Here is a 144,179-nt window from a genome sequence, read left to right on the forward strand (position 1 = left end):
TTTGTGGACTCCTTTCCTTTGATAAAAAATTCAATAAAATGAAAATTTCAAGCGGATATTTGTCTACAAATCTTTTATTTGGCAAGTTCAGCATTATTCGCAACAAAAATCCTAAGTTGTTAGCTGCTGGATCAGACGGACCCTGAAACGCCCCTGCCGGTTGGTCTTAGAGCCACGACCGACAGGGGTGGGCCTCGGCCTCTTTTTACGCGCTGGCGGGCAAAGGGACAAGAACAAGAGCCTAAATCTCAAGGGGGCTCGCCATCAAAACACTAAACGCCTAAACACAAAAGAGTTTCATGGTAAAACGTTTATTGCACTTACGATTCGGTATGTGTGTGTTGGGGGGAATATGGCTGGCCGGTTGGTGCTGGCGACGCTGCTGCTGCTGCTGGTGTCGACGGGGCATCCGCGCACGTGCTCCACGCACGGTTGTCGACGATCTCCTGCTCTCGAGCTTGCGCTTCCAGCTTCGGGGTGCGGGCCGTCCTCCAAGACAGTATCGGCCTCGTGCACACGCCGGGTGTTCATGCGGGGGTGGATGCGCGTGTTCTCTCGTGCCGGGCTGTGTCGCAAATCATGCAGCGACGGGTACGCCGGACTCTGGCTCGTCTTCGGCCGCGAACGCTCGCGGGATGCTTGTGGCAGGCTTTGGGCAGGGGTGCTCGAACTTGGACGCGTCGCAGGAGGTAATATCCTCAGCGCGACGACGGCGCGGCAGGAGGTTAGATCCTCAGCGCACCGAATGGCTTGGGGACGCCGAAGCGACCTCGAGGGCGTTTAAGCTACAATCACTGGGTCCTGTCGTGGGTGGTTGATCGGGCCGAGATTAGCAATGGGGAATGAGGGACTACTGGGGCAGCATGTGGGTGGTTCGCCAGTTCGGCAATTACCTGATTTTCTCGTTCAACGCACAGTTCTATCGAACTTTTCCTTTTAGTTTTGCGGGCCAATCACTTGTAAAAAACTTTGGACGAACTGAAATAGACGGTCAGTTGTCTCGCTCAGGATTTGGGTGCACTTCTGCGCTCGGTGATAGGCAAATCGGAAAAAAGCCTTTTAATTTCGCGATGGCCACCAGTAGCCCTCCTCGGCTCTCGATCCCACACTCGCTATCTTTTTACCCCTTTTTCGTGCAGATCTCGCGAATAAGCAACCATTGCAGCAAATCTCGTTACAGATTCTGCTTCGTGTGTTAACACTTAAATGGCTATGGTTTGCGATCTGTGATATTTAGTTTTAATCTAACTGTGCTCCAATCTATTTATTAATTTGTGTTTTAATTTAATTTAAGTTTTACATAAAGACGCTCGAAAAGACAAATACACAAACATCCTCATCCTTAATCCCTATGCATGCTACTGTAGTTACTCCCTAAGCTTCTATTTACCCTTAACGGGGCGGGGTAAAGGTAGAACGATTTAGTCACAACGGTAACAAAATTTTTTGAGATTTCAGATGGTTCCTAATCAATTATAAAAAAATTTTTTTTTTGAAAATAAAATTGAGTTGTTTTATCAGCAACTGCAAACAAATCTATTGTTTTATTTTGGTGAACTTTTAAAATAATTGATAGGAAAAAAGAATTTAGTTCATGGTTACAAAGGGTTGTAAAATAGTGCTTAAAATAATGAAAACTTGTAAAAATGCTCGTCGGCTCTATTAGGTTGTCCACTAGGGTTCCCCCCTCGCTCCACAAGCTGAAAATTGTTTCTTGAGCTATTTTAGTACTCTGGGCAAAATATGAGCAAAATCGGTCAACATTTACCCATTGATACTCGGAGGTGAAATTTGTATGGGAAAAATCGAAAAAATGTATCGAAAACTCATTTTTTACGGTATGATCTGAACGGTGCGCTTATTTAATTAAAATATTCCTAAAAGTGAGAACCCTATTGTCCACTCAATTAAAATATTCCTAAAAGTGAGAACCCTATTGTCCACTAAAGGTTAAAATACCCTAGGAACGTGATTTTTTCAGCAAATTTTTTTTAAGATGTTCCCTACACAACAGAATTAAGTTTCATTTAGAAGAACCTGAGAAATTGCAAATTCCGTTCAAAATTATTTTGATCCTATTTCACCTCCCAGAACCTATGTCACCCCCATTGACGGATGCTGTTTAGTTTGATTACATGTTTTGATTGGATGTTTTCAGTGAATCATATTTTTCTTCGCTTGGCTGTTATTTGCCGTTAAGATAAAACAAGGCCATTTCGTCATTTGAGAATGACTGGAATGTAAGTAGTCTAACAATGGAATCGCAAAAACTAACCAAATGAAAATGATATTCAAAAATAGGACTGTTACGGATTGTCTAGACAACCCACAAAATCAACTTTATTCCCTAAGGACCTCTTAGTCGATCCTTTATGCCATGTTTTGGTGAATCAAAATTAAATTTAAACAGCACATTTTCTTCGGTGATTCATCTTCCTTGTTCTAAAGTGCAACAAAACAAGCCAACAAAAAAAGAACCAAGCAAGAATAAAGTTGGCAACATTTTCCCAACATTGAGCAAAGTGTTGCTGGCATCAGAGCAGCAGAAGTGTTACTCCCAGTGTTTCGTTCCGAGACGTTCCGCAGGCATTCCCATGAATCAAATTTAAAAACTTTACAAGCACCAGTCAAACTTTTCCGCTTGACTTTCGTGAGGGGCCACAAGCAATATCAGCTACCAAGAAGAAAAGAAAAGAAAAGCTCACAGAAAGAAAAAACGCGATAGTCAGCGGATCCCGATGCAAGGCGTCCCAAAAGTTGACTGTTCTGAAACTAAACATGACACGAGAGGTACCCGAAAAGTGCTCACGAAACACTAGCGTTGTCCTTTGGTCCTCGTCCGGACAGCACCGTGCCATCTTTCTTGTTTTATCGGAGGAAAAGTGTATAAGCTCAATTACAAATTGAATAATCTGCTTGTAAAGTTTTATTTCTCGTGTTTCTGAGGTGTTGGTTTAGTTTAGTGAGTCCTTCGTCCGTCACTTGTTTGTAAGTTTAACGGAACGAGACAGTTGTGCACCTTCTTCCCTGAGAGGAAAAAAAGTAACGATCATCCTTTTTGGTTTGCCAGCAACACTCCAATACTTCTAACTTACGTGAAATTGTCCGAGGATTCCGAATATGACAAAAACGAAACTATTGGCACTACGCCCCCCGGGGCATGGCCTTCCTCTAACGTGGGATTTCTGCTCCAGCGCCTCTGACGAGACAGGAGAAACCGGGACCGACGTTTTACTTCACCATCCGATAGAAGCTCAGTGGATAAGGCGGGAATCGAACCCGCGTCTCATAGCATCATCGGGATCGGCAGCCGAAGCCGCTACCCCTGCGCCACGAGACCCACGAGAATATGACAAAATTGAGACCAAAAAGTGCCGCTATGACGGCCTACACGGCAGAAACTAACGTTGTAAAATGTTTGTTATAGAAAAATCGAAAAACTATGAGAAAAACTGCGATTGGCCAAAAAGTTATTTCCGTAGGCTCAGCGATGGAATAATCATCATCAAAAGAAAATCTCTGGACGTTCATCACGAGAAAAAATCCGAAGGGAGCATGGCTCTCCTCTCTCGCGCACGAAAGATCGGTAGAAAGAATCTAAAAAAATCATCATCTTGATTATTCGCTGGAACATCTTGTTCACCTCTACACTTGCAAGTGTAACGTCACGCGTCGAAAAATGACCTGTCACATTTTGTGGATGGGCAATGTGTGTAAACAAAGTAAAATAAATGTTATTAAGTGGTGCTGACAAGGAAATTCACAAAAATCATCAGCAGATTGATTTTCCTGGAGAATTTCGGGAGCGATTTTCTTTTGCGTGATTTGCCTCCTCTCTCTTTCGCGGGTGAAAAAAGTTCGCATGCGAAATTGATTTTTTTTGCGATTATTCCATCCCTGCGTAGGCTTATAGTCCATGAAATTACCTATCTTTTGACCAATAGGAGTATGGGTGTTGGAGGCTGTTGCAAAAAGATATTAAGGTTTTAAAAAAATCATTTTTTAACAGTTATTTGCAAAAGCTATGAGAAAAAGTCAAACCAATCCTGGATGTCTATAGCACATTTTGAAGGGCTTCAAAATACCCTTCAGATACAGAGAGTTGGAATTGATGAAGTTTTACGGAAATGTGAGCAATTTTAAGATTTTTCATGTTTTTTGGACCTCAAACTTCAATGCCCGTTTTACCCCACTTTCCTTTGTCGTAGAGGGCTCATATTTGGCATGAGTTCATCTCATGTATAGACAAACAAACCCTGAAAGTTTCATCCAAATCGGAGCACCTCGATACGACCTGTTTCACATCGGTGAAAAACTCGCTCTTAAATCAAGGGTGCGGTGACCACTAACCCAGCATTACCATACTGATTGAATACAATTAATTTCTTTCACACTTTTAAACTCACACCTAATTCAAAACCGTAAAATCGCTGCTGGTGCGTCGTCATCCCGCCCTCAAAATCAAGTCCATTTTCCACCCCACTGCCATCGAAACGTTTTTCCCCTTCCGTTTTCTTCATCTCATATTGCCACAACACAACAAGAGCCCAAACCCCAAACCAGAAACCGAAACCCAACGCCAGAAGCGTCCCCTTCCCGGACAGGCAGCCAGCAGAGATGCGCGCCCTATCTTCCCATCTCGGATCACACTGGTGGGTAAACACGTCTCGGAAGTACCTAATCTCTGAACGACATCCATTCGCTTGTTCCGGAGTCATTGGCTGCGTCGAACTCTTCTTCCTTCCTCCACCCTTATTCTTTTTCGGGGAGGTGGCTGATCCTGGCCGGGAAGAGGCCTGCCGGTGGCATCCTCCCACTACGCTCCCGTTTGCTCACTGCGAAGTTCAAATTGAGTCTACAAATGTAAACACCAGAAATGGATCAACAGCACTTTGGAGGAGTCAAGAGAGAATGGCCACCATGCTGGAAGAATCCTTCTCTAGAAAAAACTGGAGGTTAAACACTTAAAGCTTGATATGTCTAAAATATGGACAGGTGTAAGATTAAAAATAAACTATAAACATTTAGCTCACTACAAACTTAACACTTTAGGTACACTTCACATTTAAAACTCAATTCTTTAGTACCAACAGTAGAGGTTAAAATTTACACTTTACACTCGTACTACAATTTACACTCAATTCTTAAGTACTTTAAACTTAATGTATAACACATTGGAACCTGTTCCAATTTTAACACAACCGAGACATGGGTAGTTCGCAAACGAACCAGAACTAGAACGAAGGATCGTTTTCCAATGTCGGCAGCGGTTGGTGTCTGGGAACGACAAGCAGCACCAGCTAGGGACGCGGCACGAAGGGGTGGCATCGTGCACACCATCACCCTCAGTGGTGGTGGGGGGAATAAATTTGAATAATTTTTAGCTTTATAAATCACTTGTACTTGACGTATCCATGTACGCCCATCCGGCACGAGGGAGGGAAGTTCTTTGATGAAGATTCCTTCATCGTTGCAAGCGGGCCAGTAGTGATGCCAATTTTCAAGTTTGGAATCTCGAAGTCAGTAGTAATAAACTACACTAAAAGAGAAGCGAGATTTTTGCATTAATAAAAAAAAAACAAACTTAGAAACGTCAGATAATCCCACATTTAAGTGGTTGGTATTATATAAATTTAGCGTCATACTCCTAACTTTTGACTGGGTTGTCAGATTTTCTAAATTTAAAGATCATGGAAAAGGTCATAAGTTATGACTCATAACCCCATGATAGATCTCGACAATAAAATTACCAAAATATGTGAGTTTCAACTTCAAAAAAACGTTTAAATTATGTTTTAACCCTCTAAGTTTATTTCGATATTTTTTTATTTTTTGAGCAACTTTTGTTCTACGAAAAACTTTACTCCTCTTGTTTTATATTTTTCTTGTTTTACTTTAGTATTTTAATTTGCATTAATCTTGTTTACCCAAGTAGCACTCATAACTTGTCGACTGTTGAATAATAGTTAGACAATTGTTTTTGATAAACATACGAGAAAAAATCTCAACATAACTTAAATAACAGTTTGTTTCACTGCTTGTTTAACTGACTTATGTAACTATCGTGTTTTGTGCCACAAAAGTGTTAAAACACAGTTTCCAACTTTAAAACACAACAAAGGGAAAATTCTCACCTATTTCGGAGGTTTGGAACTCGCTCCTAACTCCATCCAATTTGCTGATTTACACTGTTTAAACAACTTATTTTGGAACACCTTCGATGGAAACTTGCTTGCTCACTTCCGTTTGAGGTATTTATCACTTGATTTCAATCGAAAACGCTTTTTATGAGCTGTAATTAAACGTCAAAATGCTGTTATGCCAAGATGCTGTTCCCTCATCTACAATGTTTTCCTCGAAAACAGTTTGTTGAATAAGAATAATATTGCACTGTTTGTCACACTGCTTATCTAACATTGTCATGTGACGGCATCTTGGGCGTGGCCAACCATTCTATAAATAACTTTAGCCTTTCTCGCTTTGTTACACAAATGTTATCGGAGGATAGGTTATATAACTGATAATCAACAAACATATTCAACTTGACATTGCGTGTTGTTAGGTGGTGTAAATTTGTACGTGAGGTATTTAGAGTTTAAATAATGTTTATTTATCGAAGATTGCAATAATTTTAATTGTTGACCGATTATTTATAAACATATCGCCGGTAAAAGCTGCAAAAAATATCAGCGGAGTTCATGATAAAGAAAACAACAAATTAAAATCATACCAATTTTCAATGTTACTCCGTGGTACGGTAATCGAAATGACAGTTGAAATGGTTTGTTATAACAAAGTTACATACTGGAGTTATAAAAACTGACTTGAAACAAACTTATATAACTTAATTTCCAATGACAGCTGCTGTATAAAAAAGCTGACAGCAGCCTTCTTATTGACGTTTAGGCCAGCTCGTTTACTATGAAGCCTCGTGGAGAGATGTGGAAGCGCGCCTGGACCTGCCGTGGAGATAAGTCATCGGATCGAATCTTGGGAAAGACAAAGTTAATCAAAAAATGAAAATCTAAAAGTTCCCCATGAAGAGGGTTTCACAAGAATCACAGATAGAGAGCTTGAAAGGATTGTTTTTTTTTCATACAATTTCTATTTTTTCTAAATAAATCGGGCAGAAACAAGCGTACCAAAATAGTCAGAGATACTATTCTTATTGGCATCGTCGTTGATTGAAATTCTAATAAGAACTGTTTGTTTACATGTAAGTTGGGTAACGGTTAGACTACTGTTTTCAATCTATCTTTCCTTTTCAATGTGCGCTTTGATTTGACAGCACAGCCGTTAACCACGCCCCTTTTTTTCGTTGAATCTCTTGTTAGCTAGCACAGTGTTGTCAAATACAATTGTACAACTTACTCTGATAACTTGCATCTTATTCTGGCAAGTTATACAACAGAAAAAAGTGCTCTTTTTCCAATGCACAGGAGTTGTAGAACAAGTTGTGGTAACGAGGCCGATCGGTTATACAACCAGTTAGGAAATACGTTTATCTGACAAAGTGTGTTGCTCTACCACCTTTCATCATTATCTTTTGCCTAGCTAGTTTACAGTCTCTTTTTCCACATTTTCTACCATAAAACGAAAATCCTAGAGGCATATTCTGGTACACTACCAAAAATACTGCAAACTTATTTTCACATAATATAGAGGAAATGTTAATATAAAAAACACAGCCAAAATTGATCCCACAAAAAAAAACATTTTTAAGAACATAGGCAAAGTCACATAAAACATGTCACGCAAGTCAATTGTTAAATCGAAGCCCGCCTAAAGGGTTGTATAAGGTTAACAGAGTTGCCAGATCTTTGGCATATATGGCAAGTTGGAAACATTTTTCAAATACTATGAGATGGGTTTTGTTTTTGTAGATTAAAATTGTTATGTTTGGCAAGATAATTTTACATACCGTCAGTGGGGGTGACTATGGGTCAAAAAACGATACACCTCTCGTAATTTTTTAATAACAAAAACAATTTAAATAACATCAAAAATCTTTCAACGTAGATTTTTTCTTAGATAGTTTACTAACATTTTCCCAAAATATGGTGGATTTTGCTGAACACTACCTTAAATACCAATAGTTTGAAAATTGACCCAATCTCACCCCTTAGAGGGGGTGACATTGGGTCAAATGAAACTAAAATGATGCTCAAATACCACGATATGGTAAAAACAAGTCATCCAACAGTGTTTCTTGTTCGAGGGAATCGTATTGACATGCTACAATGTTTGAAGTGGAGATTTTCAAACATTTGGGTAGTTTTCGAGCAATTCCAACAAAAATATTAGAAAAATGAGTTTTCGAAAGATCATTTTTGGCCAAAAACGTACCTCAACTTTAGACAGCTGCCAAAATAACAGGATTTGTTCTAGGAACGAGATTTTTTCTTAAGATGTCCCCTACACAACCCTTTTAACAGAATTCAGTTTCATTGAGAAGAATCTGAGAAATGGTAAAATCCGTAAGAAATCACTTTGACCCAATGTCACCCCCACTGACGGTACTGCGGTTCTAGAATGCGTCAGTTTGGCTACTGCGCAAAGTGCGGCTATCTGTTCTGAACTGTTGGTTGTAAATTTAAAAAATAATCAAGAAAAAAAAAATACCAGAAATAGGTACTTGAACTTGAAAATTTGGATGCCAGTTTTAGAATTTGGCATCAAAATCGAATTGCATATAAAAAGAGCGTAGCAGTTCTTTTGCATGAAGATTCAAAGGGAGCTAGTATATGTCCACCTTTTTATAATGTACCTAAAAAAGAACTCTCTTATCATTGGAAGACCATTTGTTGAAACGTAAAGTAAGTACCAAAAAGCAAGCTTCTTTCCCTGATACATTGCACTCATAAAAGGACACAACAAACGACCTCCAAAGTCCTAATGTCACGATCATAAATTATACGCTTTATGGTTTTGGTTATTGAGCATGGGAGCATGTTTTGTGCCAAAAAAACGAGCAAACAACTCTTTCCAAGGGTCATGTGGGAAAATCAACAAATGGTTTTTCTACCGGCGCGTGTAGTTTTCATCGAGTCTCTCTTCCTCACTCTTTGAAGAAGTTGAATTTATCACATTACTCTTCTTGCTTGCTGCCATATGAAAGGAATCTGAGGAGCAAAAAAGAAAAGTTGAAAGTCACCAACAGCACTTTGGGGTCGGAAGAGTAGACCGGACTCGCATTCGTCTTGTGGCCGTTTTTTGCCGTTTTCCTCGAGAAACCTCTCGCGCTTATAAAAAAAGAGGAAAACGATTTGCCACCACTTAAATCCAATCTGCTTCTTAGTCCATTTATTCGCGAACAGCATTTTCCATTCATAAAAAGTTCAAACCTCCTTCCCCGCCGGCAGCAGCAACAGTGTGAACTGAACGGGGACACCCCGTGACAGGGTGAAAATGATAAGCCCAAGCTTCATCATCAACCCGGACCACGGTTCGGTCCGTCCGGCCAACAGGCAACGGCCACAGACACACAGTGCGTTTTCCCGGGGACGACCCTCCCAACGATAAATTTGTTCGCACCATAAAAAGAGCCTGGCAGCACGATGGCATAAAATTAAATTTAATTTGAGAAATTTCCATAAAATTCAGATTTTATAACGCAATACTAGCCCCCATGTAAGTGGATTGTGCGGGGTTTGGACGCTCAGACGGAATTTTTGGTGCTCCACAAGAAGGGTTCTGGCAGTGGCAAGAATGTCCTTTGTTGAGTTAAGCTGATAATAGGCTCTATTCGTATCATTAGCCTGTTGATTGCTATTAGATTTCCAAATTTTAGTTCTTTTTTAGGTTTTGCTTTCGTGTGATGCTTATTAGAAAATCTTAATGTATTTGAAAAATAACCATAAAATTATTAATAATAAGAAATGTTATCGCAATAATAAAACAAATAAGTTTAATTTGTTTATTTGTTTTTTAAGTCTCTTCAAACAGCATACTCCGAATGTTTCGTTATATAACCTGGTGTCTTCTATCTTCGCACTCCTTTAGATATTAACACATGAAACTTACAAATTTAGATAAGTTTTAAAATAATCTTTAAAAACACACGAGTTTTCAAGGTGACTAAAACTTCAACCTTTCTCGCGTTTCGAATCACACATTTGTATTGCAAACCTCAAAAATAATTTACATTTTGAAACTTCCGCCATTTTTCCCATCACCATAATCCAGCAGCTTCCTTCCTATCGAGTAGGATACATTTAATATCACTTGAGTTTTATGAAAGTGAGTGTTAAAAAGCGCGTATCCATTACGGGAGGTTTTTCTTCCGCGAGAAAGAAACCACCTCACAAACAGACAAGTAGAGCGAAAGAATGCTGTTTTTGCCACCGTTCAATGTGGCAAGGCAGATGCTTTCTGGTGGAAAATGAAAAGCAAACATTCGGCATTTACGAAGCCTCCATCCCCCAGCTCCACAGCCTTGTCAGTCAGCCACCCATTCTTGGACGTCGTTTTTATTCGCGAACACTGAACACTGTAGAACTGCGTATGGCGTTCGTTGGCGGCAATGAAAATGAGCCATGACAAGACTGATGATGATGCACGGTGGGTTCTATTGCGAGGCTTTATTAGTAAAGTATTTAAATGTAATCCAAGTACACCTCGTAGTTGTTGTTTTTTGTTGCAGAAATTGAGGGCCAAATTTAAGCTCAATACCTTCACTTTTGGTTTGTACTCTTTTAAAATATTTTACTTTTCAACTCGTTCCCTAACTCAACAAAATGAAAATATTACAACAAAATTGAAAGGAATTTCCAGAGTAAAATTCTTACAGGGTTACACATTAGTAAAATTTCTTTCAATAGACTCCAAGACACAACAAGTTCTCTCCTTAATTTTTGAGCACAAATCAGAGCAAGTCTGTAAATTAATAATATTTTTCACTATCACAGCAATCACTACTGAATGCTCTCTCTTCTGTTCTTCCTCAAATCAATGATTTGAAAACATTTTGCAATTCCATGAAAAATTTAAATTTAAATACGATTTTACAACGCGTGAGTATTTCTGATCTTTCAACAGAAAATCAAAATCAAAATTGATTAATACACTCGACCGTAAGTTTGTCATTCTCTTAATTCTATAGAAATATGTTCAATTAATTTTTTTTTCAACCAGACTGAATTTCACAATAAATATCAAACCGACTTAGATAAAGTAGCTTGTATCTATAATCTTCAAATTGTAGTATCCCAACTGGTAATTGACATATTCGCTAAATTATTAGTTTTGACCAGCAGAAAATGTATGCTTTAATGGCGTCAGAAAAGATTTCTGAAATCAACTGTGAGTAGATTCCTTCACTTCCTCAATTTCCTCAATTTTCTCTCATGTGTCCTCTCCTCTCAATAGATATTTTCGAAGAATACAGAATACAGTTCTAAAATACGCATAAAGACACACTGTGCAACCTAACTGAAAAAGCAGGGGGAATGGCCACCAACACAAGTTCAAGCGGAAAGCTCGCTCCACGCAGCCACAGATGAAAAGTCTTGCGGGTCGTCTCGTCATTTGGGGCACATAAAATATGCAAGAGATAAATATCGCCGGGCGCTAAAATTGTTTTAGAACCTAATAAATGCGATTACGCGATTAACTGGTGAGCTGTGTTCCAGAAGTGGGGGACGGGAGTAAGAATCCGGAAATGGTCCACACAAAATTAGTGAAAGCTTCACCAGTGGTGGGGAGATTATGAAGCGCGCGTGTCAATAATACTTCGCGCGATGTCTCTCCCGAGAGAACAATCCTGACGAGCTGTGGGGTGAGGGTGTCTGCTCTGTAATGGATGGCCACAGGAAGCGTTTTAATTCTGGAATATTAATTGGTGCGTTGCGTGAGATTAAGTGCGGGGGAAGATAATGATTTGAGCTAATTAAGTCATTTCGCATAATGAAGTGTTAAGGGTGGTAAATCTCGGCGGGATAATAATCCGCATTACACTAGGAAAACGTCAACTTTGTCTGTCGTTCAAAGTAACCTCCAGAAACCTTAAGATTCCAGACACAAATCAATCAACTTTTCAGTCTACTTTTTCCTCGTTTACATGAACCACAAACGTTTTCGCAGATAGTCACAGTATCGTTTCCATTGATAGACTGCACCCAAACCATTACGATTCGCAATCCAACAAAGTGGCACAAAAAAAGAGCAGCACAAAACGTAATCCAAACAAACACCCGAAGTCTAGTCTGATACTACGGGGTTTCGAATCCCCCAGGCTACATTCCAATACCGCTTGTGTACATTCCAACCTGAAACATGAGAATTAGGGTTACTCAAAAACAATTACAGGTTGAAATATTTGAATATTAAAATGATTTACAATAAAACTGAGCCATTTCCTAAAAACATGCAATATCGCGAAAATTACTGGAATTTTAAAAGGCACACCAAAAAAATCGACACAGTTTTGCCAGATTGATTTTTTAAAACTTTTGCTCTTCTACACATTATCACAAATTGAAAAACGAATCTTTTGCATCCTTAAACTGAAAGATTTGGTTGAGATTTGAGTTTTTGCCAGCCATTTTTTTTCGTGACGGGACAACGAAAGGAGCAGGTTTATGAAAAAAATTCCTCTCCCATTCAATGACTTGCAGACCTTATTTGGTCAATATTTTTGGCATTTCAGATAAGAAAACGCATTTAAAGCACATTGCAATTATAAGATCATAATTAATATGATTTTTTCATATAAAAAATCATATTGAAAATTGAAAAAAGTGACTTTTTTTTTGTAGCTTCGCTAAGAATCGGTCATATATGACTGATATTAAATATTAGACGTGCCGATATTTCATGAATTCGGGAACTGTTAAAATTTCTAAGATCAATCTTTTGTAATCTTCTAAACTAGTATCGTCACAAGCTAGACCTTATCATGACATCTTAATATTAACCTTAAAATGTTGACATTAGGTTAAGAAATAGCCACTGAATCCGCATTGTAAATAAGGACCCGATACTGTTCATGGGTTATGGAAAAAAAAAAAATACTTGATAAACTTATCGCAAGAAATTTTCTAATAATCATAAAATACAGTGAATAACTAACTGTGGATCTTGTTAGAAAACTAATGCAAACTTTTATTCATACCAATTTATCATAAAAAAAATCAAATTATTCGCTCGACAGCATTGCCTTGGCGTTCTCGATTGCGAGATTCCTACTCGAAAGGCGTCATCCATAAAGTATGTCACGCTCTAGGGGGGGAGGGGGGGTCTGAGCAAGTGTGACATTGCGTAAATTTTGGCTGATTTTAGCGTGACGTACTTTATGGATGAAGCCAAACTAGGTGTCCGAAGGCTTGATTGTTGAGGCAATTGCAAACCTCTTTTTACACCTTAGCTTCCATCCACCCCGGGATTCGAACTGACGACCTTTGGATTGTTAGTCCAACTGCCTACCAGCGACTCCACCGAGACAGGACTCAGGGAGACGACTACTACACCTGGACTGAGCTAACGACCTAACCTTTAGGTTAGTCCGGGGCCAACATTTACTTCCCGTCTGACGGAAGGCGTGATCAGACAAATCTCGTCTCGGAAAATGCCACCGGCCAATACACACCAATTTAACAAACGTTTAGTAAATTTGACGTGAAATCCATATGATAGGATGAGCATGGCAGTTTAGGATTTTCGTGTCACCCTATTCAGCATCTATCCATCCATCGTAGCTTCCTCGGATTGACGTGGAAGCAATGGGAGAAATCATGAAGGATTACAATCACTTTTCACTTTCGATTTCTGTGTTTTTTCCTGCGCCCTCGATATCTAGATGGAAGGGATTGATTGGGGGTGAAAAGTGGCTGATAGCTTTGATCAAGGGTAAACAGCAGCTTTTCCGTGAGATTTGTTAACAGATCTGAGAAAAGTTTGAGATGGAATAAATCGCAACATGAATAGTTTTGCGAACGTTTTTTTCTTTTCTTCAATGTTCAGCCGTGTCTAATGCCTGTCTCAATTAATTAACTAATTAACCATAAAATCAATCCATTAATTCACCCCAAGCCTACTCCCAAATGCGTTCAAGTCTGACAGCATCCCTTCCAAAGGGTTTTTTCTGAAGTTTACCATTTCGTAAAATCAAACCGCCTTTCGAAGGAAACTTTTCCACGAAGCAGAAGAAACATTATTCATTCTTCCAAAACCTTGCAATTTTCATCGTTTTTGTTGATTAAGCGTTCTTCCCCCTCTGATCGTTTCCGGTTGAAAACTTTTCAAGGTTCCTGCATCTTCTGATATTAAATTTGTTTAAAGTGCGTATTTTTTCAAGAGCGAAAACTCGAACGATTTCAGAGGCAATTCGTTGAATAAGTGATTTCACTTCTAACTTTGTGTCCACATAATCATTGCCATCATTGCTGAATAGAACTCCCACAAAAAATCCTGAAAAGATTTACTATGACAACAGGAGCATTTGAGCACTTTTGTCTTTTTTTTTTGCTTCTGTTAACGCTCATCCTAACCTCCTTTTGCCGACTCAATGTATGAAGTCTCTGCCTTTCGAGCTCACATACTGAATACAATAATCGAGGGGGCGACCAGTGGGAGTAATAAAATTGGTTACTGTTGCTTGCTGGGAAATGGATTGTAATTGTAAATTTTTGTGATTTTTTTTTGTGAAAACTTAGCAGAAGCATTATGTGTGGGACAAACTTGCTTTGCATTATTCTCAGCTTGCTGTTTTTTGCATATGGGGCATTTATGCGAATATGTTTCCTAGCTGGTGTTGTGTTGTGTAAGCGCGGTTGCCTCTCACCCCAATTGACCTGGGTTCAATTCCAGTCAATCCAGGATAGTGTTTCTTGAGTTGAGAAAGTAAATGTCGGTACAAAGAAAATACCATTCTTTCAGTAGGTGAATCATCCTCCACACTCAAAAATGGAAGATGGGCCCACAACAACAAAGAATTGGGCACATGGTTTGGAAAAGGAAACAAAAAAGCCACCAAGAGTAGATTTATAAACACAGGAATATTGTGCTTTTGACTCCGAAGCACCATGACGGAGATAAGCACGTGGGACATTCAAGCCCTCCCCTCGGACGAAAAGTGAAGGAAAAACTGTTGATGTACGGATTTCTTTTTGTTTTCGTTGGCTTCAGTTCCACAACAATAATGCGACAATCAGTGGGGAGTGTGGCAAAATGTGCGGTCAATCACGAAGCTGCTGGGTGGGAAGGGCTAAGTGCGGGGTGGTGAGCATCTGGAAGAAAACATTTGGTGACACGATGTGTGAATTACATTACGTCCTACATTTGGCCTGTTGGGCTGCTGAATCTTTCGTTGAAGTCGTACAGCTGGGTACTAGTTGAACTAGAGGGTGCTCTTCTTTTGTTTGACCTGAATCATTGCTTCCTTTTATTTGACTTTTATACTGGTTCCAAAAAGTGTACGTTTACTCTACGCTGGGAATGAGTTTCTTTCGCAAGCTGAAAAAGACATTGCCCGTTTAATGAGGTGGAAAGAAGCAACCATTATGTTTCAATTACGAGAAGGAACTCGTTTTTCTTATATTTCAATAAATAAAGTTTTTATCTACCGTCAGTGGGGGTGAGATTGGGTCAAATCGATTTTTTACGGATTTTACCATTTCTCAGGTTCCTCTCCATGAAACTGGATTCTGTTAAAAGGGTTGCGTAAAAAAACGCTGAAAAAACCTCGTTCCTAGAACAAATCCTGTTATTTTGGCAGCTGTCTAAAGTTGAGGTATGTTTTTGGCCAAAAATTACCTCTCGAAAAATCATTTTTCTAATATTTTTGATGGAATTGCTCAAAAACTACCCAAATGTTTGAAAATCTCTACTTCAAACATTGTAGCATGTCAATACGATTCCCTCGAACAAGAAAAACTGTTGGATGACTTGTTTTTACCATATCGTTGTATTTGAGCATCATTTTAGTTTCATTTGACCCAATGAATGTCATCGCCTCTAAGGGGTGAGATTGGGTCAATTTTCAAACTGTTGGCAATTAAGGTAGTGTTCATCCAACTCCACCATATTTTGGGAAAATGTTAGTAGAATATCTAAGAACAAATCTACGTTGAAAGATTTTCCGTGTTATTTAAATTGTTTTTGTTATTAAGAAATTACGAGAGGTGTATCGTTTTTTGACCCATAGTCACCCCCACTGACGGTACTTGAAGTATATTTAGGTTTTTTGTATGCAATGAGACGAAACTGATAAAAAAATGTTTCGTCAATTACCAATCGTTTATCGAGAAAAAAAATCCTGCATGTTTAAAATGATATGAAGTAGAAAATAGTAGATTTCAAACTAAGCAACACTCCTTTGAAACCATTTGATAATAGTGTATTCACGTTCATCAAGTTTATTGCATAGACGTCTTAAATTTCATCAAACATGCCCAAATAGATCATGGTTGGTACATGGTGTTGGTACGCTGTCGTGCTATTTTGTCGTCGCTTTTCGACGTTCCGAGAAAAACGCGTTTTAATGTTTGAACGAGAGTAAACAAAAACGAGAGCACGTAATGTAAACAATAACAAACATGTTTTGTTTGGTTGACCATTCTGTGTATTGTCCCGAAGTTTGGATGAATTTGGTTGCCGGGGTCCCGAGTTATAATTACAAATGTGCACGGTAGCCGGGCTATTACGTGTGTCAAACGCGTTCATCGCACTTACATCAATGTTCAGGGTGTGTCAAGATAGCACGAAAAAATTAAACTTCATTCATATGAAAAGTGACAACAATGCACGGAGTTTGTTCGGTGTTTATTGAATATCTCAGGATTGAAATCGAATTTTGGAGATCTGTGAAATTCAAAATGTGAGGCATTGTGAGCTGCACAAAAATGGCGTTTCTAACTCAATTTGGCCCAAAATGCACGTGCGACAAGATAGCACGACAGCGGTGACGTGGAATTTTTTTGAGCCAGCATCTCGGAAAAAATGCAAATGCGGTACCAAAAAGCCGAAATATGATTTAAAACTTGTTTCAATAAAATGAGATTTTGCTAAACTTCTTAGCCTTTTGATAGGACCGCAAAAAACCAAAACCTTACCAAGGTGGTTAACATGCAAATGTTGTTTAGTACTTCAAACAACCTGCTGGTGCATGGTATCAATCATACCAACGAGAAGAAACCTTGGAGCGCCGCCGGAACGAACCCGTGAAGGCATCTTTCTTCGTGGCGGGCAATAAAAGGAGGTGGGAAGAGAATAAGTAAAATAATCAGAAAACTTTTTCTCATAAATATTTGAAATTTGAACAAACACGAAACTTAAAGAAAAAGTTATATTATAATCGGTTGTTTGGCTGGTCCTCGAGAGTCGTTCTCCGTCGCCGGTTGAAGCTCCAGCCAGGAAGTGGCGGCCAACGACGGGACGGAAAAACATGATTATGTTTACATTTCAGCGGATGGATGGTGCGGGTATGGAACCGGAAAGCCTGTGTGGCCTTGATGGATGCGCTCCGTCTTAGTTACTAGCTGGTTGGCTGGCTGACTGGAAATCTACCCCCAGAGAGTATGGATAAAGTTTCGATTACCCTTGGACTGCGGCTGCCACCGCCGGTGCCGTTCGTTTTCCAGATACAAACACTATGATTTAATGAAAAAAGTGCAACATTGCAGCGGATCGGTAAGCTATAAGTACCAACCATCACGAGATAGTGCTTCTTCCAGGTGGAAAGAACGTCCTCAAGTGCATTTCCTCGACCCGAGCTAGAGCCAACATAGCTCTGATAGTTGAGAAGCTTTTTGATGATTCTCGACGAGGCAATAAAATCTTATTTCAACATTTGAGAACTGCTTCAACAAACTATACCCCTTGGGGGCATCAACGGTAGATTGCACTTCAGCCGAAGCAAAAAGACGAATTTAAGTTTTCCTTTTAACGGTATTGCAGTGCCAGGAAACTCTTTTCCGAATTGCAACGAAAAGGTCAAACGTGATCACTTGCTGGGCAGTCGAAGATAAAGTGAGGAAATGTTTTGAATCTTGTTGTGTTTGGGTAATTTTAGTCCATGAGCACAAATCCAGTTCCAATTCGATATCTCATCTATTTTTATTTGATATTAATTGCCTGGATGAATGAGAAAATATTTTAGAAAAAATATTACTTTTTTTCTCGGCTTTCTTTTCAAAAATGTTTCATTATTTTTTTCAGTGATTCTGAACTGTTGAAAATGTGTTTGCCTAAATTAAATTTAGCTTGTCGGAATCAATTCAATATTCAATATTCAATATTCAATATTTTTGTGAACTACGACATCAAACAGTCCATCTCTACTCGATCCAAAAACCCGATATCAACAGGTTCCAATACTCGTCGCAAACCCAATTTGCTTAATCAAATATTTGTGTCGGGACGATTTTTGGTCGCCTTTATTAAATTTCTCTCACATGTTCCCGATCCCACATACGTTCCAGCAGTGTGTTATCAAACGGTGAATAACATCAAGTTTATTCACAAAAATCCCTCACTCGGGGTGAGTCGCCGCCAGTATAGAAGGAGAGCAGGCGCCTGGTTTCCATGCGTTAAATTGGATTAAAAGCAAGAGCCGACCATCACTATCGGATCCTTTTCCAGGACAAACCACACAGCAGGGAGGAATTTGTGCGATGAAAACAGCTTTCCACCGGAATCCCATAATTGAAATCAAATGAATGGGGAAAACAAGCCAACTAAAATTTTATTAACCTATTATCGTCGTTTGATTATTTTCACCGGACACGACGAGAGCAGCTCCGCCGAAGTGGAAACATTTTTTAACGGTAAAATAAAATTTGCCTTTTCTACTAGACTTTCTCCACTCACAAATGTTAGATTGAGGTAAGGGAGATCCTTTTGCAAGCCACGGCACCGGGACACGGAATGACCGTCATATCCATAAGCGGAGAGCAATTTTCTTAAGAACCTAATCTTTCTAATGGCACTCCCATCGTGAATGAAAAAGCTGCTTCTTCTGCCCATCGCTGCATCATTGATGGGATTACTCATGCATTACAGTTATATTAAGTAGAGACCATTTTGTGGGGATGAAAATAGTGAAACAAAAATTGTAAAAGAGAGCATTTGAATTATTTCAATTGATAAAGTAACATGTAAAGTAAATCTTTCCCTGGTCCAGAGGGGAACACCCTTGAAGAGTATCGGGGCCGGCATTTACAAAGCGGATTTAGTGGTTATTTCTTAACTTAATATTAAGGTTAGTGTTAATATTCTATAGGTTGTCTTCCGATACACTTACAGATTGTCAAGGGAGACAGATTGGTCGATGCAAAATAAATTGGCACTGACAACGTATGTTTTGCGCTTGCAACACTGCCAGTTTTGCTGGACGTAAAGGGCGGTTGGTGTCCAGCGCGTTTGAATCTGTCAAACATTAGCCAATCTTTTTGTCTTGACACAGATACACTACCTTCCCATTATTAAGGGAAGGAGACACGATTACCAGTTTTGTTGATACGAGCAGGGTTTTGAACTCCGATCTACCACTTATGAATCGAAAGCGTTACCGCTAGGGATGTAACTTGATTTTTTAAAATGTCTGTATAAAAGTTTGTGTATGTCTGTGCATTTGTCTTAGATTCAAATATGTCATTTTACAGTCATGGAAATCCATCAGGAATTGCGCTTTCAAGCATTTAAAGTTTAACGAAATAAGTTTCGGTTGATATTTTTACAAAATACTATTTTAATGAGGTTTTTTTTTAAGTCTGTGCACCTCAAAAAATATCTGGCAAAAGCTCAAATGTCTGTGAAACACAGACAAATCAGTGCATCTGGCATCCTTGGCTAGGTAGTACTATGTCTTACTATTTCTCAAATGTAGAACCTTCATTAAAATTGGAACAACTTTCCGTAAGACACCATATTTTAAGATTTTTTGATAAAAAGTTATTAGCTTTTGGAAATCGCCATTTTCCCGCGGCCAGAATGAGCTCATTTGGAATTTAGCTTAATAATGGGTCAATCTTTGGTTTGCATTTGGACCACCCTTATGAACACTGTTTATAAGTTGTCATATCATAAAATCATTTATTAATATTTTTTTCACGTGGTCTTCGCCAACAGGTCTCTATTTAGGTAGCAAACTAAATCGTGCTTGATTGCCAACAGATATTAGTTTTTTTTTATTAATTTAATTACTTTTCTCCTAACTGTGCCAACTGTTTCGTTTATGTTTTCGTGCCGGGGGAGAGACTTAAGAAATCTTTGGGTTAAGCCAAAAGTCAAAGATTTTATCGTACCAATCTTGGGGAAAAGTTTTTCTTCTCCCCAACAGCAACAGCATCCAGCTTGGTGATGCAACCAACTAACCAAGAGGGTTGTGTGGGAGGAAAGTGTCGATAATAAAATTAAGCACCATATTGCTTTGCGGTTGTGTTCTTCGCTCACTTCTGTGCACTTAAGCCCAAACCTCGGTGCCTTACTTGATTTTGTGACTTTATCCGGCAGTGGTCTCCTCCGTGGAGGTTCCGGAACGGTCTTCGCCCCTCTCGGTGAGAGATAAAGTTAAATGTGGTGCAAAGTGAGTTTGCAGGAGTTTTGCGCCTCGGGAATGTACACGGAGTTGGGGCAGGCAAATTCGGAGCAGCAGCACCAGTGGACAGGGAAAAGCAATTCCACTCGATCAAGTTACAAGAGTCTTACAGATTTTAATTTTCCAAACCATCATGGATTAAAAACTTGCGGAATTTACTTCGGCTCCGGCCAAGTCTCTCTTTCGCCGTCGTTTGCCGGTCCGATGGCTTGCGAGTTGGGTTGCTTTCGCCAAGGCCCGATTGAAGAAGATGAGAACATAGGGTGGCCAGCTGGAGGCTTGGTTTGGCTTGGCAGTTTATCTTATTTCAAGGCTGACTTGCCGAGGAACATGAGTCTCTTATCCTTCCACATTTTCATTACGTTCAGTCTACTGTCAAACTTCCTTCGTCGGTCTTACAGCCCTGGCCACAGCCGAAACAGCCTTCTCAAAAAATCGCGTAATCTCGCATTTCTGAAACTTTTCTGCGCGCCATCACCAAGAAACACGCTGTCCTTTCGCGGATCCTTGCCGATGGGAACCGAATACGGTAGTGAGCTTGCTCAATGTTCTACACTTTAACGTACCATAAATAACTTGGTGGAGATTAAATTTGCTTCGCCGCAGCCTCATCATTCCTCTTCTCCCAATTGTTGTCTTCAGTCCTTCTTCTTTTCCCAGGCTGTCATGGAATGCAAATATTCGAAAAACTCGCCCCTACGAAAGGAATGCTCTGTTTATTAAATATCTGGGTGGGGGGAGGAATCATTCCGGTTCAAAGAAGAAATTGTTTTTAAAACATATTGCAGAGCTTTTGCGCAGCAGAGTCAATCGATAGACGGATTAATTCGTAACCAATTACTCGACCAAAGTTGTCAAATCCATTTAGAATAAATTTAATCATATCAAAGCATAGCATTTCCATCACTTTTCATTTAATGATGTAGTTTGGTTCAAAATCATGTGTACTATTAGACTAAAAATTACTTTGTTCCACGAAACCGGAGTAAATCGAGAATTTGTGCTACGTATTTTTTTCTTTTTCAAGGAGTAAATTCCTCAAAGTGATGAATCGTTTCGTAGAACACGAATTTGTATAGTAATGTTAGACTAAACTTTCGTCTAATTTGTGTTTTCCGAATACCGTAGTTCAAATTTAATACGTACGGAATGGTATGGAATCATACTGACCGTTGTAGCCATACCATAACGTCTGATTGAATTTGAAATCTTCATTTTGCGGAAAAATCTAAAACCTATCAAGTTCACCCCGGCTTTCAATGTCACCCCGGTTTACGGTACTTAGTTGTTGCCTGTGTAAAAAATCTATGTTAATTTTTGTTCACTATTCACTATTGAAATAGCTATTCACCTGAAATTTGTAAACACTATTTTCAAATTTATTATTAATTAGTTTACTTTAAAAATACCGATGTAACAAGTTTTGTTACGCAATATATTTTGTTAAACGGACTGCTTGTTTGAATCATTTCAAAGAGTGGTTCTGAATTTATTCTATATTTATTAATATGATCGTAGCAACAAATGATGCTATATTTTCGGATAGAATTGGATTCTTAATTCATAGGAAGAATCAAAAACATATTTTTAAATTCTTAGTTTTTATTTAAAATTTATGTTTTCCCTCATAAAGTATGGTTTTATTTTAGCTAGCAATTCCAACAATTCATTCAAAACCGCGGAGAGGATAAAAAAGCGAAGCAAGTATTTGGCTGGTTTGAAATCTTTACACAAAAAACGGTTACACACTGAAACAAAGAATGAAAACCAGCGTGAAAAAGTTACCCACAGTTATAAATCCCATGAGAAAAAAGGTTACTGAAGCCTACCCAAAAAGATTTTTCTTTTACGTGATCCACGCTGACCCATCTTCTTGGATAAGCAAAAATTTAATATAGAAATATTTGTTTGCCAGAAATATTTTGTTGGCTTGATGATGTAACGAGGGAAAAAAGATCTAAAAATAAAGCACAAAATGTGGCTAGTGGAATTCATGTGCAACCCGAATGAAATTGAATGTGTTGTCGAGTTTTTTTTTTAATTCCTTTTGGTTGAGAAATCCACTTGAAAAGAGCTGTAACAGAGTCAACAACCTGCCTTAATTATTGGTTCGAGGTTATGTACGTGCTTCCAGTGCGAAATAATTTGTATCGTCACTCAAACTAAACCTCATCAATTACTCAAGAAAACAATTACTTTCACTGGTGAATGCGGCAGAACAAGCACTTTATGCCAATTTTCGCCGACAAACTTCTCACAGAGTATGAACAACAGTGCTCTTCAATTTAGAAACGGTAAGTGCTACACTGAAGCAAGAGCCGTTCAAGGAGTATCCTGAAGCATCACTTCAAATCCTGCCTCCAGCAGCATCGCTCCTTGAAGGACGACGACGTTAGCACAGCCAGCAACTGTGAGTGAGGTTATGTAAATAAACATTCCCGTGCCATCAACCCACCCACCCACGTGGCATGGTGTTCGTTCGTTTATTGGTGTGAAACAACCGTTTAATAACCATCGCACATGCCATTCAGGAAAACACAATTTCGTCGAGCTTTTGCTTGCTGCCGGAGCTTGCCTGCATAACAACGAAGAAACCGAAAATTAATTGAAGTTTTGGCAGAAGCGGTGAATGGGCGTTAGTGGGTTGAAACAGAATGATTTAAAAAAATAAAACACTTCCGGTTAAGCTTTTAAAATTATTTCAATATCTTTTAGTGAAAATATGAAAGTTCGATACAACTAATAATTAATTTCTTGACATTTTATAATTTTTCTTATTGTGATTTTAGTATTTACATCCCTTTTGAAGTGGTGATAACAGTAGTAAAGTAGAAAATCTTCTGCTGATTGATTTTCTTTGAAATGTTCGGGATCGATTTTCTTTTGCGTGTTTCGCTTCCTCTCTCTTTCGTGATGGTGCCTTAAAATTTCAAGAAAATATATTTAAAGTTTTAATTGCATTCACTCTTATAATTTTGCCCAAGATATGAGATACATACTTACAAATAATTGAGCAAAGTTAGTTGAACTATTAAAAGTTTGCATTGCAAACATTAAATAAAATTCGCGATCTTTGGATAAAGGCTTGGCACAAAAATCATATTCAATCGACTTGTCCTGACAAAGTATGAACACTTATCATCCTGACACAAAACATCGAAAAGCCGTTCCACGTGCCATTGTTTCCGTCAGCGTGATTGTGTGAAGGATTTTGTCACCTGAACTTTTTCTTTGTCTTTGCCAAGGTGCCAGTTCGTCCTGAAGAAAACAGCACGGCGGAAAAGCTCTCGAAAGAGCTTAATTTTCTATTGTCAAGGGATTTCCTCGTGCCAGGTGCAGCAGCACAGCAAAGCAAAGCTTCGAGTTCGCAAAGTGACTCTGCGCCAAGCTGGACTAGAGCCGATTTTAATTATTTTCTTAAGCTGGCAATAAAAGACGCCGCTTTGTTGCACGGTAATGCCGCTAAACTGGTCGAATTTCGCTTGATTGTTTCTGAACACGAACGATTTCACCCTCCACCATGGTTGGAAGGAAACCCCAAACCTGATGATTATCTTGTTTCACCATTCATCAAGCGTGAAAGCAATCGGAACCAAATCAAACATAAGTAGAAAGGTGGAAATGGGTGGGAAAATCTACGGTCTCTGCCGTGCCACCACAGCCAACAAAAACCATCCAAGGGTAGAGTATCAATGTTGTACGAGAATCGAAAGCAATATTCGTTCCAGCGGCACTTCCGATTTCTCCGATAATATTGCTCACACATACAGAAAGCTCCATAAAGACACACAAACAACCGGCGTGTCTTCAACATTGTATACCAGAACACTTTGGTTTTCACCACCCACCATCAGCAACAGTCACCAGAGGTTCGACTTTTGCTTAGCTGCAGTAGAGCAAGAAGTGTTTTGAATTTTAAAAGCAAATGCTAGAATTGAATATTTTATTGTACTGAAAAACACATACATTCTCGCCCAATTTTCCCATCACCCGATTGGAAAGGAAGTAGGGGAAGGAAATCGAAACGCTACAGACAGCCTAGAGGAGTCATCGTTTCGATATCATTCGACCAGCAGTGTATCGGTGAGGAGTCTCAAGGGAAGGAAGGAATATTTGTAAATTTGTCCGATATCAACTGCATGATACGTTTTGTCTCGCTTTGTCGTTTTGTTTGTCTTTGTCTATTTGTCTACTTGCAATAGAGACTAAAAAGACCTGTGGGTCGCTGAAGTGAATATTTTTTTTGTAAATCTATTTACCTTAATTATCGTTAGGTTCTTCAAATCTCTACACCATTTGTATATATAGTATATATACAACAATGTAAATGGACTAATGATGAAGTGTAAACAATCAGTCTATCCTACCCGATCCTAATTTTTTGCTTCCTGATTATTCAGGCCAATTTTGAAGGGGGGGGGGGTAAGAGGGGCGATATAAAATTTGAAAAATATTTGCAACGGCCTTAGTGTATCTTAAAAAAGTCAAAGTAGTTATGTCACAGACATAACCGGAATGGCGTAGACTACGTATAGTTTTGATATGTGAATTCTCGATTAAATTTTCAAAAGGCCCTATCTGCATAGGAAACCCATGAGGGATAGGTTGTTTTGAAAATTTAATCTAGAATTGAAGTTTTGATATGTGTTTGATACAGAATTTTCCATTTCTTAATATTGATGAATTAGCTAGACACTTGAAATACATTAACGGAATAAGATCGTGAATGCGACCGGTAAATTCAATCGGACCGTGTACGTACCGGTTGTTGGAACGGAATTTATATACGATTCAAATTGACTTTTACTAGAAAGAGATGGCAAATCTAATGCGAACAAAACCGCAGCTACCATGTAAACATACTTTGAATGTGTTGATAAATCTTTGACTAGACAACATCGAATGGAGGAAGGAAAGAGAAGAACGTAAAACGATTTTTTCGCGAACCGAATGAATGTTTGGTAGCAGAATGAGGGGGAGGGAGAAGGGTTGGGGGCGAGAGCAGCCTCAGAAAGCTGTGCAATCCGTCACTCCCGAAGTCAATCGTGCCAATTCAATTAGAGGTAAGGAAGATATAAGCGTTTGACGGATGACGCAGTATTCCAGGGCCTTCGGCCCGGGTTTTTAGGAGTTGGGGCGAGAACAGCCTCAGAAAGCTGTGCAGTCCGTCGCCCCCGAAAACCAAAATCTGTTCCTGAAATTTAAACTGTTATTATTCATTGCGCTGCCTCGCCCCGGGTGGGACGAGGGACGGGAAGTGAGGCAACTCCGAAGAGTTGGGAAGTTTAACAACTAGAATTTGGAAGTTTCACAACCACGGCTTGACCCACGAGAGGCAACTTTTCGGCGAGAAGGCAGCAGGCGCGCGCCTCATCTTGTTGCTGCCTCGTCCCGGGTGGGACGATCCAAACGGTCCGGCCATCGAGAGGCAACTGGCTGACTGTGACGACGAGAAGGCGATGCGCACTTCTTTTCCAGTTCTGGTCCCTCTCTCCTGCTGCTGCTGCTCTGGGTCTCTCTCCTGCTGCTGCTGCTGCTCTGGTCTCTCTCCTGCTGCTGCTGCTCTGGGCTGAGCTTTCCTGCTGCTGCCGGTCCGACGTCTGAGACGTGAATGATAGAATGGGCTGAGCGCGCGTTCTTATAAATGATTTCGGCCCGCTACTTCCCCTCCTTTTTCGCGACCGACACTCGGTTGCGTTGCTCGGATGATTTTCCCCTCAAAATAGGTACTTGACATTCCCGTCCGTGAGTGGGAAGCGCTCATTTTGCTTGCAAAATCTCTGCATTTCGAAAACATTTTAAAACATTCAATTGTTTCAATAGTTAAACTATTTCGCCAACAATTAAAGTTTTATAGCAAATTGCTGAATAATTTTCGAATCGAATGGAACATAAATCGTGTCGATTCGATTAGAGGGAAGGAAGATATAAGCGTTTGACGGATGACGCAGTATTCCAGGGCCTTCGGCCCGGGTTTTTTGGAATGGCACCCCAGTACCTTCGACAAAGACGTAGTCTACGTCAATAAACTAAAAAAAATATGGGATTCCAGTATCTAACTCAAAATCGAACAATGCATATGGGACATTTATGCGAACAGGGGCATAATAGCTCACCAAAATTATGTTTCTTTTTTTGGATAAAACTCACATAAGAGATATAAAGTCCAAATTACACCATTCTATAAATATTATTCCGTAAGTAGATTGAAATTTTTAAGTAGAAAGATTATTCTTGTCACGTCGGACATTGTTGCCATCAAAGTACTAACCCGTCTCGTTCCGTGGTTCAACATTTATTCCCACATTTTGATACGTGCTCCTTCTTTTCCGCTCAACTTGTGCAGTCTTCCTCTTGGCCTTTGAGCTGCTGCTTCTGATTCCGATTGGCTCTTCCGATCCCCCGTCGCCAATCGTGAGAGGGTAGATACTGATACCAGGGCGCGTGATCCTATCATCATCGGTTTACGACTCCTTTGATTCAGTCAGTCAGCGAACGGGCAATAAAAGGATGAGAAGTGGCGGAGTTTGGTTCCGTAGACAGCTCCCAAGATGCAATAAGAGGACGAGTGAGGGAAGGTGAGGATTTCCCCATAGGGGGGACACCAAAAAGATCACTGTATTTGTTTTTTTATGGGGGCACTTTAAGCATTTGGCAGTCTTTTTTTTTCGTCCACCAGGCTCTCTTTACGATTTCACAGTCAATTTCACACATTTCTCGTTTCGTTTGGCATCGAGAACAACATCGAGAAAAGTGGCCCTCGACCACGTGGCGTGGGTGGGTATCGTGTTTCAGCTTGTTTGGTGATATGATAATTTTATGACGAATATATGAGCTTTGAGCAGAGAATAAATATATAGATTTTCAGCTGGCTGAACACACTGCTGGCAGTCAGAGCAAGAGAGGGTAGGGTGGATCAACCTTTGAAACGAGCGCGCCAACTGATTGGGTTTGATTTTATTGATGGCGATGGTTGGCGCTTTATGGCATTGTTTAGAAACTCAAAAAAGTTCAATGAATTGTTAATCAGACTTGAGACTTGTATGGAAAAACTAGTATTGTAAAATGGCTTCTTTTAACATAGATTTGAGATAACTTTTGGCTTAGTAAAAAAAACTCTTGAATAAAAAAAGAACAGTTATGTATAATGCTTTTGTAATTCAAAGGCCATGCACAAAAAAGAACAGGTCTAAAGCAGCCACCTCGTGAGGGATTACAAAATGATAGAACCATTTTTATTAATTTTCGTGCAACATATGCTCTTGAAAGGGCTGACCATGTGCACATCTCACACGTCGCAAATCCTGCAACATTGAATGATGGGAGGAAATCATCATCGTCCATCTAATACGAGGCCTTCCCCGAAAAAAGGGTTGAAAACCGCTATCGTCATCATCAATCGATAGTGTTCCACGAGGGCAGCTTGAAAAAAAAATGTGGAAGCAAAATGAAAAGCCAACCCGAATGAATACAGATCCCCGAGGGGATTGGGCCAAAAGAATGGAGGAAAAAGTGGTACGACACAGCAGCCAGTTATGCCCAATCAACAACTCATCTCTAACGACTATAAAACTCTTTAAGCCTTGAATGTTGGTACTTTTTGAAGTGCACTTTTTTTTAAAAGCACATGTGGAACGTTAGCAAGAGCTTCTAATACCAACCGATTTATGGAAATACCAAGAGGGAAATCACTAAGGATAAACATTCGGTGGACCACGGCGGAAAAGCCACTCTGTCTAGTTCCGGCTTTGCCAGCTTCCTGTAGTGGGTGACCATTGAATTTGTGTTAATTGATTCCGTCTCGTCAAATTTTCCGATCAGAGATTGGTGCACGTATAATATGCCGCGTGTCATTTCCGCAACAGTAATGACACTCTAATTAGCTGTTCCTTCGCCATCGACATCGGCATGGTTGTTGCTGATCCGATCCGATATTATGGATGGAGTTCATGCTTCCCTAAAGAGCACGGCTCGGGGATTTCATGTGAACGCAACCAGCAGCATGTGGACTGTGTGGGCTTTTAGTGCTCGCCACACGTAAGTAATCGAATTATCCAAGATGAAAGGTTATAAAATTAACGTAAACAGATTCATAACCGCATGCAAATTTTTACATGTCGTACCAGTATAAATGATATTACTTGTATTAGTACTGTCAAACATTTTAAAAAAAAATATGTCTGAGCTAAACCTTTATACTGCCGAATGGCCCAATCCCGTCGTATACAATATTACATGTTGACTAAATACTATGAATTTAATGCTACTTACCCTTAACATTATCACTTTTTCTAAGAGTTAACGTTTGAACTCCAAAGTCTATGACACATTGAAAAAATACTTAGTTTTCCCTTTTTAACAATGTAGTTTTGATAGTTTTGTTTTTATCCCGGGCAGACGGTAATAACAAAATTCATGCTATTTAAATAACAAATACTGTTAAAATAACAAAAAATGTTATGGAATCTTCTTGAAAAATCCATTTTTGCATAACAGTTTATGTTATTATAACAAAATTTGTTATTGGTCTGATATTTCGTCAGCTGTGTGCTATCTTGTGACATAGACCATTTTGGTCAAAAATGAGTTAATGATGACGTTTTGCTATGCTTAACAAACACTACAAGATGCTTTAACCCGATTTTGGAAACTCGCTCCCGTTTCTCGGATATCGCAATACACACTTGTGACATAGACCAATTTATCATCAAAATGATCGTGCACACTTGTGACACGTCATACATGTTGTTGGAAAATGTGGAAAAAATTTCTTGTTTTTCACAAATGTATGTGCACACATACTTTCTAAAGGCAATGCAACCTTTTGATTTTGAAAATATACTGATTAAGTCGGTTAAACCATTGATTTGAGCTTATTTTAGTTTGTATGGGAATTCTGTGCAAACTTGTGACACGTAGTACAATTTTACTTTCGAAACACACTTGTGACACGTGCTTTTCAGATTTTTGATTACATAATTTACTGCATCTTTCAACTGGTGTAACCAAATTAGTTCAAACTTGGAGCGTTTGTTTAGCGATAGTATACGAACCGATTGCTTCAAAAAGTTTGGCTCTACCATTCATAGTTTTAAAAATATTTATCATCAAACTCAAAAAATCAATTTTCTCGAATAGTACTAAATGGTCGTTGTCACAAGATAGCACACAACTGACGATTTGTTGAAAGAAAAAACAACTTGGGAATAACATTTTTTGTTATGGAAGAATACCTTCAACTGTTATTGGGATGATCGGATTAGTTGTTAAAATAACAAAAAAAAAAATAACAAAGATTTGTTCGAAGAATAACTACAGGTGTTATTAGTCTGTTATTACAATAACAACCCAATTACACAAATTTCATAGCGATGAATAACAAATCTTGTTATAAATAACATAAAATGTCATTGGCCTAGTATTTTCAAATATCAAAAAAAAATGTTATTCTCAAGTTATTTCCGTCTCCTCGGGATGGTAAAAATCTCATCCAACCATCAAAGTCCGATAAAACATCGACTCTAGTGGCAAAATGTATTGTCAGGAATGCCAGATTATCCATATCTATTCCTTCTTTATAATCAATCAATAAAAAATCTTTTTTTACTTTAACTAAATCTAACGTTTCAAATAAAACTTTGAAAAAAAAATCAATGAGAACCTGTGAGTCTCCAAACATAATCCTAGCAACGTTTTGTTAACACTCCATCTGTGTATAATGAACTTTTTTCAAGTTAAATTTTTGTACTATTTTATTTGAATGGCACTTTGTGTCATCTAGAGATCTTTTTTTCGATCTTTTTGAATAAAAAATCAGAGATGGTCATTTGGGCTGATAGAGACATACTGCATGAATAAAACCCAAAAGGATTTCTTTATTCATAGAAATAGTACACACAAAGTCTCATCCAAATAAAAATAAAATAAAGTTGTTCGAAGTCTGCTTAATTTGTTCGCACTTACACTTACTTACACGAGAGAAGCAGTTTAAAAAAACTCCTCTCCCATTGAATGGATTGCAATCCTTATTTGATTAATATGAAGTAAGAAAATGCATTTAAATCATATTGCAATTGCTGAATATTTTTAACAACGAAACCATTCATTTAGAAAATCACATTAAACATCTCAAAAAAACAAAAATTTGTTGTAGCGTCGCTAAGTATCGGTAATTTATATTTTAAGTTATCATTAGTTATCATACAGTGGCAATGCCGTCCTGCTGAAACGTTGATTTACTTGACCCACTGACCTGATATCTTCGACAAACAATCAAATCAGATTTTGTTGGACATTTCCTATAAAAACCCTTTCCCACTTAACCAACCCGGTGAGGGTCAATCTTTGCCCACCAGTCAACACCCCATTGAACTGGACTGCACCCTAATTTAATTTTTCAACTTCCCACCTCCTTCCCCGAACTCCACCCGGTGGCCAAACAATAAAGTTACCCAAATTACGTGCTTCCCAGCGTCATTTAACCGCAAGAAGACGAGCATCCCATTTACCACCAACCACCACCCCCAGGAAAGCAACAACCACCCTCAGAATTTACCGAGAGAGAGAGAAAGTGGAAAAATGCGGTTCAAGTTCAAACACATAATTTTGCATTAATTGACTCCCCCGATGTAATCTGCCGGATCGTTTCATAATTTTTCAACTTCTCTCAGCACTCACCCTTATGACGGTACTGACATCAGGGAAGGGCAAAAGTGATTCTGTCATATCAGAGGAGGGAAAAAAAACGAAAAAGGTGGAGTCTTACGCGACAGTTTTGAAAAAACATCGACAAAGATGCAGCCGATTGGGCGTTTTTAGGGAGAAGCGGATAAGTATTTACACTCCCATCAATTTTCCAGTGATAACACGGTATTACCCTTGGTGTAACCAATATTAATTACCAAGAGAAAAAGCAAAATACTGAAGATGAATTGTTTAGACAAATATGAACTTATTTTTCAGTTTTTCTTCAGGCAAAATAAATGTTGGGGGCTAAAAACGGTACAATCTTAATTTTGTGCATTTTTTGTAAGTCAACAAATCTTGGTTTTTGAAAAATACCCTAGAAATCGCTCCCTCTCCTTTATTCTGCTGTTTATTGACCCCGTCGTTTGAAGCTGCGTACTGGCCCCATCAACCACGTGGAGCCTTTTTGAAAATTCTAACAAAAAATTTAGATCGCAATCGAATAGGGTAAACGTCCCAGTGTTGGGCTTGTTCCTTTATTAGACCTACCAAACTTAATTAAACTATATTCTGTAGACAATCGAGATTTTTTAAGGAATATGCCATTTGGGAATGAAAGGGGGAGGGGGGGGGGGGAGATTGAAAAATCGGTAATGTTTAGATCGGTAAACCATCTGTCAAAATGAACAGAATTTTACCGAATTTCGCTTGTATAATGACAATAATGAACTGCATTACCAAATTTCGGAAAATACAGCCATTTTCATCTTACCAAACTGTTTAGTAGTTGAAAGTTCGGCAATGTTTACCGAACATGGTAAAAACAAATTAAATGTATACTTACAGTTTTAATCTTCATTTTGGTTAGAAAAATACTATCTTAAGTTTGAAATTGTGGAATAAACACATAACTTTTCACATTTTTCCTGGCAAGTTACATGTGTTTACTAGGTCGAACATTTGCATGAATTTTGCTTGATGACGTCATTCAATTCAGCGTCCAATTTCCTTTAAAATTAGCAGTCGAGTTTTGTTCTATCATTTTCTGTTTCCAAGATATGGCCAGTATCGCCATTTGAAATAAAAAACTAACTTAATCCACCTATGTGTTGGAGCCTTCCTCACTTATTACCAACAATGGCTGATATGATGGAATTGTACAAAAATTTCATCTATTTTTTAAATCCGGAATAAAAAAGTACATAAACGGAAAAAACGGAATCGACGTAACACCTTATAATGTGGCCCAGGCAGGCTTTTGAACGGGTTCTCCGTTCGTTCAAGTTCACACAGCAACACGAAAAATAACAGCTCTGAGAACGAACGGTCGTCTCTAAGAAACGTTCGTTCAGTAGGCCTTTTTGAAACGAACGGAGAACCCAGTTCAGAACTTCAACAATTTCCTTTGATAAGACCTCAGTAGACTAGCTAAACTTCATTGACTGTTTATCATCCATTTACATATTAGTACTGCTAGCTTAGTGGTAACAATTAGGTTTAGTAATCAGAGATAGTGTGTTCGAATCTCTTTTTTCCTGTACTAGAAAAGCATTGATTTTTTTTAAATCACGGTGGCAATAAGTTTTAGTCTCCATTTTAGTTGGGGTGCTTTTTGCTTTTCAACCGTTTCATTTAGTCTCCCAAGCCTCCCAGATGGAGTGTCCCTTGATTTGTATAAAATGTTATTTCAGTCGACGTCAAAAATTTGATACCCAACCACACAAAAAAAATATTTCAAAAAAGTGAGTCTCGAACTCACTTCCTTTGAATACTGTTCTAGCATGTTACCACCGAGCTAACTAAGCTCTGTACAAATCAATCTACTGAATGTTTATTTAAGTTTAACAGTTGCCATAGAGAGCCTCTGGTAACAAGCGGTTAACAGAATGCGTTCCAAACTTTGAAGAGAACGGCACGAAAAAGCGACGTTCTGTTTTTGGAACGAAACGCAATGGCTCCTGCGCGGTGGGTTCAGTTAGTTTTGAAGAAAGAGAACGAACGCAGAACGGGTTCCGTTCAAATTGCATGACTGATGTGGCCCTCTTAAACCTTGCGATTTCGTCAACGGATCCACAGGCGTGTATCGTTCTTTTTGCGACAAGACTCCGCCTCCCGGGTCTCCTAAGTGTGAAGGTATGGCACGGGGAGAGGGCACCGAATACCTATATTAACACTTAGAATTTTTTGTGTCTGCCTCGGGATTCGAACCGGCGACCTCTGGATTGTGAGTCCAGTGCGCGGTCCGATTGATCCACACAGGCAGACGTACATAAATATCACTTAAGTGGCCATGCATCGAGACAGGGTTGCCAGATCATCAATGTTTTGGACTCGTTGGAAAGGTCTTTTGATAACCTACGATGGGTCGGATCGTGGACCCGGACATAGTTTACATACATTTAAGTGAGATGCGGCTTCAAAAAAGTACATAAATGTCACTTAAGTGGCCATACATCGAGACAGGGTTGCCAGATCATCAATGTTTTGGACTCGTTGGAAAGGTCTTTTGATAACCTAACCAACGATGGGTTGGATGGTGGATACGGACATAGTTTACATACATTTAAGTGAGATCCGGCATCCAAAAAGTACAAAAATGTCACTTAAGTGACCATATCTCGAGACAGGGTTGCCAGATCATCAATGTTTTGGACTCGTTGGAAAGGTCTTTTGATAACCTAACCAACGATGGGTTGGATGGTGGATACGGACATAGTTTACATACATTTAAGTGAGATCCGGCATCCAAAAAGTACATAAATGTCACTTAAGTGACCATATCTCGAGACAGGGTTGTCAGATCTTCAATGTTTTGAACTAGTTGGAAAGGTTTTTTGATAACCTAACCAACGATGGGTTGGATGGTGGACCCGGACATAGTTTACATACATTTAAGTGAGATCCGGCATCCAAAAATTACATCAATATCACTTGAGTGGACATATCTCGAGACAGGGTTGCCATATCTTCTATGTTTTGGATTCGATGGAAAGGTCTTTTAATAACCTAACCAACGATGGGTCGGATGGTGGATCCGGACATAGTTTACATACATTTAAGTGAGATCCAGCTTCCAAAAAGTACATCAATATCACTTAAGTGGACATATCTCGAGACAGGGTTGCCAGATCTTCAATGTTTTGGACTCGTTGGAAAGGTCTTTTGATAACCTAACCAATGATGGGTCGGATGGTGGATCCGGACATAGTTTACATACATTTAAGTGAGATCCGGATATATGTGAAAACACATTTTTATACATAACTTTTGAACTACTTATCAAAACTTCAATCTGTATAAAACTCGATCTATGGGACCCTAAACCAAGTCGAATGCAACAGGTTCGGGTCAAATCGGTTCAGCCAGTGCCGAGAAACATGAGCTAGTTTGTTGGTCACATACATACATACACACACACATACACACAGACATTTGTTCAGTTTTCGATTCTGAGTCGATATGTATACATGAAGGTGGGTCTACGACGTTTTTATGAAAACGAAGTTGACTTTATAGCTGTCGGCCACCATAAAGGAGAAAAGCTCGGAACTTAACCTCAAAGGTAAACAACCGAATGAACTTTTTTGACAGGTGTCAGTTCCGGGACTTAGCATTTAAAATTATTTGTTCCGGTTGTTCCGTTTCGCATGGACACAAACACGGCCAGGAACACGGCAAGGACACGGCCACGGGAAAGGCCAGGAACAGGCACCTACAAAGCCAGGGACACGAAAACGGTCAAAAGCATGGGCAGGAGTCCGGACAAGGACACGGCCTAGAGCACGGCCACGGGAACGACCAGGAACAAGCACCTACGTGGTCAGGTCCACGTACACGAACACGGCCAGTAGCACGGACAAGCACACGGACACTAATATGGAAAAAAAAACTCGGGTTATGACGTTTCGCGCAATCGGAAGCAAATTCAAATTCGAAAAATTGCTAAGTCCCGATTTGACACCTGTCAAACCACTCAAACGGCACTCACAAAATGAATACTGAGTTCTTTGAGTTCATTTGCTACGTCACGGTTTTCTTGCCTATTGCTAGTACCAACCACTAGTGTCTTCCTTTTTATCTACACAGAAAAAAATATTTCTGTAAATTTACATTATTTATCATGTACCACAAGGTATCATGATAAATGATGTATATTTCCATTAGGTCCATTGGAAATTTACATTAGATTCATTGGAAATTTACATTAGTTTTGAAAATTTACATTAGTTTTGGAATTTACATTACTTTTGGAATTTACATTAGTTCAAATCAACTAATTCTGATTGGCCAATGGGAATGAGAAGCTCCACTTGGATTGCAGTAGGAAAAGGGTGTGGCCTATGTTCTATTTTAAAATGATTGAAGCGGGCAGCAAAAGGAAATTCTGATTTTAAAAAGTTGTTTCACAGGTAGGGGACGCATTCTCGTCGACGGTCAAGTGGAATAATGCTGGACTGGAATCGAACGGACGACGGGTAGGATGTTCGGTGTTACTGCTGCTACCCGCTGCCGACTGAGCCATCTTCGCATTTTATAAACGAGCGGCTAAAGCATCAACTTGTTCAGGTCGAGGCACAGGCAGTGAGCCAGCGAAGTATGAGAGCGATAGAAAGAGAACCAAACATAACTATTTTTAGTTCGGGTAGTTTTGAAGTCAACGTTTGGCAGAAATACATTGGATATATGATTTACATTAAATAGGAATTTACAGGAAGCCGAACGCGGGTAGAAATTCATCAGATTTGAGTTTCCATGCTCAACGTTTCCATTAGATTCATGATTTACATTAGATTTAGATTTACATCGGAGTAATTTCCATTACTTTTTGCTCATTACATCATATTTCAACATTACATTGAGTGAGTTTACATAAGAAACAGCATTTACGTGCTGTGTAAATTTACATATTTTTTTCTGTGTACAAGGACTTCGCCGCCCTGGGCTCCTAAGTGTATGAAAGTATGGCACGGAGCGACGGCGCCGAATACCCATATTTACACAAAGAATTTTAGAGCGCCCGCCGCGGGATTCGAACCAGCGACCTCTGGATTGTGATTCCAGTGCGCGGTCCGATTGATCCACACGGGCGGGACGTTTTTATACAAAGTTCATTTTTAGAGCAGGATTATAGCCTTACCTCAGTGAGGAAGGCAAAAATGTCGTAGACCCACCTTCATGTATACATATCGACTCAGAATCGAAAAATGAACAAATGTCTATGAGTATGTGTGTGTGTATGTATGTATGTGACCAACAAACTAGCTCATGTTTCTCGGCACTGGCTGAACCGATTTGACCTGAACCTGTTGCATTCGACTTGGTTTAGGGTCCCATAGATCGAGTTTTATACAGATTGAAGTTCCGATAAGTAGTTCAAAAGTTATGTATAAAAATGAGTTTGTACATATATCCGGATCTCACTTAAATGTTTGTAAACTATGTCCGGGTCCATCATCTGACCCATTGTTGGTTAGATTATCAAAATACCTTTCAAACGAGTCTAAAACATTTGAGATCTGGCAACCCTGTCTCGAGATATGGTCACTTAAGTGACATTTATGTACTTTTTTTTAAGCCGGATCTCATTTAAATGTATGTAAACTATGTCTGACTCCAGTGACATTTATTTACTTTTTTATTCCGGATCTAAAAAATAGATGAAATTTGTGTACAACCTTATCATATCAGCCATTATTGTTTGTACAGTCATCCCACATATTCGGAACACCCACAAATTCGGAACACTTTTGTGGTAATTTGTCAATAGGATGCAAAATGCAACTTTTCTGCCGACCCTGCTATTTTTAGGACCTTTATTTGGACATTCTCTTGCTATTCCCCTAGTAAAAGTAGTATTTTTGATCAAAAAACTTCATTTCAAGACTATTTTATTCAGAGCAGCAAAACACTGCCTCCAAATTGCCTGTTCCATAATTGTGGGATGTTATTGTGCCTCCCACAATTGTGGAACACCTGAATTTAACTGATATTTTCACAAAAAAAAAGTTATCAGACCATTCATAAAACATTACTAAGCATGAGTTTTATTGGTTTCAGAGTGTGAAGTCATTATTTTGTAAAAAATATGTACTCCTGGAGAGAAAGAAAAGTTTGTTTACATCGTAAGAAAAAAGTGTTCCGAATTTGTGGTTTTCAAGGGTCAATGTTTTTCTTTAAAAACTTGATATAAAACGTAAAAATGCACAGCCGGTCTATACATCAATCGAAAGATCGCAAGAAAAGCTTTCACATGAAGGTAAAAGCAAATCATTATGTTCAATTATCGATTTTCTATGAATTTTCGAACGTTGGTCGATCTGTAAACTGTTCCGAATATGAGGGATGACTGTAATGAGTAAGGAAAAAATGGGACGATGCCAAAAAAGAAGCAATCCGATTTTGATACCGTCATCAGGGATGAAATTGGGTCTGGGGGGTCAGATTGGTTCATACAAAAATGCTGAAATTTGTATGACTCAATCTCACCCCCAGACCCATTGTCACTCCTGATGACGGTAGTATAAACAATTCCGCCAAATCTGAGGATGATCAGAAAAAGTCAATTTCGAATTGGTACTTTTTTGTGTACAGTTAGGGTGAAATATTCTATTTATGTTTTGGAATCGAGGAAAACCAGGACAAAATAAAAAAACGGGATTCTGGACCCACACGGAGAAAAATTAGTTCTGAAAATCGTGAACAAGCGTTTTTGAAAACTGGAACCAATAACAAAGTGTGCATAAAGGCTATAATCCTGCTCGAAAAATGAACTTTTCATGAGAAGTTCGTAGACCCACCTTCATGAATACATATCGACACAGAATCGAAAACTGAACAAATGTCTGTGTGTATGTGACCAACAAACTAACTCATGTTTAATTTGACCCAAACCGGTGGCATTCGAATTGTTGTTGGACGTATAGATCAAATTTTATACAAATTGAAGTTTTGATAAGTAGTTCAAAAGTTATGCATGTTAATAGGTTTTTTCATATTTCGGGATATTAGATAAATGGCCAACAATTGATTCAAATGCCATCACGTTACACGTCGTTGGATAGGTAAATGAAAAACCTTTCCAACAAGTCCAAAACAATATAGATCTGGCAACCATATCTCAAGTTATGACCACTTAAGTGATATTTATGTACATTTTTGAAGCCGGATTTCACTTAAATATATGTAAACTATGTTCGGATCAATCATCCGACCCATTGTTGGTTAGGTAATCGAAAGACCTCTCCAACGAGTACAACATAAAGAAGAACCCTGTCTTATGTTATGACCACTTAAGTTATATTTATGCACTTTTTAAAACAAGGATCTCCCTTATTTGTTTGTAACAATTTCCGGATCCATCAACCGATCTTTTGTTGAAAAGGTAATCAAGAGACCTTCCAAACGAGTCTGGTAACCATGTTTAAGAATTAATAATTCAGATGAAAAATAATCCCGGATCAATGTTTAGGAAGTAGTGAGAAAGGCATCAACCACATAGGTGGATTAAGTTAGTTTTTGAATAACGTGCCATGAAATTTGAACACTTTGCTCCCAATTTTATGAACGCTTGTTCTAGATTTTGGGACCTTTTTTTCTCCGTGCACATACTTTAAATCTAAAAATGAATCGCACAAACAAATATATCGCAAGGAATTAGATAATTTTTCAAAAGGACGTAACCTTGCTTGAAAACTCCCAAATTTATGTCTTGCCCAGACAATGCCCAGTGATCTCGGTTTGGGACCGCAAGAAGCTCTGAAATGGGCCACTGGGCCACAGCGCGAGGGCTAACACCACCTAATACCCGGGACTAAGACTGATACAAACTATGCTTTCCCATAATTTCGCTGCCGGCCAGCGGGTATTGGATTGGACCACACACACACACACACACACACACACACACACACACACACACACACACACACACACACACACACACACTTTCACACAACATTACATTACGAGGAAATGTTAGCTTTGGTGTATTTTATCATTTCTTACTCTCTATATTGAGAAAATTATAAATAAAAATATGCTTTCAGATCTTTTGATAATTGAAATGACATGACATTTTGTTGTTAACTAAAAAGCTATATGACCACTTAAAGAGATTATTTCGGTTTATTGTAATCATAAGAAACATACAAATTTGTAATGTTTGTTGTTACAAACCCCATTTGATAAGTTCAAATAATAAAAACATTCTCCCATAGTAATATCATTCAGAAGGTCATGTCATTTCAACAACAACAAATGCCAGTAGCCATCCTCTCACACTACAAAACATATTGCCGCAAAGATATTTCCGCCTCTCGAAGAATCTCCGCTCTTGCTGCCTATCCTAGTTTTTTTTTAACATTTCCCCAGTGCTGTTATCAGTTTGTTCCCACAACAGACTCATAGAGTCTTAACAAAAACGAATCTGCTCATGCGCCTTGAGGATCCACTTCTGTTGCGGATTGAGGGGAACAAATCTTTGCGATTTGAATGAAGTTCATTTTCGAATGAATCTCAGACGAATGATACAAGGAACTCAGATGAACCAACCGATACGAAGAAACATCGTCCAATTCCGGCAAGTCGAGGCCCCGAAGAGCAGTGCAAAATGTTTGGAATTTGCAATCATTTGCAGTACTTCATCAGCTGTATCGTCGGTCGGTTGTGCGAATTCCCAACACGTGTGCGTAAACCAGAACAATTTCAGAACAGAATCTACTGAACAGCAGTCAGTCAATCAGCCAGTCAGGAAGTGTATTGGCCACGTGTCACTAAAAGGGTAATCGGTAATCGGTGATCGGAGCAAGATAACGGTGCTCGGTTTTCCCGTCCTTTCTTCTACCCTCCCGGTGGGAGATACTCCCACGTGGTATGCCCGGTGGGGAACTTTTGGACGAAATCGACTGACGCGAGATGTGCAACCAAATTTTAATTGCTCTCAATTAATGTGTTAATCTACTGATTGATTGAGTACAGTGAGAGTGGCATTTAATTGGTTTGTTTGCTTGGTTGTGTGTGCCGAGTGATTTTTTATTCCATTCTTCGGTGTGATTAAGCGATTTTCACTGGTTCGTGTTTTATCCCGTGGGTGTTTATACCAACAAGTGACCGAGAAAGTGAATTAATTCAATAAACCAGTGATACCGATGGAATTGTGAGCTCAATCCGGAACCAGTTGTTTGTTTTCAACTGTTTAACATTTCCAGTGAAAAACAATCCAGCGAATAAAATACACATCCTGATTTTATCCTGTTTGCAAAGGAAACTCAACGCAACAAGAAGTCCAAACCAGAGTAAGTGTGTTCTTGTCATTTTCTAACCCACCAATTCAATTTATCTGAGATAATTTTTGGAGCGACGGTGATGTGGCTTCTCGTCTGATACCGATTGAAGTCACCATTTTCTCGGGGCGATTTCATCTTGGAAACGTTTGATGAATTTGTTAAGAAACTGTCGACATGTTTGATGTGTAATTTTATAATTTATATTATGTAAGATTATACTTATTTCTTTTTTCAAAAGACACAAAATAGAATGTCTTAATACCATTAACTGATTCAGCATATTTCCTTTACAGATTCACAAAACTCACAGCAGAAATATTCAATTTAACCAAAAAAAAAACTCCTAATGGTTAAAACTATCCCCTGTTGTATTTTTGAATAAATCTGAAAATCTTACATTGTACAGAAAATCTTAAAATTTCTTGCATTTGCGTAAAACTTCATCAATTCAAACTCTTGTAGGCGTTGGATTTATATTTTTTTGTAAAAATATCATTTAGAATGAATTAAAATATGTTTTTTACATTTTGTCGGATTAGGGGCAAAACAGGTATTCGCCTATTTTATACAGTACTATTGATCACAAAAAACTAATTCTAACTTTTTTTCAAAAATATTTTATTTAATTATTTTCTAAACCAAATACCTCAAACTAACGTGGAATTTCCCGAGGATTCCGAACATGTCAAAATTGAGACCGAAAAGTGCCGTCTTGTTGGTCCACAGGGCAAAAGTTAAAGTTGTAAAAAGTATGTTTTAGAAAAATCGAAATTTATGAGAAAAGTTGCGATTGGCCAAAAAGTTAATACCGAAGACTTATAGTGCATGAAATTCCATAACTTTTGACCTGTATGGGTATTGAAGGCTGTTGCAAAAAGATATTGAGGTTTAAATAAATCCATTTTGTAACAATGATTTGCAAAAGCTATGAGAAAAAGTCAAACCAATTTCGGATGTTTATGGCACATTTTGAAGGGATTTAAAAGTCCATTCGAATGAAAGTAAGAGAGTTGAAGTATTACGGAAATGCGAGCAATTTAAAGATTTTTTATGCTGTTTGGACCTCAAACTTCAAAGCCCGTTTTACCCCTCAAATTTGGCATGAGTTCATCCCATGTATAGACAAACAAACGCAGAAAATTTCATCCAAATCGGAGCACCTCGATACGACCTATTTCACATTGGCGAAAAACTCGCTATTAATTGTTATTTATGCAGATCCGGCTTCCAATCTTAGATATTTTTTTTTTTCAATAGTGTTTGAAAAATTGTTGCGTTGAAAATTTTTATAATTTTTATAAGAAAAAAATCAATAATTTTATTGAACTAACTAAGTTTATAAGCTTTTTAAACAAAATAAAATATTTTTTGGTAAAATTGACAAAAAGTCGGAATTTAGCTAGACATTCGTTGAAACTAATTTTGTTTATACAAATATCAATTTATATTGCATTTTAAAGTGAATTCGAAACATGAATCAAAAGTTTTCACACTTTATATCAAATTTGTTCTGCTGAAAATGCCTATGAATTCGAAGATTTTTTTTAATTATGTTTCAAAAACACATGATATTTATTTTTTGCAAACTTATTTTACCTTTTCTTAGTGAAAAATTGTCCAAAGAATCCGAGAATGCATCACGCTTCCGTTTTGAAATCAAAGTCATTGAGAAAATCCTGACACTTTGATAGTGCACGGAGAGACCGGCCGGGGCAAATCTAAGAAAATCTTGGTTAATTTAACTAAAAGTATGGGTTAATTTTTTACACAGCTTTTTTTCAACAATTGAAATTGCTGACCACCGATAATTAAAATTAACTAAAAAAATACTTGGAATTGCCATTTTTGTTGGTTAAATGGCCGAAAAAAATTCTAGCAGTCGACTGCTAGAATATTTTTTTCAGAAAATTAACTAAAAATTTCTTGTTTTCAGCTGAAATATTGTGGAATATTCTTTTGAAGACTGGCTGGGAAATGTTTTTCAACTTTTTTTCAACAATTTTTTTTCGTTGTATCAACCGAAATATTTTTTCATGCAGCAAATTATTAGTATTTTATAACAAAACATTTCTTAATTAGACATAATTTATGTAAGTGTTGATATATATTTTCTTTAATTATCTAACGATATAGGCTGGGCCGAATTTCTAGCTATATTTTAACTATTGTCTTACTTGAATTCAGAAAAATATTCGTACATATAGTCAATAATTAGCTGTTGTTAGCAATATTAATATTGAATTTGCCATAAATTTTGTAATAATGCCTCACAAATTAATGCTGAGTGTTTTTATTTTCGCATTTATTCTGCCTAAAAATTTAACGTTTTGTACTAATTTGTTTTTTTTTGCATGAAGTTGTTAAGTTACTGTTAAAAAGCATCAAAACAAAACTTTTTTTTAACTGTTGTTATAAAACATGTAAAGTTTGATTAATGTTTAAAAAAATTACGTTGCATTAAACTAAAAATAATGAAAAAGCATATTACAAATTTTGTTAAACATATTTAAAAAAGATGTTTAATTTAACATGAATTCCTGAAAAATAGAAATCGAGCAAAATTTTCACCAAGTTTTAAGCTTATATTTTTATTATGTTGTATAAAATTAAGTGTTGTATCCACTTACCATTACTGTGAAATCATCCGATAAGTCATCATCATCTACAATGGTCTCAGGTTTAGTTATTTTCCTTGTGGTTGGAAACAGAATTTTCACTAAAGTGAACCTTTTGCTGCAAATAGACATGTGAAATGTATTAGTAATTTAATACAAAATTCTTAATTTCGGCTATAAACTGAAAAAAGGAACGTAAATAAATGTAATTATATTGAGGAAAGAAGAAATATCAATAATGCTACTTACCACTTTTGGCAACAAACTTTCATTGCATTTGATTCAATTTATTCAACGTACTCCGATTCCTGAAAAAAATATTTTGAGTTTTACTTACCAGTTTATTGAGCAGTCGTATTGCAACAAAACTTTCAAGATAATAATTATCTTCTTTTATATATTTTATATATATTTTTTTATATTTTACTTCATCTCAATTTTTTATGTTGTTTATGTTGCTTACACATGGCATTTCTATGTATTTTATAATTGATGATTCTGGAAAAAAAATAATGGTTCATTAAGATTTTATCCGTCGTAAGCACGAAGCTTTTTAATGATTCAGTTTTCTAATAAGAATCACATTAGATAAATTATTGTGCAAAAATAAACCCATACTTACTTGGATTAACCAACATTTTGTTAAATTTGCCCGGGCTGCTCTATCCGTGAAGAGTCATTTCCCTTCTATTGCCCTCTCGTTCCATCAAACATTCTTCTAACATCTTCAACTCACTCGCATTGGAGGTCCTCATGGCAAATCGTCCTCTTGCTCTTCATCAACAAACCTACTCATCAATTCCACCTCCCCAGTTGCAACACTTTGATGTGCCACTTCAACATTAGCTAAATAGTGTAATTTTCATCTTTCACATCCTCTCACTTCATAATTAACAACACAAACTCAACAAATCGACCGCTCTCGTTCGAATCCTGACTTCAAATGACAGACGTAAACAAACCCAAGTTCATCTTTTAAATATTCAACCAAATGTAAATTATATTCAACCAACAAAATTTTTGATTTTCCTAAAACCAAAGCTAACAGTCGAGCACGTTCATTCGAGTTCGGGAAATCTGTTAGCTTTTTGCCTCTAGCATTTTCAACAAACAGGTTATTAAATTAATACTAAATTTTAGTTATTTTAACGGAATATTGGCAGTAACAAGTACGTTTTTGTTAAAATTAACGAAAGTAAAATCAATAATTTTAATTGTTAAAATTTCTGGGCACGGTCTCTCCGTGTGTTATAATAAAACAATTCATCAACATTTTCTTAATTGCAGTCAACTAAAATGTCAAAATTTTATTAAAGCTTCTTCTGATAATACTTTGAACACTTCTCTACCACGGTCAGTATGATTCCATACCATTCCGTATGTATTTGATTTGTACTCTTAATTTTGCGGAAAAATCTTAAACATATCACAGTCACCCCGTTTTACGGTATTCAAAAGACCTTTCCAACGAGCTCAAAAGTTGTAAGCACATAAGAGCATTGAATTATGAAGATGAAAAACGAAACTATTGGCACTACGCCCCCCGGGGCATGGCCTTCCTCTAACGTGGGATTTCTGCTCCAGCGCCTCTGACGAGACAGGAGAAACCGGGACCGACGTTTTACTTCACCATCCGATAGAAGCTCAGTGGATAAGGCGGGAATCGAACCCGCGTCTCATAGCATCATCGGGATCGGCAGCCGAAGCCGCTACCCCTGCGCCACGAGACCCACTGAATTATGAAGATCTGACTCCCCAATCTGATGGTATGAATAATGGTGAGTCAAATTGATAGAGCACTGAAAGGTCCGCCCTTTTGTGTCTATTTTGGATAGCATTACCCTTTAAATGTGAGGATGGCAACAACCATGTAGGGGTGGATTAAGTAAAGTTTTTAGTTTATACCGTTTTAGTTTATGGTGTCAAACCATCGGGGTTTCAGTGTAAATTACCTTTATCCGTGTGTATTCTTCTGTACTAAAATCCTAACTTTTACCCAAGGGTCCTGATTGTTCAAAATCAACCACTCCATTCGCGAGCACAAATAGCAGGCGACGCGATACTGCCCTGATGAATTACTACTGTTTGTCACTTTCTCACCATTCGCTCCCGAACACTCTCGCTTCTACTCTCCTTCTCTCTCTGATCGGCTCAGTCTCCGAACGGCTCAGGCAGGCCGAACGTCACCGATCACTCTGAACTGAAAACATTTTTTCTCTGATGCGCTGCGTTATGCTCATTGATTTGGGTTGCTTAAAATCAATGTTATCAATTAAATTGTGCATTTATTGTGATTTCATAACATTATAGACACCATTCAAAGAAACTTAAACCAAGAAAAAATCAAATTGATGGCTAACTGAGGGCGTGAAGACAAAAAGACTGCCGCGCAGGCATTTTGTGAGAATGGCTCTTCGCTGAGCATGGTAGTGTTTGAGTGTCGTCGAGCGACGGAGTAGGCAAAAATTTTCACGATGTATTTGTTCGCTGAGTGAACAGTTTGGGCCACTCGCTGGCTGCTTGCGAGTATCATGCGCTCATGAATGCTAGCGGGTTAGAATAGGCGACGACTGGATAGGCGATGAGTGAGTGGTTTCTGTTCATTGAACCGAAAATCAGGACCCTTGCTTTTACCTTTTCGAATGTTCCACATATTGTAAAAACCAAAATCTTTTTAAAACCCAAAATTTAAAGACATTTAAAAAAGAACATTTTTTATAGCAAACTTCAAAAATGTTTGGTCCATGCAGCAAAATTGATTTTGTGGCAACAAATTATGATATGTTTTTTTTTTTAATTTGAAACAATTTCTGGTGAACGTTACATACATATTATTAAAAGTAAATAAACTTAGTTAAACAAACATTTAATTATGATTTTTTTTATTGTGACATTGAAATAAACCTTTGTCAATTATAATAAACAAGCCTTACCCGACAAACTTCGTTCTGCCTTTTTTCGGTTGTTGACGTTTTTAACTTTTTTGCTTATTCAGCCTCCTGTGATCAACATTTGATTTTACGTAACTTTTCCCATACCATCTGCAGATTATGTGGAATCGATTCCAGAGTGGTCAAAGTTATAATTTTTTGGCGTAAGAACCTTTCTTGGACTTAGACGAACTCAACGCAACAAAGGGCACCTCGATCCGACGTTCCGTGATGAATTGATTCGCGTTCGAACAAAACTGTCGAAATTTTTTATTATAATAAATGATTTGAAATTGCACACTTAAAGGCTGAGTTTTGTAGGAAACACATTGACTATCATAGTCACCCCGGTTCTTAAAATAACAATTTTCAACGAAACTATTTTTAAGCACCATTGAAAAAAATGTGGGGCCTACCCCAGTACATGTTTTACAATATTAATGTTGATGTAAGTCTTCCGGATGAATAACATTTCAAAAATTTATGAAATTATGAAATGAGAAAGGACAACTAAATATACAGCAATTCCCCACGAAAACAGCATGGAAAAAAACAAAAGTGCTCGGATCGGGCTCAAAATTTTTCTGGGGGTTCCCTGGCCGAAATAATTAGACCCGTATTTTTTTGTTTGGCCATTAGGGTGACCTACGGCGTGTTAGGGTGGTCTGAAAAATGGCCATTTTCGTCGATTTTCGCAAAAACCACTTTTTTCAAAAAATCATAACTCCTCGCCATTTTAACCGATTTCAATTGTCTTATACGCAAATGAAAGGTGATAAGTTGGCCTTTCAAAGAAAAATAATAAGAAGTTTCAAAAATCTAGGCTAACATATGAAAAGGGCGTATGAAACTTTTAAATGCCGTTTTGGCGGTGTCTGGACCAAAGAGCCTATGTCTGGAAATATTTTTATCGGATTCCCCGAACATTTTTACATAACATACTAAAAAATGGGAGGAGTTCATTAACAGGATTCCGAGATATGATTTTTTTGAAAATAAAATCCGTGTTTTTTGACGCGCCTCGCGCAAAAACCGGAGAATGACGAAATTGGCAAAAAATCAGCTTTTTTCACTAAAACAGCGATAACTTCAAAATTTCAGCAATGACCTATACATGTCTGGGTACCAAAAGTTGCGTCTTTTAATCATGAAAATTTTGGTACCCAAACATCTATAGGTCATCGCTGAAATTTTAAAGTTATCGCTGTTTTAGTGAAAAAAGTTGATTTTTTGCCAATTTCGTCATTTTCCGGTTTTTGCGCGTGGCGCGTCAAAAAACACGGATTTTATTTTCAAAAAATCATATCTCGGAATCCTGTTAATGAACTCCTACCATTTTTTAGTATGTTATGTAAAAATGTCCGGGGAATCCGATAAAAATATTTCCAGACATAGGCTCTTTGGTCCAGACACCGTCAAAACGGCATTTAAAAGTTTCATACGCCCTTTTCATATGTTAGCCTAGATTTTTAAAACTTCTTATTATTTTTCTTTGAAAGGCCAACTTATCACCTTTCATTTGCGTATAACACAATTGAAATCGGTTAAAATGGCGAGGAGTTATGATTTTTCGAAAAAAGTGGTTTTTGCGAAAATCGACGAAAATGGTCAATGGCCATTAGGTCACCCTAATGGCCAAACAAAAAAATACGGGTCTAATTATTTCGGCCAGGGAACCCCCAGAAAAATTTTGAGCCCGATCCGAGCACTTTTGTTTTTTTCCATGCTGTTTTCGTGGGGAATTGCTGTATATTAATAAATTTGAATGAAAATGTTATACAACGGAATAACAAAAAGGTTACATTTCGATGGTTAACAGGGTGGTAAGGCATGCCTAGAGGGTGACGAGCGGGAATTCCCGGGAAAAAATCCCGGGAAATCGACCATTTTTGGACCTCTCGATTCCCGGGAAATTTGGTCGAGACTCCCGGGAAATTTTAAACTTATAAATATTGAAGCATAATTACATAAACTAATAAGAAAATTATTTGGAAAATTCTAAATTGTTTTAAACATTGTATGTTCAATACTCGATGTTCAAGTTCGAATAAACCAATTCTTCTCTAATCTTCTTATTCAGAAAGTGTAAATTATAAATTCCAGTAATTTTAATTGAGAGAAGCCAAAAAAAATGTGGAACCCAAAATTTACCTTAAAACATACTTATCAGTTACACCCCTGAAATGAAATTTGAAGTTTTTTAAATATGAATTTATTTATTTTTTCTAAGCGGGTAAAGCTTTTTCAAATAAGTTCAATTTCTATATCCTTTCTCGAGTATAGCAATCATCATATTTTTTTATGAATCCCTAAGTTAATTTCGCTGTATCAAGGTATTTTTTTATGTCAATAAGTCATTTTGTCAACCTCAATATTAAATTATATTTTGAGAAAAAAAAAACTCTGGCAACCTTTGTAAAGTTATTGTCAGCCAATTGTGAACATTCGGGTTATCCTAATAACTGTGTATTTCTTCAATGAATATTTTCAGTTGACCGTAAAAAGGAAAAAAACAAGTTTAAATTGTTGTTTGAGTCGTTATTTATCATATTGCAAAAATCCTGATAATGGGAAATTATGTATTATTCGTAAACATTTTAAACTAAAAATCCCAGTCAGTCCCAGTGTCTCAAAAAGCTCAAGAAACAATCATGTATTTGGAGATTTAGAAAAAAAATCATAAGGTAGATATAGTTGATCTAAATCAGGCCTGCCCAACCTTTTCGGCTCATTTTTCACATTTTTGATCGTCAAAATTAGAATTGTTCATTTTTTCATGGTTTTTTTGATGGAATCGGTTCTCAGATGACCAGTGAACATAACTTTGATAAAAGTTTGAAAAAATATTTATACAAGTCGTTTTTATCTACATTTTACGTTAAAAATCAATCCGGCCCGCGGGCCGGACCAATTTTTCACTTAAAACATACATAAAAACGACCTGCAAAAATATTTTTTCAAACTTTTATCAAAGTTATGTTCACTGGTCATCTGAGAACCGATTCCATCAAAGAAACCATGAAAAAATGAACAATTGTAATTTTGACGATCAAAAATGTGAAAATTGAGCCGAAAAGGTTGGGCAGGCCTGATCTAAATAATGAGGATACTTCAATTAACGTTTCATAGAATAAGTAAATTCATTAAAAAAAACTCATTTTTTACTTTTCTTTTAAATTATTGCCACTATTGGCATAGTCAAAAAATAACTCCCGGGTCCCGGGAATTCCTGGGAAATGGCCAAATTCAACTCTCGATTCCCGGGAAATTGAAAATCTCGAGAATCGTCACCCTCTGCCCTAGGGGCTCTCATACCAAATATCAGCGCATTTGGTTGTAAACTGGCTGTACGCATCAGTGTTTATTTTGACATTGGAATTACTACGAGAAATTCTGTAGAAGCCACTATGGGCATGCCCTACAAGGAGAACCGTACTAAAAGTTGATTGGAGAACTTTTTGGAAAACGTACCCAACTAACCCAACCCTAACGTCCACTCTTTATCTTTCTAAATAGTAACGCAGGAATAGTACTAAAGAGCACACAAGCCTTGATTAAATCAAGATCAAAATTTTAAACAATTATTTGCCCGTCTGAAATCCTTCGTAATCATCTTTAGTTTCCTAAAGGGTAAACAACGGATATAAAAAATCATTGTAAAAAAAAAGCAAAACAATCCACTTTAACGAACCCCGGGTCTTTTGTGAGGTCTGTTTCAAGTTTCTGCTAATTTCTAGGCGTCCGAAGGTTATGTGTTGTGAGTCACCCATAGCCTCTTTTACGCAAATGGACCGACGTTTTACTTCCCCATCCGATAGAAGGTGTGATCAGGCAAATCTCATCTCGAAAAGTGCCACCTGGTCCGTCTGGGATTGAACCCAGGCCATACTGGGGTTTAGAGGCTACCACACTAACCACTAAACCACCGGACCCGGAATCATTGTCAAAATCAAAAATCAAAATCAAATTATTCGCTCTACAGCATTGCCTTGGCGTTCTCGATTGCGAGATTCCTACTCGAAACTTGGTGTTCGAAGGCGTGATTGTTGAGGCAATTGCAAACCTCTTTTTACACCTTAGCTTCCATCCACCCCGGGATTCGAACTGACGACCTTTGGATTGTTAGTCCAACTGCCTACCAGCGTCCGACGGAAGGCGTGATCAGACAAATCTCGTCTCAAAATTTGCCACCGGGACCTTCTGGGATCAAACCCAGGCCGACTGGGTGAGAGGCAACCACGCTTACCCCTACACCACGGTCCCGGCTCATTGTACTTTCTCTAAATTTTGCGTTTATTTAACTAACAGGCTTATTAACTAAAGCCTTTCTCCAACCATAACACTCATCAGTGGCCTACAATGCCAGCAACAAATATTTAATCTAATTACCTGATCTCAATCAAACCACAAAACTCACGTGCAACTTCATCAAATCAACCTAACACTAGAAAACTTGTTCCTGTGGCCATTTCCCAGAGCTTTGTTCTTCGTGTCAGCACAACAATAAGCAATTATTAATTTGAATGATTGGTCATAACTTTTCCCTGCTGGCAAAGTCCACCGGCTAACGATGTGAATTTCTGAGCAAAGCTTGGAATGGTCAGTCCCCCACCAAACCATCCACAAATCCAAACGCAAACTCGGGTGACCACCATCAAATCAACTTCATCATACCGTTTAGTCTGGACATTCCCCTCGCACCTCCACGTGTTTGTACGTGCCATTCTAACGTGTTTATTGCTTCTGTATGGAGAAAATATTTCATGAGTGCCGGCGAAGCGATAAACTAATTATGTGTACACGAACAACAATCGCAACAACTTGGGTGGAAGCACTCGAGCTGTGGTAAATACCAAAGGAAGCAATGTGAAGTCGGTTTAATACCAGAATTTGTTTTTTTTTTTATGGTCCAAAAATATCATCTCAATGGAAACCAAAAAAATATACCAATTTTTTTTATTGCAAAGATTAAAAACGTTACTTAATCCACCCTTAGGTGGTTGGTGGCGTCCTCACATTTAAAAGGTAATGCTATCCAAAATAGGGCGGACCTTTAAGTGTTCTATCAATTTGACTCATTATTCATTCATTCAGATTGGGTAGTCAGATCTTCATATTTCAGGGCACTTATGTGCTTACAACTTATGATAGAGTAGTCAAATCTCCAATTCAATTTGTGCCCATTGGAAAGGCTTTTTAATTACCTATCCAAAGATAGGTCGCATGATATATTTAGACAACGTTTTCATCATGATATCTGAAATCCGGCTTCCAAAAAGTACATAAATAACACTCAAGTGCTGAAAACTTTTTTTAGGGTTGTCAGATCTTCAATGGACGCATTCTTGGACGCATTGGAAAGGTCTTTTAAATACCTTTCTAAAAATGTATAACATGCCGGGTTTTCTGCTCATAAACCACCTTTTTTACAATCTTCCGGACTTTTGTTAAAATGGTTTTTTAGCATAACTTTTGAAGTACGTAATTAAACTGCATAATTTTTAATAGCGACTTATCGGACCCCAAGACGGATCGAATGACGCCAAAACGGACAAAAATCGGTGAAGCCAATGTTGAGATAATCGAGTGACAATTTTTTGATCAACATCCCACCACACACACAGACATTTGCTCAGAATTTGATTCTGAGTCGATAGGTATACATGAAGGTGGGTCTAGGAGGTCTAATTGAGAAGTTCAGCTTTCGAGTGATTTTATAGCCTTTCCTCAGTAAGGTGAGGAAGGCAAAAAGGTTCACTCAACTAAATACAACAAAATCATTGAATTAAAGCATTAAACCGATTTTTGCTGTTTGACGCAAATGAAAGGTAAATGGCCTTTTAACAACGCCGCAAAACCCGTTTTTTTTTTTTCAAGAGATCATATCTCGGAATCCTGTTAATGAACTCCTCCCATTTTTTAGTATGTTCCGTAGCATTGTCCAAGGAGTCCGATAAAAATCTTTCAGACGTAAGCTCTTTGGTCCAGACACCTTCAAAACGGCATTTAAAAAAACCTTTTCAAATGTCAGGCTAGATTTTTTGGTCTTCAATTTATTTTTCCTTTCCAAACCTTTCATTTGCGACAGCAAAAATCGGTTGGAATGGCGCGGAGTTATGATTTTTTGAAAAATGTGAGGGGGGGATCACCCTAGCACGGTGTAGGCCACCTTAATGGTCAAACAATAAAATACGGGTCTAATTCGATGGCCAAGGGACCCTCAAAAAAATTCGGAAAACTTTTTCTTCGGTTTGGGCTATTTTTAAATGTAATTGCTGAAAGTATAGAATGAAAATGCATCGGGACCAGAAAGTTATATTCCCATGGCACATCCCCCTTATCGGGTAGGCTTGGGACTACCCTGATCTAACAACACGCCTTAATCGTTGCTAAGCTGCTTCTAGCTAGGATAACTTTGGTGGCAGGTTAGCTGGCAGAACGAGGTAGAACATATTAATTTAGTGGTTTTGTTATATCAAACGCGACGACTGATTGCTTGGATGCCTTTTGGGCTTTGCACGGAAAATATAAATATCTATTTTTTATGAGAGTTTTAACATAAGATTCAAAAGATTTAACAAGTATTTTTTTGATTAATGAGATACATTGACATTGAAATAAACTTGTAAGTTAGTTGATGCACCCCCCAAAAATGGATATTTTCCGTGTGTTTGCATATAACCCTTTCTCAACTCTTTTCCGTCAACCCATTCCCCACTCATGCGATCGCCCGACAGCGACTGCAGAATGCGCGCGTTTATAACTATTTTCAATTATCATGAAATTTTATGATAAAACCGCACAACCCAGACGAAGTGAAGTGAAACAAACCGCTCCTAGTGCGTTCGTTTTGGAGTAGAGTTGGCACGCAACGAAGGGAGGCAGAAGTCTGCTTGTATTCCAGAACCGCTTTGTTATGTACGATATTTGATTTGTGCTGATTTATAAACGTTTTCGATTTGCTATACTACACACCCACCTCTAGCCTTTTGGCAGTGATTTAGGAACTTGCATACTCTTTCACCTGCAGCTGGTAGATAAATTCGCAGATAGTGGATTTAGTAGCGTGCTGTTGAACTGCTCAAAATTAAATAATTGTTGGCACGAAGCATCCGGCGGCATCAGACTGGTACCCCCAAATCTCCCGTTGATCCCCGGGACCTGCTCGCAGGCAGGCCCTGAAGAATCCCGGGCATAAACTGTTACGTGATTGAATCGAATTATGAATGAACCTGGTTTTAGTTATACTTGAGGTTTTGAACACACGATTGGCAAAATCGATTTCTTGATTATATCATTTTATAGTTGTTCATTGCTAGTTGTTTGATTTGACACGACTGTCTGGAAAGACCAGTACAATGCCACCTGATGATTTAGGATAAACAAGTTGATCAAGACTAGAAAAATAATCTTGAGTTTTCAAAAATGTGTAAGTAATTATTCAATAATTATGACTTGACCGTTAGTACCGCCGTAAAAACAAAATGTTATTCAAGTTTAGAAGGTTGGATGTAGAGAACTAGCAAAGCTATTGTTCTCGTTTGTCGATTGGTACTTTAGATATAAAGTGTATTTTCTTTTCAGTTAAATGCTATGATTGATAAAGGGGTAACTCTCTGCCAACTCACAAGAAATCGGAAAATGCTACCCCGACCTCTCTTCGATTTGCATGAAACTATGTCCTAAAGGGTAATTTTTTCCCTGATCACGAATCACGGATGGCATTACAGAACCCTACATTTGAAGCATCCACATGAATATTATTTAAAGCGCAATTTTTTTATGTGTTTAAGTCGAACGACTTTTTTAGAGTGGTTGGGACTTTTTTTTTCTATTTCTTGTGGGTGTTTATCTCTTATCATTTTTTATGTACATCTACCTAAAGCGTCAGTTGTCAGCGAAAATTGACTTCCAATGGACGACCGGGTGCATGTGGCGGCTCCGCCATCAGTACACTCCGTTGACAGAAAGACAAATCGATGCCTGTGGGATGCGACGCGAATTTGATCTCACTCAGCAGACTCACCCGGCATGGGAGATGCCACCCTGAGTTTTTTTTTCGTTCATTTATATCCCTGGGGGTACAGCGGCTCTGTTGAAACCCGGACGGCTCACACTGGATAGACCCAATCACGACAACCGAGCCTAGGATAATCGTGAAATTGGGTCGCACCGTTCTGGGACGTCACCGACACCGATCGGGGGGTCACTCCGTCCGGCGATTGGCACATCAACGACCTATACATACACAACACATACACGAGGAGGGAGGACAAGAGTGCCGCTAGAGGTAATTGGAAAATCTCAACGGTTTTACCCTGCTGCTGGTTGCTGGTGAAGCCCCAGTGGGCATTCGGTGATCCGGGGGGAATGTGCCGGATGGACAAAAGTCAGTCAGTGGCTTTTTAGAAACGGAAGAGACAGTCGTCAGAGACCGGTTATTGGCGATGACGGTTAGGTTAGGCAGCGTAGCAGTGGTGGCAATTGTTAATTAATTTCCTGTCCGCCGTTTATGGAGATTTGTGATGGAGAATTGGTTGGCTGTTCCAGCAAACAATTGAATTTCCATCCGTGGAATCTGATACCAAAGGAATGAGATGGAGGAATGAGTAGTGTCACATGCTGGAAGGATGCAATAAAGTTGATTACCTGCACATTAATCTTGATGGTACGATAGCGAAAGCCAATTATTTCTGGAAAGACACCATAGTGAAAAAAGTGGCTGAATCCACCTTTAGGCGGTTGAAATGGTTGAAATCCCAGAACTTCCCTTCTACCGCTTGGGAGGTATTTTCACTAGGATATTGATATTTGATATTCGGTATTCGGAATCAGTACATCATGAGATCACATAATTTTGTTACATCCGAATATTTATATTTGTATAACCAAATCCGAAGTAAGATCAGAAAAACTTTAGCAAGAAGTTATTAGATTGCTCAGCCTCCTGTACATGAACAACATTTCCATGTCTTAATATGTTTTGGAAAAAATGAAATACACATAGAACTAATTTTATCCCGAGTAACTGACCCCACCGGTTTATAGGTATGTGTTTGGAATTATATAAACACACGTCCGACTGCCAATATGAAGTCGTTACTACCAGCCGGTTTGGTCTGCAAATGTTTACTCAGACAGCTGCCCACTATAAAGGCAGCATGGTTAAACATTGAAACCTAACATAGGTACCCTTATACCCTTGCCACGTGCGATTTCTGTTTATACAACCGAGAGCCTTCTGGTTTTCCGATCGATTAAATTAGTTGCTTTTCTCGCCTTTTCTCACAATATGTCAAATGCCAAAAGACAAAATTGTTAAATACGGTTTCAAGACTGGACGGGTGTTAGGATTAAGAGTATTGATTAATTTTCAATTGAGCTTATTTAAAGAAATTTATAGCACATTATCATAGTTACCTGCTTGAAGTGAAACTGCAAGGCGGGAAAGTCTGCTTTTAATTACCCAACCACCACAACCACGACCGGTGTATGTGTGTGACGCGATGTCGTATTTGCTTACCATTCCAAAAGGACTGTGAAACATGCAAATGCAGGTCAATTGCAAACATGCTGGACCAATTTTCGGTAACATGGTCGAGACTGTATTTGTTTGCAAGGAATTCATGTCCTTGGCAGAAATGTTGAGTTTCGTTTATCGAATTGTTGGCTTGTAGCATTAACTGTACCCGAGCAGGGGTAAATAACACGGGAATACCAAATTTTGGTATTACTTGGGCAAATAACAAAATGTGCACTTGGTTGCCCAGTAATAGATAAAAGGTAAAATACCATGAAATCATACCAAAGCCTTGTATGTGGAAGACCACAACAATACCAAACCATGTTATTCCAAGGGTAAAATAATACCTCCAAATAAAACCATTTCAATACCATGTTGAGGTCTTCTGGATTTTTGAACATTCCTTGAATACCAAAACTTGGTATTGCCATGGTTTTATTTTTAGGTATTCCCGCGCCCTTGGAAAATCAGGTTTTGGTATTCCTGTGGTCTTCCACATACATGATTTTGGTTTGATTTCATGGTATTTTACCATCTATTATTGGGCAACCAAAGGCACATTTTGGTTGCTGGTATTTGCATAAGTAATACCAAAATTTGGTATTTTCATACCATTTTTAGTGCAGCAGTTGCAGTTAGTGAAAAAACGGAAATGATCCACATGTAGTTTTTTGTTAAAGTAGTCAGATCCCAATAAAGTGTCCGTTGGAGAAGATCGTTTCGTCTACGAGTAGAGGAATAAAGTTTGTGTTTTTTAACTCTACGCTCCGCGGTTTCAATTCTCTCCGGAACTAGCCAGAGTGATCCGGCCCCCATCCGGTTCTGTACATTTTGGCCAAATCTACTCACCTGATGATTCCATGTTGTTGTTAGTGATATTATTCACCACATCGAATTCATTTGGCATTGATGAACGGCCTGTGCTTGAAGTTCTTGAAGATTCTGAAAAATAACATGATTGAAAAATAAGGATTATAATTCACCAAAATTCAATAAACTGTTGATTAATTCGTTTTTCAAAGTATTTGGTTACCCGACTTATCTTAGTGGGTATATAAAAAAAAATATGAAAATCAGCTTTAACATTTTTGGGTTTCAAGTCAATAAAAAATTAATTATCTCGTCAAAATTTATAAAAAAAATTCCAAGGTTTCTGAGGAATTTGATAAAACACTTCAATACCAAAATAATACCAAAATGTGGCATCCTGACTTAATTTTTTTTAAACAATTCCAAGTCATTTCTTTAGGGGGTATATCAAAAATCAAGTTTGAAATTTCCGGCTTTCAATTAAAGCATTCGCTTTGAGACATCATTTTAGCGCAAAATTAATTATTTTGTCAAAATTGGTCAAAATTTTCCCATAGTTTCAGAGGAATTTGATAAAACACTTTAATACCAAAATAATACCAAAATGTGCCATCCTGACTTAGAAAATGTTCCACAATTTCAAGTCATATCAAAAATTTTTAAAATCAAGTTTGAAATTTCCGGTTTTCAATGAAGGCATTCGCTTTGAGACATCATTTTAGCGCAAAATTAATTATTTTGTCAAAATTGGTCAAAATTTTCCCATAGTTTCAGAGGAATTTGATAAAATACTGTAATACCAAAAGAATACCAAAATGTGGTGTTAAACCATTGACAAATTCTGCAATTTTGGAATATCAAAACAATGCCTTAAATTGGTATGATACTACATTTTGCTCTTGCATAATCCTTAAGACAAATTTTAAAGGGTCCAGGAATACCAAAATTTGGATTGATACCAGAGAAAGGTATTTTTACGCATATCCAGGGTTGCCAGGTTGCCAGATAAATCTGGGAATGCCAGATTTTTCAAGTGTCTGCCAGAATAAAGATTCACCCTTCTCTGTGCCAGATATTGACAGATTTTGCCAGATTTTTCACTTTATGCCCATTTTCAACAATTTTTCGATTAAAATGAACGAATATAATTGAAAATAGAATGTGTATTTCTTAAATAAAATGCAAATTCAACATTTTTGAGGCCTTAAAATCAGTTAAACCATCAGAACTTTCCAAACTTTTGAAATAATTTATATCCTCCCTCCCCTTCACCATTCAAATTTGTTAGATTTTCGTCTGCCAGATTTTTCCAGATTTTTAATAAATACTTTGCCAGATTTTTCAAATTTTGACCTGGTAACCCTGCGCATATCCCTTGTTATTTACCCATGCTCGGGATAACTGGCTTTAGTTATGAAATATCGTACAATACTTAGCTTGTTGTTTATTAGCTAAAAAATAGAAATTACAATACAAATCACAGAAAACAAAAACTTTATTTTCATGACTTTGACTAACATTTCACACTTGTATTATAATACAACTCAACATAAAATGTTTTCAATTGATGAAAAAATAGGCAAACATTAGTTATATCATTTAAAATTTCAAAATAGTTCATTAAAAATTAAACTAAGTATTAATAGCAATGAAAAAAAGTAAATAACATATAAAAATAAATCAAAGATTTTCTTAGTAAACGCATTTTTGAATAGGGTTAAAAGTTAGTTTAGTGGTTTTTTGAGTGCAAATTAAAATGTCAGATGCCATATCAAAAGCATTTTTTAGTGGGTTACATTATGTTCTTGGTACAATGTCATGCTCTCAAGAGGGAAAAAAGTGCATTACTGAAATTCGATTCCCTTCTCATACCAAAATGCTATCGAAAGTTGTCGCTAACTTCTTGCCTGTCCACAACAACACGTGTCAACACTGGGAACAAGCTGTCACGTGCCTTTTCTCACTGGCCAATTTCAAATCTGTTGAAAGTTTAAACAGCACTGAGCATCGCTGAAGTCACCAGACACCAGCCGAGAAGCATCAACCGACCGTTTTTCGAATTCAAAAGATTTCAAGGAAATGAAAGAAGGGCCGTCGTCTGCTCGGCTGTCGGAAGGCCATCCAACATTCAAATGTTCCCGCGCGATTCGGTGGCTGAACCGGAGCCGGGGGAAACAGAACCAGCAGCTCGAAGACAAACCTGATTTTCCATTTTCTCGTCGCTGCTTTCACCTCTTGCCGACGACATGTCTAGTGAGCTGCGAATAATTTAAATTGAAAAATAAAAATAGCACACACAGACATCCCTTTCTCCGACACTCGGCGAATCTGAATCGGAATCTGCTTCTGCCGTTGTTGTTGTTGTTGTATTGTTCGACACTGGTTCTGATTCTGAGTTTGATGCCGATGCTGATCGTTATCCTCCCTGAGCAATATGCTGATTTTTCTGTCCTATCGAACGACCGACCGGCTGCAGCACTTTGTCCCCAAGGATTGACCTATGATACTCACCCTCTAATGGAAGGAGAAAGCATTGTCATCGGTAGTTGTGTGGGAAAAAATAACTGCCGATTGCTGCAGGGGATCTGTGTTATTGATGCCGGTTCAAACTTGTACGGTACGACGTTTTACAAGACAGTAACAACTAAAACAATTACAATAAGTGCATACAACAAAACAAAAAAATAATTAATTTTAGCATTTTTTTATATTTTTTTTATATTGCTCAACAAAATTTTCTAGCTAAAATCCAAAAATCAAGTGAAAAAAATACCCAAAGGGAAACATAACTTTCACTTCTTCCCCTTATTTCGCATGCCAGTGGCCCGAAACCATTCCAGCGATTTTTATCTCATAATTGTTATTGCCGAGAACTTATGTTCTCTTTCAGTCCGAGAGTTTGTCGACTACTTTACACCAGCCTTGGGGATGGGGATGCTAAAGCAATCATAAAATATTAACACGCTTTCCAAGCTTTCTGCACTTTCTCAGTGTTCCTTCGAAGAAATAGCTTCGTTGCCCTTGGTAGAGCTCAGTTTGGAGTAGGTTAAACAATTAAATTCTTATTTTTATTTTTATTTTTTTGCAAAATAAGCACAAAAACAGAAGGACAGTTAAAATAATACAGAAAAAAAACTTGTAAAGTTCTCTACTTTCCTGCACTTGTAGGTTAACGAAATGGCCTGATTTAATTGATAAATTGAAGGATTTCACCATCGTATTTATGCTATGTTCTTCATCACCCCTGAGACAATCACCTGCAGCTAAGCTGAGGAACTAATACTGTGCAAAATTGCGCTCCCAATTTCTATAATTTTTCTCGAACAATTGTCACCAGTAACAAGAAAAGCAGGGGTGCATATTATCCCCTTTTCTCCTACGTTTTGTCCGATCAGAATGGGTCATAAAACACAGAACTAGATAGTCGAAGGAAGGACAACTGTTTCTGTGTTTTGTCGAACCAAAAACGTCCAAATAAAAACCTATTCGTTGTACAAATAGTCATAAAACACAGCAAAAAAATACCCGTATACAAATTTATGCATTAAAAATGCAAAACATAGATTATTTCATTAAAGAGCTGATTATTGTCCATTAGGGTGATCCAAATCCGGGCTCCCACGTGGCCACCAGAACCACCAGAATTCTTAAAACTTTTGAATTAATTCATATTATCCCTCCCCTTAACCATTGAGAATTGTTAGACTTTCGTCTGCCAGATTTCTCAAGATTTTTGATCGATGCTTAAGAGGGCTTAATTTTTCTTTCTGAGAGAATTATTCTCTATGATTTATTTATCTCTGGAGGGGGAAGTTCGTTTTCTGGTAGGGCAAGGCGTCTTTCCAATACGCCAACAAATGCAGGAAAATCTTAAGCAGACAAGGAACCTAAGATACGGAACAGTTGACTACGAGGATCCGAAAGATGGACGTCAGTTTCGTACAGCGCGTGAGAGCATCGCGACTAAGATTCGTCGTACGGTTGACCAAGGTTCAATTCATTGACGTTTTCTTGAAGAAGCCGAGCTTCCGTGGCCTTGAGGTTACGAGTTTCGCCCTGTAAGCGGAAGGTGATGGGTATTTATGACTCGATTTCAATTGAAACGAAGAAGCTTGCATTGAAGTCATAGTCATATTTTTTTCCGTAGTATACTACAACAGCAGCACCACAAATGGATTGCCACTATTGATGAAGCCATGGCAAGTTTTACCCAAGGTGGTGATCGAGATGATACGTCTGTTGTATGTGGTTCTGATATGACACAAACTAAGCATTTCGCTTAGCTTCACAAAAAAATTATGATTATTCACGGTATCACTGAACAACATCCAAACGTGGCAATTGCACACATAACGCAGTGTTGCAATTCTGTGCTCGATGGTCAGTTGTCCGTATAATAATCATTACATGGCCAACATCGGATACAGAAACACTTTCGCAATCCCGCGCGATGACACACAAAAATGAGGGTTAATTGCTGCCAGGGCCAGAGGCTCTTACCCAGCAGCGTAAGGGAGGGAGTGGTGGTAAGCGAAAGACCTCTTCCATTTTGCAATTATATTGTTTTAATAAAGTGTAAATGTACTGTTATTGTGTCATCAATTATTATCACCGCAGTCCAGCAGTCAGAGTGCACCCGACTGGCTTGGTCGGAATGCCGATGGTCGATGGAGGATTGTGTTCTGGTTCTGCACTGCTGACTAAGCTGGTCATCCTCTCTTGGTCCTAGATCCGCAAAACGAAACATAAGCCGTCGCTCTCAAAAAGGCACACGTTCCGTCCGTCCGGTTGGCCAGCACCGCCGGATAGAAGCCACTTTTAGTCCTTTTGAATCCCGTCGCTCCAGTTTTGTCCGCGGCACCCGAAAACAATTGTGAATGACTTCTGTTCGGTCGGTTTAACCTCTGCTGCTGCCGCTACTCCTATGTTGGACAGCAAGGACGAACATTTGTACCGATTTCCGGTGGCTGCGGACGGCGTGGTTCGAGGAGGACGCACAACATGAGAGCGCACAGATAGAGGTACAAAAGTGCATTTTTTTTATATTTGCATTTTGCGGACATTTTTGGTTGGTAGAGCGACTGTTTTCGACGACACACCGAGATACAACACGTGTTCCCTCTCGCAGTGGAAACGCAGCAGCTTTGATCTGCAGGAACATTTGCATCAATTATTTTCAGTATTTAGCTGTTGATTATGTTCGCAAATTGTCGTTTTTTTTCCAATTGATAAAACTGATAATTTGTTTATCTTCAATAACAAAGAGTATAAAAAGCTATGATTATTCGAAAGGAAATTATGAAGCTGTGAAATTTGTTTTGTGATTGTGATGATCTGATATATATACAACAAGCCTTACCTGACAAACTTCGTCCTGCCTTTTTTCGTTTGTTGACGTTTTTAGGTTTTTTGCTTATTCAGCCTCCTGTGATCAAAATTTGATTTTACGTTACTTTTCCCATACAATCTGCAGACCTTCCGGAATCGGTTCCAGAGTGGCCAAAGTTGTTACTTTTTGGCGTAAGAACCTTCCTTGGGCTTATACGAACCCAACGCAACAAAGACCACCTCGATCCGACTCTCCGTATTGAACTGATTCGCGTTCGAACAAAACCGTCGAAATTTTTTATATATATAGAAAGACTAGATAGAAGATATAATACAATATAAATGGAATTTGGTAAGGGTATCTCTTTATTTGTTGCACAATGATAAGACCCCTGCAAATATTTTATAAAAATGTATGTCCCTTGATTCCAGCCGGGGTCAACAGTACAGTTGTGGCAACAGTACAGTTTTCTTGCAATCGAAGAGATATAAGACTTAACTAAAAAAATGCAATAAAAATCACAAAAAAAATGAAAAAAAAATGCTCAAACATTAAATATTTTTTTATTCTCTTTTTTAATATCACAACTAGCCATTTTTGAAGTGTGGGAGCGGCCGTGGCTGATTGGTTACGGTGTTCGCTTTGTAAGCGAATGGTCCTGGGTCCGATGCCCATCTGCTCCCAATGAGAAAGTTTAAGACATGGAGAAATACTGAATATGAACGAAAAATCAAAGTCGCTCGAGGTGAGGTTTGATCCCCCGTCCTTTGGATTGGTAAGCAATAATGCTAACAACTACGTCATCACGACTTGGGAAGCTATGACTGGAATTTGGAATACTGTTACTACCAACTATATACGCGCTGGGTCTTTGTCCATTTGACAAGGGTTCGGAAGTTCTAAATAACGTTCGAATTCGATTGATGCAAACGTTCTTCAGGGCGGGGCTTGTCGATTCAAGCTGAGGTACATCGCGATCGGCTAGCCAGCGTAGAAATGGGTCACCATCCAAATGCCTATGCCAGTTATTTGCATGTAAAGAATGTCAAATCTAAAAATAGGAGAATTATGCCCTTTCTCAGCCTATTTCTATTATCGGCCTATCAGCATTTTGATCATGAATTACAGCTTTCCTAAAGTGTTTTTGACTGTTTCAAAGTAATAAATATCTCAAGTAAAAGTGAGCAAGCAACTTTACATTGTTGATACATCTGAAAATGTTGATTTAATAGCGGAAAACGGCAAAAGTGATGAGAATTGGTCGAACGGCTTAGAGTGATTGAAATGGGTATATATCCCCTACATGGAAACAACTCAATTTGTAAGAAGCGGCCACGTGTTACCGTTTGGTTGATTGGTTGCACACACATACACACACACACACACACACATACACATATCAATTTCATCTAGGTATGATAGTTTTGGGTTTCCTGAACACGCTTCAATCGACCGAATTGAATCTAAGTGAATTTCCGGCGAAATAAATGGTATGGAATAGAGGTGGGCAAAAAAGAGCGAGCCGCTCAAAGAGCCAGTTCATTAAAAAGCGAACGAACCATGGCTCACAAAAAAAGAACCACGGATCTTTTTTAAACTCCGGCCAAGATGGAAAGATTTTTAAAGATGTTATAAATATAATTTTTTGAATTTCCAACAAATTGCAGTGTTAAATTTGCTTTTGGGAATTGAAAATGTAATTTTTAATATTTCAATGCTCATTAATCCCAACATTGCCCTTTATGTACTTTTTCAAGTACTTTAGGATAAAAAATGGCAGGTTAAAATGGGCTATTTCCTAACATTTTCAGAGCTGAATTTTAATATTTCATTAGGGTGTCTATAGCAACTTTCTCATCAATTTATATTGAAAGACTTTCAATAGCATCAATGCCAACATTTGAATATCACTTGATAGTTTTAAAACACATTTTTTTCAGTTTCTTACCTTTTTTTTTAATTCCAAAAGTAAATGATTTTCTAAGAAAAATGAAATCACCTCCGTGTGCAAGCAGCAGTCAAGTGCTCAGTGCTCCATCGTTTTTTCGAAATTTTTCGCCGTAATTTACCGTGATTAGTTTGCTCCAACAGCATACCAAGGGCCGGCCGTGGCCGTGGCAGTTCGAGTGCGACCTCGGAAAACCCGCGAAGTTCGTCTACCGGCTGTGTGCAAAAAGGTAAACAAACCAACGCCGCGTCGACCGCCATCGCGCCGGGGAGTGTGTGCGCCAAAGGATTCGACCCGAAATTATTACACGCTAATTACCGCGTCCAGGATCGCAGCCCTATTAGGCTCCGTTCAGCTACTTCCGGCAATCCGTCGACCGATGGCACTTCAACATCCGCCAACATTCCCACCAGTAACAAGTTCGCGAGGCTGAGTGACGAGGAAAGCAGCTACAAAAACACCGACGGTAGCACTACCGACGACGACGATGGTCGTGCACGGAAAAAAGTACCGACGCCAAAAAAAGTAATTACTCCAAAGGAACGACGACCACCACCAATTTTTGTTTTGGACACGTTGGCGGACGATGTTAACGAGCAGCTGGAAGGCCTCGTGCACTGCCTCAAAATAGGTAAAGCGTCAGTGCATGTGTTCACATTTGACCAAAAGAACTTCGACCTGGTTGTGGAGAAATTGAAGCGTAAAAACTTCAAATTCTACACATTCGACCCCGTGCAGAAGACCGCTGTTAAGATCGTCTTGCAGGGGTACCAAGACCGCCCGACCTCCGTCCTCAAGGAGCACTTCTCGGGTGTCGGAATAACGCCGCGAGACATAAAAGTCCTCTCGCGAAAGACAACCGTCACTGGTACACATACACTGTACTTGTTGTACTTCGACCGCGGCACCGTCAAGATTCAAGACCTGCGGCGGACTAAGGCGTTGGACGGTTTTTGGGTAAACTGGCGATTTTACTCCAAAAATCCGACGGACGCAGCGCAATGTCACCGATGCCAGAAATTCGGCCACGGCTCGCGGAACTGCAACCTCCAGCCCCGCTGTGTGAAGTGCGGTGAGTCACACCTCTCGGAGGTGTGCGCACTGCCACGAAAGGCGGACTTGGGGGAAAACGCAGAACAAATCAAGCCGCGCGTAAAGTGCGCGAACTGTGACGGCAACCATACCGGCAATTACCGCGGATGCATCGTGCGCTAGGCCTACCTCGAGGAGCAGGAAAAGAGGAAGAAGAAAGCAGCAGCGTCCCACCCTCCTCAACGAAGTACGAGTGCAGCCGTTCCTGCAGCTGGCCAGCAAACGATTCCAGCGGACAATTCAGCGTTCCCTCCTGGCTGGGGGCGATCGTTTGCCAGCGTGGTCGCGGCCGGTAGCGGCAATGCGGCCCAGCAAGAAGTCACCGGGGAAGATCTCTTTACCCAGTCGGAGTTCTTTGCTCTCGCGGGGGAGATGATGACGCGGTTTCGGAGCTGCCGTAACAAAGCGGAGCAATTTCTAGCCCTCGGGGATTTAATGATTAAGCACATCTAAAAAGGATAAAAAAAAACTGTGATCTAGTTTTAAGCTTTCCCCTTTTCCTAGCAAGTTTATTAAGTTTTTTTTTTTCTTAATTTTTATTACTCTTGGTAACACCTTTTTTTACAAGCAATAACTGTTCCAAAACGGATTATGATGTAACACACGGCTGAAAGGAACTCAAAACTTTGTTTTGTACCTCAAAAGAACTTATTGTATCTTGATTATTCACCAATAAAACCGAATTTGAATTTGAATTTGAAAGCAATATGAAAAAACTTTTCATTGTACAACTGATCGTATATTAAAGTATTACCCGAATACAATTTCAAATTGCTTAACATGCAAAATACTACTAAAAACAACTTATTACTAAAATATTACTAAAATCATCTTTTTTTGAGATTTTGGAAAAAAAATAATAAATCTTCGTGCCCGATTAAACCTAAGCGTTTATAGACTATATCGATCAAAACAGAATGTGGCAAAGAGTTAGTAGTATCAAAAAAAATCAAATCAAGTTATTCGCTCTACAGCATTGCCTTGGCCTTCTCGATTACGAGATTCCTACTCGAAACTAGGTGTCCGAAGGCTTGATTGGCAATTGCAAACCTCTTTTTTAACCTAAGCTTCCATCCACCCCGGGATTCGAACTGACGACCTTTGGATTGTGAGTCCAACTGCCTACCAGCGACTCCACTGAGGCAGGACCCAGGGAGACGACTCCTACACCTGGATTGAGCTAACGACCTAACCATTAGATTGAACCGGGACCAACATTTGCTTCCCTGTCCGACGGAAGGCGTGATCAGACAAATCTCGTCTCAAAATTTGCCACCAGGACCTTCTGGGATCAAACCCAGGCCGACTGGGTGAGAGGCAACCAAGCTTACCTCTACACCACGGTCCCGGCAAGTAATATATGTTATCTAAATAAAATACTACATTTAAGTTTAGATGCCATTCAATCATTCGAACGTTTAGGTTCAAGTAGAAATTATGACACACAAGACCTATGGTTTTCAAGGGCATCATCCTGTTTTTAGTTTTTTTTTTCAAATAGATTATATATTAGGGTGGGTACGTTGTTCAAAAAGTTCTCGGATCAAGTTTTAGTATGGTTCCCCTTGTAGGGCATGCCCATAGGGACTTTCATGCCAAATATCAGCTCATTTGGTTGTAAACTGGCTGCGCGCATCAGGGTTAAAGTTTACATGGGAATTACAATGGGAAATTGGAACTTTTTGTTCAAAAGCTCCTACAGGTCTGGGAAAATCACGCGCCAACTTCTGGTATGGTCAGGCCTATGGGGAATGGTCTGGAGAACATTTTTCCCGAAGAGAGCATGTGGATTCGTTGTCCCTAGACCTGGCGCATCGGCAAACAATCCGATGTCTCCGGAATCAACGGTTTTCCCTGAAAAAGCATCACATTTTCCTTAGCATGCTATGAAAGCTTGATGCACACCGCGACGTCATACGTCAGGCAGCTACCACGTGGGTGAGAAACGGCTGGAATATTCAATTGCAAACCTTCTTTTAACTAGAAAACGATTGTTTCGAGTAATTCTGATATTATTTAGTCGAATTCAGAATCTTTACATAGCAAATTTGTAATTTTTTGCAAATATTTTAACCACGTGGTAGCTGCCTGACGTATGGTGTAGCGGTGTGCATCAAGCTTTCATAGCGTGCTAAGGAAAATGTGATGCTTTTTCAGGGAAAACCGTTGATTCCGGAGACATCGGATTGTTTGCCGATGCACCAGGTCTAGGGACAACGAATCCACATGCTCTCTTCGGGAAAAATGTTCTCCAGACCATTCCCCATAGGCCTGACCATACCAGAAGTTGGCGCGTGATTTTCCCAGACCTGTAGGAGCGTTTGAACAGAAAGTTCCAATTTCCCATTGTAATTCCCATGTAAACTTTAACCCTGATGCGCGCAGCCAGTTTACAACCAAATGAGCTGATATTTGGCATGAAAGTCCCTATGGGCATGCCCTACAAGGGGAACCATACTAAAACTTGATCCGAGAACTTTTTGAAAAACGTACCCACCCTATTATATATGTCCAATGTGAGCTTTAAAAATCACACCATTCTTAAAAATAACCTTTTCATCCATATTTTGAAAAAAGAGCGCAAGAGCCGTTCAAAAGAGCGAAAAAGCCGTTCAAAAGAGCGGTTCTTTTTGATGCGCGAACGAAAATGAGCGGCTTCTTAAAAAGAGCGGTTTTGCCCACACTCAAAAAAATGAGTTTGCGTAAACGTGAACAGAGTTCATGCCAACGGGAACCAGGAAGAAAACTGTTCAACTTGTATAGTACATTGCACCATGAAAGTGAACAGTTTTCTTCCTGGTTCCCGTTGGCATGAACTCTGTTCACGTTTACGCGAACTCATTTTTTGAGTGCACCTCTAGTATGGAATCATCTTAAGTAACCATGCGCACTCTCTTAATCTTTGCTAGTTCCACATATAAACGTAGAGTGGGTGCGCGTTTCTTAAGATGATTAGTTAGTTAGTTTGTCGAGTTATGTATTTAGACAGGGCCGAATGGTTTTTCTTCAAAGTTAGTACAAAGGGAGAATATAAACAAAATATACAAGAAGCAAACCGGCCTACTTTCTTAAATAGTTTTGAAAATTTCAAAGTGCACGTGTTTTTGAGAACCAATATTCTCCATATTCTTTAAAGTGCTGAAATAGTATTGATTTTACAGATTTTCTTATAAAAAGTCGGAAATAACATTTTAAAATGGCTGTATCTCGAGAACTACATCAGCAAACCTTCTGAAACTTTGCCCAGTGATACTTGGTAGTCATATGAATCAAAATTCATCATTATCTCGAAATGCATATTTTTTGAAATGCCGAAAATGTATAGATTTTTTTGAAATTGAAATTAAATACGTCTTTATTGAACATTCTTATAATAATTACATTTCTTTTACATGCTAAGTGGTATGGCCTAATGCTCTTCATCTTTGTTGTATTTTTTGTTTTATTATTAACTGATCACATTTATTTTATTTACTACAAATTGTTATACATTATTGCATTGAATCGAATACATTTGGGTAAAAAAGAAAAAAAATCACTTCAACAACTAATCCTAACTTAAAACTAAAAAAATTAATCCATTGAAATATTCAAAATCACTAGAACGAGTAAACTACGAACTGTATTTTAAGATGAATGCTCCAAGAGTTCTTACTTGTTCTTGGCGAGTTTTGCACCCACGCAGTGTTGTTGTCATCTCGATGAAAATGTTCAGAAGTTCTTGTGGTGAAAACAGGTCACTACTGCCTTCACCCGTTGATGTTGGTTGGTTTTCCCTCGGTTGCTGACTGAAGCCTGGAGGTGTTGTATGCTCTGCAACTCTTTGCCGCTGATTCAACGGCAATGGCTGCAGATTTGGAACCACTCGAGTAGATCCTGCTCCTGGTGACGCCAAAGCAGGAAAATCCACGTCCGTGTATGCTGGTGGTGTTTTGCGACGATTTGGTTGGTGCCTCGTCGTCGCTTGCTGCCGAATTTTTACAAACTCAGCACGTTTTGGGCAGCTTCGATTCTTGGTAGAATGGTCACCGCCGCAATTGAAGCATTTCGCTTCAATGTTCTCGTTGATTGTTTCGCAAGCTTGAGTTTTGTGCTCACCTCCGCAGGTTGCACAACGACTCTTGATGAAACAGTTCCTTCCACCATGTCCAAACTGCAAGCAGTTCGAACATTGTGTCACGTCACGGTGCACTGGGCGATAACGTTCCCAAGTCACGATGATGTTGAAAATTGCCCGAACTGCCTTCAGCTCAGACGGCGTTGTCGATCCTTTCTCGAGATGAACCAGGTACAGTTGATCACGATACTTGATGTCCTTGTTGTGTCTCGTCATCTTGAAGACTTCGATCACGTTCAACTTAAGAGTTTTGAGCTCTTCTTTCAGCACACTCACATCCATGTCATACAGGCCACGGAGGACCTGTTTCATGGGGCGTTTACCTGGATCGTCATGGCTGTAGTATTCAATCTTGGTGTTGTTCAGGAAATCCCGAACGTAGTTGTAATCCTTTCTGGTAGGTAGCAGAATTTTGAGTCCATCAGCACACAAGCGAATGGAAGCTCGTAAAGCACCAGATTTGATAAACCCGGTCAGCCACTTTCGCACCGAATCCGATGACGATGTTTTCACAAAAATGGGTGGCAACTTTTCCCGTCGTTCAAATTCTTCCTTCTCGCTCACGTCCACAGGGAGGGTAGCGAACTGGTTTCCAGACAATTTTTGAGCGTCCTTGCTCAAACTGCCTGGCTTTGCAGGTAGCGCTTCGGCATTCTTTAGCTTCTTCAAATCTGCCGATCCTGCTGGTGAGGACCGCCTCTTTTTCTTGCCGTGAGGCATTTTTGCACTTTTTAAGCACTTTTCAGGAGCTAATATCCAGGAGTACCTCACTGATTGGTGTTCCACAAGGGAAAAAATGTATAGATTGATTTAGTTTCCTATTGAAAACCGGATGTAACATCTTAAAAGGGCTGTATCTCGAAAACTACATCAGCGAATGTTTTCATTTTTTGCTCAGAGGTGCGTTATGGTGTAAGGAATCGATAGACACCAAAATCTCGGATTGCATGTTTTTTTCATAATAACGGTATTTTGAGCACCGTGGTTATTGTTTTGATTGCTTTGAAAGTTGATAACATTGGAGGGCCTCGTGGTGCGGTGGTTAGCGGCTTCGGCTGCCGCCTTATCCTCCTGGAGCTTTTCGTTCAATGTTTGTCCCGTTAATATTAGAATTAAGTCTGCAAAGACCGTGTGATTGTCTTATGAACCCTGTAAACTTTCTTGTACGTAATCATTGTTTATCATACATAATTTCAACTAATGATAACTAACTTTACCGAAAACGGTAAATCAATCAAAATATTTCAACTCTCACAAAAAAAAATCTACAAAACAATCACCAAAACCGCACTACAACCAGTCTAGCAAAGCCAAAATGTCCACAGCAAACTCCAATCAACCTCCAACAGGGACACCAACCGATGCTGCCTAAACCAGGACTTCATAGCCGGCACTCCCAAAGCCTGTGACTGCCAAGTTACTGTGTATAGCAGTGGTGCTCAACACAAAACAAACATAATAAATATAAATCACTGCCACCGGGCAGGCACTGCCGCGTAGTCAAACTCCTCGCACCAAGCATTTAACCCCGCAAACAGGACGTCAACTGGGAAGTGGGATCTACTGCAGCGGGGCAGGAACTGAGCCACGAGTTTGGCCCCATTTTATGCTGCTGACTGCCGCAGGAAACCCACTCAGCACGTGTTTGATGTTTGCACTAACACTGGCTGTCCACAGGCTGTGCGTCGCAACAGATAGAATATAGACTGCACGCATTAAATAAACAAATCTAAAAGTTTTTTTTTTACTTTTATAAGTTTTAGGGAAAACGAAACACACTTTTCCAAATTGGAAACATTTTTGGGATTTTTTACGATCGAAACGGGTGTACATATCTGAGCTTGAATTTTAGATCGTTTGTGTCAAAATGTACCTACTTGATATAAACGCAAACACAGTGTACAGCAATTGTTTTGTGAGGCAATTACAATGTTTACTAATTTTAAACTTAATTTGATGATTTCGTGATAACGGTAATTATTCAAAATACTCTTTTTAAATGCGACGGTGAGTATTTCTTACTTATTTAAAAGCTCATTTAAAATTTAATGTATTAAATAATTAAAATTTCCTTGGAATTTTTATTTAATAGTTCTCACCCGATAAAGATAATGTTTCAATCAGCTCATCATATTATGAAACAAAGGCACACACAATCGTTAATTGATTGCTTTACAACCCGATCAGCTGCTCAGTAATTCACGAACAATTCACACCATTCACGCGGCCACCCACGCCACCCCTCTCACTCGTGACTTAATGACAATCGCCGAGCCTACAGTGGCGTTGGCGGTAATTATGAAAATTTCTGTTTCCAAAGTGCCCCCCACTCCCCTGCCAGTGACAACCTGCAGTGACATTAATTTATTGGCGTTACAACCGATATGAATAATGCACCGCGCTTTAATTTTTAAATTAAATATTTCAGCCTTTTTCCGCGGCAGCAGAGTGGCACCACCCGTTGCCATCGGTCTGACCATCGAAGATGAATGGGGCTGGGAATGGGCCATCTCCTGCGGCTTCCAGTGGATGATATGTGTGGCCCTGGGAGGAGACCTCCAGGCAATGCAATGCCCTCCCCCGTTCTATCGTCCAACTAACCAACGGCAGAGTGCTATTCTGGAATGAACCCACTGCGGTTGCTGTTTGTTGTCGACGTTGTACTATACTAGAGATTTATAGGAAAAATAATATTTTCGTAATATTGTCGAAAATTAGTTTCGAAACTGAACATATTAATCGAAGTCGCTCGAGCTTTCCAATGGTTAGTTTCTAAATAAATTCTTCACTAATCTGTTTATGAGGAAAAAAAACACTCCAACTTTTTTGCACATTTGCCTACTTTAAGGTAAATTTGTTTTTCAGTATCTCCTGAAAATATTAATACAATTTTGACAAGTCTTTATCTTAGCTGATTTGGTTATTAAGTACTAGTACTATAAGCATTGTTTTTGTTGGTATTGATTTTATTTGGGGGGAACTTTAACCCTATGGGCCATTCGCTCCTAGTTTTAAGCAAATACTTTCAAAAAGACTTTTTATATTTGTATACACTAATCTAACATTATAACATGGAACTTGCGACAAGATAGAACGACGGTACCGGGCTGCTCATTGCTGGCTTCGTGGCCTTGCAACCTGACCAACCAAAACACTACTGAAACCTTCCTATTTCTCGTCCAGCCGTTCCGAAACGTCCCTTGGGCCAGGGTTGCGATTTGAAGCCCATGCCCCGTACAGTCTCAGATGCATCCGTGCAAAACGATGAGCACCGCAGAATGACGGGTACGAAAAAAAATGCAAACTTTGTTTTGAACCGCTACTTCTGGAGCTTTTTGCCAGCGCGGGTGGAGGGAGCCAGAAGACGTAACACCACAAGCCTCCGTACAAAAGGCTTTAATTCCGCCAGAAATTCTAATTGAAATTCCTCGGATGAAATATTTATGTTCGCCAGCCCCCGGTTCGGATGGGCAATTTTGGGGAGGAAGTTTATCCTGGAGAGCAAAAAAAAGTTGTTGGTTTTGGTTCTCATTCTGCTATCTTTACTCTTTTGTTTGAGTTTGGATCTCGGTTCCTAAACAAAGCGAAATATTCCGTGATCAAGAAGTATGAAGGGATGAGATTTTTAAAATTTAGTTTTTCAAGCACATCTTTCACGCAGTCTTTTGGTTGCACGGTGGGAATGATGGTTTGAAAATGGTGATCAAATTGGTAAATTAATTGTGAGTTTGATTCTGTATCCATTATATAGGGAATAGGGGAGACGATTGGAAGAGCTGCTCATCAATTTACAAAAAAGCAAGTTTAGAAAATAAAAGCGATTTTCTAAAATTTAAAACAAATTTGCGTTTTATTTTATTTTATTTTTTTTTTCAAAATTAAGCAATTTATTCGAGTGACCATGCGCAGCAATTATTTTTATTTATTTCTCTAATGTTCATCAAAACAACGAAGGTATTCGTGGTTTGTCGGCATTCGTACCATAAACAGCAAAAATAAGTTTAGAAATGTATGCGAAAATCTATTGCTTGTTTTTCAAAAATTATGAACCTGTTATTATTATTAAGAGAAAATCATTTTATTTTAACCCAGTGTGCCCAAGAGAGACAAGCTCATCAATCCTGGAAACGTTACCAAAGTTGCTTGCTGGAAGCTGGAAAAGTTTGCTCAACTCGAGTTCGTTTTTTTCTCTCAACACCACTCGCTGCAAGTCCTTTGAATGCTGAGGAGAGATGCTTCCACGCCCACCACCCTTTAACGGATGGGACGTGCAAGATATCGTGTGCTGCACTGCAAAAACATGTGCTGGGAGCGAGCAAGAGCATAGTGTTTTTGCATCGCTTGGAGCTTCTTGTTATATCACATCGTCACCATCAAGTTTGATTTCACATGTTGTACATTAGGGTTATTAGATTTTTTGCCTCTTTTTCCGTCGCAATATGCAAACAACGAGTGGGTCAGCATGAGCTTATCTAGGAAAATCGTACACAGCATGTTGAATTTCCAATGAAAAGTCCCAAATATCTGGCGAAAGAACATTTGCTCATAATTATTTTAAGCACCCTCGGAAAAAGTACACACTCAACACGGAATGCTGCTCTGCTACTCAACGCCGGGGCAGCAATGAGTGCATAAAATTTTCCCATAAATCTTCATAACACTCGACGTACTTGCTCTGTCTCTTGACAATGACGCTTTTGACTCGCGTGCAAATTGCAGGCCATGCCACTCACTTGAGCGTGAATGCAAAATGAAGCAAGGAAATGTACCCGAAATGCCAACCCAACCTACCATTGGCATTCAACGGTAGAAATTCAGCGGGCGCGACAATAAAAAATATATTTTATTGCTGACACTTTACAGCACTTAAAATATTTTTAATCAAAATAAAACGATGTAATAAATTATCATCACAAAAGTGGCGGTTTGTCCTCTGGCCTCAAACGAAGTGAATTTACACCAAATTTTGAAGAGAAAGAAACTTTATTGTTCGTGAGTTTCACTCCACAATACGACAAAAAGTAGGTAGAATTCAATCAATGATAATATTTATATACTTTTATTTGGATACTACTTTGCACACCATCTATGAGCTATCTTTCATCATACATTCGTCCATACAAATCTCCACACAATTTTGTAATGGGGGTATCAACAATAAGCATATAACAAGTTTTTTGGTTAAATTTTGAGAAGAAATTTTCGGATTGATTGATTGCATTCGAAAATGTTGTTGAAACAGGATAAGATAATAAAAAAGGCACATTATGAAAAAGTACCTTTTACGAACTAAACTTTTTTAAACTCATTTTTTTTTCATAAGGGACCATCCATAAACCACGTGGACACATGGGGGGGGGGCGTTTAGCGATTGTCTACGCTCCATACAAAAAGATTTGTTTTGTATGGAAATTGTCCACGACGGGGGGAGGGAAAGGCGTTCGAGATTTCAAAAAAGCGTCCACGTGGTTTATGGATAGTCCCTAAGCAGTAAACGCATCTAATAAAGTGCACTTCTGCACTGTGTTGGGATTAAAAAACTCTTATCGCTGTAACTAACCCAGTGAAGACCAAAATAAACAACCATCTACCGCCGTTTCAACAAGGAACGAACGAAGGAATGTTTATTGTTATTGCAACCCGCTCAGCACACGAAAAGTGTCCGGCGGCGGCATTTGTGGCATGAAAATAGCAAGAAGCCAGGAGACCACTTCGTGCCGGAACCGCCGGAAGATGGTCCTTAGGACAACAACCAGCTGCAGCAGCGCCGAGCTTTGCCCTGCAATGTCGAGCCGAGCAGAGAAAAGACAAAAAGAAAGAGAGCAACGAGAGTGGCTGCATGCTCTTCCCTAAAGTACTTCCTTGGTGCTTCCGGTTTAATGGCTTTTATTGTTTATTTTTCTGTCTTGTGTCTCTTCTCTGTCTAAAATGCTCTTTAATGTTGATTTATCGCGAGCTGTTGGCGGGCTTCGCGATCCTAGGCCCTGAGTGTGGCCTAAGATGATAGAGTTTACTATAAAAGTGTAAGGATATGGATCAGTAGGATTAAATCACAGATAGACAGACATAAATCACTTTTAATATCCATAAATCGAATTATGAATGACGTCCGTAACAACACCGATCAACAAAATTTCTGAGCATGCTCAACGACGGGAAGCATGAACTTTGGGGTCCCCGACCCCGAGGGGCCAAATGGTATTTCTCTAAAGTTTGTATGGAGATTAGCCTTGTTCGATTCTTCTACATATTGCAAGCACCGCCCTAATTCTCCATTCATACTTTGGAGAAAAACCATTCGGCACTGTCTAAAATTTTTTTAAAAAAATGTTACTGTTACTGGCTAAATATTTTAGGTAAAAATAGGTATCGGCTTATATACTTAAAAGTGTATAAGGGATATATAGGAAGTACAGTGAAACCTCGTTTTACGCGGTGCGTTACGTTTTTCTAATTTGTCGATTTCTCTGGAACGACGCAACATTTTTGCAATCTTTTAGAAGCAATTTGTAGGTTTTGTTCAGATCTAAAAAAAAAACTGATAGAAGATTGCAAAAATATTGTATGGTATAAGAGAAATCTATGAAGCAAAAAACGTAACGCCACCACGTAAAAAGAGGTTTCTCTGTATATAAGAAAATACTTTTTTTTTCAAAAAGATCACCAAAAATCACCAAAGGATCAACTCGGATCGTCTTGCACCCTTCGGCAACATTTTAGAGAATTTAATTTCCAACAAGAATCTCACGATTGGACAATTTGGGGCGTGACCCACGCCACCTGGCAGAAAAATACTTAAACTATGTTTTTCTGCATACATTTTTGCTATTTTCCATATAAACTTCAATGATAAATAGTGACCCGTAAACTTAAACCGATTTGGTTCAAAATTTGCCATTACTTATTATTGCCTACAGAATCAAGTCAGAGGGTATCCCTGTAGTAATTTTTTTTATCGTCACCCTACTGCGCGCAGTAATTTTTGTTCATTTTTGTAGTTCGGTGTAATTTATCAAATATAAAACTATTTACATGTATTCAATCATGGAAAGATTATCATAGGGGGTTCGAGGTATTTTGCTCCCTTAAGGTTTGGAGAATGTATTTTGCTCCCCCTGACAAGCATTTTTGTGGAAGATTTAAATTTGATGTTCTATTGCTTTAAACATATGTTTTAAAAAAAACATGTTTAACTCTATTCAAACAACCATACGGGGTCATTGCATCGTTGAGAAAGGCGATGATGAGACTTCTTAAACTCATCCCACCTCTTAAGAAAACTGTATGAAAAATCGATTCCCCTTAAAATCCCGCCATGAGAAAAAATAAATTCTCCGGAACCGGAAACAAAAATTCAACAAGGCCGCAAATAAAAGCATAAAAGTATCATAATCACCACCATCACCGGCAACGGGCGCGTCATCTTGTCACGACAGATGAGGGAAAAGAATCCTGCAACATGTTGAATATTACATTACGATTCTTTTCGCCACGTTTTCCTCGTTCGTTTTCCCTCAGCAGCAAGAGCAGTCAGAGTGGCTGGCAATCGTTAGAGAAGACTTTTCTGTCACTTTTCCTCCTCCAACCAGGACGGCATTATAGTGGGCCGTCTGCTCCTGATTAAACTCAATATTGAGGAAAATTTATGCATTTGGTTAGTTATATTTTTTTTCTATATTTTAGAATTTTGTGGAATAAAAAAAATAGGAAACTTTCATTTGCCAAGATTTTCTTTCATAATTTTGTATATAAATACTTTTATAAAACAAATCATGATAAAGTCCAAAACATACATGTTTATGCAACTGAGTGTAGCTTCTCCATGCACAGGTCGAGGCACATGGCATAGAAAAACTTTTTTGATATAAATTTTGTATTCGTCGTCGCGTCTATCCATAGCCTTTCACTCTCTTGTGCAGAAAAAAATACTAACATTTTTTCATGCCTTTTTTTCCTCTATTTTCCACCATCAGATGGCAACCACGGGCAGCTTCCGCAACACTGCAGCATAAGGAGAGTATCACAACAGTGCACAAATTTCTGAGATCGTGTTTGTTTGTCACACACAAAGGGGCGAACAAAAGGCAAAAATTGCATTCCACATTCCTACGTCAACCCTTAACTCGCTGCTATCCTTAGAGAAGAACCTGCTACTCGGGGAAGGAAAAATGTAAAATAATGCAAAAAACAGCTAAAAGATGACGATAAAACTTCACGAGTGCAAACATAAACATCATCATAAACATCATCACGACGACGGCATCGGTAGAATTAATTTCCAGCACGACAAAGTGAAAAGTGGTGACAGTGTTGAAGTGTTGCCAGCGGTGAGTGTCGTTTCAGCACGACAACCGGAAGAATTTGTGAATAGTGCAACCTGTAGTGACATCGCCAACAGTGATGGCGAGCTGGCCGGAACTTTGGCCACCAGGTTGGGTCACGATGACAAGCCGGGGACACGGGTAGCATCATTCCTTCGCGGGGATAATCTGAAAAATGCTTCCGCACAAACTAGTCCCGAAATCCGGCATCCGCACCAGTGTTACCAGAGTCAACAGAACCACCTCCACAACCAGCAAAGTAGCAGCAGCAGCAGAAGTCGAAGTTGTAGCCATCCGAGTAGTTTTAACTTTAAGTTCTATCGTTATCAATTCCTGCGAGTTATAGTCGTACTGTACATAACACTAGTGGTAGTTGTAGCAAATGGTAAGGCACTGCTTTCAATTTTGTATGACTTTCCCTCAATGTCTCTGGATATCCGTAATAATACAATACAGACCTGACTCGATCCTCGGAAAAAAATTACTTCGGACAATCGAATCAAATATGAGCATGAAGTTATGAAATAATTTGACACCTGTGTTTTGAACCTGTTGTCTTCATAAAGCCATAGCTCAACCAGTTTTTTTACCAAGAAATACATTTTACAATACCTCTGAAACAGATATGAAGAAATACTCAAATGTCATTTGACATCATCGCAGTGATCTTACAGATTTACATGTATGTAACCCCTTAAACATTCTGGCAATCATCATGTTAATATCAGTTCTGATTTTATTAGGGGACACCTTAATATCGTTTGTCGTGTAACACGTATAAAGTTTTTTTTTTTGCAAATTCAAAGTCAAACCAAAGTATGTATTTTTTATCAAGTTGAAAAACAATATTGCTCCTTTTACAAAATTTCGCACAAAGAATAGGTGCTAGCTTTCATAGCTTGATAACTGCAGTATTTTTCAGTAATTGTTCTGAGGATTCATCCCAACACTCAATTCAATTCGCTAATGTTTTTAAAGCTATTGACCACTTACCCAGTTACCGAACAACTGATGTACTAACTTACTCCAAATTTTATCAAACTTATCCACAATATAACCATGATAATGCTAAACCAATACTCCTTATAATTAGAATAATACTAAACCCAAATTCACTTTAACATTTTACTAACTAATCTATACTTGATTCACATCATCCTTATCGGTAAAAATATACAAATGATTCGACACCAATCACCAAAATTCAACTGTTCTGCACCAGGCAAACTATTCAATTTCATTTGATGCAATAAAAATACTCTATTTTTACGACTCTCCAACTTGAGCCGTAATTGCTTTCCCCAAAATTGAAAAAAATCCCTGACAATAGTGGCAGCAATCGAGCACTCTCATGGAGGGCAATATTACACCGACCAACCAACCAACGACAGAACCAAATGTGACCAAATTTAATTAATTACTTCTGATGTAAACGTTTCTCCAACCTGCGTCGTCCGTGGGATATTTCTATTTTCAAACTCACTCCCGCGCTTCGTCACGGGATCTGGAACCCCTTTCACCGCATCATCAACATCACCAACAACAACAACATTCGACCTCCCCTATTCCACAGCCGTGGCAGGATTCGAGCCCGATTTTGTATACCCGTTGGAAAACGTTACGGTAGCAAAAGGTTAGTTTTCAAAGGGGTGTTGATTCTCAAGCCAAATAAATCTGGGCAAACTTTACAATAACTCAAATTCCTTTCCCTTTCCATTCTCAACAGGACGTGACGCGACGTTCACGTGCGTCGTGAATAACCTCGGTGGTTATAGGGTGAGTGGGGAGGCAACTCCGGCCAGGGTATGTATCGGTTCTCTCAATATGGTATAGATTCTTCCTTGATTATGTGGTTGAAACGCACCGTTTCCCCCCTGTGTACTCGGCACAACCTGGCACAACCCGGCACTGTTACTTGCACCTGTGCACCAAAAGCACCCTTCACCTTAGTACAATGCACCAGAGCACCCAAAAATTCACGCAAGTATTTCTCACACAACGACGGGAAAAAGGAAGCAAAACCCACTGTGCGCCTCGCAATAACCCTTCGATCAGTGACCCACCCTGTGAGTCATTGGTCGTTCAAAAAGGGGAGGAGCTGTACCTGTTTCCTATCTCACAATAGATTAGAGCAACAGCACCGCTACAATTGGAAAATAACTCCCTACAAGTAGAGCACAGCACCGTAGCAAGTCGAGACACTAATATCACAGAGTTGCAATAATTTCGTTAGTATATGCACCATAAGAAATAGTTCACTGCACCCTGTTGTTTTATGCACCAGCCAGAACTTCAAAGCACCAACTATCTATCAGTTTTCTAATTGGCAAAAAGGCACCTTCTTCTAATGTTTATACATAAACGAAACAATCAAAAACCGTCTGTCCCACAAATCAAAAAGAATTATGCTGTATTGTTTATCGAACGGTTGTAATTAGCACTGTAAAATTGTCTTTTGTTGTTGAAAAAAAAAACTTCATAACGTAACAAGTTGGACTACAGTTTATAAGTCCAATAAGTGTCACATTATGCACAGTTATCTAATTTACCTGTTGTTCTATGTGTTCAATGGTATCCCGAATAGGGTTCGTTCAAAAATTACGTCCATTAATAGGGGGAGAGGGGGGTCTGAGGTTTGTGACAGCCCATGTTAAAGGTATAGGGAAAGTGCGTGACAGGGGGGAGGGGGGGGGGGGTCCGAAATCATGAAAATCTCTGGACGTAATATTTGAACAAACCCATATACGATGATTAGGCTTAGTGACTTTGAGCTTGAGAGTTTAGGAGCTAATGATTCAAAAAATTGTGTTCAATAAACGGGGGTGAAACGAAACTACAATGTAATTTGGAGCATCAGCTTTTAGCTTAGAGTTTGAGGCACCCTAACAATTTTTGCTCATGTCCTACCTTCTGTATTACCAGGAACTTGCATGGCCCAACTAATGGAACTCAGTCTTCCTTTTGGGAATTTTACAATTTCTGGTCTGTTCCAACAAGAAACAAATACAACAAATAGATGCAAACATTTAAAATAGTGCCATGTCTCACACACATGTACATGGCGCTGTTTGAAAAGTTAGTTTCAACTTTTGTAACATAGCTCTACAAATATGTACACCTGTTCACCACAGATGATTTCACTGAAAATGATCGATTTCAGGAAGAAACAAGATTTCACACGTTTCACGAATGATCATGCCTAACCAAGACCATTGCGTTGATGATTTAGAGACCAGAGATTTTTTTTCATAATCTTTCTCAGAGCAGTGTTGTACCATTGTAATCTTAAAACTACCGCTGACTGCATAGAACAACTGAACCAAAAACATTCTCTAGTATTTCTCATATGAAAACACCTTTATTTTATCGAGCAAACACATTAATATATCATTTAAAATTGCACCATCATAAATTATACTCCCCACCTTCGACCTCAACCCATAAACTTGTAAGTTAAATACGCACATTTCCTGCTGAAACTCATCCACTTTTTCTATCACCAACCCAACAAAATACTGCAAAAATCCTCACCTCACCGACGTTAGTAGCATAGTTTGTTGTGCCTCTAGTCGTAATTTTGTCCGTAGAAGCGCACAAACACACCCGGAGAGCGCGCATAAATAAATCCACTAATAAAATGTATAATTCACTGCACTTTAGCACCGCACCAGCAGCACAGCACCTTACACGCACTGAACGCTTATCTCCCTACCTCTGCAATTCCGAGCGGTTCACAACCGCCAACTCATCCCATTCATCCCCCGAATATTCCACCATTTAATATCAATATTGTATCATCCGGACCCCAATCTCTCCCTTCCGGTAGCACCGCAGCACCGTTTCCGTTCGTTGTGTTTGTATTCCATTCACCACCTCCACCAACATTCCAACTGCAATAATTTATCACATTACGGCGGGACTACTTTTGCAAAATTAAACTCATTTCGGCTGTCTTTTCTCGCCACGACCACGCACAATAATGATCACTCACGTCACGTGGCACACCAACGGCTATGGTACCCAGGTTGCATGGATCAAGGCGGACGCGAAGGCGATTCTCGCGATCCACGAGCACGTGATCACCAACAACGGGCGACTGTCGGTGACGCATAACGACTACAACACCTGGACCCTGGTGATACGCAGCGTCAAGATGGAGGACCGGGGCGTGTACATGTGTCAGGTCAACACCGACCCGATGAAGATGCAGGTTAGTAGGATCTACTAGTAAGCATTTTCCTACGAACGCTTAGGACACAGTTGGGATCACTTTCTCTTGCGAACGAACTATCTTTAGTATTTTACATTTAAAATAACTACCGAGCTTTCTGTAATTAAACAAACTTTTAAAATGCGTGTGTGTGTGTGTTTTTTTTTTCAATATTTGCGATTCATTGTGAACTGTTCCACTTGCCTGACATATAAAATCCTTTGATAGCTAACATAAAAACTTGATTAGTGGATCAACTTCTTTTAAACGAAATTTTATATCCTAAACGTAACACTTGCCACACCGAGCAAAGTTTAATTAAACCCCACTCACGATGTCTTCCATCATTTTCTTCTACTTCTTCTTCTTTCGCCACCACCACCAGACCGCGTTCCTGGAGGTTGTGATTCCACCGGACATAGTGTACGAGGAAACGTCCGGTGACATGATGGTTCCCGAGGGCGGTTCGGCCAAGCTGGTATGCAAAGCACGTGGCTATCCGAAGCCAAAAATCATCTGGCGACGGGAGGACGGCCGGGAGATCATCGCACGGAACGGAACCCACGGCAAGATGAAAGGTTAGGGTACTAAAGCTGTCGGATGGCGTTGCTCATGTTTCAATTTAATCTGGGTGCACTTTCTTCTTCTACTTCTACTTCTTCACACCATAGCCACGGTCGTTGAGGGCGAAATGCTATCACTTACAAAGGTGACACGTTCCGAAATGGGTGCGTACATGTGCATCGCGTCCAACGGTGTGCCCCCGTCCGTGAGCAAACGGATGAAGCTGCAAGTGCACTGTAAGTTTGCTTAATGGTTTCATTGGTCCCTTCTGTCGTCGCTGTCCTGCTGAAGACTCTGTGAGGTGGTGGTTGGTATAAGTTACGAGGATCCGTTTTTAATGGCTCAAAAGTAATTATCTGTTGAGAAATTGATCTAAAGTTTAATGATTATACAAAGCAATAAATTCTTTCAGTATAAAAAATATATAGAACTAAGAATGAGTAATAATTTTGAAGCAATCTTCCACATGTCAAAATTCAACAGTATATCTAGAGCAACACGAGAAAAGGGTGGATAAGCTGTTTGAAAGTTTGAACTGTTTTGCATATTCTCAGACTAATTTTAACTTTTTCATAAAACTAAAAGTGTTAACCCTCTAACTATTGCTTGAAATGAACTCATTCTTCCTGCACAGTATTAAATAGGATATTTTAAGTTTGTAAAAAATGGCAAGGAAAACGTAAAAATCTCGATTTTGCTCTGGGAGGGAAGGGGTTAAACAATAGTTGGACTCTCCAGCAAACTTCCAACTTTGCTGGTTTTGTTAAATAGTAACCTGTTGTCTCGTAATTCACAAAACAGTTCCAGCTGCCAAAATGCTTATGCGCCCTTTTCAAATGTTGCTGCAGATATGTTCACATTAGGGTGCCCAGAAAAATTGACCACCTGCTCCACAACCGATAAACGATTTTTGGGTTATTTTAAGCATCTGTGCCAATTTTGAGCGAAATTGATTGAGATTAAACCATTGATACTCAAGCCTGAAGTTGGCGAAAATAAAGTTTTTCATACAAAAAATACATTTATAAATTTCTAATAACATTTCAGGATCGAGTTAAACATCTTTGGTATGAATTCTAAGAAGTTTTAGGGCAATTAATGTCCAATAAGAATCTCACTTTTAGGAACATTTAGATGGAAGTAGCACACCCTGCAAACAAAAGTGTAAGAAAATTGGGTTTTTCATACATTTTTTTATTTTTTCCAGATATCAATGGGCAAATTTTGACAGATTTGGCTCATATTTGGCAAAGAGTTCTAAAATAGGTCAAGGAACAATATCAAGCTTGTGGAGCGAGGTTTGCATATTCTGGACAACCTAGTTCACATGAGGTGACGATGGCATAAAAAAAAAGAGGCCAGGTCCGAACAGTTTCGGCAAGGGATTTTAATTTATTGGACCAATTATGTTTTTAAAATTTTTAATTAAAATAAGCATCTAAAACCTGGCCCTGATGAAAATTACAGCAAATCAATGTAGATTGGGTTATCATGTAAAACAAAACGCGAGATGTTTTTTTTAGACTGTGACTTTAAACTAAAAGCGCTTCGATTTGGCTCAAAATTTGGTTGGGGGGTTCCTTGGCCAAAATAATTAGACCCATATTTTTTTTTTTGTTTGGCCATTAGGGTGGCCTACGCCGTGTAAGGGTGGTCCGAAAAATGGCAATTTTTGTTGATTTTCACAAAAACCTATTTTTTCAAAAATCATAACTTCGCTTTATTTTAACCGATTTTAGCCGAAATTCGAAGTTGAAATACGCAACTTTTGGTACCCTAACATGTATTGGTCATTACTGAAATTTCCCGTTCTCGCGCGTGGCGCGTCGAAAAACCCGGATCGGAATCCTGTTAATGAATCTCGCCCTGCTTTGGATATGTTATGCAATTGTCCGAGGAATCCGTTAAATATATTTTTAGATATAGGCTCTTTGGTCCAGACACCGTCAAAACCGTCGAATGTTTTCATAAGTTTTTTTTTTCAAATGTTAGGCTAGATTTTTGAAACTCGGCGGAGAAAGACCCACTTAAAAAAACTATTATGGAATCAACTGAATTTAATATAAATTACCCTGGGCTTTGTCATAATGAGTATCATAGGTTTGATGCTTGTTTGGCAAGGAGTATGATTTGATCCGATGAGGAATTAAAATCGAAGTTTTCAGTTGTATTGCTGAAGCTTCCATTTTTACACATGGACACGATTTCATGCTACGAGAACCCAATGTAATCCATCCCATAATATACGGACATTGACGAGAACCCACTTTGACGCAGTCTCAGGGCTTAATCGATGGCCGGTAAGCTGTCATCGAGACAAGGAGGTTCTACGATAGTGGAAATATCACATTTGTGCAATGAACCGCTACATATGTGATTTTTCCCTATCTGGATGTGGGTGTCAGGTTCGGATGCGAGTTTAAAAAAAAAGTTTTTGTGGAATTTAGGATTTTAATACCTTTTTATACTTTGTTTTTAGTTATTTAGAGACAAAATTAGTAATATTTAATTTAGTAATTCTGTCAGAATCGGTGATTTTCATTTGAGTAGCATAAAAACCATTCTGATTTGTCAAAATTTCAATAGAGTCTCGATCAATCAATAGTGAAATGATATCGGACTAAATTCGTTGATCTGTTGAACTAACGGTTGTCGGATTATGATTGTATCGACCATTGTTGCGAATCGAGGATCTACTGGAATTCTGACGTTTCTTTTTCAATTCACGACTTGTAAAATATGAACTGTTAATCAATTTTTTCTGTTTTTTAAAAGAAGCCAGACAGGTTTTAAAAGAAACGTACTAGAATGTTTGGCTATTAATTAAAATTTCGGGGATTTAAGATAAGAGTAGCTTTCGGATAGTCTACTTAAAATCTTGTATTATTCAAGTTAGAATCAAGTTAATTCAAGTTAGGTAATCCGCAAATGAATATTTGGACTTATATGAATAATTGAACATTTTGGACTTATAAATAACACACAACTGTGCATTTATTCTAGAGTCAGATCCATACAGCGTCAGTGTTTATTTGGTCGAAGTGTACTAATTCATTGGCAGATCTGATTCTAGTTGTAATGTACGACAAGACTACTGACGGACGTGACAGGACGAGGGCCCAGTTTAGAGGTTTCGACATCAACGATGTGCGGCTGGATCACCCTCCCATAAAAACTGAATTTAATAGAAATTAAATTGAAAGAATGTAAAAAAAATGTTCGCTATACAGCATTGCCTTGGCGTTCTCGATAGTGAGATTCCTACTCGAAACTAGGTGTCCGAAGGCTTGATTGTTGAGACAATTGCAAACCTCTTTTTACACCTTAGCTTCCATCCACTCCGGGATTCGAACTATCTGCCTTTGGATTGTGAGTTCAACTGCCTACTAGCGACTTCACCGAGACAGGACCTAGGGAGACGACTAATACACCTGGACTGAGCTAACGACCTAACCTCTAGGTTAGACCGGGGCCAACATTTACTTCACCGTCCGATGGAAGGCATGATCAGACAAATCTAGTCACGAAAAATTCCACCGGGACCGACTGGGTGAGAGGCAACCACGCTTACCCCTACACCACGGGTTCCGGCCAGAATATACGATAGCAAAATTAAATTTTTAATATCAAAACTTATCTAACAATTGTTTTTAATACAAAAAATCGTGATCTTACCTTAACATTCAGAGAACACCACCACCATCGTTCCAGTGTTCCGTTTCCCACGTGGCACTGATTCGCACACGCCAAAGTGAATGCGGCACGGAGACAGTGAAATTCCAATTTAATTCCATTCACACTTACGTCGTTCTGAGGAATCTACCAACCGGGTGGGACCTTCTGGCACCAACGGCCACATTGCACTCACCACTGCTGATGGAGGGGTGGGATCAGAATGTGAAAAGGTGCTTTGCTACAAAAAACCCAACTTTCATCAAGCCCTTCAGAAAGTTGCGCAACCCTTCCGGCGACTTTGAGGGGGTTGGGAGGAGCAGGGGGTGTTAGAAGGGCTTTGTCGACGACAGCTAAAGTCGTCTGCCAGGCCCGACAAACCATATAGCAGAGCAGCATACCTCTACATAATACATTGTAAGTGCTGCACAGATGAGCTGTTGGGCACACAATTTCCATACAAATGGTGGGTGGTATTGCTAAACGTGCGGTACGAGCGAGCATCACGAAGCGTGTCCGGAATATATGGGTTAAAATTAATTTAAAGTGGAACGAAACAGTTGTGGGATGGCCCCGGACCCTTGTCAACTTGGGAAATGCTAGACACTCTAGGACTCTCTCTAACACTGTCGAAACTAATAGTACTCCACTAGAAACAAACTACTTTAAGTTGTTTGAAAAGTGTGCTCCTATTTTTCAAATGAAGTTAATATTTCAAGTGTTTCTTTTTCACAACCAAAAGGACCCGTTTGTCATTTCGCCATTATTTATTAACTGCAAAAAAATAAACCGTACAATCCCATAGTCTCTTTCACAAATTACTCCTAATTTGCAATTTATCTCTCTGCTCCTGCTCCTGAATCCCATTCGCAGTGTAGAAGCAGGAAAAGGTGTCGACAAGCCGACCTATGGCAGCATAATTATTATTCATGCAAACATCGTACCACCGACAACGACGACGACGACCTGGGGCCAAAGTCAGTATCACGAGCCGGGACCACTTAGTTTGGAAGAGAGTATCGTTATCATATCACTTTCCACCCCGAACCCCGAAAGTGTACGAGAGTTTTGGCTCGTGCTGCCTGCCGTCATCTGAATAGGCTCCGTTTTATGAATGCTAATAACTTCCACCCCCGTCCGGAACTATCTGCAGCCGGATCTGGTCTTAAATGTTTAACATTTTCACATGAGCTGCAGTTTGTCACCACTTCCGCTCAGCTGGGTTGCCAGCTGATGAAACTGGATTGAGAGACAATTCGTTTTTTTAATAGGTTCAATTAAAAAAAACTAGAACTGCATTCTGTCAACTAAACCATTTTTGAGTAGTGTTGGAGTACATATTCCATATTTAAACATTTTCACAAGAAAATCCCATTTTGTTTGATTTTGTTTTCTTTTAATATTCCGGTTATATAAAAACCGGACTCATATTCAACAAGTATTCCAAAAAACATGTTTCAATGTTAGGAACAAATCAAGGCAATTCCCCAATAGAATAAAATATCAGCAATTTGGGGTTTAATATCGGCAGCCAAAACTAAACACCGTAATCTGGGGTGAATCGGGACTACAGTCTGAATAGGGACAGCAGTTTTTAGAGCACTTAAAGCATTTGAATTTGGAAATGGATGTACACATTTTGTTGGCCTGAGTCTGTTCTAACCGAAACCAACCAGAAAAATCAAAATACTGTGCTCCAACATGGTTAAAACTGCTGTCCCAATTCGTCCCATGTGTCCCGACTGACCCCAGTTTACGGCACTATTTTAGTGAAATTCAATTTATGTTTATTTGCACCGTCTTCGACTGAGGTCGCACAGACTGAATAACTTAAAACTAACATAAAAATAAACATGTTCTAACACAGGAATACATAAAATACGTCACAGTTGAAGGGTACGAATTCTACATTTAAAACGTTCTCTAGCCATTCCAGGTTCAAACTCGTTCGAAACACTGTTGAAGATGCGACAGCAACGGTCGATGGGTCGGTTGTAACCATAGAGCGTACGGTGGAAGGGAATCCTTAGTAGGGGCTGGTTCCTCAGCACTCGTACTGGCCTGTGCACGTTGATTTCTTCTCGCAGCTGGGAGCAATCGATGCGGCCCGTCAGAAGATCGAAAACAAACATCCGTTGACGGAAAGTTCGTCGCTGTTCGAGAGACTCCATGCCGAGCAGAGCACACCTGTCACTGTAGCTTGTTTGCCATACACCGTTCCTCCAGGGTAGACGGCGCAGGGCGTACAGAGTAAAGCGACGCTGAACTTTCTCAATCCGGTCCCGTTGATTAGCATGGTGAGGTGCCCAAACCTGCACTGCATACTCCAGGGTGCTTCTGACCAAACTGACGAAGAGAGTTTTGAGGGCGTGGATATTCTCGAAGTCAGCAGTGTTGCGTCGAAGAAACCCCAGCATCGCAAATGCTTTGGCTGTAGTAGCGGCGACGTGTTCCGAGAAGTTTAGTTTCCGGTCAATCAGCAGGCCGAGGTCCCTGATTGAAGAAACCCTGTCAAGGTCAATGGAGCTGAATGAATACGCGTACACGGTTGGGACAGCTGATCTGGTGAAACTTATGCATTTGCATTTGGCGGGGTTCACTTTCATCCCGTTGAGGTCGCACCATTCGCGGATGGCTTCGATGTCCTGTTGGAGGGCGACGCAGTCGATGACGGAATTGATCTCACGAAAAACCTTCAAATCATCCGCATATAACAGCTTCTGGGACTGGAGACGTTGACAGATGTCGTTAACAAACAAGATAAATATTAGCGGCCCTAGATGGCTCCCTTGCGGCACACCGGATGTGATGGAGAACCTCCTGGAGACAACAGCACCGAGACGCACGTAACCTTGTCTTCCACATAAATACGACGAGAGCCACACAGTCAGCCAGCTAGGAAAACCCAAACGATTAAGTTTTGTTACAGCTAACACATGAGGAACGGTGTCGAACGCCTTGGAAAAATCAAAGTAGATCGTGTCGGTCTGCTTTCGCTTTTCCAGGTTAGCATTCAGCGCGCTGACGTACGCCATCAGGTTCGTAACCGTTGACCGTTTTTTTACGAAACCATGCTGGAAAGTAGACACAATTTCTTGGGCGGCCGAGTACATCCCCTTGTGTATTAGCACTTCGAAGACCTTGGGCAGGCAGGACAGGATGGAGATTGGCCTATAATTCTCCGCATTCAGTGTACTGCCTGATTTATGAATGGGAGTTATTGCTGCCAGCTTCCATTCGTCGGGGAAAACGCCTTCGGACAGGGAGCGGTTGAAGATAGTGCTGATAGGTCTGGCGAATGAACTGGAGAGCTCCTTGATGAACGCAGGCGGAAGTCGATCGGGCCCGGCACCCTTCGCAGGATCGATGGCGTTCAAAGCCGTTTCTACCTCAGCTTGAGTGAAAACTGGCCGAGGGAGGTCGATGTCAAACGTCCGGAGCGTGTCTAGGTAAGTTGCACTAGCAGTAGGCGTCACGGTATCATAAACACTGCTGAAGAAGTCGGCGAAGAAGTTTGCTGCGTCAACTGGATTATCCGCAGAACGGCCGTTGTGCGAGATCTTCGTGGGATCTACACTGGAACGTTTCCTTCCTTTTATGTAGCTCCAGAAAGATGATGGATTGTCCTCAACGTCTGCTTCAACCCGGCTCAGATACTCTCGGTACCGCAAATCTTGTAGTGCTTCGTACTCGGCTTCCAATGTTTCCACAATTGCGTTATTTTCGGGCGTACTGGCTCGAAATAACCTTTTCCGAGCTTTCCGCAGTATGTTCCGACTGTGTCGAAGGTCGGCAGTCCACCAAGGAAGCTTTCCAGTGCGAGTACAAGAAATTCGCCTCGTTGGTACAAATTGCTGTATGAGGTTGTAAACAACATCGTAAAACGTCGCAGTCGAACCGTTTGTGTCTTGATCGCGTAGAAGAGTATCCCAGTCGACGGAGTTGAGCGCTTCAGACACTCGTACGTAGTCGCAGTTACTAAAGTCTGGTTCGAAACCGGGCAGCGGACTTGACTCACTGGCGCCAGCATAGAAGACGGCCTTCAAAACGAACGCTTTGTGGTGTCGGTCAGTTTTCAGAATAGGAGTAGGAGGTTCGATGAGCTCAACGGAGTTCACGTCGTTGACAAAGGCCAGGTCAAGAGTCCTTCCGTTAACATTCGTGAGCGAGCAGACTTGTTGGAGTCCGGTTGAGATGACATTTTCAGTCAGCGCTAACTCTTGCTCAGATGACGCGTTCAGTGGGATCAGGCAGTTCAAGTCGTCGTCAAAGTACCACGAAAGATGAGGCAGGTTGTAGTCACCGGTGACGATGACTGAGTCATCATGCGTAGAAAGGTCCAATAGTTCCTGAACAGCGGCTCCGTGCGAGACATATATGTCAGGGTCACTGTTTGGTCTGATATAGATACAGCAGACGAGGATGTGATGGTTATGGACCTTGACGCGAACCGCGACTTGTTCCAAGTGTTCGTATCCTTCCGAAACCACACGTGTACACGCGTGTACAGGTGAGTTCCTAACGGCGATAAGTACGCCACCTCCTCTTCTACGGTCGCTAGTCCGAGCACTACGATCTTGCCGGAAGATGGTGTAGTTCGGTGACAGCTCAGCATCCACTATGTCGTCACTCAGCCACGTTTCCGTTAACGCGATCACATCGTAGTCACTGCTGGCAAGGGCTAGGAAAAACTGCTTGCTTTTTGAACGCATTCCGCCAGCATTCTGGTAGTAGACAGTGGCGAAACTGGACGATCTGGTACGATTGCCAACCGAGACGTTTTGCTGCAATTGATTGAGATTCAGTGCGGGGCCACATGAACTAGCACTAGAGTACTCGCCTGAGAGTTGAGGTCGGAAGTCCCCGCTACCGTGTCCGTTCACAGGGCCGGGACGTCTCTGTTGGCTCGTTCTTAAACCGATGCTGGAACAGTTGGGTGGCTCGACTGTGTACGGCGGGTGGGGACATTCCTCATTACTTTGCAGCGTGCGTCCCGGCGTCATCGTGTGCGGCATTCTGGAACCGGATGGATTGTCGCGAAGATTTGCTGGGTCTTGATGAAAATGTGGGGGCGTACGTCTCGAGGTCTCGGCGCCGTCAGCTCGATGTGACGACATGGTTTCGTGGATGAGGTTGGTAGCTGAACTGTAGGATGGTTCGAGCTCTGCGTTGGCCGCCGTTAGCGTCAAAATTCTGGAAACCGGGAGATTATCAGGAGGAGAGACGGTTCTTGACGAGATTGTGTACTTGCCTGGTTGAGAGGCCTGGAAGATCCCGCTGTTGACACCGACCACAGGGCCGGGACGACTCAGCCAACAGGAACAGATAGTACGGCAGCATAACGAAGATGGCACACCTGTGGCGGGGCAGCGGGGATCTTCCAAAAGGCCGTAGTACATGCGTCCCGTGGTTGTCAAGTCGATGTCATGCTGGGATGATACAGAATCACTGACGAAATCTCGGAGCACGAACCTGGTCAAAATCGAACTCGCGAATCGCAACACCGGTAGGCCAGGTTTCCGCTTGGAGAGCCACATCTCTTGTTTCATCGGGCAGAAGAACTCGGAACGACACGAACGGCAGCTTGGTCACATCCACATCTTTCTTGACCAGCCTTATCACTTTGGGGGCCACTTCAAGCCCAAGGCACTCCTGAGTCATTTCTGCGATGTCGTCGACGGAATGACTGTGGTGAAGACGGCCCAGGTACATCCAAAACTGCTCACGTTCATCAACCACTGTTTTGATTTCTCGTTGAACAGTACGCGTCCCACAGACGGTCTTCACTTTCTCCCGTGGTGGCTGATGTTGTTCGTATTGTTCATCTTCTCGGAGACGTTTGGAACCCGGCTCATAAGATTGTGACCCCGAGCCAACTATCCCAGCGTAACTGCTCTTCGGACGGTTGTCCAACCGCTTGGATAGCTCAGACACTATGCCGCTTAATTTGTCCACGACCTCAACGAGCTTCGCAGACTCACCTGCGGGGGCAGTGACCTCGTCTGTTTCCATTGCCTGCAGCAGGTTATCGAAACGTCCATTGCAATTGTCGCACAACCAGAACAAGTTGCTGGTGTTTTTCACAATGGCATCGAAAGTCGGTCGATTCAGGCCAGAGATGCAGGACCTGTGGAAGTCCGATTTGCAACAGCGACACGCGATCCTCTCGATCCCGGTGATCTCAGCCTCGCACTTTTTGCAGCTGGGAGCCATCTCGCGAGTGCTACTGGAGCAGGTGTTCTTTCTCCAACAAACGGGTCCGACGGTCACTAATTAACTGCACTCCAACGAATTGTAACGACGGGTACTTTCCGACACGGTTTGAGTGTGGTTAATTTTAGTAAAAAGTAGTGAAAAATAGTAAAAATTGCAAAAAACTATGCACAGCACAGATACTTGATGTAAACAAACGTTAGGGTGATCTTTTTTTTTGGCCACTTGACATGAGAATCTCGATTTTACCAAAAGTTGATAATAGCCCATACCAATGCAATGTTTGCTACAACTTGTCAAAGTAGATTTTAGTCAGAGGCCGTTTGTCACTCTTGCATACACAGTAAAAAATAATGTAAAATTGGAAGCTTTAATTTTGGAAGGTTGAATAATACCTCTTTTATGATGTAATTTTACCTCAATTTAGACTAAAAAAGTGACATTACACCAGAAAAGTGGTAAAATTACACATTTCCAGAGGTAAAATTACACCTTTTTTCTGACATAAAAGATGTACCTACTCCTTCCCAGATGTAATATTACCATGATTTTTTTTCTGTGTACTAATCTACTATTAACATTTTGCAAAATATTTTGAACTCCGGCAACCAAACGCAACCAAACTTTAATGCAGTGTTTCCCAATGTGAGTACTGGGCCCCACTAGTGGAGCCGGACGAGTTCCTGAAATGGCCGTGGGCCCCACACTTGTTGTATGGGAGTGGGGCCTGGGCCAAAAAAGTGTGGGTATCAGTGCTTTAGAGCAATGCACAAAACAGTTGTTTATTTCAAGTTTTTGAAAAATCCATGAAAAATATGTACACATAAAAAGAGTTAATACGTGTGAAAAGCCTGTGCGCAAAATGAATTTTAAAATATTGTATGAATTTGTACGTAATATTACACGCTTAATAATGTAGCCCTACAATATGGAAAACCTACTTGAGAAAAGTGTTAAGATCTTTCTACAGGTTAGTATTTTTGCTGTATAACATTTGTATGTTGATTTTTTGAAGTTATAATAAAAAAAATGCATAACTTTTCAAAAAAAATTCAAACTACTCCTCCTTTTTGAAAATATTGCCAAAAACATCAACTTGAGAAAAATTGAAGAGATTTTTTGCTAAAATCAAACTAAAAACCAGTGCACATCTTTAACATACCAGCCCCACTTCAACGTGAAATAATTGCTCATTCAACATCCTCTTCAAAAGCTACTCACGGCCTAAAACGATTACTCGGCTCCTTTCCAGCCACCCTCATTAAGAATTTATGTATAATCCGGTAAAGGGGCAACCCCTTTTTCACACCTTGACCAGACATCAGCGAAGAGTCTCGGTTTTTTTTCATACTCTTCTGCCCACGTGTCTACCACCACCACATACAGCCTTAAAAATTTGAGAAATGGTCCTCGTAACTTTAAAGTGCCCCCACGGTCCACTTTGCCATACATCCCAGTGGCCACTCACAGCTTGTAACCAACTTCCGACTTTATTGTATTTGCTTAACTTACCCGTTGTTTTCTTCCCTTTACCCTCGCTCAGTTCATCCGCTGATACAAGTGCCGAATCAGCTCGTCGGGGCCCCGCTGGGAACCGATGTCACGCTCATCTGTAACGTCGAGGCGTCCCCGAAAGCAATCAACTACTGGCAGCGGGAAAACGGTGAGTATGGTGAGCTTCATTAGTATAAAAGTATATGTCTACTTTAGAAACAAAGCATCGATTATGTCTAGTGAGCATTGTGAGTATTCAAGCTAATCATTTGCAAATTGTCAATTTGAAAATTATAATTTGCATAAGCTGATGTTTCGCGTTTTTTAAAAGTTGCATTGTCAGAGATGGATTGTTGTTTCCAGAGCACCATCAATTAAATTTTAAAATACGGTCATTTTTGAAAATTCACATACTATTTTTATGGGCTCAGATCATAACAGAGAATAATTAAAATTTTATTGAGAAATCGTCCATTTCCACATCAAACCAACAATTTTGATTGGGCATCGATGAGCATCAATCCCCTCATTCAAACAATTGGTTCGTGGAACCAACTACCTTGACAACAAACGCCATGCCGTGCAGCCTTTGCCTTGCTGCCCAGGACACGTGTACGTACACAATCACTCACACAATAGAGATGATGATTTCACTGTTTTATGCTAAAATCAGACAATACAGCAGCAGAACCGGGTGCGGGCAGTGAGCGGGAAAATTGTTTGCATTGTTTCATGGTTCATACATTTCCCATTACTCTCTTTAGTTCCAATTATAATTATTTATTCAGTGTTGTGAATGGAAATACGTTTAATTGTTTGTTAATCATAATTCGTCCCATGAATGCGCGCACTGACTACAGCTGAATAGTTTTTATGTTCGAAACTGAGTAAAAAGCTATCGTTTGCCCAAAGGCTCAGCAAATAGTACGATTGAGTGATGTGAAAAAATATTTATTCAATCAATTAGGGTTGCAAAAAGTAAATTTAATTGATTTTAATAAATACAAAGTATTTGCAAATGTGAAACTATTGTCTTTCTTGAAATGAAGATTTCAGCATGCGAAAAAACGAAGTTGACTTTATAGCTGTCGGCAACCATTGCTAGTACCAACCACTAATGTCTTCCTTTTTTTATCTACAAGGACTTCGCCGCCCTGGGCTCCTAAGTGTATGAAAGTATGGCACGGAGCGACGGCGCCGAATACCCATATTTACACAAAGAATTTTAGAGCGCCCGCCGCGTGGTTCGAACCGGCGACCTCTGGATTGTGAGTCCAGTGCGCGGTCCGATTGATCCACACGGGCGGGACAATTTTTGATACACACATCGATAAAGTATGCATAGTTTTGAACAGAAAAAATGCACTTTTATTTATTAATAATTTTTAATACAGTACACACTCGATTATCCGGAGTTCCTAACAAACCTTCGAATAATGAAAAGTTCGGATGATCGAGGCTTCGGATAAATGAGTCTGAGCAGTAATGCAAAACTTCAACTATAAAATTTTAGCTCTTTGATGCAATGTGGTGTTTTTTTTATATTTTTGATTGTTAAATTCTATGTTAGTTTTTATGAAATTCAGTCTGTGCGATTTCGGTCGAATACGGTTAACAATAAACAAATAAATTTTGAGGGCCTGTATAGAGCTCAAAGAATTCGAAGTTCAATTCAATTCAATTCAATTTGGTTTTATTGGAGAATAATCAAGATACAATGAGTTATTTTGAAGTGCATAACAGAGTTTTGGAGTTCCTTACAGATGTGTGTTGCATCATAATCCATTTTGGAACAATTATTTCTTTAACTAAGGCACTAGCAAGAGTAAGAAAAAAATATAAAAAAACTTACAGAAATTGCAAAGGAAAGGGGATAGAGGAAGAGAAAGCTTATATCTGGATCACAGGTTATTTATCCTTTGTAGATGTGTTTGATCATCAGTTCCCCAAGGGCCAGGAATTGTTCCGCCTTGTTCCGGCAGCTCCGAAACCGCGTCATCATCTCCCCCGCGAGAGCAAAGAACTCCGGCAGGGTGAAGAGATCTTCCCCGGTGAATTCTTGCTGGGCTGTACTGCCGCTACCAGCAGCGACCACGCTGGTGAACGAACGCCCCCAACCAGGAGGGAACGCTGAGTTTTCCGCTAAAACCGTAAGCTGTCCAGCTGCAGGAACGGCTGCGCTCGTACTTCGCTGAGAAGAGTGGGACGCTGCTGCTTTCTTCTTCCTCTTTTCTGCTCCTCGAGGTAGGCCTAGCGCGCGATGCATCCGCGGTAATTGCCGGTATGGTTGCCGTCACAGTTCGCGCACTTTACGCGCGGCTTGACTTGTTCTGCCTTGTCCCCCAAGTCCGCCTTTCGTGGCAGTGCGCACGCCTCCGAGAGGTGTGACTCACCGCACTTCACGCAGCGGGGCCGGAGGCCGAATTTCTGGCAACGGTGGTATTGCGCTACGTCAGTCGGGTTCTTGGTGTAAAACCGCCAGTTTACCCAAAAACCGTCCAACGTCTTAGTCCGCCGCAGATCTTGGATCTTGACGGTGCCGCGGTCGAAGTACAACAGGTACAGTGTGTGAGTACCTGTTACCGTTGTCTTGCGCGAGAGCACTTTAATCTCCCGCGGTTTTATTCCGGCATCCGAAAGGTGCTTCTTCAGGACAGAAACTGGACGGTCTTGGTAACCCTGTAAGACGACCTTAACAGGGGGCTTCTCGGGGTTGAATGTGTAGAAGTTGGAGTTGCTACGCTTCAATTCTTCATACACCAGGTCGAAATTCTTTTTATTTACCGACTTACCGATTTTCAGACAATACCCGAGGCCTCCCAGCAACTCGTCAACATCGTCCGCCAATGTATCCAAAAACAAAAATTGGAGGTGGTCTACGTTCCGCTGGAGAGTTGTTCTTTTTGGACGTCGGCACTTTTTTCCATGCACGACCATCGTCGCCGGTAGTGTTGTTGTTGTTTTCTTCGTCGTCGCTCAGCATCTGGAACTCATTCCTGATGGGGATATTGGCGGATGTTGATGTGCCACTGGTCGTAGCACCGGAAGTACCTGAACGGGTTCGCACTGGTGATCTCGGAACATATCCGGGATGAAGATACTTTTTGTCGATGCCTTCTGCGCTCACGCTCCCCTGCGCGATGGCGGTCGACACGGCGTCGGTTTGTTTACCTTTTTGCACACGGCCGGTAGACGAACTTCGCGGGTTTTTCGAGGCCGCACTCGAACTGCCACGGCCACGGCCGGCCTCTGGCATGCTGGAGAAGCAAACTCGCGGGTAATCAAAATCAATTACGGCGAAAAAAATCGAAAAAAACGATAGAGCACTGAGCACTTCACTGCTGCTTGCTCTCGTGCGTACACGGAGGTCGCTGAATTCGAAAATTCAATTGTATTTAAACTTAAGATATGGCTTACACGTCAATGATTTCAAATTTAATAGACATTTTTGAAAAAAATACAGGATTCAAAATTCGCAATCTTTTCTGGGATACAAATTTAATATTATTATCAGTCAATTATGTATTTCCTTTCAAAACTCTAATGATCTAAATCATGTACATGGTGGTACCTACGTGAACAATTGTTATTATACTGTATGGTTCATAAATCATCAGAGCATGATAGTTGACGTTATTTTTGCGTTGCAGTAAATAAGCTGGCAAAAAAAAAAAACTTGTTCAACTTTGCAGACTGTTAAAGGGGAACAAAAACTAAACTTTCCATGAAGGCATCACTCAACGGCAGTGACAACAAAAAATAAAAGACATCCCATATTGAAAGCATCCCATTTTACGAAGCCAGAAAAAAAGAGCTGCCCATCGAAATCGATTTCTGATTCTGACCAACCACTTTAACCCTCTTTTCTTTCCATGTATGTATGTGTTTGTGCGTGTGTGTGTGTGTGTGTGTGTGTGTGTGTGTGTGTGTGTGTGTGTACGTGTACGTGTGACGGCAGGCGAGATGATAATCTCCAACGAGCGATACTCGATGAATGAAAACGAAAGCTCAATGTACGCGGTGCAGATGACGCTTGTGATCCGGAAGCTGCACAAGGCCGATATGGGTGGATACAAGTGCATATCGAAAAACAGCATCGGTGACGCCGAGGGGACGATCCGGTTGTACGGTGAGTTTGAACGGAAGCTGTCATTTTGTAAAATGGGTTCTTTGTAAATTCTAAACTCAATGTAAAATTTGCACTAAACTTTTTGTGTTCTTGTTAAAATATTCTTGAATCACCATCATCCCTGATAAAGCTGCATTTCCAAAAGATCTAAATATTCGATATCTATATAGTCGAGAACAGAATACTGATGAAGTCTGCAAGTAGTAGACGAAATACGTATCTGTCAAGATATTAAAAATATATAGCGGAATTAAAAGGAACAACTCGTCTCTTTGTATTCACAGTAATGCATTCTGCTAAAACGCTCATCCAAACCACAATCTAAATATTATCTTTAATAAAACCAGTGTGACTGAACCAAAAATAAACTCTCCATACGCACGCAAACGAGAAATCCGTGAGGTTGGCCCTCCCAATTTAAGTTGTGTGGGACAGAGCTGAAATCGCGCGGAAATCCCTCCCGATTTGCACGGTCTCGAAAATTCACGCATACCATCACAGGAAAATATCGAAATGTTTCAAATTCATTGACCAAGAACGTAAACACTCTGAGGGCAGTTGCATCTCACACGTCAGTGCTGTGCACAAGTATGCGTGCTTAATTTGTATCACCGATCAGCACAAATTCACTTAGCAGTGTGGTGCAAGACTGACATAGCTCAAATAAATGGAAACATTTAAAATTTATCTTTTTGTTTCATTGTTTAATTGTTTAATTGTTTAATTGTTTAATTGTTTATCTTTTTTTGTTTATTTAAAATTTATCTTTTTGTTTCATTGTTTAATTGTTTAATTGTTTAATTGTTTAATTGTTTAATTGTTTAATTGTTTAATTGTTTAATTGTTTAATTGTTTAATTGTTTAATTGTTTAATTGTTTAATTGTTTAATTGTTTAATTGTTTAATTGTTTAATTGTTTAATTGTTTAATTGTTTAATTGTTTAATTGTTTAATTGTTTAATTGTTTAATTGTTTAATTGTTTAATTGTTTAATTGTTTAATTGTTTAATTGTTTAATTGTTTAATTGTTTAATTGTTTAATTGTTTAATTGTTTAATTGTTTAATTGTTTAATTTTGACATTTTGACAATTTGACAATTTGACAATTTGACAATTTGACAATTTGACAATTTGACAATTTGACAATTTGACAATTTGACAATTTGACAATTTGACAATTTGACAATTTGACAATTTGACAATTTGACAATTTGACAATTTGACAATTTGACAATTTGACAATTTGACAATTTGACAATTTGACGATTTGACAATTTGACAATTTGACAATTTGACAATTTGACAATTTGACAATTTGACAATTTGACAATTTGACAATTTGACAATTTGACAATTTGACAATTTGACAATTTGACAATTTGACAATTTGACAATTTGACAATTTGACAATTTGACAATTTGACAATTTGACAATTTGACAATTTGACAATTTGACAATTTGACAATTTGACAATTTGACAATTTGACAATTTGACAATTTGACAATTTGACAATTTGACAATTTGACAATTTGACAATTTGACAATTTGACAATTTGACAATTTGACAATTTGACAATTTGTCAATTTGACAATTTGACAATTTGACAATTTGACAATTTGACAATTTGACAATTTGACAATTTGACAATTTGACAATTTGACAATTTGACAATTTGACAATTTGACAATTTGACAATTTGACATTTTGACAATTTGACAATTTGACAATTTGACAATTTGACAATTTGACAATTTGACAATTTGACAATTTGACAATTTGACAATTTGACAATTTGACAATTTGACAATTTGACAATTTGACAATTTGACAATTTGACAATTTGACAATTTGTCAATTTGTCAATTTGACAATTTGACAATTTGACAATTTGACAATTTGACAATTTGACAATTTGACAATTTGACAATTTGACAATTTGACAATTTGACAATTTGACAATTTGACAATTTGACAATTTGACAATTTGACAATTTGACAATTTGACAATTTGACAATTTGACAATTTGACAATTTGACAATTTGACAATTTGACAATTTGACAATTTGACAATTTGACAATTTGACAATTTGACAATTTGACAATTTGACAATTTGACAATTTGATAATTTGACAATTTGACAATTTGACAATTTGACAATTTGACAATTTGACAATTTGACAATTTGACAATTTGACAATTTGACAATTTGACAATTTTACAATTTTACAATTTGACAATTTGACAATTTGACAATTTGACAATTTGACAATTTTACAATTTTACAATTTGACAATTTGACAATTTGACAATTTGACAATTTGACAATTTGACAATTTGACAATTTGACAATTTGACAATTTGACAATTTGACAATTTGACAATTTGACAATTTGACAATTTGACAATTTTACAATTTTAAAATTTTACAATTTTACAATTTTACAATTTGACAATTTTACAATTTTACAATTTTACAATTTGACAATTTGACAATTTGACAATTTGACAATTTGACAATTTGACGATTTGACAATTTGACAATTTGACAATTTGACAATTTGACAATTTGACAATTTGACAATTTGACAATTTGACAATTTGACAATTTGACAATTTGACAATTTGACAATTTGACAATTTGACAATTTGACAATTTGACAATTTGACAATTTGACAATTTGACAATTTGACAATTTGACAATTTGACAATTTGACAATTTGACAATTTGACAATTTGACAATTTGACAATTTGACAATTTGACAATTTGACAATTTGACAATTTGACAATTTGACAATTTGACAATTTGACAATTTGACAATTTGACAATTTGACAATTTGACAATTTGACAATTTGACAATTTGACAATTTGACAATTTGACGATTTGACAATTTGACAATTTGACAATTTGACAATTTGACAATTTGACAATTTGACAATTTGACAATTTGTCAATTTGACAATTTGACAATTTGACAATTTGACAATTTGACAATTTGACAATTTGACAATTTGACAATTTGACAATTTGACAATTTGACAATTTGACAATTTGACAATTTGACAATTTGACAATTTGACAATTTGACAATTTGACAATTTGACAATTTGACAATTTGACAATTTGACAATTTGACAATTTGACAATTTGACAATTTGACAATTTGACAATTTGATAATTTGACAATTTGACAATTTGACAATTTGACAATTTGACAATTTGACAATTTGACAATTTGACAATTTGACAATTTGACAATTTGACAATTTGACAATTTGACAATTGACAATTTTTCACATTTTTACATTTTTACATTTTTACATTTTTACATTTTTACATTTTTACATTTTTACATTTTTACATTTTTACATTTTTACATTTTTACATTTTTACATTTTTACATTTTTACATTTTTACATTTTTACATTTTTACATTTTTACATTTTTACATTTTTACATTTTTACATTTTTACATTTTTACATTTTTACATTTTTACATTTTTACATTTTTACATTTTTACATTTTTACATTTTTACATTTTTACATTTTTACATTTTTACATTTTTACATTTTTACATTTTTACATTTTTACATTTTTACATTTTTACATTTTTACATTTTTACATTTTTACATTTTACATTTTTACATTTTTACATTTTTACATTTTTACATTTTTACATTTTTACATTTTTACATTTTTACATTTTTACATTTTTACATTTTTACATTTTTACATTTTTACATTTTTACATTTTTACATTTTTACATTTTTACATTTTTACATTTTTACATTTTTACATTTTTACATTTTTACATTTTTACATTTTTACATTTTTACATTTTTACATTTTTACATTTTTACATTTTTACATTTTTACATTTTTACATTTTTACATTTTTACATTTTTACATTTTTACATTTTTACATTTTTACATTTTTACATTTTTACATTTTTACATTTTTACATTTTTACATTTTTACATTTTTACATTTTTACATTTTTACATTTTTACATTTTTACATTTTTACATTTTTACATTTTTACATTTTTACATTTTTACATTTTTACATTTTTACATTTTTACATTTTTACATTTTTACATTTTTACATTTTTACATTTTTACATTTTTACATTTTTACATTTTTACATTTTTACATTATTACATTTTTACATTTTAACATTTTAACATTTTAACATTTTTACATTTTTAAATTTTTACATTTTTACATTTTTACATTTTAACATTTTAACATTTTAACATTTTAACATTTTAACATTTTAACATTTTAACATTTTAACATTTTAACATTTTAACATTTTAACATTTTAACATTTTAACATTTTAACATTTTAACATTTTAACATTTTAACATTTTAACATTTTAACATTTTAACATTTTAACATTTTAACATTTTAACATTTTAACATTTTAACATTTTAACATTTTAACATTTTAACATTTTAACATTTTAACATTTTAACATTTTAACATTTTAACATTTTAACATTTTAACATTTTAACATTTTAACATTTTAACATTTAAACATTTTAACATTTTAACATTTTAACATTTTAACATTTTAACATTTTAACATTTTAACATTTTAACATTTTAACATTTTAACATTTTAACATTTTAACATTTTAACATTTTAACATTTTAACATTTTAACATTTTAACATTTTAACATTTTAACATTTTAACATTTTAACATTTTAACATTTTAACATTTTAACATTTTAACATTTTAACATTTTAACATTTTAACATTTTAACATTTTAACATTTTAACATTTTAACATTTTAACATTATATTATTTTAACATTTTAACATTTTAACATTTTAACATTTTAACATTTTAACATTTTAACATTTTAACATTTTAACATTTTAACATTTTAACATTTTAACATTTTAACATTTTAACATTTTAACATTTTAACATTTTAACAATTCAACTTACTTGATTTTTGAAATTTCTATAATAATTAAAATGCAAATTTCAATACTTTTCTTATTGTGATTTAAGAACAGTAACAGTGCTGTCTTCAGCACCAAAGTAGGTTATTTTGAAAGGTATGAGCAATTTTCGTCCCCATTATTTGCTTCTTTTAGTTTTTTTTTGTAAGGATTATTTAACAATTAGTTCAGTAAAAATCGTTCTAAAAATTAATACAAATTTTGACCATTCTCGATTTTTTAGGTCCAATATTTTTGGTAATGGAATCCGAACATTCCATGAAACATTTTCTTTTATTGCAAAAATCTGTTTTACCTTTTAGAATTCAAATACTTGAGCAGCGCTTTCATCTTTTGTGTTTTGACAGTTCTCTCAGTGAGTGGAGATTTCGACTGAACAAAGACCAACTTTTTTTGCACGCCGGACCGGGAAAATTCTCGATAATTCCTTAAATTTCGCAGAATAATTGGCTAGAAAACGATTTGAATTTAAAGGTTTTATCTTCACCAGAGCATTGGCCACACAATGCATGCAAAGAGGTAAGTTAAAAAGGAATAAGTCCTCATTTTTTAGAATCACAGGTGTGATCTCATTCATTTCAGCTTCTCGTTTTGTTTGGTGAAACCTCGACGGAATCCGAGATGTCTACTTTGGCGGATGTGCCGTGGTCAAGTCGGTTCCGGTCATGCGGGAAATCGGCTCCGATTACGACGTCATTTCGGGAGCGGCATCACAACTGGCTGGATCCCCACAAGGCCAAAACCGTTGACACACTACGCACGAGATAGCAGCTTGCAGAAAAGTGTTCAAAAAGTGAAAAAAATGCTGTTCTGTGTTTGTTGTGAGAGATTGTGAAAAATAAAAATCTTGTGGGCTGAAATTTGTTTTTGCTTTTTGTGAAAGGAGGAAGCCATTTTGTATGCTAGTGCGCACTAATACACATGCACGCACTGAAAACATCACCAATACACTCACAAATGGTTGTCGCGAATGTTACCAATACATGTGCAAGGGCATGGATGTGTGCGTTGATTTGATTTCTTTGGGCCTGAAATATTTCTTGCGTTTTTCCCTCAAGCAGTTTGAGAGGGAGATCTCGCCTGTCCGTGCATGGTGACAATTCCCTCTCAACGCGGGAGGGATTCCTCACAATTTTCCCCCGATCTCGGTTGCGTGCGGTTATTCTGTACTAACCAAGAAAATGATGACAACCAATGGCTCCAGTACTCTGGCGGCGACACCAAGGGAACAATAAAAAAGAAATTTGTTCATGAATAATTCTACCGCACAACGGATGGTCCCGGAAAAGGTTTGCGACGACTAAAAACGTCGTCTGCAGCATGAAGGAGATTATGGACCGAAAGCAAGGTTTCCCCTAACATTAAAAGTAATATGTAACGATGATATACAGGTTAGTTCAAGTGGCGGGAGAATCCAAAGGTTGCGAATAATGGTGGAACAAATTGACCCGGGGATTTAGAGATTATTTATTTGAATGAATGGGAGCAATTCTCCATGAACTCGAAATTTTATTTCGAACTTTAAATGTGGCTTCACTCTGATCAAAAATGCCATTTTGCTTGATTGGTCCGTACATACAATACTCAATACTTCATACACAAATGATATGTGAATATTCAAAAATTTTAACTTCGTGAAGGAGCTTGATGATCGATTTGGTGTCTTTGGCAAAGTTGTATAACTAAGATTAGGACTATTCAGAAAAAATGTTACAATCTGAAAATATCTAACCATGACTCTACATCATTCTAAAAACGATGGGGATTAAATTTGGAATCAAAAGTACTCCATAATAATCTTAAAAAAAGGTTTTCGAGGTATTCGATTTTCCAGGAAAAAAAACAGCTTGAAAAACATTGCAAACTCGCTCTTTTTGTTTTTTAGCCTCATAAAAATAAAATTAAAACAATAAAGTTTTGAAATGTCTACAATATCGACGATTCGGAAACTGATGGATGAACGGAAAACGGACATATTTGAAATTTACAAATTAAATGTATGACTTATATTTGAAAACAAAAGGCCAAACATTCTACCCCCTTTAAAAATGAGTCGTTAACAAACCGTATTTCAATGTATTTTTTGGAAAAAGATAATATTTTTTTACAAATCATACATTTTTTAACATTGGAATCGGATAATGTCATTTGTAAATAAAGTACTCTTTGAGGGACACTTAGACATGCCTACTACGAAGTCTCAGTCAATTAAATTAATACAACATCTAAAATCTAATGTAATCAGCGGATTTCGTGGATAATTGTTCGGTTGGCGATTTATTTTATTTGTATGGAAATTGTCCACGATGGGGGGGAGGGGTTGAGATTTCCAAAAAAGTGTCAACGTGGTTTGTGGATGGTCCCATAACTGAATTTACATTTTTTTTAGAAATTTCTATTCTGTTTATACCATGCCTTCCACGAAATTTCCTTTTGCTTTAAACTTCCTGAGCCATAACAAGAATTCTAGCCTTCTTCCCAGCTCAACCTGCACGATTAAAAGCAATGTTCCCAGTGTAAAAGCACATAAAAATATTAAAAATCATCCAGCTAGCATTTTCCTCGTATTATGGTTCACCATTGTACTAACCGCGACTAGGTTGAACCACTTTTGAAAGTATGCATATGTGGCACCTCCCCCTCTACTACTGAATTCTTTTTTTCGCGTTCCCTGATGGTGCATTTTGATGTTATTTTTTGTGTTGGAAAACTGCAGCGAACAAAAAAAAACACCGATTCTTGTCATGACAATATAGGTAACAGTTATGCTCCCATTGTGCTCCTACTCCAAACAGAGAGCAGCGGCGGCGGTGAACAAAACAAACAATCCGCGCTGAATGCAAAGGCATTAACATTCCAGAAATTAATTCTACTATCCCATTCACAATAACGGGTGAGCCGTTGGTTGGGTTTATAATGGAGCCCAGTTTGCTAGCGTGCCCAAGTGTCATGGTGATGATGGTGATGATGGTGACGATCGCCACGTGGGCGGTGGAGGGACAGCATGAAGTTCCCATTGTTTTCAGTTCATGATTCCACAAACAAACACACACACATGTTCCCTCATTCAAACACTGCTGGAAGCACGCAATCACAATTCGTTGAAACAGCAGATTATAAAACTCGACTCCACTTCACACACGGAATTGCGTTGTCTGTGCAAAAATGGGGTGCTATTAGGTTAATTTCTTCCTCTAATAAAGGGATATTTCTGTACCCGGTTTTCTTTTACTCACCTGCAACCCCACCAAACAGAGATGGAGCTCCAGAAAAAGACTAAAACTGCACATAGACTGAACAGCGTTGAGGACACATCGAATGATGTAAGTTGTTCCCTGATTATTTTATTTATATGATTTATTTTTAAAGTTTGTTTTATTTATCAATAATCATCACGTTGTCATGTTTAAAAACCTGTTGGTGCAGATGCATTAAAAAGTAGGAATCTGCTACACGGAAAGGGGATCCATCGCCAAAACGCGATAAAGTTCGCTCACCCCGCAGAACCTGTCAAAAAATCTACTGGTTTAGTAACACTTTTCACTGTTTGGAGGATCAGTTTCGTTAGAATCAGCGATTATTTACGCTTCAGCGATTTTTTTTTCTGCGGCTACGCTAAAAGCAGCGAAAAATTGTGCTAGTTTTTGTGCTGTCAAATATTTTGACATTGATTAGCGAAAACAAACCAGCAGACTATGATTTTGATTTTACTTAGCTGCTGGTTTTAGCCAAAAAATGGCGAATATCATCAAATACAAATCAGGAAAATCTCTTTGCTGATTTGGCGATGGATTTCCTTTCCGTGTATAAATGAAAATTGATTGAAGCACGTCCTGTGCTCTAGGCCCAAATATGGGCATAGTGTATGATACGAAGTGAAAATTCTAGCAAACATAAGTCTCAAGTCAAGAAATTGTTACCAACATTAACCCATGAAAAATACATCCAACAGGAAATCAACTCCACGCCAAACGTTGACCAACCCGAAGAGACGAACAAGATCCACAAAAACGGACGCCTTTACAAGGGTCTGCAGGGCAGCGAACACGATCTGATGAGCTCCTCGGGTGCGACCGGAATCGTGGTCAGTGCCCATCGTGGTGGCTTTGGGCTGTTCCAATCGATGCCACGCCATCTCCACCATCGACCACATCAATCATCGACTGGCTGGTCTGGCGAGGCCAAGCTGCTAATTGTCCTGCTCGTGCATCTACGCCAGCTGTTGGCCCGATGGTTGCTCCGGCTGGTTCGGCTTACCCGGAGGAAGGTCCTCCAAGCCACCATGGCCATCCAGTTCCAACATCCGACGCCCTCGCCGTGTTCGTCCCCGGTACTGTTACACTCATCGTTGTGATTTATGCTGTTATTTCTGCTGCTAGATGTGCGACTGAGCATTGTTTAAAGCTGCTAGTTGTTTGGATGAGATGGGTTATGTGTGTAGTAAGTATTAAGCAATTTTAAAAATATATTTACGATATTTGAATTCTTTTAAGTGGCGAAAAATTGCATTACAGGCACGGTGTATTATTTCTAATACATTTAGAGTGAAAAATCGACAGTTTAATTCGTCGCTTGTGTGCTTTCTTGTGACACGTGACAAATTTTATGGATGACGCCTTATGAGATTTGGGCTATATAAAAATAAAAACTTCGTAATTTCCAAAAAATACCAAACATTTACCAAAAAAAAATCCGCTCATTTGATACCACAAAAATATGACTATCGAAATGTATAAAATATTTCCGGTCATTTGTACCCACATTGAAAAAAAACTGAAATTTTGATAATTCTTTCGAACGCAGTTTTGTAAATAGAGTTTATTATTTTCCAGTATTTTCAATTTTTTAGTATTTTCGAAAATCATGAAAAAAAACCCGATCATTTGAAACAAAATTTTTAGTGTTCTTCCGAAAATATATAGTCATGTGAAATGTTTTAGTATACTTAAAATAGTAGTTTATGCAACAAGTTGCAAAATAGTAGTTTATGCAACAAGTTGCAAAAAGAAGATTTTTTCATCACGAGTTGTACATTTATCCAACGAGGTTTGCCGAGTTGGATAAATACAACGAGTGCTGAAAAAATCAAGTTTTGCAACGAGTTGCTTACAACATTTTTTGCAATTCCGAAAAACGCTTATTTAATGGAATTTTATGTCAAACATTCATGTGTTTAGTAAATTCATCGTTCAAAACAAAACAATATTGAAAAATGTTACTTTTCGATACTAGTGCTGAAAAGTTCAACTTTTCAACACCCATTTCAGTGCTGAAAAGTAGAACTTTTCAGCACTGTTATTGAAAGGTATTAATTTTCCATTCTGTTATTTTTGGTAGGGAAAAGTAGGCCGTTTCGTTTCTCCAGAAGGGCAGGAAAAGTTGACAGTTTCACAGTGGAATTGCAAAAATAGGATTTTTTCAGCACGAGTCGTACATTTATCCAACGAGGTTCACCAAGTTGGATAAATACGACGAGTGCTGAAAAAATCAAGTTTTGCAACGAGTTCCATACAACATTTTTTGCAATTTCGAAATACACCCATTGAGTGCAATTTTAAGTCAAATTTTCATGTATTTTGTCAATAAATCGTTTAAATCAAAAAAATGTTGAAAAGTGTTACTTTTCGAAACAAGTGCTGAAAAGTTCAACTTTTCAGCACCCATTTCAGTGTTGAAAAGTAGAACTTTTCAGCATTTATTTTGAAAAGTGTTGCTATTCGATTCTGTTATTTTTGGTACATAAAGTAGGCTATTTCGTCGTTCAAGAATGACAGGAAAAGTAAGTAGTTTCACGACGGAATTGCAAAAATGTATGTTAAACTTTCTAAATGTATGACAAAATTTCGATCATTTAATACCCGTATTGCAATAACAATACTATTAAATATTTCAAAATTCCAAAAAAATACGTATTTTTGAGAAAATTTTCAATAATTATAATTACAATGGATAACTGACCCCAAGTAACAAACGATTTGCCTAATACTCTTCACAAGTTTTATTAAAGCTTTGGAAAATGTTACCAAGTTTTATAACAACTTTGAATTATCCTATCAAGTTCTATCATCGCTTTTCTTTCAAGATATCTTGAAAACTTTTCTAGTAGGTTTTCAAGACTGTCGGAACAGTTTTATTTATTAGTTTAAATAAGATTTTCAAGCATTCTTCTAGTGACTCAAATAAAACCATCTTAAAACCAATTGTGCTAGTAGTTGCATGTTCCAAAACCGTAGGACTTTAGCTGTCAAAAGCAACATTTCAATCATGGAGCAGCAGCAGCAGCGCAGTTGCAGGAGACATTTTGTGTGAATTTACAGATTATGAAATAAAAATTCCGTTACCATTATTGTTGCTATCTCTGTGAAAACCATTTAAAGCGAAAAGTGATTTGTTTGCGGTTAAAATTATTCAAGGAGCAGTCGAACCATGCCGTCTCTAGTTTGTGATTTTTTCTGAGGATTGAAGAAAATTAGTGTTGTGCAATGTCTATGCTGATTCGTAATCCATCATTGGATGAAAACTAACGAGGCAGCAAATGTGTTTTTTTTTAAATTATTAACTTGACTAGCGTTCAAATTAACTATTTCAACTTCCAAAACGGCATTTTCTTGTCCAAGAATAAGTTGATTTGTTCAAGAATGTTTTAAATTCACAACGGCTTCCTGAAGATAAGATTAAAACTCTTCAGTTTTAGAAATGGCTTAATTAAAACCATGAATATTTTGTTGCATGTATTGCTACGCTCAGTTTGTTCAGTGCAGTTTAGAGGTTAGGTGATCGATTAATAAGAGAATAAAAAGTGTTATTTGTGATTATTTTTTCTGTGGCGGATGAAACCTATGACAAACGTTGTAAATGTGTATGTGAAATAAAGAAAAAGTGACGAAAACCATGATCATGTTCATGATAAAGTGAAATATAGAATATGTGACGAAATAAAGCCAAACCAAATAATTGACACTTTGGAATACGTTTTGTCATGTAGTATGTTTTTCCGCAGTATTGTTAATGTTATATGAATAAAAAACAGAGCTATTATTGTGTTTATTTATTTAGAGAGAAAATTATGATCAAATCTACAGCAACAATCAAAAAGGGCGCATGCAAATTTGGAACAATTATTATTAAAGTTCTTAGACAACAGGTAACTACTCATCTAAATCCCCTTTGCGGAAGAAAGCTGGAGAGGATTGCTGTTGTTTGAGTGTCCGAGTAATGTGAACCTGAAAATTAGCTACACAGTCGAAATTTTTGTCCACCCTTTTCCCGTGTTGGTCCAGAAATTTTCACTACCCGGATCTATTTTCCACCATCGATACAAGCATGCGCTACGGCCAGTGCAACGTGTGATTTAGCCTTGGTTAAAGCAATATCAAGTCTTTCACAAGTCCTACAGTTCTTCAGAAGTCCCCACCAAGAGCATGCTTAGAATAATTACATTTAACATGGTTTTAATCAAGAAAAGAATGGTTTAACGATTTTCGCCATATTGAGAGGCAAGAAATTGGGCAAAAAATCGCAGCCATGTTGAATATTTGAGAGATATCAGAAATTAAACGTATTTTGGCATGAAAATCTTGTAGGTTATTTAAAGATTCAACAAGGCGAGCAGTATTTTTTCGAGGCATCTTGAAAAATTATTCGATCATTTTTTAATGGCATGAACTTTTTGGATATGTTCACTAAATTATGCATGTTTTATTTTTCAATATAGCATTTTCCTTGTAAATTTTTGTCTTGTATAATTTTCTAATACTTGTTTATCAAGTAGGGTACACCATAAGACAGAATGGTTTTGATGATAATATTTTTGAATTCAATAAGATCTAGTTAAGGCACGTTTGGTTTTCTTCAAGAGCTGTTCCATTTATATCTTGATTTATTTCAGTCGCTAAGAAGTCTTCCAGGATACTCCAAAACCATTTATCATTTACACAAGATTTATTTAATTCAGCAAGAGTCTTTGAAGACATTGCTAAAACTTATCTGCTAGATTATATCGTTTTAAAACATCCTTGAAAATTGATCTTCATAACCTCCTAAAATAGTCCACTTTGCACTTAACTCAGCTTTAACTCGTGTTTAATACAGCATGTAGGACTAAAATGTTTTATAACCATTTTTGGCCAACGACTCTTAATAATCTCTTCTAGATCGTTTTAAAACTTAAATTGTTACTTGGGACACTATCCCGATCTTAAAACACTATAATTTTTTGAAGTTTGTTTGATTTTTCATAGGATTATAGCCAATGTTTCTCATATAGCCAAAATTCGTGTTAGCAACCTGGTGGAAAATGGTGGATTTTCCGACGACGTAATTCCGTGTTTTTAAGAAATTTCAACTGAAAATCAAGTTCTTCGATCCAAAGGAACCCAAAAATGTGTTATATTCACCCCAAAATGTATATTTAGCGAATCTTTGGTGATTTAGCTAAATTGACAGTTTACAGAATAAAGTTTAGATAAGTTAAGAACTTAAGAACTTAGAACTTAAAGAACTTTATATTTAATCCCAATTCTTTTCTAAATTAGTCAAAGATGACTATTTTGGGTTGGGTCACTGGAATAATTGTGATTTATTTTTTTATTTAATTTCTTTTTGTTTATATTTCGAAAGGTGAAAAAACTTGTTATTATCGTGTTTAGATTTTTTCAAAGTATTTGTTATGAAATTTTTGATAAAAATCATTTTTTTTTCATGAGGTTTTTTTGTGGCAAAATGTAGGATGGTGGGGCAGTTGCCCCATCCTGTGCACGCTAGTGGTCATGAGTTTCTGAAGAAAATGTTGTATTATGTTTTAGTCAAACTTTCTTTTTCCGCATGTTCCATCACAAAATGTGTAAAGTGTGCAAGGGCTGCACAAACTTTGTTTTTGCCTACTGTAGATTTGTCGGAAATATTACTAAATGCGACATTACATTCCAAAACCATCCTGCCAAAAAAATCTAACATTATTCTTGAACATAACTTTTAAACCATTTAACCCATATTGCAATAACCACTTTTGCATCCGACCCTACATAAAATGAAATACAAACACACACACACACACACACACACACACACACACACACTGTTTATTGCTCACCCAATGGAGCAGTGGTATGTAGTAGTGGCAAACCGTAACGAGCAAATGAAGTGGAAAACTTTTTAAAACCACCGCAATGCATCCTATGTGGCCTGCCGACAGTAGTGCAGCCAGCAACATGGTTGAAGTTTGTACGCAAATTACGTGGCAATTGGTATTTAAATTCTACCCGGTCGACGTTCTGTTCGTTCTTCATGGACCTCCCTCTGTACGGGTTGAGGTGGCATGTGCAAATAAGGGCCATCATCAGCTGCAGCCTGGCCTAGCCAGCAAATACCACAAAACCGGGTGCGAGTGGTGAAAAACTCAAACAGTAATTTAAAACTGCTATTATTTGATTAAAATCAAATAATGAGAAAATGCTTTCGAGTTTTTCATTGCTTTAAAGAAAAATGCAGAGCACCACGTACTATGAACAGTTTCCTTAAAATATATATTTTTTAAACACTAAGCGACTCAAGACTCCAACCAAAAAAAATCCCATTCATTAAACTTTTCCCTTTACCACCCCTCCCATTCCAGCTTCCGTACGTCACTCAAGTTCTACGATCGCCGACAAATTGAAAGTGGCACGGCAGAGGGAAAAAGTCCATCACTCATCACGGTCCTGTCTTTGCCCACGCTGCAGTTCGTCCCAAAGTGGGATTGGCAGCAGTGGCTTGACAGCGGTTCTCCATGACTCTTTTGCTGGGTTGCTTCTTTGTGCTCAATCTCAACACGTGATGGCTACCCCGTGAAGGGAGGTTCCACCACGTGCGGAGCCACGTGTGTATATTTTAAATGCATAAGTGCCAAAAGTTATCGAATAATAAACTGCAAACAGCGTCGAAAAAGTGCGCAAAAAGCACAAATAAACACTAATTAAATAGAAGAAGAAGATCGTCAAATCCATACACACACGTTGATAATAGTTATAATCATACCCTCATAGCTGCTGATGGAAAATTGCAACACTATATGAATTATTTCGATTCCAAAACCGAGAAGATGGTTGAGCAAAAATGCATAAATTTTTATTATGAATAAAAATGTGGCGCTTATTGTTGAAATGTGGAAAGATAGAATTATGGATAAAAACATAGTAAACAACATGTGACGTAACGTCAAGTGAATGAAATCGTCAAACAAGGCACAACACAACTCATCAACCGTAGATAAACAAATAATATCGATAACGCAAGCAACAAAACTATTAGCCAATTTACTTAAGGTGAAACCAACTTTGCAACATAAGTAATAATATGCTGCATTCTATGAACTAAAAAAGGTAAAAAAATACAAATGTGGTGCATACAATAAACAAGGAGTACATAAATCATTTAGCAAGGGAGTAATTGACGCTATGAAGTGTAACTACTAAAACAGTTATAGGGCTATGGCTACTAGTATTGTAAATATAAGTAATTTTAAGAATATGAAAAAGAAATAAGACCGATATCACTAATTATGGAATAAAACAATTGAAAAGTTTACAGTTCATATTTTTCTTACTGCATCCGAAATCGATGGAATACTCTTACACAAATTAAGGTAGGTATCAAATAACTATTTTTTAAAACTGACTTGTTATATTTTCGTGGATTACTTGTCATAAATACAAATATAATTTAGTGATAAATAAAGCTAAACATATTGGAAGCCAAAGTGCAATTGCATGAAAATGCGATCAATCTTAAAATCCTGATCAATCTTGCTGAAACTTTCCAAAGATAACATTTTATTTCAGAATCTGCAAGATTTCAGCCTATCCAGTGAAACTTTATCGATCATACAGATAATTTTTTTTTAAAGCTGTAATCGAATGCCAAAGTGCTGATATGGCAACATGAGATGCACGCTTTAATTAGATAAATATAATTTAAAGGCTATTAAAAAGCGTTTATAATAGCCCAAAATTTTAAGTTTTATGAAAATGTGATGATTTTAAGTAAAAACATGCATACCAAAAACGAATTCTTAAAATTTCATAATTGTTTTTTTTTTTTGAGAAAAAACATTTGTTGTATTTTGGTCAACACATTTGTTTGACATCTTTTTTTTTCAAAAGGTCTAGTCAATAGCATAGTGTTTCATATGTTCATAGGACCTTTCCATAAATAACTCCAGACCTGTCCATTTTGAATGTATTTATTTTCTGTTGATTTTTGCACGTTATGCAAGAATTGCGCATTTATGTTAGGCCAGTACAAATAAAACAAATTTCAGGTATGAAGTCTACGATTTCATTCGAAGAGCCGCTTGGCTTAAAATTTAATGAATTAATTCGAAGAACGACGATTCAATGGAGGCTGAATTAGTAGCATTATTATCCGTATTTTTGTTTTTTGGTACTGGGTAGGATTTATTAAAAACAAAAAATTATCGACTGTATCGACAATTTTGGACGCCAGATTTATGGAGTACAGTCGTCCCACATATTCGGAACAGGTTACAAATCGGCCAAAGATCAATAAATCATAAATGCAGAAATGCAGTATTTTGTAAAAAAAGATATAATTTTACTTGTGAAATAGCAAGAGATTGTCCAAATAAAGGTCCTCAAAAAAAGTTGGGCCTACCAAAACTATGCATTAAGCATGCTATTGACAAATTATCACAAAAGTGTTCCGAATATGTGGCTGTTCCAAACAGGTGGGATGACTGTGCTCAGAATTCCGAAAAAACGTATATTTCGCCGATTAAGTTACTCAACTGAAAAAAAGATTGGTACATGGGGCATGGAAGGGAAATTCTATCTACTTTTCAAATCTGCAATAACCCAGAATGGTTTATTTTTTTATCATAAACATTTTTTTCATTTAAAATTTCGTGTTTTTTAAACTTTGCAGGGGTTTAAAGGATTCTATCTGATCTAAAACTTATTAGAATCACAAGAAATGATGTCCAAACATAAGGGGTTTGCTGTAACCATCACGAGTTATCGCGATTCGTAAAACAGTTTAGAAAAAAAAACACTTAATTTCATCGTTGTCATTGAAAGGCCATGATCGACAACGACGAACTTAAAAAAAGTGTTTTTTATTATTTTTACAATCTTAATATATCCCTGCGATACCACTAATAACACGATTTTGTTGAATGAAGAAAAATATTTTAAATGTTCCTTCTGGGTTATTTCATATTCAAAAAGAACATTATTGTATTTGTATTTTTGTATTTTTTTTATTAATAATACGTTTTTCCTGATTTCTGAAAACGACATCAAATCGGGCGTTCATTTTTACATAAAGTCCCTTCGACACAAAATTTACAAACCATCAAATACTGCAAATGATTGAAGATTGAAAACACATCTTTTTAATGTTAAAAAATTGACCTTGATTGGATTCGTGATCAGGGACCAAAATTACCCCTTGGGACTATATTTTTATGCAAAACGAAGAGGGGTCGAGGCAACTGCTGAGTGAGTTGGCAGAGAATGAACCAATTGTTTAAAAATTATTTCAATTTATATTTAAAAAATAGAAGCCATACTAGATTCCATTAAAGATGGTTCAATTGTTTTTGCTGCTTGTTTTGCAATTTCACAGTTTAGTTATTTTTTGTACACCCAAAGGAAAAATATATATATCAAAATCTGCAACAGTGGATTTGCTGCAGAAAATGTTATATTTTCTAACAGTTTTTGCAGCAAGATCATAGCTCATTTTTGCCCGCGTGTAAACATGTCAGCGATCTGCAGTTCTCACCAACACATATAATAGGGACGTGGCGTTACATTGTGCTGCCATCTGGTTTTTTTAAGTGCAAGAGTGGAAAAGTGCTGAGTCATCGTCTAAAAATAGACGGCGTCCTATCTCGCCCAGCAAAATGAAGTCGATAAAGTAGTCGGTTTTGATGGAGAAAAAGTGGAAAACGTGGTCTAAAAATAGCGACGCCATCCCCCTATGCTGGCGCGTCCCCGAGCAACACTCCAGAGAGAAGATTATGTTGGTGTTCTGTCCCTCACAATTCATCAAGCGGCCATGGTGCGGTGGTAGCGTGTCGGATCAGCAACCAAAAAGTTGATGGTTTAATCCTCGTTCGGTAAAGATTTTTTTAACAATACCAGCAAACAGCAGTCGGTAACGTCGATAATTGTTGGTAACGGGCAAAAATGTCATACCCCTATAGAGCTTTATGACGTTTCGCATACGCACACTAGCGCACCATTTGGTTTTGCTGTCTGACAAAATTTAACCTCACTTTATTTTCGTGTACGTACACGCAATACATACGCACGTAGATTACTCTATATCGCAAAAAATGCATGAGGATAGATTTCATGCAGATTCTGATATACTTTCATGCCGTCATAGGGGGATGGCGTCGCTATATTTAGACCACGTTTTCCAGTTTTTCTTATCGAAACCAACTACTTTATCGACTTCATTTTGCTAGGCGAGATAGGACGCCGTCTATTTTTAGACGATGACTCAGCACTTTTCCACTCTTGCACTTAAAAACCAGATGGCAGCACGATGTAACACCACGTCCCTATGCATCACAATCATGTGACTGCCAGTTGGGTGTATGGTAAAGGAAATTACAAAATTTCAATTTAATTTCAGAGGATTATCACAAGCAAAAACAAATTATCAGACATGTAAATGGTACTGTGGTTTTGATGATAACTAGAGTAAATTTTCAAAACAACCTATGAGTCATGGGTTTCCTATGCAGATACGACATTTTCCAAATTTATCTAGAATCAATAGTTATCCACATGACTCTTATACAACAATTTTCTGCCCAAATATGTTTCATCAATCTTTAGATTTTAGAAAGACCTGGATTTGTACACTGGATTTGCTAAATTGCTATAACTTTCCACCAGTGTTGAAATTCAGTAAAAGAAATAAATCCACGTTTTAATTTCAGCTCGAAACCCTCCCTAACCTTCCACTTCCTGTGACTAACTGGTTCTACGTTGGCAGGACTTGTAAATGACTGTCTGAAGTAATAAACACCCCACTTTTGCCTTTACAGCACGCTCAATTACGTTGGCTTTGGCCGTTTTCCTCTGCTCCGAATGTTACCATTCCTTGCACGCCAATGCCAACGAACTCGACTTCGTCGGAACGCAACTTCCCCACACTGAACCGTAATGCTAAACTAATGAACTTTGTGTTAATTTTCTATTTAGTTAAAGTACACATATTAAATTTAAACACATGCAAGCCCTTTCTACCGACTCTGGGATGGCAGGAACAGGTCTCGAAAGGAGCCACCTCTCCCAAGTCTAATTTCAGCGGTGATCCCGCGCCGGAAGCGGCAACCAAAGTGTAACTTTGTAAGGGATCGTTCAAAAATTACGCGAAAGATATGGGGAGACGAGGCAATTGCCAGCTATTTTAAGTTGAGTGAACAAAGCATTGATAAAATTGTTTCAAAGATGAAGATTAACATTTAAAACAAAAGTTGCGTAATATCTGAACGACTACTTAGTGTAAGCTGCCATAAGAACAGCAGGAAACAGAACCGAAACGGTTTGCTAGACCTTGACGCATTCCGCAACGGCAGGAATGCTGTGAGGATGGCCGGATAGTGGAGTGCGGAGCTATGACTGAAGTGTGGTGTAGTAATATACTGTCGGCACTTTATTATCTGCTACCGCTCTGCTCTGCCTCCAGCTCTGCTGATAGGATTTCATGACCCCATGTGTGAATTCAACACCAAACCATCCCTTAACACGTGCGGATTTCTGTGGCACTATGATGGTATGTTATTTATTTTGGTTTTGGAAACACTCTCGATTTAAAATGAACTGAATTTGAACATTTTTCATGAACACTTCTTTCAACTATGTTCAGTGGAATTTTTATAAAGTGATATTTTTTGTCTTGATAGGGTTGCCAGATCTTCAATCTGCTAAACGGAACGTCCATGTACACTAGGGTGCCCAATATTCTTAGGACTCTGGGCCAAATATGAGCAAAATCGGTTAACAATTACCCATTTATACTCGAAGGTGGGGTTTGTATGGGATAATTCCGAATAAATGTACACGGAGAAAAAAGAGTTCCCAAAATCGTGACCAAGCGTTCATGAAAATGCGAACCTCGAACAAAGTGTTCAAATCCCATGGTACGATTTTGAAAAACGTACCATGAAATTTGAACACTTTGTTCGTGGTTCCCATTTTCATGAACGCTTGTTCACGATTTTGGGAACTCTTTTTTCTCCGTGTATGAAAAACTCAATTCTCTTACAGTTTTGTCCCAAGAGTGTCAACTTTGTCGAACATACCAAAGCTGTAAAACTCGATCCTGAAATGTAATTAGCAAATTAAAAAAGCCACATTTGTATAAAAAAAAACAAGAAAAATAGATCAATGGGTTAATATTAATCAATTTTACTCAAAATTAGCCAAAAAACGTTTTCCGCTTGTTGACCAGGTGACATTTTTTGCCTATTTCATATCCGCCATTTTGGTCGCCATCTTGGATTTAAACATTCTTAATCACTTTAGAGAAGTTTAGGTGACAATACCCATCAATGCCATGGTTTTGAGTTCGACGATTTAAACTTCGCTTCATTTACAATATTTTCGCAAAATTCCTTGTACAAGTTGTTTACAATAGTTTACAAGTTGTACTTTGTTTTCACAAAGTTATATAAATTTGAGACGAATTTGATTAGGGTCAAAAATTCCTTCAGTGACTTCAAGAAGGGTACAACCGGCATATGCAGTGTAGTGAATGAGTGTGGCAGAGAAGAGAGAGTGAGAATAGAGAGAGTGTATGTAGTGTAATGAGAGAGCAGGCAAGCCGAGAGAGAAGTTGAGAATGTGTGCGTGAGCAAACGAGAAATAAACCAGTCGTGTGTTTTGCTTTGGCATGAAAAGACGTGTCTTATTATTTGGTTCGAAATATTCGGAATTCGCGGAATAAATCGGGGGAAAGTCACGACAATGGCGCAGCAAATGCTCCCGTTGCAAGTGTGAAGTGTAATTAGTGGAGATTGAGTATTTTTTTTTGTTTTAACAAGTTGCATTGTTTTGATAATGGGCGAGATGTGTTTGCCGTGTGGCTAACAGCAGTCGCCATGATGGCGTCGGTGTTTGGTTGCAGTAGCAGCAGTGTTGAAGGTCTGACGCCTCTGACCTTGGTGGCAGCAGAAATGTTTGTGTGGGATGACAGAGTGGCAATTCTTGTTTTTCCTTTTGCTGTGTTTGGTGGTTTTAGAGGAAAATTTACAGTAGCAGCTGAAAGAAAAAAAATAAATGGGGAAGGAAGACGTCATTTGTTTGGAAGTATATTCCCGCTAAGGTAAGACAGTAAAAATATAGATCAACGTTGGACGGATTTGCTCGAAATCAAATATAGTAAACACTCTAGTGTCGGACCGATGTCGGTTTGATGTCGGATGGATTTTTGGTTTTTTTTGTAGAACCGGTGCTGAAATAATGAGTAACGTACGGCCAATGTTTTTCTTGAGATTTGTTGTTATGTTTCGACAGGATAAATGTTTGTGAAGAAGATTAATGTACTATTTTCATTTATTCAGGCGATACTGAAAAAGCAATATGTATGGTAAACACTCTATCGTCGGACTGATGTCGGGTTGATGTTTGATGGATTTTTTTATTTGCGCAGAGCCTGTGCCGGGATGAAGAGTAACGTACGGCCAATGCTTTTCTTGAGTTTTGTTGATGTTTTACAGTAGGATAAATGTTTGTGAAGATTTAATTATGGATTATGGACAGTAGATATAGTTTATCGTCGGGCCGATGTTGGATTTATTTTGGGTGGAATTTTTGATTTTTATATGCCCCTTGCTGTAATGAAGAGTAACGTACAGCCAACGCTCTTCTTCAGTTTTGTTGTTGTTTTTACAGCAGGGTTTAAGTTTGTGAATATTTTATGGAGTTTTTTCATTTATTAAGCGATATTTAAAAAGCAACATGAAAATCTAGTTCTTTGAGAAAGTAAAGCGTGGATGGTTGAACTTTGAGCATGAATTTACGCAAGGGTAGAGCGTAATTCTTGATGTCTTGAGGCTGAGTCCCCTGAGAGGGTAGAGCGTGATTCTTGGGGTTTAAAGCTTGAGTCCCCTGTGAGGGTAAAGCGTAATTGGGTCCTAAAATGAAGCTTAGATTGCTGATATTATTGTTTACAGCGATAAAGCTTATTTTTCTGAGCACAATGACCCTTTGTACGACCACAAAGAGTTTAAAATGATTTTTAAATCAATTTTGAAAAATTAACCTCGCGGTCCTTCTTGACAGAAAAGCTCCTACTTGACAGCTCGTTCCAAGGGGACCATAGTTAATCCATCGAAAAAATGTTGTCTTGTAAAAAAAATTTTTGCATTAAAATGAAAAAAAGTGATCAGAAATGGTTTTTAATCGTGTTTTTTACCGTTGTACATAAAAATTGACATAGGGCTTTAGTACCCAATTCTTGAAATCTTGAGCTTGAGTCCCCTGTGAGGGTAGAGCGTAGTTCCTGGAGTTTTTGAGCTTGAGTCCCCTGTGAGGGTAGAGCGTAGTTCTTGGAGTTTTTGAGCTTGAGTCCCCTGTGAGGGTAGAGCGTAGTTCCTGGAGTTTTTGAGCTTGAGTCCCCTGTGAGGGTAGAGCGTAGTTCTTGGAGTTTTTGAGCTTGAGTCCCCTGAGAGGGGTGTGAGGGTAGAGCGTAGTTCCTGGAGTTTTTGAGCTTGAGTCCCCTGTGAGGGTAGAGCGTAGTTCTTGGAGTTTTTGAGCTTGAGTCCCCTGAGAGGGTAGAGCGTAGTTCTTGGAGTTTTTGAGCTTGAGTCCCCTGTGAGGGTAGAGCGTAGTTCTTGGAGTTTTTGAGCTTGAGTCCCCTGAGAGGGTAGAGCGTAGTTCCTGGAGTTTTTGAGCTTGAGTCCCCTGTGAGGGTAGAGCTTAGTTCCTGGAGTTTTTGAGCTTGGGTCCCCTGTGAGGGTAGAGCGTAGTTCTTGGAGTTTTTGAGCTTGAGTCCCCTGAGAGGGTAGAGCGTAGTTCTTGGAGTTTTTGAGCTTGAGTCCCCTGAGAGGGTAGAGCGTAGTTCTTGGAGTTTTTGAGCTTGAGTCCCCTGTGAGGGTAGAGCGTAGTTCTTGGAGTTTTTGAGCTTGAGTCCCCTGTGAGGGTAGAGCGTAGTTCCTGGAGTTTTTGAGCTAGAGTCCCCTGTGAGGGTAGAGCGTAGTTCCTGGAGTTTTTGAGCTTGACTCCCCTGTGAGGGTAGAGCGTAGTTCCTGGAGTTTTTGAGCTTGAGTCCCCTGTGAGGGTAGAGCGTAGTTCTTGGAGTTTTTGAGCTTGAGTCCCCTGTGAGGGTAGAGCGTAGTTCCTGGAGTTTTTGAGCTTGAGTCCCCTGTGAGGGTAGAGCGTAGTTCTTGGAGTGTTTGAGCTTGAGTCCCCTGAGAGGGTAGAGCGTAGTTCTTGGAGTTTTTGAGCTTGAGTCCCCTGAGAGGGTAGAGCGTAGTTCTTGGAGTTTTTGAGCTTGAGTCCCCTGTGAGGGTAGAGCGTAGTTCCTGGAGTTTTTGAGCTTGAGTCCCCTGTGAGGGTAGAGCGTAGTTCCTGGAGTTTTTGAGCTTGAGTCCCCTGTGAGGGTAGAGCGTAGTTCCTGGAGTTTTTGAGCTTGAGTCCCCTGTGAGGGTAGAGCGTAGTTCTTGGAGTTTTTGAGCTTGAGTCCCCTGTGAGGGTAGAGCGTAGTTCTTGGAGTGTTTGAGCTTGAGTCCCCTGTGAGGGTAGAGCGTAGTTCTTGGAGTTTTTGAGCTTGAGTCCCCTGTGAGGGTAGAGCGTAGTTCTTGGAGTTTTTGAGCTTGAGTCCCCTGAGAGGGTAGAGCGTAGTTCTTGGAGTTTTTGAGCTTGAGTCCCCTGAGAGGGTAGAGCGTAGTTCTTGGAGTTTTTGAGCTTGAGTCCCCTGTGAGGGTAGAGCGTAGTTCTTGGAGTTTTTGAGCTTGAGTCCCCTGAGAGGGTAGAGCGTAGTTCTTGGAGTTTTTGAGCTTGAGTGCTCTGCGAGGGTAGAGCGTGATTATTGGTACTTTGAGCTTGAGTCTCCTGAGAGACATTGAGATCTTAAATTCGAGATCGCGATTGAGATTATGGGTAAAATTAAAATAAAATATCTGCATTTTTTTCGGATTTCACGGTAATGATTCTGATTGGGTTTCAAAGAAGATGTAGTAAAAGAAATATGCCGTCGATCGTTGGAAAAAGATGGAGGAATTTTAGATTTTCAATCTTCGAAGTGATCATTTAAAAAACGATAGGCTCATAACCTATTCAACTTAAATTTTGATTAAATTCCAGGGTAGATGTAGTAAAAAAAATAAATAAAAATTGTTGGACAAGTTGGCAGTGAAATTTGAAGATTTTTAATTTTTAAATCTGACGAGTTAAGAAACTTATAACCTATACGACTTAAATTTGAACTCATGATTGGATGTCAGGGATGATGTAGTAAAAGCTAGAGTAAAAGATTATTAAACAATATTGTTGGACAAGTTGGTGAAGGAATTTGTGAATGTTTAATCTTTCAAAGCGTTGATTTAAGAAACGATTTCATGCAGGAATTTTAAATGTATCGATTGTTGAACAAGTTGGTGAAGGAATTTGTATTTTTTTTAATCTTTTAAAGTAATGGTTTAAGAAAAGATAGGCTTATAACCTATAACCCACTCTAACTTTTGGGGGGGGAGCGGGCGATTATCGGGCATCGCCAGGGCCAGTTAAGACGCTTTAGTCTGGACACAATCCTCAAATTTTTCCGTTTTTTTATGCACACGCACACCAACATAATTTGCGCACTCCGCCACGCACACTCTTTTATTTTCCGTAACGTCCAAACTGTCAAACATTTCTGTTTACGGTTTTCAGTCAAACATAAAAAAAACGTGGTCTGGTGCCTCCCGCAAAGTTTCTTTTTGATTTATTGGACTAATCAAAGTAAGTTTCAAAGTTTTTTAACGACGAACACGCACTAATTTGGATTATTTTTCCAGCATGATGTTTGTTGAATGTCACGGAAGGTGGAGGAGGATTGTTAAGGATGGTGCGAGCGGGTTCGTCGACGGCGTTCTTCGTTGGAGTCTTCGATTGGCAGTCCTACGGATTGACGGGCTGGTCTTGGCTATCGAAGCGGACGTTTCGTCTAGTGCTGTTGTCCCACTGCTCGCCCTGCAGCGTCGATCTTGGTCTTACCATGACCGTTGATCTCGATGGAGCCGCTATAGCTAATTTACTTCCGTTTTGCTCCGAAGTGGAACCCACCGCGGAAGTGCTTGTTGACGCCTCAGCCTCAGCGCGATCCTGATGACCGGCTTGTCGTCCTTGTGGATTAGCTCGTCAGTGACCATCTGTTCCAAAATTCGGCACGCGACCGACGGCAAGTCCAACAGAACAACGGCCATGGTCCAACACAACAATGCACGTTTCGAGGCATCGCAGCAGGTTGAGCAGCATGTGGAACGACAAGGCCACTTTGGCATGACCCCACCATTCGACGTCCTACTCGTACTTGATCTACCGGGCCGTTTCCTTCCATTCCCGCGCCCGTTCCGAATAACTTGCTTCGCCGGCGACCACACCGGTTACCATGGCCCTTGCCTATTCTTGGTGTAACCTCGTCCGGAACGAGCGTCGATCCGGATCTGCGCTCTACCTGAAGCTGACAGAATGCCGGTGAAGGTTGCCGCTTAGATTCGTAAATTTAAGGTAGTTATTCAAGTTTATTTAAACTTTCAAACGAAAAAGTTTTACTGAACCTCTATTCTCCCGTCACAAGGTTTTGATTATTGCCCTGGCCGATGGAACAACCAATTTGTAGCCGCCCCATCAAAGGGATCAAACGACCACCATATATCCTGCGGTGATGAACATCAAATTACATCGGATTGCCCGTTTGCAGCGAAGCAAAGAATGGACACAAGGGGCGGCCAGAATCAGTGATCTTTTGGAGTGCAGGGCTGCTCGATCGGAACGAGCATCTCAATCGTGGCGCGGATCGATTGCTGACGGCTGGAGCGGCAACGAAAAATACTAGAGTATGCGCTCTAGGAGTCACTGATGAAACTGATTCTCTCTGACTTACAAAAAACAAAAGCATAAAAATAATTGGATACAAAAAAAACATAACTACAAAATAAATAACAACAAAAATTTAGACAAATGCGAAAATACATGATAAAAAAACACAAATACAAAAAAAAACAAAGATACGAAAACACAGAAATACAAAAATACGAAAATACGAAAACACAGAATTACAAAAATTAAAAATACAAAGACACAAAAATACAAAAACAGAGAAACACTTAAATACAAAACACAGAAATACACTAATACAAAAAAAACTACAAAAAATCTAAAATACAAAACTAAAAAAAAAATAACAAAACTGTCAATAAACTAAATTCAACTAAACGTAATAAAACTTACATAAATATGACAAAGTTTTGCTAAATTGTAATAGTTAGGCTTGTCAAAGTAAATGTAGTTAAATTATAGTAATTTCAAGTTATATTCAAACTTTGTTTTACTATCTTGAACAAAATTTCACCTATTTTTTAAATTCATAATATTTTTTTTAATTTTTGCGATTCATAACAATTTTATACTAATTTGAACATATTTACCTGAATAACACAGAGGTATTATATTTTACAAAAACTTCACAAAACAAAACTGAAGTTTACTAAATTCACCAAAATTTAGCTGATCTTATCTAAATTTAAATAAACTTATCTATAAATAACCAATTTTAAAGTAAATTAAACTAAAATTAATTTAACAAAATTTATCAAAAATTAACTACATTTATTTTATTTAACTAAAAGTAACTTATTTAACTAATATTAACTAAATTTAACAAAATATATTCAATTTAACTAAAATAACCAAAAAATCACTAAATTTAACTAAAATAAAGTTTCAATACATTTTACTTCTTTTGACTAAATTTGGCTAATTTAACTAAATTTAACAAAATTTAACTAAGTTTTCTAAATAAAGTAAATCAAACTAAATTTATCTAAATAATAATAAATTCACATAATGAAACTAAATATGACTTAATGTTTTTAAAATTAACTGAATTTAAATAAATTTTACTAAATTTTAATAAACTTGACTAGATAAACTTAAACAGAATTTAACTGATTTTAACTAAATTTTACTATGATTAACTATTATATGTTAATTTAACTAAATTTTACTATGTTAACTAAATTAAAGTGAATTAAACTAAATATTATAAATAAAACTAAAATTAACTAAATTCTTATAAATTTTTATAAATTTAAATAAACTTAACTAAATTCAACTAAATTTAGCATATATAACTGAATTGAAGTAATTTAAGCTAAATTTATCTAAATTTTACTTAATTTTAATAAATTTAACTGAATTTACATTATTTATCTAGATTGAACTAAGTATGACTAGATTTAAATAAACTTAACTAAGTTTATCTAAATTCAACTAAATTGAACTAAATTTAACTAAATTGAACTAAATTCAACAAAATTTAGCTTAACTTAAATAAATTATACTGAATTTTACTAAATTTAACAAAATTGAACTAAATTTAATAAATTAAAGTAAATTAAAATTTATTTAAATTTTGCCTGATTTAACTAAATTGAACTTAATTCAACTAAATTTTACCTAATTATACCAAATTTAACTGAATTTAACCAAATTTAACGTAATTTAGCTAAATTAACTAAATTTAAATAAACTTAAATTAATATAAATAAACTCTACCAATTTAACTAAGTTTAAATAAATTCAAGTAAATTTAACTAAATTCATCTGAATTTAACAAAATTTATTTAAATTTATATAAATTTATTAAATTAAACAAAATTTTACTTAATTTAACTAAATGTAACTAAGTTTATCTAAATTCAACTAAATTGAACTTAATTCAACTAAGTATCACCTAATTTCAATAAATTTACCTAATTCAACTAAATTTAACTTAATTCAACCAAATTCAACTGAACTTTACTAAATTTAAATAAATTGAACTATGTTTACTGAATTAAAGTAAATTAAACTAAATTTATCAAAATTTAACTAAATTTTGCATAATGTTACTAAATTTCAAAAGATGTAACTAAGTTTATCTTAATTCAACTAAATTGAACTAAATTTAACAGAATTCAATAAAATTTTACATAATTTAGCTAAATTAAACTAAATTGAACCTAATTCAACAAAATTTTACCTCATTTAATATAATTGAACTAAATTGAACTTAATTCAACAAAGTTTAACTGAATTTTTCTAAATCATCTTATTTTAACGAAATTTAACTAAAATTAACTAAATTTATCTTAATTTATCTGAATTTAACTACACTAAACTAAGTTTATCTAAATTAAACTAAATTGAACTTAATTCAACCAAATTCAATATAATTTTACTAAATTTAACTGAGATGAACAATATTAAAACTAATTTTACTAAATTTAATTAAATTGAACTAAGTTTACTGAAATAAAGAAAATTAATTTTTTTTAACATATATTTAGAAAAATATGCAATAATTAAACTGAACTTAACTAAATTTAATTATATTTAACCAATTTTAAAGTAAATTATGCTAAATTTGACCAAATTAACTGAATTTAAATAAATTTTACTGAATTACTAGATACTAGATTTACTTAATTTAACTAAATTAAACGATTTTTACTAAATTTAACTAAATTGAACACAATTCAGCAAAATTTTACTAAATTTAACTATGATTAACTATATTATATGAAAATTTTACTAAATTTTAGTATGTTTTCCAAATTAAAGTGAATTAAACTAAATATAATAAATACAACTAAATTTAACTAAATTTGCATAACATAACTTAATTTAACTAAATTGTACTAAAATTAACTAAATCCTAATAAATTTTAATAAATTTAAATAAACTTAACTAAATTCAACTAAATTTAGCTAAGTATAACTGAATTGAGGTAAATTAATCTAAATTTAACTTAATTTTGCCTAATTTAACTAAATTTAAATAAATTTAACTGAATTTACATAATTTATCTAGATTGAACTAAGTATGACTAGATTAAAAAAACTTAACTAAGTTTATCTAAATTCAACTAAATTTAACTAAATTGAACTAAATTCAACAAAATTTAGCTGAACTTAACTAAATTTAACTGAATTTTACTAAATTTAACAACTAACTAAGTTTACTAAATTAAAGTAAATTAAACTAAAGTTATCTTAATTTATCCAAATTTTGCCTAATTTAACTAAATTCAACTAAATTTTACCTAATTTAACTAAATTTAACTGAATTTAGCTGAATTAACTAAATTTAACTTAATTAAACTAAATTTAAATAAACTTAAATTAATATAAATAAACTTTACTAATTTAACTAAGTTTTACTAAATTCAAGTAAATTTAACTGAATTTATCTTAATTTAATTTATTTATTTAATTATATAAATTTATTAAATTAAACTAAATTTTACTAAATATAACTAAACGTAACTTACTTTATCTAAATTCAACTAAATTTAAATTTATTAATCTAAGTATTACCTCATTTTACTAAATTCACCTAAATCAAATAAATTTAACTTAATTCAACCAAATTCAACTGAATTTTACTTAATTTAACAAAATTGTACTAAGTTTACTAAATGAAAGTAAATTAAACTAAAGTTATCGAAATTTATCTAAATTTTGTTAATTTTATTAAAATTTAAATAGAATTAACAAAGTTTATCTAAATTCAACTAAACTTTACTAAATTAAACTGAATTCAACTAAATTTTACCTAATATAACTAAATTACACTAAATTGAACTTAATTCAATAAAACTTAGCTGAATTAACTGAATTTAAATCAATTAAACTAAATTTAAATAAACTTAAATTAATAAAAAATAAACTCTACTAATTTAACTAAATTTAAATGAATTCAAGAAAATTTAACTAAATTCATCTGAATTTAACAAAAATTATTTAAATTTATATAAATTTATAAAATTAAACCAAATTTTACTTAATTAAACTATACGTAACTAAGTTTATCTAAATTCAACTAAATTGAACTAAATTAAACTGAATTCAATTAAATATTACCAAATTTAGCTAAATTCAACTAAATTGAATTTAATTCAACAAAATTTAACTTAATTTAACTAAATTTAACTTAATTAAACTAAGTTTAACTTAATTTAACTAATATCAACCAAATTCAACTGAATTTTACTAAATTTAACAAAATTGAACTTAATTCAACAAAGTTTAACTGAATTTTACTAAATCATCTTAATTCAACGAAATTTAACTAAAATTAACTAAATTTATCTAAATTTATCTGAATTTAACTACACTTAACTAAGTTTATCTAAATTCAACTAAATTGAACTTAATTTAACTAAATATTACCTTATTTGACTAAGTTTACCTAATTTAACTTTATTCAACCAAATTCAATATAATTTTACTAAATTTAACTAAGATGAACTATATTAAAACGAATTTTACTAAATTTAATTAAATTGAACTAAGTTTACTGAATTAAAGTAAATTAAACTCACCTAATTTAACTAAATTTACCTTAATTCAACCAAATTTAACTGAATTTAACTCAATTTAACTAAATTTTACTAAGGTTAACTATATTTACATGAATTTTACTAAATTGAACTAAATTGAACTAAATATGTCTAAATTCAACTAAATTAAACTGAATTCAATTAAATTTTAACTAATTTAATTAAATTGAAGTCAATTAAACAAAACTTAAATAAACTTAACTAAATTTGACTAGGTTTAATTAAATTAAAGAAAATTAAACTGTTTTTTTTCCTAATTCCACAAAATTTATCTAAATTTACATGATTTTACTAAATTTAACTAAACTTAAATAAGTTTATCTAAATTCAACAAAATTGAACTTAATTCAACTAAGTTTTAACTAACTTGACTAAATTTACCTTATTTAACTAAATTTAACTTTATTCAACCAAATTTAACTTAATTTTACTAAATTCAACTAAATTTTACTAAGATTAACTATATTTACATGGATTTTACTAAATTGAACCAAGTTTACTAAAATAAAGTAAATTAAACTAAATTTAACTAAATTAAACTGAATTCAACTAAATTTAACTTAATTTAACTAAATATAACTTAATTTATGTCAATTTATCTTAATTTAACTAATTTTAACTGAATCTTACTTAATTTTGCCAAAGTTAACTAAATTGAAAGCGAAATGTAACTAAATTTAACGAAATCTAATTAAATTTAACCAAATTTTAATAAATTTAATTTTTTTTTACTAAATCGAACTAAATTTAACTAAGTTTAACTAAATTTAACTATATATAACTAAATTTAAGTCAAATTAATTTAATTTAACTTTTTTTAACTTGATATAACTCAATTTAGCCAAAGTTAACTAAATTGAAATAAATGAAGTGAAATTTTACGAAACTTACGAAAATTTTACTTAATCTTACTAAATTTCACTTATTTTAACTAAATCTAGCTAAATTTAACTAAATTTAATTAAATCCTAATAAATTTTATTAAATTTAACTAAATTTTACTTAATTTAACCATATTGAACTAAATTTTACTAAAGTTAAATGATTTTAACTGAATTTAACTAATTTTAACTAAATTTATCCAAACTTAACAAAATCTTACTAAAATTAACTAAATTTTTCCAAATTACCAAAAATCTAATTAAAATCTTGTTAACATACTAACCCAACTTATTTTTTTTAGCTAGTTAGGTAATTAGTTTAAGTTTTGTTGTTAATTCAATATTTTTTTAAATAAAAAATAATCTGTCGCGTTTATTTGTCACCCTATTTAATTTAATCGCCCTAACTTGAAATCCGAAGTGAACAGGAAGTAGAATCCCCCCGGTTTCCGGCACGTCGGTCCCCCGTTTATAGGCCCGTTATCGTGGTCAAACCGGGCCCAAAAGCGTGCCACAGACGGGCGTAACACAGCGGCCAAAATGCGTAACGCCCGCCTAAATGTTGCATTCTGGCACGCAATGGGCCACAACGAGGGGAAAAAGCGTGCTGAAAATCGGGCCCGCTTTCAGGCAAAACGTCCCCGCTTTTTGGCCGTTTTCCGCCCATTTTTCTATGTGGGAAGGCTTTCTAGTCAGAAATTTACCAATACATTCAAAGTATGTTTACATTACAGCTGGAAGTTTGTTTGCATCAGGTGTCCTATCTCTTTCTAGCAAAAGTTTTATGTCAGGCGACTTCTAGCTGGTTTTTTTGACTGGCCGCCCGATATTTCAGCCAACATACTTCACAGGGCTGTGACAGCTTGAGCTCGATCATTGTTTTGCTTTGACACTGTGACGAGAAGTTCGTCATTTTTGAGTTAAATTATATTTTTTTCACTGGGCCTAGAAAGCCTTATACGACTTTAATTTGATTCCAGGGAAGATGTAGTAACCACAAAAAAAAAAGATTTTGTTGAACAAGTTTGTAGGAAATTTGAAGATTTATTCTTTTAATCTAACGATTTAAGAAACGATAGACCATAACCCATTTAACTTAAATTTGAGCTTATGATTGGATTCCAGGAAAGATGTAGAAACAGATAAGAAAACAAATGATTTGTGGACAAGTTGGTAAAGAAATTTGATGATTTTCAATCTATTAATCTGACGATTTTAGAAACGATAGGCTCATAACCTACACGACTTAAATTTGAACCCATAATTGGATTCCAGAGAAGATGTAGTAAAAGATTATTTAAAAATATTGTTGAACAAAATGGTGAAGGAATTTGTAAATTTTAAATCTTTCATAGTGATGATTTTAGAAACGATACGATCATAACCTATTTAACATAAAATTGAGCTAATGATTGGATTCCACGGTAGAAGTGGTAATTGATTATTTAAAAAAAATCAGTTGTTGTAAACTTGGTGAAGGAATTTGTAGATTTTCAATGTTTTAATGTGATGATTTAAGAAACGATATGACAATAACCTATTCAACTTAAATTTAAGCTCTTGATTGGATTTCAGGGAAGATGTGGAAAACGATAAGAGAATAAAAATGATTCGTGTACAAGTTGGTAAGGAAATACACAGATTTTTATTCCTTTTATGTGATGATTTAAGAAACGACAGGCTCATAACCTACACGACTCAAATTTGAACTCATCATTGAATTTCAGGGAAGATGTAGCAATAAATTATTTTTAAAAATCTTTTGTTGGGCAATCGGGTGAAGAAATTAGTAGGTTTTTAATCTAATCTTTTTAATGTGATGATTTAAGATACGATAGGCTTATAACCTATTCAACTTAAATTTTAGCTAATGATTATATTCAAGGGTAGTAATAGATTTTAAAAATCTACACGACTTAAATTTCAGCGCATGATTGGATTTCATGGATGATGTATTAACAGATTTTTTTTAATATTGGTTGTTGGTCAAGTTGGTGAAGGAACTTGTATTTTTTATCTTTTAAAGTGATGATTTTAGAAAAGATAGGCTCATAACCGATTTAACTTAAATTTGAGCTTATGTTTGGATTCCAGGGAAGATGTGGCAAAAAATAACTAAAAATCGGTTGTTGGACAAGTTGGTGAAGGAATTTGTAGATTTTCAATCTTTTCAATGTGATGATTTAAGAAACGATAGACTCATAACCTACACGACTCAAATTTGAACTCATTATTGGATTCCAGGGAAGGTGTAGCAATAGTTTATTAAAAAATCGTTCTTGGACAAGTGGGTGAAGAAATTTGTAGATTTTTTTAATTTTTTCAATGTGATAATTTAAGAAACGTTAGGCTCATAACCTATTCAATTTAAATTTTAGGGAATAATTGTATTTCAGGAAAGATGTAGTAAAAGATTTAGAAAAATCAATTATTGGGCAAGTTGGAGAAGTAATTAGTAGATTTTCAATATTTTAATGTGATGATTTAAGAAACGATACGCTAATAACTTTCGCGACTTAAATTTGAACGCAGGATTTTATTTTAGAGAAGATAACGTAAAATATTTTTAAAAATTAGTTGGTGGGACAAGTCGGTAATGGAATTTGTAGATTTTCAATATTTTAATGTGATGATTTAAGAAACAATCTTTTTGTAGTTATGATTTGAGAAACGATAGACTTGTAATCTACACCACTTGAATTTTAGCTTCAAATTGAATTTCTGGATAATTGTAGGTTAAAATTCCCGATCAATTAATTAATTACACGATAACTTTCGAAGTTGTCGTATTTTATTTCTTTAATTGCAGGTAACCATGCTGACGTTGGGGTTTTGGCAGATGTGTCACGATCAAGGATACCGGAGAAGTATTTATCGGAGCCGAATCCTGAGATGAGCTGAGTTTCCTGACTACCATGGATCAAAAAAAGCTGATTTTAATCTGCAGATGAATTTGTTATTGAATTTTTAGAGTAGGAAAGAACGAGGATGTAGTGAATGAGTGTGGCAGAGAAGAGAGAGTGAGAATAGAGAGAGTGTATGTAGTGTAATGAGAGAGCAGGCAAGCCGAGAGAGAAGTTGAGAATGTGTGCGTGAGCAAACGAGAAATAAACCAGTCGTGTGTTTTGCTTTGGCATGAAAAGACGTGTCTTATTATTTGGTTCGAAATATTCGGAATTCGCGGAATAAATCGGGGGAAAGTCACGACATGCAGATACTATTTTGTGCGGAAATTCTTAAACTCAATACAGATCATTTTAAGTGTGATGAATTTTCTTTGAAAATTATTGCCGGCTTTACCTTAAGCTTAAAAATTAAAAAGACAACATTTTTTTTTTGTGATTCGACTGTCAAAACTTGAATCGATAAAAATCTCACTTAGAAAACTCATTAGTTACCCATAATGTTTATGTACCATTAGGGTGTAATAACAAAATCAATTTTCCAGCACAGCAATTTTTCAGTTCATTTTTGGGTCCTAAACAACTTCCCAAAGTTTGAAAACGATTGGTTCAGTCCTCACTTTGCGCAAAGCGATTCAATTTTCCATATAAATTTATATAAGAAAAATCATTTTTTGAATTTTGATAATTCACCGTAAAACGGGGTGACTTTGATAGCCGGGGTGACTTTGATAGGTTTGAGATTTTTCCGCAAAATGAAGAGTGCAAATAAATTACATACGGAATGGTTTGTAATCATACTGACCGGGGTAGCGAAGTGTTCAAAGTACCTAAAATCTTCTCTACATAAAATTTTGAAAAGTTTAAATAGTTAGTTAACTATAACTAAGAAAATGTGGATGAAAGGCTTTATTTAAAACTTCTCAAAGTGTCATGATTTTATCAATGAACATGATTTTAAATCGGAAAACGGAATGCATTTTCGGATTCTTTGGACAATTTTCCACTAGAAGATGGTAAAAAAAGTTTGTAAATAATAAATTATATGTGTTTTTAAAACACATTTCAATAAAGTCTCCAAATTTAAAGGCAATTTCAGTTGAACAAATTTCATGTAAAATGTGAAACTTGTGATTCGTGCTTTGAATTTAGTATACAATGCAATATAAATCGAAAATTTTGTAAACAAAACTAATTTTCACGAATTTAAATAAAAATTCCAACATTTTAACAATTTTACTTGAAATTTATATGTATTTTGTTAAAAAGAACATAAACTTAGTTAAATAAATATAAACATTGATTTTCTTTCTTTAAAACTGTACCAGCAATCTTAGTGATGGTACATTTGACGTAAAAATAAAGTTTGAACACCTCAAATCTGATTTTAACAAGAAAAACTACGACTATCTAAGTCACCCCGGAATTTAAACTAAGAATTTTTAACGTAACTATTTTTCCAATTACTATTGAAATAACTTTTTTTCAAAAATAGTACATGGACTTTGTGTGGCATACCCCAGTACATGTTTTAAAAATAATAATCTTGAGAAAAACCTTAACAGTTGAAAAATATTCCAAAAACAAATTCAAATCCTACAAAGTCACCCCGGTTTACGGTATATCTAAACCGGATTCATATTCGGATAATCTGGAATGTGCTCTACAACTTTCCCAAAGAGAGTATGGTGCTAACTTGCTCCTGAAAGAAGATACAGCGTCCTCAAAACTCGTCTAAAAAGTGTATTTCGAGCAAAAAACACGTTTTAGACGAGTTTTGAACACGCAAGTTAGCACCATACTCTCTTCGGGAAAGTTGTAGAGCAAATTCCAGAGCATCCTAAAATGAATCCGGTTTTGATATAGCGTGAAACGTGGATTTTTTAAATATCAAAATTCAAAAAAATGGTTTTTCCCATACAAAATAAGGAAAATTGAATCGCTTTGCGCAAAGTGAGGACTGAACCAATCGTTCTCAAACTTTGGGGAGTTGTTTAGGACCCTATAAGGAATCAAAAAGTTGCTGTGCTCACTAAATTTGAACATTTTTATTTTTTTCCATACAACCATATTACACCCTAATGTACCATGCGTCTCCTTTAAACATCCATCTGAAACAAAGTCGTTAAAAACATCGTTGTCATAAATCAATGGGCCTTTTCTAAAATATCATTTTAAATAGAAGACAAATATTTGACACCACTTCGAAACAAAAATCCACTTTACTGTTTCCGATATATAAAAATTCCAAAACGCTTCAAACACCAGCTCCTTACCCGCTGCATCAGTGGAACGAGTCACAGCGTGGGCCGCCCTGGTTAATAATATTTACCGATAAACATACATCGAACCCCAGCGAGTGAAAAACGAGCCGCGATGGCAGGATGCGCCTGGCACACAAATTGAAAGTACATTATCGCCTCTTCCATATATTGCCAATACACCCACCCACCGGGACCGGGATAGCCTTTTTGTGGGTTTGACACCCGCCGTCGTCAACCCAGAGCATAAAAAGTGAAAAAAATCACGTTCGTCGGACAAAAAATGGCGTTCCGCACGCGCACGAGACTTTGCATAATCTGATATAACTTTTTCGACTGATTCAATTTTGTCGTTGTTTGCGTGTGATGAAGATTCATCCCATGCTTATAGATTTTCTGGTGCTATCATTTTTCAATAACTGAAAATTTGGGAACATTTCGTAGAAATGAACTGAATTTTGGGTTTTCTTCATATTTTCTCTGATCAATTCAAACTGTGAATCAAGTGAAAAAGCCGGATATCGATACGCAACGGTAAGCAATTGTCATGACGTCCTTTGATTAGACATTTAGTCTTGTCTGTTCAGTTGTCATTTTTAAAAACATAACCTCAAAGAATATTCTCAAACACGTGTTCTTGAAAGTTGTTCAATCAAAACACAATATTCAATCATTGTTCAAATATGGAATCTTCCGACAAGCAAAACTCATCCAATCAAGATCTTTCTGAAAAGCAGAAACTAATCGACGAAGTTACGGAAAAATTGCAACAGCTACAGGACGAGTACGAACTGGATCTGAAACGATACTACTCACTGAAGGCCGACGAAATCGTACTGAACCTTCAGTACGAAAGTTGGAAGGAGCTGTATCTCAAGCAGGAAGCGGAAATGAAAGCCAAACAGGAAGCAACGCGTGCCGTGCGGACAAAGTTTTGGGATGATCGTGAAGCATTCTGCGCAATTTCGTCCGGCTTTGCCAGTGAATTCGCAATGGAAGCCACTTTGGCGAAGATGAGCCGTGCCGAAAGCCAAGAAGACGAGCATCCGGCAATGGCTCCGGCTAGCGTCATGAGCCCTCTCACAGTACGGCAAGTGGATCTGGAACGGGAAGGCAACGAACTTAAACTGAAGGAAACCGAACTGGACGAGATGGACGTAGAGTTGGCTCCAGAAGAGGAGATGATTCTTCGACTGCAGACTGCCGTCCATAATTCGGCCAGCTGTGCCGATGAACTCGAGCAGCAAATCAAGGATCTGGAGGAAAAGTACGAACTCGACGAGAGTGTGCGATCTATTCTGAAGAGACCATCGTTTGTGAAAAATGAAAACGACAAAAAGCAAGTTCATTTTGGGTAGAAACGTTCAACAGATATGTTGCAAATTGCATAAAGGTTTGAATAAACTCAAATGAATAAAACTGAAATTCAATAATTGTAATAAACAAAGCATTTACATACATGATTTTGCAAATTCTCAAACATATTACTGAAAATTATAATTGGAATTGACTACAATGATGAGCAGCCGTTTGATAATTTTGATCTGATCTGGTTAGCAGAATAGATTTTTTTTATTTGAATATTTCCAATATTTGTACACTAGAAACTATGCCTAATTAACTATCAAACAGCAACTAAAACTTTTCAATCTTATTAATGTGATTGGTGCGCCCTGCTGCTTCTTTGTGTACAATATTTTTTTGCCGCAAATCTGCCCCAGTCATTTAAACTAATTGACAAGTTCGTTTTCTTGATCCAATCCGTCTTCGATGAGAATCGGATTCGTAGAGGTACGGTGCATTTGATTACGGTGAGCTGCGGCCGGTGTGGGGTAACAACATCAAGCAGTCTAATTAAGTTTTCTCCCGTTTGATGCTTTCCTTCCGTTCCTTTGACTGACTGTCGGGACGACGCATCAGTCGATTCAATCAAATCAATTTCCCTAATTAGGGTAAAGCTTGCGCAGAGTCTAGCAGGGAAAGGGTTTGCTTTTACCCACAACGAAGTTTCCATAATCAGGAGCGGTTGAGAACTAGTTGAGACGAGGTATTAACAGTAGGAACGTGACTGGTAACGAAATTATGTATGACCTGCATAAATATGTTATGTTAGCGTGTAATATCAAAATCGATTTTCCAGCACAGCAATTTTTCAGTTCCTTTTGGGGTCCTAAACAACTCCCCAAAGTTTGGGAGCGATTGGTTTAGTCCTCGCTTTGCGCAAAGCAATTGAATTTTCCATATAAATTTGTATGGGAAAAACCATTTTTTTGGATTTTGATATTTATAAAATCCACGTTTCACGCTGTACTAAAACCGGATTCATATTCGGATGCTCTGGAAGGTGCTCTACAATTTTCCCGAAGAGAGTATGGTGCTAACTTGCTCCTGAAAAAAGATACAGCGTGTTCAAAACTCGTCTAAAACGTGTTTTTTGATCGAAAATCACGTTTTAGATGAGTTTTGAGGACGCTGTATCTTCTTTCAGGGACAAGCTAGCACCATAATCTCTTCGGGAAAGTTGTAGAGCACCTTTCAGAGTATCCAAATATGAATCCGATTTTAGTACAGCGTGAAACGTGGATTTTATAAATAACTAAATCCAAAAAAATGGTTTTTCCCATACAAATTTATATGGAAAATTCAATCGCTTTGCGCAAAGCGAGGACTAAACCAATCGTTCCCAAACTTTGGGGAGTTGTTTAGGACCCCAAAAGGAACTGAAGAATTGCTGTGCTCGCTAAATTTGGACAACTTTATTTTTTCCCATACAACCATATTACACCCTAATGTTATGTGCATTGACTTCTTTAAGAATATCTAAATTCAGATAATCTTATGAACTACCAATTTCGCAAGATTTCCCACGTTTGACCAAATAATTGTATTGCAACTGTGCTGCTGAAATTAAAAAGGAGACTCCTGCGAGATTCTGGAAAGGTTAAAGGTTCCGAGATTGGAAATTCTTCCTTTTCACCCTGTGGTATGGTAGGTAATCCGGGTAATCCATGTTTTTCGTTCACACCGCACAGTATTCACACAGCCACACTCACACCTACTTACAATCAGCCATTCAACCAAGTGAGCAGCTAAATGAGAAAAGTAAGAAAATTGTCTTGATAATCCCAGGAGATACTTTTTAATTGGATTTCAAGTGCGGCGTGTGGAACTTAATTTGTCCTGTCGTAATTTCCCGATTTCCTGTTACACGGTGTTCCGTTTTTAACAGCGGACTAGCAGATCTCTCTGAAAAAAAGATTTTATTTCAGCATTTAGATTTTTTTCAAGCATAATTCTTTTGTTTCAAATTATTTACAAATCTAACAATCGGATTTGTTAGTAATTTGAAACCACAACCATACACCAATTTCTAGTTTAAAATATATATTTAAAAAAGTCTTTTTTTTAATTGATTTGGAACAAAACATTTCTGTAAACTTTATTTAATTATTTTTATAAATAAAAAACACATAACGACATTTTCATATTGATATTAAATAAAAAATATACAATTAAAATAATAGTTTCATGACATTCCAGAGATTAATCTTGACTATGTTCTCTGGAGAGGATGGAGGTGCAGAGGTTCCTTACCAATATTACATAGTTGTTGAATTCTTCACATTAACTTAAGAAAACGAGTGATTGACACGCTTGCAAAGCTGAACGGATAGCTTCGGTCATTTTCGATTTCTAGAGATTGGTCTCTGGACACATTTAATTTCCTGAGCAACCAAATAATATCGTGGAAAAATGTTAACGAATAATACGATGCTGCCAGCAGCAAAAGCAACAGCGAGATGGACTATTGGTTCCGTTTTGGTTTCCGGTTGGCCCGGAAGATGAATTGACAGGCTGGTTGATAGTTCTCCCCCTCAAAAAACCACAACATCGGCGTGAGCCCTAGGGAGAAGAAAGTTATAGGAACACTACCGGTACTTTAACACATTTTGATATGGGACAGGCAAGAATTGGTACCGTTCCGTTCTGTTCCGATCGTTCCATTTGAACTGTCTCTCTTGTCGAGTTCTTCTTTAATTTAATTAAAATAACTTGCCAACAGATTCCCAAAGTGATTTCCATCTCAGCTCGACGCTCATTTCCTCGTTCCAATTGCTTGCTCTTGGTTGTAGGAGACAAGGCACTTCCCTCTATTCTCCATTGATGAGCAGAATCGATACCAAAAACTCTTGTGTTTGGCAGCAGCAGCAGCAGAAAAATATGCAGAAATGTCGTCGACCACAGAGGGAAAAGTTTTCCCGAACCTAGGGGAGGGGGAAAACAGGAAAATCGAACGTTGGGAAGTGATTAAAATTATCCAATTCAGATAGGAACAGGAAGAACGACATCCCTGTTTGCTTGTTTGGTGTTAATGTCGATTGACAATAGCAATTTCTTTATCACGAAGCTGTGCAATGCACATTGGCGAGAGCAGTTTTAACCCATTTAACCTATTCTCAACATGCCCTCTACATGAGAGTTGGGACTCGAAATTGGGATTGTTGAGGTTCTTACTTGTTTGCAACGATTTGTTCTGATTTCAGTTATGATGATTGTTACATGTTTTCGAAAACTCTGATGAGGATGATATGCAGTAAATGTACAAGTAGATTAAGTTTTATACTCCCAATACACCAAAGCAGTATTCATCGTTAAACATGCGAAAAGGGCGATAGTACATTAACGGGATTCCAACAAACGTTTTCTTGATAACAAAAGTAAGTGAATTACAAATTATAAATGGAACTGATGCAGTAATGCGAACTTTTTGTTTTACAGCACTTTTAAATTTATTTGTAACTTTCAAAATTCTACAACATACAACTTACGTATGTTTCCTTTAACATTGATGTGTGCTCAAAACCTTAAAAATATTCCAATATTCAAACAAACACGCACATCTGAACACTCACATGTACACAAATTATGCACCCCAAAGCAAACAACTTAATATCGAGGAGAATCCACTCTTCTGCGCTCTCCAAATATGCCGGAACACTGTGGCAAAATAGTGCCCTGCGGGAAACGGGAAGAGAGGTCAACGGAAGCAACGTACAAATGTTGCAATTATGTCCGGCATGCATTCGGTCCCCGGTACGGGCGTCCTAGACATCCGACAAATCCACAACTACGACGACAACGACGGCAAATCCACGTGAGAATATTGCCTCCGTCCTGGTTCCGTCCTCGACCAGGATACACAACAATTGTTCCTGCTACTGGTGCTGGTCGGCTATCATCGGCCGGTTGTCGTCGGCCAGGTCGATCTCGGGGACGACGCAATTTTAACCCTGAACATCGTCATCGACCAGCCAGTGGTTGGTTTGGTTTATGGTTCCGTCCGTCAGTTCCTGCTGGGGGATTTGGGGGCGAGATTTTCGTATTGTCCACCGTTTACTGCCCCCGATACAGCACACGGGCGGACAAGATCAAATACACTCCGGACATAACACACAATGCCAATGCTTCGAAAACACCATTGCATTGCAAGGTTGCACCAGGAAAATTACTGATGAACAGTGAGTTTTATAGATTTTAAATTGACTATAATAATAAGTCATCATATTTTGCAGTTGTTTGAAATTACACTGACCAGCAACATTTCTGCGCAGGTTTACTCGAGGGGAAGCATAAAAAGGACGAATAGTTTTTCTCCAATGTTTGTATCGGGGGGATGGCAACCCTATTCCAACCAAAGCAAACTGACAACAGTCGACATTAGCACGGTTGTCAAATGAGAGCCCACAACAAAAGCACTAGCTGTCAAATGCAGGGGGTAGCGAAGAAGCCGCCATCTTGGAAGTTCAGATAACAAACACTGTGAATCAATATTATTCATATCACTTTGGTAACACGAAGTGTGTTACCCTGGTTAAACTCAAAAGTCCCATGCAAATGTGTAAAACCAAACTGAAAAATTTATAATGCCGATTCACAGTGTACGGGCGCACTGTTTGATCGACCAAAAGAAAAAAAAGCAAAAAAGGTAAACAGAAAAATCACTGTTTTCGATATGAATTTTCAGCCAATATTGGGATGGAATCTCCAAGGATATGATAGATTTTGCCATCAGCAACACAATTCACGTGTTTTTTCAGGTATTTATCGTTTGAATTGCGGGAAATTTGAAAATCAAAAACCCAAACAATGATTTGTTATGGGCTACCATTTGACAGCTAGTGCTTTTGTTGTGGGCTCTCATTTGACAACCGTGCTAATGTCGACTGTTGTCAGTTTGCTTTGGTTGGAATAGGGTTGTCATCCCCCCGGCTTCTTCGCTACCCCCTGGTTTGTATGGAGAATTAGTGTGGTTTGCTCCTTGCACATATTGTATGCAATTTTGGATTGTATGCAAGTTCGACGATCCGTCCTAATTCTCAATACAAGTTTTCTAATCTAATCTAATCTAATCTAACCCTAGCGCAGCCAGTCTTTCGAGGGCATCCTGGAAAATGCCTTAGGTTGATTAACGCCTAGCATCCTCTTGTCATTATTAACAATTGCAGTGCCCCAATGCAATAAATTGCTTTGAAACATCACAAACGTTAAAGCGGCCAGGCCAACTGCGTAAAGTTTACCGCAAAGATGATTCGTTGAAGTAGATTGAGTTTGAGCACGAATGTTCAAACAACAATACATTTCTGAATCTACAGGGGAGGAAGAAACGTGGGGATCCCCCGCTCACGTTCCTGTTTGTTTAGGCAATTAACGTTGGGAGCCACCATGCTAAGAAGTTTTGGTGCTCCGGGACCCTCGTGGATGGGACATCGAATTTCCGCGAATGCCCTGGACACTATTTGCCGTGGTTATAGCGCCACAACTCGCTCACTGTTGGTAGAGGAGGACATAATTATTAAAAAGTAATAATATTTATCACCAACGCTACTGGTGAGTTTGACATTAAAATTCTAGATTAAATTTTCAAAAGATCCTATCAGCATAGGAAACCCGTGACTCATAGGTTGTTTTAACAATTTACTCTAGAATTCAAATATTTTTAGTTGCCGTAATTCCAAAAACGTGTGTAATTATTTTACATTGCAAAATAATAATAATAATAATCAGACTTACCGTAACGAGAATGCTGCTGAAAAAAACATCTAAAAATGGAAAAGTCTTACCTGATAGCACCACCCTATTGATATCCCCTATCCCAGTGTAGGAGAGACGACGAGATACTTCAGCACATTCTCTTGCTCTCCAACCCCGCTAAGCAGGCGCCGTAGTCTGTGTGCGAGCTCCAGGCCCGTGATACTGACGTAGCTTGCTGAAGCCGCCACCAAATGTTTGGTGGCGCTGTTTCGGGAATAACATTGCAGAGGGTCACAAATCAAAATATAATAAGTCTTATTTTTTTTTTTTTTTGGAAAATAATCCTGTAGCTGCTCAGAATGATTCTTTTCATTAAAATAAACCAAAAATGCCGCCAACAACAATATATGTTTAGCATCAGGTCTCAGGCAAAGCTTCCCCGCAGGTGTCTTTTTCAAATCCTCTGAAATGTCTTCCGCAAATTATTATTTGACCAATGAACTTACAGATCATCATAATGTTAATTTAAATCTACAATTTGAGGCGCTTAAAATAATATGTGGGCTCAACCATGCTGTTGGGAAACCTTAAGAGCGAGTCCACGAACAGGGCATAGCCCATTGTTAGGGACGTTGTGGGGCTCACGTTGTGGGGCTTTACAAGAAAGCATGTTACCCCGTGGTTTAAATGTGTTGGTAAAATTTCGACAAGAAAGCCAGAACAGCTGTATTTAGACATAAAAGTTCAAATTTAGAAACTAATTTTGTTGTTTTGAATCTATTCCTACTGAAACAAATAAAAAATATTCAAATATTGTGCAAAAACATTGCTAAAGTCACTTCTCAATTCACCCCATGTATCTCGATTTGCCCCGGATAATGGTACACTCAAAGTAAAAAGAATCCTTTTTTCAAGTTCACCCGTCGTCACCCTTTAAAAGAGTATCGAAAATGTACTGAATTTGACATACCCTTTTAAAAGGGTGACGCCGGGTGAACTTTAAAAAAGGATAGAAAGTATCCTTTTTGAGGATTGAAAATACCCTTTTGAGGGATATTTCTGACTTTGAGTGTACACATTTAATTTCATTTTAACTAACGAAACAAAAATAAAAAAAAAATATTTTCGTCATTTCGATTTTGTGCCCTTTTCGTCATGTTACTCCCCATAATTTTGACACTAGACACCAAAACTTTGGTACTTTTTAGGCTTCAGTGACATTGTATCACAGACAACAGACGTTTGGGCTCGATTCTTCCCTTGTGTAAATCATTGCTACAGATTTTTTAGTTGTGGCAATCCGTTTGTGGCGCTGCAGTCGCTTTGCCCTGACACATTGCCCGCTGTCAAAATATCGCTTTCCGCCTACTTTCATTTTGTTGGTTTTCAACGTTTGTAATCGTTTGTACTGGTTCTGGTGTTTGAGGATCGCTTGCACTAGAAATCCGGTGGGGGAATCTGACGCGCCGGGGAGAACATTCAAGATTCAGGCCTTTGGTATGGCGACGAGGGTTCGCCGGAAGTGGCGGCACTTGAAGGTGGGGTGGGTTTTGAGGGCGTTGAAGAGGTTGATGCCTTGGAGGTGAACGTTGAAATGATCGTGGTAGCTGGTTTGTCGGTTCCGGAGATAATCTTCGGAATGCGGTCGTTTGGGGCCAAAAAGTTTACGGGGTTGGCCGTGATAATAGCTCTTGCTGACGGCGCCGATGACATCCAGTCCTTACCGTGTCATACCTTGCTGTTTTTCCTTCTTCGACAGTTCCGGATTGTTTCGTTTCTGGTTCCGGATCTGTTATCCTCCAAGAAACGCTTGCCCATCCTCCCGATTTCCACCGGGTCTCCTTCTTATTTTCGCTCACCTCTGTTGGTTTTGTTTATAAACACAACCAGCAAGAATTTGACAGCCTCAAGCGCGGCCTTGGTTGCTGTGTTTAAAAAAGCATCAGATTAGACTATTTTTTTAATATTGATAATTAAATGAAAAAAAAACTTCCATGTGCTCGTAAATCGTGTTAATTAATAATTAAAGTAGATTTACTATAGCATAAAAACATAATCATTACCTTTTAATTTTTTTTCGAAAAATTGAAATAATATATTTTTTAAACATTTTTGGGTGATGCATTTTCAAACACACCTTCTCAGAAAACCATCATGGCTGCTTTAGAGAGTGGCAATAGGCTAACAGATGGCGCTAGTAGATTAGCAGGACGCGGCAGCCATGTTTTTACACACGATTTTCAAATTATTTTGTTCTAGCTGCTACGTCTGTTGTCTGTGATTGTATGCAGATGACAGCCGAAGCATCCCCGTGGCGAGCTCCAACGCCGCGAAAAGTCGTCAGCAGTGGTGCGATGATGATGATGACCGTTGTCATCAACATGGACTGCCTCTCACAATCCGCTTGCTCTCTTGAATACGAGCCGTAGCAGACATAAAAATAATCTTCCTCTCTTTCCAGAGAGCACTCTCTTCTTTTCCTACCAACTCTCGCACCAATACAGTATCACTTCTTAGTATTTGTGATACGTCTCGCTGCGGTTTTTCAGAGCGAAAAATTATGGCGAAGCCAACTTTTTGTCAATCAAAACACGACAAATATAACAGAGAAACTGTTCACGTCACCGCGAAATCTGTGAACGACCGACAGGTTTCCTTTGTTGCGAAGACTTTAAAACACTTTTTTGAACCGGAACGCACACGGAACACTCGAAAAATAGGACCGAAGCAAGCACGCCGAGCAAAAACGAACCGCACAGCTCAACGTCGCTCAATCGTCCCCCTAATTCTCAATACAAGTTTTTGAGAAAAAACCATTCGGCCCTGCCTTAAAATTTTGAAGCATTTAAAGTTGCTTTGTTTCTAGGCATCTCAAAGTTCATGCTTTCCATCGAGTTGAGCCTGCGCAGTCTTTTGTCATTTTTTATAGGTCAGTGTGATTAAACATGCATAAATATCTTTTTGCGCTTCCATCGTGAAACTACCTACTTTTCCGTCATTCTCGAGCGTGAAACGAACTGCCTTTCTCTACC

The 144,179-nt window shown here is 37.6% G+C and overlaps 2 protein-coding genes across 5 annotated transcripts; both read left to right on the forward strand.

The window, feature by feature from the left end:
* The first annotated feature begins 39,856 nt into the window (after nt 1-39,856).
* Nucleotides 39,857-112,378, forward strand: LOC120420403 (hemicentin-2-like). Of its 4 annotated transcripts, none has more exons than XM_039583412.2 (12): nt 39,857-40,512; nt 76,841-77,573; nt 78,762-78,821; nt 78,915-78,991; nt 81,213-81,398; nt 81,784-81,976; nt 82,070-82,198; nt 93,391-93,519; nt 97,300-97,470; nt 105,723-105,790; nt 106,420-106,907; nt 112,081-112,378. In XM_039583412.2, exons 2-11 carry the CDS (start codon nt 77,066-77,068, stop codon nt 106,819-106,821), a joined length of 1,923 nt encoding a protein of 640 aa, XP_039439346.1. In that variant the 5' UTR covers nt 39,857-40,512; nt 76,841-77,065; the 3' UTR covers nt 106,822-106,907; nt 112,081-112,378. The 4 variants fall into 4 exon arrangements, with proteins under 4 accessions (XP_039439346.1, XP_039439347.1, XP_039439348.1 ...); XM_039583413.2 differs by having other exon boundaries at nt 93,391-93,510; XM_039583414.2 differs by having other exon boundaries at nt 78,915-78,964.
* A 22,343-nt stretch (nt 112,379-134,721) lies between these two features.
* Nucleotides 134,722-135,542, forward strand: LOC120420410 (uncharacterized). The gene has a single exon (XM_039583429.2). It carries the CDS (start codon nt 134,799-134,801, stop codon nt 135,471-135,473), a length of 675 nt encoding a protein of 224 aa, XP_039439363.1. The 5' UTR covers nt 134,722-134,798; the 3' UTR covers nt 135,474-135,542.
* The last annotated feature ends 8,637 nt before the right edge of the window (nt 135,543-144,179 follow it).

This window comes from Culex pipiens, chromosome 1, assembly GCF_016801865.2.
Source record: "Culex pipiens pallens isolate TS chromosome 1, TS_CPP_V2, whole genome shotgun sequence".
Taxonomy (NCBI): domain Eukaryota; kingdom Metazoa; phylum Arthropoda; class Insecta; order Diptera; family Culicidae; genus Culex; species Culex pipiens.

What these genes read in the sequence shown, in the direction of transcription:
- LOC120420403 (XM_039583412.2), top strand. Translation starts at nt 77,066, where the DNA reads ATGACGATAAAACTTCACGAGTGCAAACATAAACATCATCATAAACAT. An exon ending in AACCCACGGCAAGATGAAAG is followed by an intron (nt 81,977 to 82,069) that starts GTTAGGGTACTA and finishes TTCACACCATAG; the next exon opens with CCACGGTCGTTGAGGGCGAA. An exon ending in TTGAGGACACATCGAATGAT is followed by an intron (nt 105,791 to 106,419) that starts GTAAGTTGTTCC and finishes TACATCCAACAG; the next exon opens with GAAATCAACTCCACGCCAAA.
- LOC120420410 (XM_039583429.2), top strand. Translation starts at nt 134,799, where the DNA reads ATGGAATCTTCCGACAAGCAAAACTCATCCAATCAAGATCTTTCTGAA.